Source organism: Athene noctua, chromosome 3 (assembly GCF_965140245.1).
Source record: "Athene noctua chromosome 3, bAthNoc1.hap1.1, whole genome shotgun sequence".
Taxonomy (NCBI): domain Eukaryota; kingdom Metazoa; phylum Chordata; class Aves; order Strigiformes; family Strigidae; genus Athene; species Athene noctua.
Window position 1 is genome coordinate 46,250,004 of NC_134039.1, and position 144,179 is coordinate 46,394,182.

Below are 144,179 nucleotides of genomic sequence, written 5' to 3' on the forward strand. Positions count from 1 at the left end.
TCTACAGTGTCCTTTCAGGTAGGTGCAGAGAGTGATGAGGTCTCCCCTCAGCCTTCTCCTCCTCAAACTGAACAGTCCCAGCTCCTTCAATCGCTCCTCATAGGATTTACTCTCCAGGCCCTTCACCAGCTTCGTTACCCTCCTCTGCACTGGCTTCAGCACCTCGATATCTCTCTCGTATTGAGGTGCCCAAAACTGGACACAATACTCCAGGTGTGGCCTCACCAGTGCCGAGTACAGGGGCACTATCACCTCCCTACTTCTGCTGGTCACCTGGCACACTGCTGGCTCATGTTCAGCTGCTTGTCATTAGAACCCCCAGATCCTTCTCTCCCAGACAGCTCTCCAGCCACACCTGCCCAAGCCTGTAGCCATGCAGGGGGTTCTTGTGGCCCAAGTGCAGGACCTGGCACTGGGACTTGTTGAAGCTCATCCTGTTAACATTGGCTCACCAATCCAATCCAATCCAATCTAATCCAATCCAATCCAATCCATCCAAGTCTCTCTGTAGAGCCTCCCTATCCTCATGCAGGTCGACACTCCTGCTTAACTTGGTGTCATCTGTGAACTTAGTGAAGATACACTCTATGTCTTTATCAAGATCATTAACAAAGATGTTGAACAGAAATGGTCCCAACACTCAGCCCTGAAGAACACTGCTTGTGACCGGCTGCCAGCTGGATTTAGCTTCATTGACCACCACTCTCTGGGACCGTCCATCCAGCCAGTGCTTGACCCAGCAGACCGTACGCTCATCCAGGCCGTGAGCAGCCAGTTTTTCTATGAGAATTCTACAGGGAACTGTGTCAAATGCTTTTCAAAAATCCAGGTAGACAATATCCACAGCCTTTCCCTCATCCGATAGTCGGGTCATCTTGTCATAGAAGGAGACCAGGTTTGTCAGACAGGACCTGCCTTTCATAAACCCATGCTGACTAGGCCTTCCCTGATACCAAGGTCCATGACCTTCCCTGGCACCAAGGTCAGACTGACAGGGCTATAATTTTTTGGATCCTCCTTTCTGCTTGTCTTGTAGATGGGTGTCACATTTGCCACCCTCCAGTCCAATGGGACCTCCCCAGTTAGTCATGATTTCAAATAAATCATGGACAGCAGCTTGGTGAGCAGATCTGCCAACTCTTTCAGCACCCTGGGGTGTAACCCATCTGGTCCCACAGACCTGTGTGCATCCAAGTGGTGCAGCAGGTCTCTGACCACCTCCTCTTCCACTGTGCTGACCTCAATCTGCTTCCCCTCCCCATCTCCCAGCTCGTGAGGCTGGGTGTCCAGGGAACAGCCAGTTCCACTGCTAAGGACTGAGACAAAGTAGGTGTTGAGCACCTCAGCCTAACTCTTTTATCAGCAAAACTCTTTTCTCTTTCCATATATTAAGTGCATTAGAGTATTTCTAATGTTGTTTGAGGAAAGTCTACAAAATTGTGTGACCCCTTGTACTCACATTAAAGATTGGGAAAGGCCTCTTTCTAAGAGAAATAACGCATTGTCAGTTATTCTTGTTAAAATAGCAAAACCTTCTTGTAGGTGGGATAAAAAGGTAAAATATCTAACAACACTGGCCAATCTATCATGTGTGATAATACTTTTAATTTTATTTTTTTTTTTAATTTTGAGAAGTTTAAAAGTACACTTGATCAGTCTGATGTTTTTTATTTATACTAAATTACTCTCCAGTGCAAGACCCTTTGTTGCATTTTCAGTTATCCTTCTGGAAACTGAAAAATTTAGAAGGTATCAGTGTAACTGTCATACTTCTCTTTATGATTATTATTCTGCTGTTTGTTATGAAAGAATAATAGGTTAAATCAGAGCTGGAAGATTTTATATTTCTGGACAAAGTCAGAAGATGGCTTTAGCTAACAACGATTATCAAAATGTACAGAGATAATATAGCTTTCAGACCTTGCATATTGTACCTCTGAAGGTACCTTCACCCCATAGAAAAAGGTGTGAAGAAAAGATCAAAAAAGATAATATTGGAAAAACTCAGCTCCTACAAATATTGGGAAGAGACTACCTCCAGAGAAAAGCAGACTGCTTTGCCATTTCTATTTCTATTGCTCTTGTAGTATCTAGGGTGAATCAAACTGATCTGGAAAGTAATTTTAAGTCTTTTAGTCATTTTACCCCTTTTCTGTACAATTCCTATGTTCTTAGAGGAAAAGAAAATCCTTATTTAAGAGCAATTTATTATGTACTACTGCAAGGACCTAGCAAGAAAATCTCTCTTCTGAAGTGAGATTTTTGTCTGTCACTAAAGCAGACAGGGCTTTCTGAAAAAGCATGACCAACAAAGAAATTCACAGTGTTATGAAGATCCAGACTTTGGATGGTATGAACAAAACTGTGGGTTTTCACCCTAAAGTAAGTGAAGGAAGAACCTGTGAAAAACTGAATTACATTTGACAAGGCAAGTCTGAACTGGTAACAGAAGTCATGGAAGTGATTGCTAGACTCTGCTTTGTACAAGCACAAAAACAATGTGGCAGGACAGTGAAGAATCATGCCCTTCCCCTGGAGAAAAGTGGAAGAAAGACCTTGAATCATGAAACATAAAATGCAAAATAATCAAAGGACCAAACGAGCCTAGTAGCAGCTTGCACTACACCAGTGAAGCTAATGTTACCACTCAATTGGTATTCTGGAGTTGAAAGTCCTGTAGCCCTCCTTTTGCTGCCATTGGTAAATTCATATTGTAGCAATTTCCACTTTGCCAATGCCCTATTATTAGAACTGTAGAATCGCAGGTTGGAAGGGACCTTGAAAGATCATCTGGTTCTACCTTCCATGGGAAAGGGAACATAAATGATATTATCTGTCAGCCACACAATCGCATCTTGAAACCTCCAGTGACGGGGACTCTACACTCTTCCAGTGATTGATTGTTCTCACTATAAATAAATTCTTTCTTATATCAAGATGAAACCTCTATCCCATGAAACTTGTACCAATTGATCCTTGTCTTCCCCCGTGTCAAGATCCTTGTCTTCTCTCTCTTCACTCGTTGTGAAGAAAAAGCCTCCATTCTCCTTGTAGCCCCCCCTTTAAGTATTAGAATACTATGATGAGGTCCCCCCAAGCCTTCATTTCTCCAGAGAGAAAAGACCCAACTTCTTCAAGCTTTCCCCATAGGGCAGGTTCTCCAGCCCTTTGATCATATTCTTGGCCCTTCCTTGCACCCTTTTCAGTCTGTCCTCATCTTTCTTGAATTGTGAGGACTAGAACTGGACACAACACTCCAGGTGCAGCCTGACAAACACTGATTAGAGTGGTCTGATTACATCACTATCTTGTCTAATAATGCCCCTGTGGATGCAGCCCAGGATCCAATGTGTCTTCACTGCTGCAGCAGCACACCGTTGCCTCATTGTCAGCTTGTTGTCCACCAGGAGTCCCAGGTCGCTTTCAGCAAGGCTGCTCCCCACACAGATCCAAGCCTGTACTGAGCTATTTGGTTATTTCATCACAGGTGCAGGACTTGGTACTTCTCTTTCTTTGTTAACCTTCACACTGTTCTTGCTATCCCACTCTTCCAGCCTGTCTACGTCTCTCTGTAAGATGGCTCTCCCTTCTAATGTGTCCACCTCACCACCCAGTTTGGTGTCATCATCCAATTTACTGATGCTGCTTTCAATCCCATCATCCACATAATTTATGAAGATGTTGAACACTGATCTCCATGACCTGTTAGCCAGTTTCCTACCTGTCTTTTAGACCACCCATTCAGTCTGTATCTTGCCAGTTTGCAAGAAGTTTTATACTTCTAAGAGAAGTGTTACAGTTTTATAAGTCTCAGATTTCTCACTTACTGGATATTAGGCAGCATATACTGCCAAGGCTAATGGTTACACTCATAATTAAAGTGATTTGAAGCCATCACTAAGATTTGCCCCTATACTTCTCAAAGTGAGGTGGTGCTTTGTTTTTTGTTCCCTGGAGAATTTTTTCAAATGCAGGAAAGGCACACACATATCTTAGTTTGCCATATGCTTTAATGTTCACTAAAATTAGTTTGGAACAAAAAATGTCTAGAAAACACAATTTCTAGCGTGTCTACAGTGTAATATCCCTGCTTGTAATGCACAAAATCTAATCTTTCCAATCAGTTTACACTCTGTTGCTCAGTATGACACATATGGTAAACTGATGTAGTCTTAAATAAATACCAGTAGTAATAATAAGGGGAAAAGATCCATAGGAGAAGAGGCACATTATAGCATGGTTCTGCCTTACTGTTAATTTGAAATGCTGATTCAGCATTAGGCACTAATGTAAGTACACCATGTGACTAGAGAGTCAGACAAGGCAGATTTGGGCATAATGGCAACAGAATATTACAGACATGAAGTGCAAACCAAGTTCACCTCCAGAGCCAAAGCAAATATAAACTCATAGCAAAGTCTCTTAAGCAGTAATGTTAACTAATGCCTTAGAAGTTGTGCTTGTATAGATTTCTTCAGCTCCTGGGTGGGTGAAGCATTATCAGTTTGGGGTCTTTATTTTTTCCATACAGCACTGCAGTTCCGACAAAATTAAACACGTACTTACAGGGGTAGGTACTGTTGTGTGATGTCTTTAGCATAACTTGGATTTTAGTTACATGTGTCCTTACAAAACTTGTTATTTTCTTAGATGTTCAATAAATTACATGTTAGACCATTTTAGAAATATGAGATTATATTTGATGATACACTGCTAAAAAGACATTTTCCCATAAGAAGTGAATTTATAAAGACGCTTTGATGGCACAGCTCTGTGTCAAACAGTTGCACTGTGGTTTCTATATTTGTACTTGAGAAAAAAATTGTTGGAGACTTGTTTTCAGATCATTGGTAAGCTTAAAATGTGTATTAAAATATACATGAATTGGAGTATTACCTTAGAGTGGTTTTCCCTATGCAAAAAGTTAAAAGTATAATTAATAATGATCCAGAAAACTTGGATATAGTTCAAAGCAGTTAAACATTAATTGTCTGACATATTAGACATAAAACCTTCCAAAAGAAAAGCCATTAGGAAAAATTCACAACTAGAAAATTCATTGCTCTTGTCTTCCATGAGTATCAGTAAGTGATATCATCCAAGATTTATATTTGATTTCTAAATTCCATTGCATGTCCTACATATATAGATGTCCAATGAGATTTCTAAAGGTAGATAAAAAGCACAGTGATGTTCAAATTCTTAGGAATTCTTGGACATAGGAGATATTCTCCAGACTTAAATTCTTAATTCCACCCCCCCAATACAGATATGGTAGCTGTAAAATGTAGCTTAACTTCTCACAAATATTTTGTGCTCAGATTAAGCAGTTAAAATATAAAAAATATTAAATATATATATTTTAATATATATAAAATATATTAAAATATAAAAGGAAATAGCCACAAAAGACACCAAACCAAAACGAAAAAAATGTATGGGAGCTTAAGTATATTAAGTACATCTAACACTTAATTCAAAATATTTTTTTTTTTCCTGTCAACCTAGAATTTTAAATACAAGATCCATTGGATCCAGATTAGGTTCGCAACAAGAAATAATTATATGATGATAAATTCTGAAGAACACTGATACATTTGGATAACCACAGGTACATGTGGGCTACTACTGAGCTACATTTTAACTTCAATAAACATCTTAATTTAAGCATGTTATTCAAATTTACTGACCCTGTTGCAAATTTTAATGTACTGCAAAATTGTGCCCTGGCAAAGCATAATTGCACACAGAAGTTGTCCTGAGGGAAACTTGGGAGATCTTTTCTACGTTATTCTACGTTAATGAAGCTGAAAATTTTTACCACAAGAAATGGCTATATATCTTTTTTTTTTTTTTTTTTTTTTTTTGAGCAAGCAAGGCTGTTACTTAGCAAAGTTGTTTAGCAGTAAAATAGCTAGTGTAATTTACACTGTTGTTCTGGTTTAGTGGGAATATACTATTGAGTGAAAATGCAGCTCTTCAAACTGCTGCAGAACAACTATTTCAAGATAAATATAGACCTTAAAAAGCTATTCTACAGAAGTTTCTGCTTGTCAATCAATACTGGTCATTTAGACAGGAAAAAAAAATAAAAAAATAAAAAAAAAGAAGTTTCTTTTCTGGAGTCAGTTCTAACCCAGGAAAGGAAGTGTAGTAGGTAGATCCTGACAGTTTTCTACTTTGTTTCTATTTTGACCTTTGATTAGACTTCAAATTGACAAAAGTCCATGTGTCCACAAGACATAAGAAAGTGAAGAATTTCTTCCTATATAAACACGCAAAGTATTAAACAGTGACTAAGACACGTAGAGAAGTATTTTGAAAGCTTTCATTAATAAAATTTACAGTATTTTTCCTAACCATTTCTAACTCGCATTTAATCAGTGAAAAAAAAAAAACAAAAAAACAAAAAAACCCCAACAACTTAGAGTTCTAGAAAATGATCTCATGCTCTGCTTTGTGATTTTGTCACTCTTTTCATGAAAGATCTGACAGGTATATTCTGAAATTCTCGTGAAAAGGAACTAAATTGGTAGTTGGTTTTTCAAAGGTTCCTTACAGTCAGGCTGTAAAGTCAACATTGTGAGTCCCTATTTGCATAGAGAAAGAAGAAAGAAAAAAGAAAAAAGAAGAAAGAAAAAAGAAGAAAGAAAAAAGAAGGAAAAGGAAAGGGAAAGGGAAAGGGGAAGGGAAGGGGAAGGGAAGGGGAAGGGAAGGGAAGGGAAGGGAAGGGAAGGGAAGGGAAGGGAAGGGAAGGGAAGGGAAGGGAAGGGAAGGGAAGGGAAGGGAAGGGAAGGGAAGGGAAGGGAAGGGAAGGGAAGGGAAGGGAAGGGAAGGGAAGGGAAGGGAAGGGAAGGGGAGGGAAGGGAAGGGAAGGGGAGGGAAGGGGAGGGAAGGGGAGGGAAGGGGAGGGGAGGGGAGGGGAGGGGAGGGGAGGGGAGGGGAGGGGAGGGGAGGGAGAGGAGGGGAGAGGAGAGGAGAGGAGAGGAGAGGAGAGGAGAGGAGAGGAGAGGAGAGGAGAGGAGAGGAGAGGAGAGGAGAGGAGAGGAGAGGAGAGGAGAGGAGAGGAGAGGAGAGGAGAGGAGAGGAGAGGAGAGGAGAGGAGAGGAGAGGAGAGGAGAGGAGAGGAGAGGAGAGGAGAGGAGAGGAGAGGAGAGGAGAGGAGAGGAGAGGAGAGGAGAGGGGAGGAGAGGAGGAGAGAAGAGAAGAGAAGAGAAGAGAAGAGAAGAGAAGAGAAGAGAAGAGAAGAGAAGAGAAGAGAAGAGAAGAGAAGAGAGGAGAGGAGAGGAGAGGAGAGGAGAGGAGAGGAGAGGAGAGGAGAGGAGAGGAGAGGAGAGGAGAGGAGAGGAGAGGAGAGGAGAGGAGAGGAGAGGAGAGGAGAGGAGAGGAGAGGAGAGGAGAGGAGAGGAGAGGAGAGGAGAGGAGAAAAAGAAAAAAGAAAAGAAAGAAAAGAAAAGAAAAGAAAAGAAAAGAAAAGAAAAGAAAAGAAAAGAAAAGAAAAGAAAAGAAAAGAAAAGAAAAGAAAAGAAAAGAAAAGAAAAGAAAAGAAAAGAAAGAAAAGAAAAGAAAAGAAAAGAAAAGAAAAGAAAAGAAAAGAAAAGAAAAGAAAAGAAAAGAAAAGAAAAGAGAATTATGAATAACATAGGTTTCATAATCACAGAAAAGTGGTTTGATCAAATCTAGACATTTAAAAATCAGATCATTTGAAAAAAAATTAATTTCCCTGCATATTGCCATATATGTGATAATAGCTCAACCTCTTTCTTGGTCCAACAGATGGTGTCAATGCAATCACCCCTTATTTCACTAAGATACTATTATGAGACTTCATGTCAGTGATGGAGACTATTCAAAAGGTCAGGTTTCTTGTTTCGGTTCTGCTCACTCTTAAAATTTAGGTGTAATTCAAAAGAAGAGTAATCAGTGTTAACATGTGATATGAGTGTGGTAATTCTTATCTTTACTGCCAGAAATGGAAAGTCAGTCAATTTTGGAAGTTATGTTTGACACTTGCCTATGTACTTTAATCATCGAACTGTACAGCATAGCAGTCAAAAATAGAAAGATTTGTCTAGACAAGGGGGATTACTTTAAAGTGAGAATAATTTGCATTATTCTGTTGTATGAACTGTCACATATAAACTACTCCTAAAAAAAAAGAGAGTGGAAAAATTGCCTGTTTCAGACACTTATTTTAGAATGGAGAGGATCTCCGTCTTAAGCAAAATTCCTTTGCCTTGACGATTGAGTATAAAGGGACCAGCTGTGAATAGACAGGTAATTTTTAGGTGGCTAGCATCAGATGGGATAAATTCTACCCAATAATTATTCACTTCTTACAGTGAAACTTCTTCCATATTAAGCATTAAATACTGCAACTAGTATCCCAAACTCATCTATGTTATTTCCAGGCTCTCTGCTCAATTAAATGAATGACAGTATGTTTATTGCAAACCAACTAGAAGTCATTATGGTTTGCATCTGGGGAAAAATTCTGAAAATCCCATAACTGCTCTCTTCCAGCCCGAGATCCATCTGTTTCTGGATAGCCAGAGTCTTTCTGAAACTCCTAAGCCACCATCTGAGATACCATATGTCTAGATTTTCCATGACACTTTCTCTTTTCCAGCTGGAAGTTTTACCATTCAGGATTTTGAACACTTCTATTATTTGTCCAGGAATTCTGGGCGTATAGCTGCTCAGTAACAGCTAACTAATTTCCTTCTGAAAAATCCTAGTTTTGAAATATGGCATCCCTAATTAGAGGAAAACCATCTGTCGTTGCTGTAGTGCTTAGATTGGAGCATAGCTAGATATATTTATCGGACAGCTGCAACTTTGCAATTTCTGCACTAATCAATAGCTTTTGGCTGCAATTTTTGCAGCAGCAGCAGTTACATTTAAATTTTCTTTCCCAACTGCAGCTGCACCAACAAGACAGTGAGAAGAGAGGAAGCAGAGCATCTGGAGGAGCTGATTCACAAAGGACTTTCTTTGGGATCTATTCACTTGATGGTTTAGTGTGTGAGGCTCAGGGAAAAAGGACTGATCAATGGCTACAGACTTCAAGATGACAATGGGGACAACAAACTGCACTGCTGTGCGCGGCTCCTCTGACTTATGGAGCCAGCTCACTGCTGTGAGAATTCATTGTCCATTCACTAGAATGTGACCATTGCCATACTGAGCCTCCCAACTATAGCTTGACACTGGCACTTGCTGCCCAATTTGGCAGAGGCAGATCAGCTGTCGATGTTGTTACAGTGGAAATAAATAAACCTATTAAAAATGTTCTGTTGCTGCAAACTGTAAAAGTCTAAAATTCAGAAATCTAGCGGTGCTTTGGCACATGGGAATGGCGTTATCTAATTACATTGGCAAAACTGCAGAGACCTACATTTTTAACATTTTTCAGTGCAAGGCTTGAATTTATATCTGGAAACTGTCTTGCTGGAAGAAAATCCTTACTAATGTACACTGGGAGAGTAAATGGCAGTGGTGTTTCTTTAGGAGTACTAATTTATTTTCCTTTTTGCAGAAAGACTAATTTGCCTCCACAGACAACATAGATAATGATAATGAAACTTCTTCTATTCCTATTTAGAAAAGGTTGCTAACTTGCCTTCCCTATTGTTTACGAACTCTGTTAGTGAATTACAGGATAGAACACATGCCTAAATATTTGTAAGATGACAGTAAAATATCCACTCTGATATTTTTATTTATTCCTGCTATATCTGAGAACCTGTCAAGTTATAGGACTTTCTCTTTAACCATGTCCTGGTTGTAGGACAGCTGGTCATCCATTCCACCAAAAGAAGGGAGATGGGAGACATGGGACATCTTAAGACGCTATAAGAATCCTTTCTTTCCCTCATCTTGTCTTAAATTCAGGTGGAGCAATCCCAGGCAACAGTCACTAATTCCTTGGGCCTTCAGGGAAGAAGGTGAGCTGTTGTCATCTTCTACTCGATGTCCTCCTCTACATTTATGACCATTTCATCCTTCTCTCTCATTTGAGCTGCTCCTTTTCTTTCCATTTGTCATCTGCCATAATCATTTAGATTTTCCTTGTTTTTCTGTTGCTTGTTTCCCAAGAATGGGCTTGTGAGAGACTGTAATGTCATATGACTGTCTCAAAGCTTGCTTATGTCTGTGCAAACCTCCAAGAGAAGCTGCTGCAGCCTGTGCATTGGTCTGGGGAGTGTCTCCCGGAGAAGCAGGAGTGTATTGAAGGATACACCCCCACCCACTTCTTTGCGGTTGCATTGTCTGGACTCTTTAGACAAGCCTCAAAGGGGCAGAGGTGTGCTGAGCTGGCCCCATCCTGTAGCCATTTGTGGCTCCGCTGTGTAGGCCAGACCCCATGCCTGCATTGCTAATGAACTGACAAGAGGCAAACGTTCCTGCCCTTGAAGCTGGATGCAACAAATCCTGTTGGACCAGACAAAAAAAAAAAAAAACCAAAACCAACTAAAGGCAAGCAAATATGCTGATCAGCTGGTATGATGAAATTAAAAAGGCAGCAGAAAGCTTTGCTCAGTGTGCATTCACCATCTAAGTCAGATCTGTGTGCATCCACCACCGAAGAACTGAAGACTGAGGACCAACGGGATGCTGCTGGATCCATGGTGGTGACTGTTCTTGCAGCCCTATCCTGCATCCTTGGTTTATTTCTGTCTTTTCCTTTCATTCTGTCCTATCGCTACCCCTCTTCACTTCTTTAATAATAAACACCTATTTTGGGTATAAGGCATTTGATCTCGTTTGTGTCTTAATCTCGCTCTTGGGATCATATCAAAACCTCCCCCAACATTGGATTGAGACAGGGCTGATGACTGTTTTTAGGGGGAAAATCACCTAGGACACAGCTGTAAACAGGAACATAAAGGAAGTGTTGAAAGACACTCACACGTAATTGTCTATCCACAGCCCAATATACTCCCAGTGTCCAGCTTTCTTCACTTCAGAGAACTTTCTGCGCTGAATGTGCATAAATATATTTGTCAACTCTTTCACAAGTCAATGCCTAGTCTCCTCATGAACCAGTGTGAATATCTGTTACCCCAAGAACTAATTTTGTCAAGGAATTACACAGGTTTGATACTTATATTTTCTGTGTTCTGAATCCGGATACTTCTCACTTCATTTGATGGCCACTATTTCTTGTATTGTCATAAAGGATGATACAGCGATCCCTATACACACTCTTTATTCCACACATGGTTTTGTAGATTTCTATTACATCTTCTTTAGATGTCATCATTCTCATGTGATTCCATGCATTTCAAACTGGAAAAAAAAAAAAAAAGAAAAAAAGAATAGTGATAAATTATTCATGATTTATCACCACAGGAAAAATGCATGGGGAACAGGGGAGACCCAGGAACAACATATGTATTTCATGTCTGTGCTACTTGGCCTCAGGATCAGAGAACAGTCTCTGATCTTGTTTTTCTTATTCATTTTTTTGATTCATTAATCAGTCTTTAGGTGGCTATTGAGGGATCCTGGAGAAAGGAATATTTTGACATCATTTTGTGTTTGGTTGTTAAAATCAAGAAATTCAGTCTTGTCATTTTAAGAACCAAGCAAGAAGGAGCTACAAGTGTTCAAGTAAATAGATTTCAGTCAATCACACTCTGTGGTCTGTCAATTGGCATTAGTCATCCTGGGGGCAGATACAGTGAGGGAGGAAAGAAAGAAATGGAAGAAAATAAGTTGTGCTGATTGAACTGCTTTCCATCTGGGACACATATCTTCATCACTTCTATCAGCTACTGGTGCATCTGCGTCTCCACTTGTATAGGAAAGCCTCACTCTATAGTTGCACCCTTTTTCTGGGTCCCTTTTCTTCCTCTAATCTCTGAGAAATTGTGAGGGGTTCTCTCTTCTCTCTTGTCCTATGCTCCTCTTGGTTCTCAGTGAAAATCTTTCACTTGTGGAACAGTTTTGTTCATTCCCAGAGGCTTTCTGAAGTTCTCCAAATGTTCCTGACCTGCCTCTGTCTAAGACCTATGTCTGTTGAGAAAATAAACAGGCAGTTCTTACTACTGCTTCGGTTTCTGTGGAGGAAAATCAGAACATTTTTGTAAGGTTGGGATGATATTTTCAGGGCATCTTTCTCTTGGGAGACCTGAATAATGGAGTGTCCTTTTCTTCCTTTTCTGCTATGTGATGTGGGCAACGAGGAACTTCCTTAGCACAAAGAGATTATAATAACTAGGGAGATGGTTGATTGCTCTAAAGGATACATTCAATTGCTGCTGTGTTTTCCTCCATTTAAAATCCAAAAACCAGCATGAGCCTTGAAGACCTGAGCCAAACATTCATATTAAGAATGCCTGTGACTTTACATGATGTGGGCTGAGGTGAAATGGAAGCTGCAGGCAGAGATTTTTACATCTATGCAACTATCTTAACAATGTAAACATATGGGTCCAAAGTAATTTATAGCCTGGTGAAGACAATAAATAACTTGGGCTAGATTCTCAGCTGTTGCAAAAGCTAATGGAGCTAGTCTAATTGCACCTTCTGAGTTATATGCTGCGGAGAAGTATATATATTTTTTATGTTTAGAAGCCAGAATCCATGTTACTGAAGTATTATGGATATGTACAAAAAAGGGAAACAATACAATTTTGCACTAAATAACAAAAGATATATCTTGCAGAAAACTAACTAAGAAACCAACAACAGGTTTCTCGCATAAATGGGTACACATACTGTCTAGAGGTCTAGACACTGTGATATTCAGTTATCATTTTTCCTGGTCAGAATATGTCAGATCAAGTCTCCTACTGTCCTCCAAAATCCAACAAAATATAAACCTGCACATCTACTTCTGTCCCATATAACATAAAACTGAAAGTTAATTTGCTCTTATCTTTTTTTTACATGTCAAAATACTTAATCTTTCCAGAGGTTATAGATCATATAATATATTTCTAGGGCTTCACAGTGTGTTTTTAGATAGTTAGTCAATAAAAATACCTGACAATTATCAGTCTACTTTCTCAAAGGCTCCTTTCCCTTTAAACCACTGTAGCAATGCTCTTGTAAATTACGGTTTGTTTACTATTACTCTTTTATATGTGCTGTAGTTGTCACACCATTACAATTACCTTCTATCTTTGCCATCTGGAAACAGGAAGAAGATCTTATCTTCTTTGTACTGTTTGGAAAATAATTAAGTGATATTCTGTACCATAACTGGAGGAGGATTTTTACTTCATAACTTGATTGCTGAATAATTTAATTTAAAAAAAATGTATTTAACAATGCATATTACAAGAACTTATATATGCTACTGTTATGATGTTGCTTTAAATTTCAAAAATTAGTTCTTCAATCTGGACAATCACATAATATTTCTAAATCCTTAATAAAGCTCTACCAAAAAATAAAATATTTTTATCACCCATATATGATTCACAGGGTCACAGCAACCTGAGGAAACAAAAAGTTGTTTGGCACAAGAGTTCCATCATGTCCTTTTTAAAATGATAATGAAAAAAGCTAATTAGCAACAATGGTCAAGTCCCACTAGATTTGAAACTTTATTTAGCTCAGATTAGCAGCTGAAATTTCAGATATTTATCTGAATTTAGTAAATCTATTTAAATATAATGAGTAATGATAATAAACCCCTCCAGTGTGCTGTTCAGCCAGCTTGGGCAGCCTCTGAAATATGCACAGAATCTCCCTGAGAACAGTGGGGTTCCTCAAAGGATCAAAGATCTGACCATATGCATTTTACTGCAGCAAGTGTTTCCTCATGAATTATGCAGCTGTCTCTGTTAACCAGAAAACCTTGAAAACAAGTTCTTTTGCAGCATTTTGCTCCCTGTACTTCTAATCTCAGAAGAGGAAGGAAAGCAGTATGCAAACATAAGAATGAATAATGGGAGACAGCAGACATAACCAAACCTTGCATACATCCAAGAAGAACCAAGATGTTTCAGCTTGAATTGAAAGTGTGAAGAATTTCTTGACTCATGACCAGAAAAAAATAGGTTTCAAAAGCCTATGTGAAAAAATGCCACTGAAAGGGTATTTCATATTTGCCACTATAACATGAGGGGAGGGAGATCTACATATAAAATCACAATAAATTACTGACTGGAAAATTGCAAAAATATCCTTGCCGTCCCTCAATCATAATTTATTGCCATAAAAGGACACAAGTTCCATATTTCTGCATGATAAGAACAATGACAAATATAAATACCTATGTTTGTGTAGAAATTCAAAATTAATCAAATTTTGATGCCTGCAGGGGAAAGAGAATCTATAATGTAATGCACACAATGTCAAAGAAATAGGAACAGTCATGGATCAAATTTCTGATAAAAAATATTTCCTCTGGGAAATTCGGATTTTTTTTGATGATGGTTGTACATCTTTATACAATGTAAAGACCAACTCTTCACTGCATATGTGATCTGTAGCAGCAAAATAAATATCTTCCCATTCCTGGTCATTATCTAGTATGGAGATTAAAAAAGAACAGCAAAACAAACATTGGCAAGAAGACTCTATCTTTAAAAGATTAACTCTAATATAAAATTATTTTATCTTGTCTTGCAACTATTTGGAAACTCATTAAATTTACAACAGTCACTTCATATGCAAATTACTTCTTTCCCCTGAAGAGACTGTTAACTGTAGTCACGTATTTCATGGCCCATGATTATATGAACTTGCCCTGTTTCAGCATAAAGCCTGAAATCTGTAGAACATTAATGCAATGACAAGACCTAAGTATGGAGCTCAGAGTGTCTTTCTTGCCTTTTTTTTTCACATCTGCCTACAGAGAGGCTGACAATGCACGTATTGCCTTGCTAATTGAGCATTAGATTAAGTGGACTGGTGTATTTGTTGACTGAATTTTAGCAAATAAGTGGAAGAAGTAATTGCCATCATAAGCACAGCAACAAATCCGCTTTACATTTTAATTTAATGTGTTTGTATGGGATCTTAATCCTTAGAACAGTTACACCCTACTGTAGCTAGCTATAAATGTGAGACATAAAGTATCCTTCTAATAGCCTGTCATCAGCATTTGCATTTTCAGCTTGGAAAAAATCGTTTTGAAAAGGTTGATGCATTTGAAAATATTACTGTCGATATTTTGCAAGCTGATCAAATACTGTATTTTCTAGGAAGAAAATTGCAATGCTGTTGGTCTTTATAAAAGTTGTTAGACAAGAAGGCCAGAGAATTTTAAATAACTGCTGCAATGAAAGGTAGTCATATATTTAGTAAATAAAACTATCCACTTGTAAGCAGCTATAGGAACCAGTATAATCTAATGTTTCTGTTTAGTTTTTGCCTATCAAACCTATTCAAATAAACACAAACATATCCTTGAAACTGAATGTGTTTCTTCAGAGTATTATTACTTTATATCATATAATGCTTTCACTGGTGGAAGAAGATTCTTAACATAGTGGTTAGAAAAATATGGTTGGTTTTAGAAATTTACTTATTTTTTGAGACAGTCTGTCAGTCTATGTGTCAAGACCTGGAGAACACTGGGAGAGCTGTATGTACCCATGCAGCCTGGCAGGGCAGCCCCACCTGTGGGCCAAGGACCCCAGGGCAGTCTCAGGCTGGGACCCAAGCCCTGTGCCCAGCCCATGCCCCAGTAAGACCAATGGGGTTCCCTGGATGGACCCCACCCCTGCCTTGTGGGACAACCCCACTCCTGTTGCTCCCTGACATGGCCTGCTCATGGCTTGGATGAGCGTACGGTCTGCTGGGTCAAGCACTGTCTGGATGGACGGTCCCAGAGAGTGGTGGTCAATGAAGCTAAATCCAGCTGGCAGCCGGTCACAAGCAGTGTTCTTCAGGGCTGAGTATTGGGACCATTTCTGTTCAACATCTTTGTTAATGATCTTGATAAGGACATAGAGTGTATCATCACTAAGTTCACAGATGACACCAAGTTAAGCAGGAGTGTCGACCTGCATGAGGATAGGGAGGCTCTACAGAGAGACTTGGATGGATTGGATTGGATTGGATTGGATTGGATTGGATTGGATTGGTGGGCCAACATTAAAGGGATGAGCTTCAACAAGGCCAAATGCCAGGTCCTGCACTTGGGCAACAACACCCCCCTGCATGGCTACAGGCTTGGGCAGGTGTGGCTGGAGAGCTGTCTGGGAGAGAAGTATCTGGGGGTTCTAACTGACAAGCAGCTGAACATGAGCCAGCAGTGTGCCCAGGTGGCCAAGAAAGCCGACGGCATCCTGGCTTGTATTAGAAATAGTGTGACCAGCAGAAGTAGGGAGGTGATAGTGCCCCTGTACTCGGCACTGGTGAGGTCACACCTGGAGTATTGTGTCCAGTTTTGGGCACCTCAATACGAGAGAGATATCGAGGTGCTGGAGCCAGTGCAGAGGAGGGCAACGAAGCTGGTGAAGGGCCTGGAGAACAGGTCCTATGAGGAGTGATTGAAGGAGCTGGGACTGTTCAGTTTGAGGAAGAGAAGGCTGAGGGGAGACCTCATCACTCTCTGCACCTACCTGAAGGATATTGCAGAGAGGTTGGTGCTGGTCTCTTCTCACAGGGAATTAACAATAGAACAAGAGGGAACAGCTTTAAACTGCAACAGGGGAGGTTTAGACTGGACAGTAGGAAAAAAAAATTCACAGAAAGAGTGGTCAGACAGTGGAATAGGCTGCCCAGGGAAGTGGTGGAGTCACCATCCCTGGATGTGTTTAAGGGTCGTTTAGATGAGATGTTGGGGGATATGGTGCAGGGGAGAACTTTGTAGAGTAGGGCTGATGGTTGGACTTGATGATCCCAAGGGTCTTTTCCAACCTGAATTACTCTTCGATTCTGTGATTCTGTGACATCATATTGCACTTCTTCCCAATATAACTGATGTTGGATAGAAAAATTGCTTAGATCTTCTTGTACTACAGAAAGCTAAGCTCTGAGAACCATCTGGCCTGAACTTATGTTCTTCTATAGGATAAATCTCACCTTTAAACACCAAGCTACTAAAATAATTTCCATGGAAGTTATCTCAACATATAATGGTGCCCCGATACTCTGACAACCGCTCTAAGAAGCACAGATAAAATCAGGAACAATACTGGTTTGTAATATAGAATTTCTAGATATAGAACTGAATAAATAATGAGAAGTGTAAAATCACTTTACATAATCAGTGAAAGGTTTAACAGCAGAGTGTAAAAAAGAATTGTACATAGAAGAGATGTGTGCATCACTGTCAGGCAAACACACAGGTTGCTGAAACTGAGTAGACAAAGTTTTAATATCCACTGGCTTCCTAAGCAACTTCCCAATACTGCCTTGTCCTCTTTAGGCTTGGACAACCCAGTGCCCAGAAAGTCTTACAGCACCAAGAGCTCTGTCTCCTGAGGAACTCCCACAGCTTCTGCTAATGTGGAACTGAAACAGGAATGTAACAGTCCAAAAGAAAAAATGCTAGTCTGGACTCAAACAAATCAAATATTACATAATTTATTTATATCAGGTAGAAATGCCACTGCAAACTATGACCCACAAGTATAAGGGCTATCATACTTGATCTACATGGAGACGGTGGTCAAGTCCTCCCAAAAAGTGAAACCTACAAGATGTCAAAGATAATCTCCCAATGTTAACAGTTATAAGCATCTCTTCTGTGAATACCTTCTGTAGGGAGATGCTATCAATATTTTGCTTTTTCTTTGTAGGTGATTGCCCTTCTTTGACATGATGAATGCAGTTGCCATTTTGGGTTTGGCTCAGTTTTCTAGCTCCCACGTTACTGTGTTGAAATTGTGTTTAAAAGTGTGACCCGAACTGTCCTATATAGCTTTTAGTTGCTGAGGGGAAAAATAGTGTGTTGGGTTTGTGTGTGGTCGGGTTTTGGTAGCAGGGGAGCAGGCTACAGTAGTGGCTCCTGTGAGAAGCTTCTCAAAGAACTCTCAGCTCCAAGTCAGACCCACCTCTGTCCAAGGCTGAACCAATTAGTAACAGGGCCTGTGTCTCTGTGATAGGGTATTTAAAAAGGGGAACCTGAGATGAGGAAGGGTTGTGAGTGAGATACCTATGTAAATACTGAGGGCAGTGGAAGAAAGGAAGAGGGGGTAGGGAGGTGAACCAAGATAGAGACTCCCCTGCAGCCCATGGTGAGAGGACAGGCTGGCCCCATGGAGGCCCACAGAGGAGCAGATGCTGACCTGCAGCCCATGGAGGACCCCACACTAGAGCAGGTGGCTGTACCTAAAGAAGGCCGGGACTCTGAGGGAAGTCCCTGCTGGAGCAGTCTGTTTCTGGGAGGACTGCAGCCCATGAAAGGGACCCATGTTGGAGCAGTTCATGAAGAGCTGCAACCCTATGGGAAGGACTCGTGCTGGACAAGTTCATGGAGGACTGTCCCCTGTGAGAGACATCCCATGCTGAAGAAGAGGAAGAATGTGAGGAGTCCTCCCCCTGAGGAAGAAGTGGCAGAAACAACAGGAGACCAGCTGACCGCAACCTCCATCCCCTTCCCCCCTGTGCCACTGGGGGAGAGGAGGTAGAGAAATCAGGAGAGAAGCTGAGCCCAGGATGAGGGGATGGATGGGGGGAAGGTGTTTTTAAGATGTGGTTGTATGTCTCAGTCCTACTCTGTTTGATTGATAAATTAAGTGGTGGTGGTGGTGTTTAAATAAAATTGATGTTCTTTTTCTTCCCCAATGGAGTCTGCCTTTTGCTGGTGACCATAACTGGTGAATAATCCCTCCCTGACCTTGTCTTAATTCCTGAGCCTTTTGTTGTATTTACTTGTCCCCAAACCTGAGGGAGAAGGAGTGAGCGAGCCCTGAGTGGTGCTCAGTTGCCCTCTGGGTTTAAATCACAACAGAGAGTTTTATTGTTGTTGCTGCTTTTAAGATCTACTTAAATGTAATCATGAAAGTGGCAGAATTTGCAGACTGTGATTCCCATGCTTCATCCAAAGACAGGTTAGTCACACTATATAGGTAATTTAGGTCTCTGATAGTGTTTAATACCTTCTCCCTAAAATGAAGAGTTTCTAAAGAATCATCAAGATACATGTTACTGGCAGTAAATCATTGTATGCCGTCACTGTGCCACACAGAAAATGTTGGTAAAGAATTTTATATGTGGTTTAAAAAAACATAGGATCAAGAACCTCCTCAGACAATATGTTAAGTTTTTTAATGAGATAGAATCATACAATCATAGAATGGTTTGGGTTGGAAGGGACCTTAAAGATTATCTAGTTACACCCCCCCTGCCATGGGCAGGGACACCTCCCACTAGACCAGGTTGCTCAAAGCCCCGTCCAACCTGGCCTTGAACACTGCCAGGGAGGGGGCAGCCACAGCTTCTCTGGGCAACCTGTGCCAGTGTCTCACCACCCTCACAGCAAATAATTTCTTCCTTATATTTAATCTAAATCCACTCTCTTTTGGTTTAAAGCTGTTACCCCTCATCTTATCACTACACTCCCTGATAGAGTCCCTTCCCATCTTTCCTGTAGGCCCCCTTTAAGTACTGGAAGGCCACTCTAAGGTCTCCCTGGATCTTTCTCTTTTCCAGGCTGAACGACCCCAACTCTCTCACCCTGTCCTCATAAGGAAGACGCTCCAGCCTCCTCATCATCTTTGTGGCCCTCTTATGGATGCATTCAACAGGTTGATGTCCTTCTTATGTTGGTGACCCAAGAGCTGAACACAGTACTCTAGGTGAGGTCTCACGTGAGAGGAGTAGAGGGGGAGAATCACCTTCCTTGACCTGCTGGCCACACTTCTCTTGATCCAGCCCAGGATACACTTGGCTTTCCTGGCTGTGAGCACACATTGCTGGCTCATAGTCAGTTTTCCATCCACTAATACCCCCAATTCCTTCTCCGCAGGGCTGCTCTCAATCTACTCATTGCCCAGCCTGTATTTGTTCATGAGATTGCCTCATGACCAGATGCTCCATCTGTCAAATCCACATCTTTCCAATTTAGAGACAAGGATGTCATGTGGGACAGTGTCAAATGCTTTAAACAACTTCAGGTAGATGATGTCAGTTGCTCTTCCCTTATCTACCAACACTGTAACCCCATTGTAGAAGGCCACCAAATTTGTCAGGCACAGTTTGCCCTCAGTGAAGCCATGCTGGCTGTCACCAATCACCTCCTTATTTTCCGTGTGCTCTAGCATAGTTTCCAGGAGGATCAACTCCATGATCTTGCTGGACACAGAGGGGAGACTGACTGACCTGTAGTTCCCTTGGTCCTCTTTACTTCCCTTTTTAGAAATGGAGTTTATGTTTCTCCTTTTCCAGTCAGTGGGAACTTCACCAGACTGCCATGACTTCTCAAATATGATGGAGAGTGGCTTAGCTGCTTCATCTGCCCATTCCCTCAGGACCTGCGGATACATCTCATCAGGTCCCATGGACCTGTACAGCTTCAGGTTCTTTGGATGGTCTCAAACCTGATCTTTTCCTACAGTGGGCAGTTCTCCCATCTTCCAGTCCCTATCTTTGCCTTCTGCATCTTGGGCAGTATGACTGGAGCCCTTGCCAGTGAAGACTGAGACAAAAAAATGTATGCTGCCAATGTTACACTTTTAGCTGAGGTCAGAATGGTTATTTCTCTTCCAAGTAGAATGCATGAATTTATGATGTTACATCACAGATTGACTTCCAAAATTTATGATTTATATCTTCTAAAGCTTGATTTTTAACTGGCTATGACCAGTGAGTGGATAGACATAGTCAGACAAATCTCGATTTTCTTTATAATGACCTGACAATAAAATCTACCCCTCTTTTCATATATGAAACACCCATCCTCACAATGTTTTTAATTATGATGCACATTTGCACTGTTCCGTTGGTTGGGTGGTACTGCACTAATATGTGTTCGAGATCTAGGACAATACACTTTCTTACCTATTTTAGCTGTCTTGTAAACTGAGGTAAAATTCTATTTCTTTCACCAAGAGTTGTTTCATATAGTGGAAGGATCACATAGCTTCAATGGATTGAGATATGCATATTTCAATGGTACAATGCTTCTGACTGGCAAAGGCTTGCAGAGCTAAATTGATGTTCGCATGTGGCATTGGTAATGTTGCTATCTAAGTAAGTAATAGGTAAAGATAGGATAGTAATAGGTAAGTAGTAGGAAAAGATAGAAACACTGGTCATTCAATGCAGTTAATACCTACACGTACCTAAATAAGCAGATTATTTAAGAGGCTACTATAGATGGAAACAGAATGCTGAAAAAGTATAGACTGATAGATGCAAATACAAACAGGAACATAAGAATCATGAACAGTGGAAAAAAGTACATATTTGTATAGACAGGTTGATATGTATGTACATGAATACACTTTCATACATATACACAAATACTGCTTTAGGTGGGAAAATTCAGAATACAGTAGAGACCTACTCCTTTATATATCCTGCAACTTTATACTTATGTAAGTTCTTTATTTATATACAGTAGAATCAACGGTCAGAAAAAGACTGAAGATACAAGCTTACCTTGCCAGTTCTCAACCCCTAAATACCTTGTACAAAGAAATCTCTTGTTAGATGAATACCTATAGCAGATTGAACTATTGCTCAACATGCAATAAAACCAGACTTGTAGACTTAATTATGAGTGACAACCCAAGCCAGAACTTCAGTGCTGGATTACTTCACTCCTTCATCTCTGTACCCTCAAGGATTACAATTCTAATGCCTCTGTCACTGAGGAAATTACAGCTTTCATAGGGAAATCAATTACTTCTCAAATTTTAAAGTTTATTTTTACATGCCAGAGCCATCTTCAGGACTTTATATAGAAATGACACATTTGCAACATTATTTAATTTCACTTTTTTTTTTTCATTTACTTAGAAAATGTTTTTTTTTTACTTTTCTATTCTTGCCCCTCCATAATATGCCCCAAATAGGCACCTGGGCATTTTTACATTACAGTTTAATGTCTCTGATAAGGCTGACTTTATACTTACATTATCAACCTGTCCCTATGCAGATAACAATTATTTCTGTTTCAGAAATGTCATATCCACCTGTGTACCCTACCACTCATTTTGCAATTATTCTTTCAGTCATGCTATCTTGCATGCGTGTGCACACATATATATGTGTGTGTGTGTTTAGTTATATATGGGTATGTAATAAAACTTAATTTCTTGCCTGGTCAGATTTTCTTACGCAGTTCCAATTTGCCCTGTCTAATGAGACAACTTCTAGCAGCAGTCATGTTGACAGTAAAAGTAATAGCTTTACAAAAGCAGTAACCTGTTGCTGTACATTGCTATATTGAAAAATGGATACTCTGGTTTGGAGCACATCTTTTTATTGAACGACTACACTCCATGATGGAATATACGTGTGAGAAAACAACATTCCTAATCACCAAATGTTCTGATAAAGAGGACCAATTAATCTTTGTCTATTAGAAATGAGGATGGGAATTAACTTCTATAAACTAGTGTGAAGACAAAGTTCAAATAAAACTTAACAATATTAAAGTTCTTTGCAATTCTTCTTTCATGGTCTGTGCAAATTACCTTGCACTCACATCAGCCTATGACAATACAATTTCTGAGAACCAGTATGTCGGTAATGCTGAGAAAAGCTGAAAAATATAGATTATCCTGGTGGTGACTATTACCTAAACCCAGTTGACTAGTTGCATTTAGGTTAACTCATCTTTTCTTGCTACCTTTAGGGAATTTACCTTAACACAGGCAGCTCTGTGGGAAAGCCAGCTATCAAACAGGAGCTCAGCTGCAGCTCTGCTTACCCTAGCCACTAGGGCACAAATGACTCAGGGACACCAAGAGCTTGAAGCCCGATCTGTAACAGGTCTTAAGTGCAGCCTTTTGGCTGACCACACAGGTTGTTAAGAGTGTCTTGGTTCATTGACATTATGGTCTTAGACTTTATGTACTAGACTGATGCAGAGTGCTTTTATCTGGTCTTCTTAATGCCACAAACAAAACTCTTTCACTCATTTGCTGTGAGCATATTCACAGTGTTTCACAAATCATGGGTGATGATTAAACGCTGCATATTACTGAGCTCCGAGTCAGTAAATGGGAAATTTAAAAAGTATCGCAGTGCTGAGCTTGTCATTTGCTTTTACCAATATCTTCAAAGAAAAATAATTTAAAAAAGAACAAGAAATTAACTCTATTGCAATATGTAAAATAGGCTTTTGATTTATTCTTTAGGTAACAATATTACTGAGGGATTAAGATAGACCATCAGTCTAAAACATCCATTAAGATTAGAGGCAGTACAATCCAGAGGTGAAATTCATTTCACTTGCATGAAGTCAGTAATCAAGCTGTATGCAAGAGAAGCCTGGAGGCCTCACTGCGCTTCCTTTTATCCTTCCAAACCACTGTCTAAACTGCAGGATACAGAGCACCCCCAGAGCCAAAAATCTCCTACCTGCAGACTAGGGAGAGTAGCAGTGCATTATCCAGAGCCCTGGGACAAAGGGACTTCTGTAAACCTGCCTCCTATGGCATCCCTCGCACAGTCCTTCCACCTCTGCCTCTCCTGGGGATGCACAGAGACTGCAGTGTGACCTTGGAGGATTTTGCATTCCCCTTCCTGCCAACAGATACTTTCAGCTAAGAGAATTATTCTCAGTTGTGGTGTTATTTAGGCCTTTTTTATAAGCTAACAAATTCTTTAGGGTGGATTAATAATGCAGAAATGTTGAGACGGTGGAAATTTTACATAGTCTGAAAAATTTTACTGGTACTATAGATTTACAAACAACACTAGGAACTTTTTTTAAAGCCTAGGTAGCATGAACAGGGATATTGGCATCCCTCAATGCCCATAAACTTTTCAATCTATGAAAAATATTTTTCTCCAATATTTAGTTGAAAATATTTGCCATATTTTAAAGGCTTCACCAGTCACAAAAAGAACAAACTGACCTCCTTTTTTATTTTCACTGACATCGGAGAGTATCAGTTTTGATGCAATGCTACAGGTGCAAATAAGTTTTGCCTACAAATTACAGCAAAATTCACAGGAGCTTAAAAAGAAATTCCCTGTCATGTGGTAAGACCTAGTCAATGGTATGTCATCCACTCTGGGTCTCAATTTAGTTTAAAATGGCTTAACAACTGTCAATTTGAAGAAACAGGTTTGGAATAACAATGAGCATCTCATCCTGTTTATTGATTTTAGCCATTTTATTATGTTTTATCCAGTGTGCTAAAATTCAGAGCCTCCCTAGTAGCTTTCAGATATACTTACAGAAAAACTTTAACACAAGGGGATGGATTTAGAATAGATTTTCCTTGGCTAACTAATAAGAAAAATGTTCAACAGCAGTTGGCTCTCCTTATTAGAAGCATTGTCAGCTATGAAGCTATAAAGATTACAAATCGTCAATGTTGGCTTTAGAAATAAGGTTTCTGTTCAGTACAAAACTGGAGGAAGGGGTTAGTCTTGGGGTTAACCTGAATTTCTGACATGTTTCTCAATATCTTTGAACTCCCAATCTAGAAAAATTCATTACTTTCACTTAAACATCATGATGAATTATTTTCTCATTTTTCTGTTGACTGTGTGTTCACATTACTTGTTTTATTCAATTTTTCTTTGTGCCATCAGAGATCTCAATTTTTTTCCTGCATTCCGTGTACATCTTCACCCACTCATTGATGTCATTTCCACACCACCTTATGCAATTGGAGAGTGCGATAGAAATTTCATTATTGCTTTACCACAAAGACTAAACTGTTCTGGTAGTTTGGTTTAACAGCAGATGAGAAGGTGTGAAGGGATGTCTGTTGGACTGGTAGCTTTGAAAACAAACTGACAAAGTCACAGTGACAGAATGAGGAGGCAAACATAAATGAGTCAATGAGGAGTCAAACAGCAGGAAAAGTAAACTAAGTGGACAATAATAAAGATTTCAACAGATTCCCAAATCAGGACTGAAGGTTCAAGTAAAACAACAACAAAAAAAGAGTAATATAAAAATTCACATCTGCCAAAAGGGGTTAGCCCCCTTCTTTTATAACACCCATGTGAAATCAACAGTACAATATCAGCTGAATGCAGCAGTTACATGTTTGCGGTTTAGGATTTATGTCATATTGTGTCCTATCTATCAGCTTGGGCTTGAAAGCAGCTGATATGACATAAATCACCACCAAATGTTTGCATAAAGAGTAGGAGACGTTTTCTCTTTTTCTTTTCTTTTCTTTTTTTTTTTTTTTTTTTTTGGAGGGGGGGGGAACATGTGAGGAAGAGAAAGCGGATGGGATTTAAAAAACAAAAACAAAAACAAGAAAGAACTGAGTCATTAAAAATTTATATCGTTTTCAGTCTTCAGAGGACAAGTGCTTGCAAAGTTTTATGTACCATCTAGTTTTTTGAAACCAGGAAGGAACAGCTGAGAAACCTCTGTTCCAAAACTGCAAACAGCCAGGGAAAAGCTTATGCAATTGTTAATGGATCATATTTTTGTGGATAGTGTCTATGACATAAGAGTGGATAATATTTGCTAAATACTCCAGAATAGCAACAGGGAAACCTTTTGTTCCTACCTAAATAGCTGACCATGTAACAATTTTTATATGTTCACTCAGACTCTGACTTTCTTTTTGTTGTTGATTTTATTGTCTTGGTTCTGTTTTGGTTTCTGTCTTCTTGCTGTTGCTGTCTGTTGCAGAGGAATTTGGAGCTCAGAAATGTCTGTGCCCTATACAGCTGTCCCATATATCCCACAGACTTCTTATCTGATATAAACTTGGTAAAAATGCCTGCACTTACTTTAATGCTATCATTTGTTGCTGTGCTAAGTTAGAAGTACTTTGACAAAATGTATGGCCTCAAAACAAGTAGATGCTGATCATAATTTCCATCTGGATCTAATGTGCCTTGGGTTCTGCCTGAAAGCCAAACAGTGTGAGACAGTCATTGGTCTCCCTAGGTGGTCAATGTACAGAGATAAGCACCTTCCTCCTATTTATCTTTTTCTGCTGACTCAAGAGAAGGATTTAATTTTTAGGTTGCTAAGTTACACGAGATGAAGTACGTGCTTTGTTGGTCCATTCATGAAGATCACTGTTTAGACAGCTGCCTCTACAAGGTACTGAAAGAGCCTGTAAAAAGACAGGGACAAGATGTACCAATAATGACATCTTCCATCTTTCTTGTTCTGTACCTGAAGTGTTGGTATACAACTTATATTTCTGATCATATTTATTAACAAAATAAAAATTTGATTTTAAATATTAAGGAAGAATAGAGATGTTTTCTTGAAGCTACAATATCCCATTCTGGCATCTCATGATGATGCTTTCCCCATGTGTACCTTTTCCTTTTTTCCCCTTTCTATGTTCCTATAACTCTTAATTTCTTGTTTAAGCATAGCCATGATTTTGATCCTAAAATGTTTGAGAATCTGGTCAAAGATGGAGGAATTGGAAGAAAGCACCATTCACATTTTTCTCTCTTGTCTCATTCAATCTTCTTGCTATAGTGGGTAACTGTGACAATGAATGGTTCCCAGACTGCTGAATGCTCCTCCAAGCATGGACAACTAATTTAATGACTTGAGGTCTGTACTTTTTTCTATGGTCTTGGCATGAATGGCCCTTCAGACTAGCACCACTCTGACAGTAGGACTGCATTTAATTTCAGGAAGACATTCAGTACTTCAGCCCTATTACTGAACATCTCCTAAACTGAGTTGTATGTTTCTCTTCTTGAAGAGTGCTATAATAAAAAAGAAAACTGCAATAAATGTTCACAATAATGAATGGCAGCAATGGCAGGGGGCAGAAGAACTCCTTATGTCAAGTAGAGATAAGATTGCATTCAGCAGCTGGCTTCATAAAGCATGTATAAAATATATGGTAAAAACACAGGAAGACCAACAGGATTCCACAAGTTCTACCACAGGAGTCCAGCACTGTTGAGCAAAACCAGGCTATTTAGACATTGTTTCTACTGCAGGGAGAAGAACAAAGGAAAATCCAAGATACTCTTCATTTCCTGCATTGGATCTATTAAATATTATTTGTTTTTCAGATGTAAGTGTAGTATCAGACAGCAAGAATTTTGTATAGATCTGATTTTCATCCAGTAAAATGTTTTGGTTTTGGGGTTTTTTTTCCAAAACTGTTACATAATATTCTCTATTTACTTTTTGATTAAAAGAATAAATTATAGGCCATTTGAGAGCCAGTATTAACCTTTCTTATTACTTTGTTCCACTGAAAAAACCCAATAAAATAGCTAAGAATCTTTTTGGCAATATAAATGACGCTTTTTGAGAATTTTATGTCACAGATAAACTGTGAAATCAGCCAATTTTTGCCTTAATCATTCCTCCAGTTTGACAACAGTGATTAATGCAGCACCCTAATTATCGATGTCCCAATGGTTTCATATCAGTTACAGAAGATCCATGGTTTAAAGCAAAAATATGATAATGAAATAGTCACAAGTTAGCTTTGTTAGTAGAAAGTGAGAGATTCTTTTCTTCGACATGTACGTGTGAGGGGGTGAGAAAAAGTGTTATCTGGATTTGAAAGCTAAAAGAATGCATTCTACAACAGAAATAAATAGCCAGTATAAGAGCCAATATTTTTAAATCTATGGTTTTGTTTTTTCAGAGATGCTTATCTGTCTCACCAAGGGCATGTAGCTGAAAGTTAAGGCAGACACATAATAAACACAAAGTGTCAAAAAGGATATTTATACAAAATTTAAGAGTCTAATGCCAGGAAAAAGAGCCAAGTTCTCTCAAGTGCATGAGACATGCTAAAGCTCCTTGTGTCCAAGTGTTTTACTGCTGTCCATGACCAGCTGAATCCTTTCCTTTGCTAAACCAAATACCTCAGCCTTCATCTAGGTCTATCTGAGAAGCTTTAGGGTATCTATCTGAGACATTCATATGGGGATGACAGGTATAATACAGGATTTATGTACACCATTTTAGAGGAGCAGCTGAAAGTCAGGTCAGCGTATTGCATAGCTCCTGATATCCCATCTGCTTTAGAGAAACAATGCCCAATTAATTTTCAGAATATTACTACCATAATCATATAAGTAGTGAGACCGCTTCTTTTAATGAAGGACTTATGGACTTCATTTGTCTTTGACTAGAAGGAATTTGAACCTATAGCTTCAAAACTGAAAGCTGCCTGTCAATCCAATTACTGGATAGACAATATGGAAGCATGTGTCATATGTCCTAGTGAAATTTGGCCACTGATTAATCATGAGTATGAGAGTCATGGGTTTAGAAGGATGACTGTTGAGAAAACATGAGTCTCTATCTTAAGTCAAAGACTTGCTTGGTGAGAGGTAAATTGATCTATAAAGTATTTATTTATTTCAAGTGAAGTAATCATGAGATTATTATAAAGCAAGTCAGGAATAATCATCACCACATGACTTTTGTTTAAGTATAAACTAAAAGTACCCAAGGCTGTTTAAAACTTGGAATCCTAGCTTCAAGTGGGCAAGAAAACAAAAGAAAAAGGCCAATAAACTCAGACTATTGCTATGTCTTTTAACAACAATCCTTGTGTCTGTAGATCTGTTAAGATGTTATTTCAAGAGAAGTGACACAGGGGTCACTAAAACAAGGAGTTCTAGTGAGCAGCTAGAATTAAGGAAAGGCAACATCTTTACCAAGAGAAGTTACCTGGCTTTATCTTACTATGAAATCCTTCTGGTTAATGTCATTTATTTGTCCCTGTCTGTGATGGAGTAGAGCAAAGCAGATGTTGAGGGAGGGCAAGGAAAGGCACGGGGAGTGAAGAATTCAAAGAATAACAGATTCTGCATAGATTAGAATGCATATCTTCCATACAGAGGTATTACTATAGGAGACAACTGTCTCGTACAAAACCATGTTTGCCATAGGAAAAAACAAGGATGGAAGCAGAAATTTAGAGCTCATTAATTGTATCATCTGATAATTCCCATGGACTGGGAATCCATATCTTTATAAAAATTACTGCTATTTCATGTGACTTAAAAAATTGGAGGGCATCCAAGTACTAATGCTTGGCTGATGCCCCATGGGTCAGATGTGTGCATTTGACAGAGAAAGAGAGAAAGCATTCTGAAGAGGTTGTAGGCTAGTTGCAATGCGCAGATGATATGCAGGAAAAAGCCATTGCTCGAACAAAATGAAATTATTCCCAGGGCAATTTCTGACTCAGTAGAGCCACTATGAGCAATTATGAGGTCTACTAAAGGAGTCTACCCAGATGCATATTTTGTTTGTTGGGAGACATTGTAAGCTGATACTGATTTTGGATGTTGCAGCTGAAATAAATTCCAGAAGAAGACAGCAGCAAGCATGCTTCCTGCAAGAAGTAAGAGGTAATCCAGAAGAAGAGTGTCCAAACATGATGGAAGAAGAACTGTAAAGTCCATAATCATCATATGAAAGAATCCCAGATGAGTTACATACACACACACACACAGAGGTCCGTTATGGTATGTATTTTATTTCCTCCGGACCTCAGTATTTTATAATCTTCATCTCACTCTCTGGTCCAATAATCAAGTCTGGCCATGGGAAGAAGTGTTGTATTCAGTTACGGCTGGTGCAGCCTTGACATGACTGCAGAATTCAGACAATTGGACACGGAGCGCTCTTACTATCATTTTCATATTTTCTATTACTATTATTATCTGAAAGGAGAATTGTACTCATGGATGCAAGTGATACCTCCTCCTGCAGAAAGCATGGTATTTTCATTGTACTTTACCTTCACTTTTGATCACTGATCAGGTAAACGAGAAGAAATTTAAGGCTTTTATGTGTTGCTTGAAGCTGTTATTTGTAGTATCCCAATGAAGCATTTGATTTCAATGTAATGAACTCAAAGGGCTGATCTTGGTGCATAGATTCTGTAAGGCAGATAGCAGTATAAGCTGCCTGTGAACTCAGTGCATTGCAATATGCATACAAAGTGCTTTATAAAGATCAGCTTTGTGGGTAAAGAAAAATGGGTCTGGGTAAAGAACCCTACTGAGAGAATGCTGAAAACTTTCAAGACAATAATTTCATTGAAAACAGAGAAAGACATAATACAAAAGAAGAGATATATATAATGAACCTACTACTCAGTCTTGACTGTTACAGCTTGTCCTGGTTCAGCTAGGATAGGGTTAAGATTCCCCAGCAGGGAGGGGGAAAAGATCTCCAGTCGGGTTATTCATACCATGCTGATGTCAGGTCAGGGCACGGGAGCATGGGAACTTTTTTTTCCTGTGTGGCTTTGGTCGCGGGGAGCACACAACAAGCTGTCTGTAACCATTGTGGTATTTCTCCATATATCTTTTGTCTTGTTTACTGTTATTACTGTTTACTGTTGTTATCATTGCTACTGTTGTTCAGATTGTTAATTACACTGTTGTATTAAATTTCTTCTTATCTTAACCCGGGGTTTGTGCCCTACTTGTGTCCAAGGGTGGGGGAGGGATGATGGCAATGTGGTCTCAGGTCCCGGCAGGGCTTAAACCAACACAGCCTTTTTGGCACACCAACATGGGGCACAAGAGGGTTAAAGTAGAATCAAAAAGGGACAGACCCTGACCAGAGTGTGTTAGAGCAATCTGTTGGGTGTAATTTTTCTGTTTGTATTTGTTCGATAAGAAAATGTTTGCAATGCTGGCCCACTTGCTTGAGTGGTGGGGCTGGATTATTCCTTATATCCAGTGTATGATCTCAGTGGTGGTTTTTGTTATCGGTGGAAAATGTATAAAGGGTCTTATGTTGCTGTACTGGTTCCTGACTGCTTATAATATGCTCATATTGCTTGGGGGGGGGGGGGGGGGGGGGGGGGGCCAGTACCTGTTTGCTGCCTGGGCTTTTGTTAGGGGTCTCACCCCCTCTATGGGTGAACCAGGGGAAGAGATCCTCTTGGGTTTTGGGAGTTTCAGTTATCCTTGGGGCATTCAGACCAGTGTGATTGCGGCATAATGCTTTCTGAATGTCTGCCTGATTTTGGTTTTGGCCATGCAGCACTTCTCTACCAATAGCAGTGCCCGGAAACCTGCTCCGAGGTCAGATAATAGTGAGTGGCAAGGGGTGTGGGAAAAGATGGGCAAATGCCTGGGTCAGTGGTCACCTCCAATGCTTTGGAATTTCACTCCTGAGAAAATGCAGAGCCCTGATAAGCTGATGGAGTGCTTAGATAGGGTGTGTTACCAATATGGCAAAACCCAGGAGACACAAATCGCTGCAATGTGTTGGGGACTTGCCCATGCCTACTGTGTCCTCTTTACTACCACCCACTGCCCTCAAGGGGGAGAAAGGCCTGCAGGATCTGAGAGTGAAGTTACTGGTACAGCAGCTGGGCCAGAATAACAGGCAGAGCCAGTATCAGTCACTTCCACAAGCACAGCAACTGAGCCAGAGAGCCAGCCAGTGCCGGTATCAGCCGCCCCGATACAGAAAACCAAATATGCCAAAAAGTCACCTCGCAAAGTGGGGGATGGGGATGAGGCAGGACCAGCACAGGAACAGGAGTAACGGCCAGTGGTGATCGTACCATCTCTAACCCCGACTGAGCTGCGAGACATGCGGAGAGATTTTGGCTGCCTCCCAGGCGAGCAGATTTGCACCTGGCTGCTCAGATGCTAGGACAATGGAGCCAGTGCTTTTGAAATGGAGGGGAGAGAGGCCAAGCAGCTGGGATCTTTGGCCAAGGATGCTGGCATTGATAGGGAAATAGGGAAACAGACTCAAACCCTCAGCCTTTGGAAGCGACTCCTGCTCAGTGTAAGGGAGAGGCACCCCTACAAGGATAATATCCTATGTCAGCTAGGCAAATGGACCAACATTGAGAAAGGCATTCAGAATCTCAAGGAACTGACTGTGTTTGATATGATCTACGGTGATCTGAATGATTAACAGTCACCCATGGACCCAGATCAGGTCCCTTGCACACACCTGATGTGGCAAAAGTTCCCGAGGAGGGCACCAGAAGCACACTCGAAAGCATTGGCAATAGTGTCCTGGTGGACAGACACCCGCACTCTAACAGTGGATGGAGTGGTTGGAAAGCTCCAGCAATAGGAGGGAAATCTCCCTTCATCTCAACATTCCTGGGTCTCAGCTGTGGAGGAACTGTCTCAGAGGGTCCAGAAAATGGAAGAGGACATGTCCTACATTCCACCTGCACGGGCCGATGTCTCAGCCATTAGAAGTAAACGTTTCCCAACCAAGAGAAAAGCAGTAGAAGGCACACACCATGAGGCACCCTGTGGTTTTTCCTCTGCGACCATGGAGAAAACATGAGGAGGTGGGATGGACAGCCCACTGCCGCCCTAGCTGCACGAGTAGAGCAGTTGATAGGGAAAACTGTCACAAAAGGGGAGCCCTCCAAGAAAAGCGCAGCTCTAGTGTCCAGTCAGAAATCCCCCAGACAGAATAGAATGGCCAACGCTATGTCTGACCCTCTTGAGGGGACCAGTGAATCATTCTTACAAGAAGGGAGTGACGCTGAGCAGGATTAGAGGGGCCCTGCCTCCAGCCAGGTGGAGGAAAGGGATAATTGGATTTACTGGACAGTGTGGATCCGATGGCCTGGCAAGTCAGACCCATAAGAATATAAGGCTTTGGTGGACACTGGCACAGAGTGCACCCTGATGCCATCGAGCTACAGTGGGGTTGAATCCATCTGCATCTCCGGAGTGACAGGGGGATCCCAACAGCTGACCCTATTGGAAGCTGAAGTGGGCCTGACTGGGAAGGACTGGCATAAGCACCCCATTGTGACTGGCCCAGATGCCCCGTGCATCCTGGGCATAGACTATCTCAGGAGAGGGTACTTCAGAGACCCAAAAGGGTACCGGTGGGCTTTTGGTGTAGCTGCCCTGGTAGAGGTTGAACAGTTGTCCACCTTACCCGGCCTCTCAGAGGATCCCTCAGTGGTGGGGCGGTTTAAGGTTGAGGAGCAGCGAGTGCCGATTGCTACCAGGACAGTGCACCGGCAGCAGTACTGCACAAACCGAGATTCCCTGGTCCCCATCCACCAGCTGATCCGTCAACTAGAAAGCCAGAAGGTGATCAGCAAAACTCACTCACCCTTCAACAGTCCTATATGGCCAGTGAGAAAGCCTAATGGCGAATGGAGGCTAACTGTGGACTACCGTGGCCTGAATGAAGTTACGCCAGCGATGAGTGCTGCAGTGCCAGACATGCTGGAGCTCCAGTATGAACTGGAGTCGAAGGCAGCCAAGTGGTACGCCACGATTGACATTGCTAACGCGTTCTTCTCCATTCCGATAGCACCAGAGTGCAGGCCACAGTTTGCGTTCACTTGGAGGGGCATCCAGTACGCCTGGAATCGATTGTCCCAGGGGTGGAACCACAGCTCCACCACTTGGCATGGACTGGTCCATACTGCACTGGAGAAAGGTGGGGCTCCAGAACACCTGCAGTACATTGATGACATCATTGTGTGGGGGAACACAGCCTAGGAAGTCTTTGAAAAAGGAAAGAAAATTGAAATCCTCCTGAAGGCCGGCTTTGCCATTAAGCAAAAGAAAGTTAAGGGGCCTGCAAGGGAAATTCAAAATTCCTAGGAATAAAATGGCAAGATGGGCGTCGCCACATCCCAATGGAGGTGATAAACAAGATAACAGCCATGGCCCCACCAACCTCTCAAAAAGAGACTCAGTCTTTCCTGAGCACTGTGAGGTTCTGGAGGATGCACATCCCGAACTACAGCCTGATTTTGAGCCCTCTCTACCATGCAACCCATAAGAACAATTTTGAATGGGGCCCTGAGCAACAAAAATCCTTTGAACAAATTAAGCGGGAGATCGCCCAGGCAGTAGCCCTTGGGCCAGTCCGGGAAGGGCAGGAGGTCAAGAACATGCTCTACACCGCAGCCGGGGAGAATGGCCCTACCTGGAGCCTCTGGCAGAGAGCACCTGGGGAGACCCGAGGCCGACCTCTAGGCTTTTGGAGCCGGGGATACAAAGGCTCTGAAGCTAATTATACACCAACTGAGAAGGAGATACTGGCAGCGTACGAAGGAGTTCGGGCTGCCTCAGAAGTGGTCAGCACTGAAACACAGCTCCTCCTGGCACCCCGACTGCCGGTGCTGGGGTGGATGTTCAAAGGAAAGGCCTCCTCCACACATCATGCAACCGATGCTACGTGGAGTAAATGGGTTGCAGTGATAACACAATGGGCTCGAAGATGGAACCCCAGCCGCCCAGGGATACTAGAGGTGATTACGAACTGGCCAGAGAGCAAAGATTTCGGGATGTCACCAGAACAGGAGGTGACACGTGCTAAGGAGGCCCCACCATATAATGAGCTGCCAGGTGAGGAGAAGCGATATGCCCTGTTCACTGATGGGTCTTGTCGCATTGTGGGAAAACATCGACGATGGAAGGCTGCTGTGTGGAGTCCCACATGATGGGTCACTGAAGCTGCTGAGGGACAGGGTGAATCGAGCCAGTTTGCAGAGGTGAAAGCCATCCAGCTTGCTTTGGATATTGCTGAGCGGGAAAAGTGACCGAGGCTCTACCTCTACACCAACTCGTGGGCAGTGGCGAATACCCTGTGGAAATGGTTGCAGCAATGGAAACAGAGCAACTGGCAATGTAAGGGTAAAACCGTCTGGGCTGCTGAAGTGTGGCAGGAACATTGCAGCCCGTGTGGAAAACCTCGTTGTGAAGGTGTGCCATGTGGATGCCCATGTACCCAAGAGTCGGGCCACTGATGAACATTGACACAACCAGCAGGCAGACCAAGCTGCTAAGATCAGAGTGGCTCAGGTGGACTTGGACTGGCAGCGCAAAGGTGAACTGTTCATAGCCCAGTGGGCCCATGAAACCTCGGGCCACCAAGGTAGAGATGCAACATACAGGTGGGCTCGAGATCGAGGGGTGGACCTCACCATTGACACCATTGCAGAGATCATTCATGGATGTGAGACGTGTGCTGCAATCAAACATGCCAAGCGGGTGAAGCCCCAGCGGAATGGAGAGCGATGGCTGAAATAGAGATATGGAGAGGCCTGGCAGATCGACTACATCACACTGCCACAGACCCGCTGAAACAAGCGCCACGTGCTCGCAATGGTGGAAGCAACCACTGGATGGCTGGAAACTTACCCAGCACCCCATGCCACCTCCCGGAACACCATCCTGGGCCTTGAAACCCAAGTCCTGTGGTGACACGGCACCCCAGAGAGAATTGAATCAGACAACGGGACCCACTTCCAAAACAACCTCATAAATGCTTGGGCAGAAGAGCATGGCATCGAGTGGGTCTACCATATCCCCTACGACGCTCCAGCTTCTGGGAAGATCGAGTGCTACAATGGACTGTTAAAAACCACGTTCAAAGCACTGGGAGGTGGGACCTTCAAAGACTGGGACATGCATCTAGCAAAGGCCACCTGGCTAGTCAACACAAGAGGATCTGCCAGCCAAGCTGGCCTGGCTCACTCAAAACCTCCATGTGCTGTAGATGGGGGTAAAGTCCCTGTGGTGCACATGAGGAATATATTGGGAAAAATGGTCTGGTTTAGTCCTGCGCCAGGCAAAGGTAAAGGCAAACCCATCCATGGGATTGCTTTTGCTCAAGGACCTGGGTGTACCTGGTGGGTGATGCAGGACGATGGAGAGGTCCAATGCGTACCAAAGGGGGACTTGATTCTGGGTGAGAACATGCCATGAACTATTCTGTGCCTTTGTAAATTGTTATTTTGTTATTGTTAACTGCTAAATGGCAGCTGGACATGACACAGATGGTATAGAATAAAGGGGTGGGTTATGTCCTGGTTCAGCTAGGATAGGGTTAAGTTTCCCCAGCAGAAAGAGGGAAGGGATCTCTAGCCAGGTTATTCATACCATGCTGATGGGTGCGGTCCAGGTGCGGGAGCGTGGGAACTTTTTTTTTCCTTTGTGGCTTTGGTCGCGGGGAGCACACAGCGATCTGTCTGTAACCATTGTGGTATTTCTCCATATATCTTTTGTCTTGTTCACTGTTATTACTGTTTACTGTTGTTATCATTGCTACTGTTGTTGTTCAGATTGTTAATTACCCTGTTGTATTAAATTTCTTATTATTTTAACTTGGGGTTTGTGCCCTACTTCTGTCCTAGTGTGGGGGAGGGACAATGGCAACATGGTCTTTGGTCCCAGCAGGGCTTAAACCAACACACATCTGTACTAGAAATGCCAAATTCTGTAAAGAAGCAGAAGGGCTATGCAATGATGACTTTGAGACAGTGGAAAGAGTTAAAGTGACTGATTTCAACAAGCCCATGGGGAGCTGTTTGAAAAGTGAGCACAAACGGAATATACTCTGCTGCAGTTTCTCTGTGATTGTGTCTCTAATGCATTAAATTTCAATAGCTCCTCTTACACACAGCTCAAGAATGAGACATGAACCTTTCTCTCTTCTTACTCAAATTCTTTGGAAATTCTGTTTCATTTTTTCACCTACTGCTTCAAAAATGTAACATAAAACATACAAAAATTTATTGTGCTACACTATTTTATCATTGTATTCATTTTCATAATGTAACCTCAAGATCTGTTTAAAAAACGGTCTCTAGTGGATTTGTAAAGTTGTACTATAATGTTTAGGTGAACTCTGATTTACAGCTGAAATTGGGTTTCCATTTAAATATAGGGGGAAAAAAAGAAATAATCACTAAAATAGTAAATGCTGTCAAATGAAATTATATTTGTTGTCTTTTGATCTGTCTTTTCAATAATGCTTCAAAAACAGATCTGAAAATAGCCAATGACTCAAAACCCTTCATTATATCAAACACCTTCATTATGTTGATAATAATTTTTTCCAGAAGAGACAGATTTTAGCTTTTCACAATCATCTAAAAAGTATCGTAAGTCTTCATCAATGGCAAAATGTTAAACTTTTAAGTATCCAAACCCATTCAATACAGCATGAATCAAATTCTTAAATCTTTCCATTATGATAGGTATATAATGGCTCTCCACAGTGAACAAAAATAAAATCAATAAAAATATTTATTTTTTAAAGGTTCTTCCACTTATTTCTCTCATTTCCAAATATTATTAAATTCCAAATGCAATTTTTACTGATAGCAACATTGGCATAGTAATTATTGTATATGAGGCTTTCCTAGGAACTCACTAGTTTATGTTTCTTACAAAGTTTCTCACGTCTCTGTACTGGGCTTCTATAAATGTAATCAGTATGGACTAGATAGTGATTACAAGGTTGCTGCCGTGAATAATGAACAACCTTAATGACCACCACAGAAGAAACATCTCAAAGAGGAAACTGAACCACATTTTTTATATATATTTCTTCCTTGAATTCCAACAGGAAATAAAAAACTTTCAGGGCAGCCAACATTTATCCTTCTTGTCCTCCTTTGGGGAGTAAATATGTGATGTAGGATCTGTCTCTTCATCTTCACTAACCAAAACATTTTTCAAGTTCAGAGTCTTTATACAAGATTCCCTGATTCTATATCTAAATTTACATTTGCACCTGACATACTTATTCTTCTTGGTAACTGAAAATATTCGGTTTTTTGGGAATGACCTAAGAGCCCCCTAAAAGTTTGCTCTAAATTGTGTGCTTAAATTAGATTGACTGGATTCTGCCTACTTACTTCTATGGGTTTATATCGATTAAAGGAATGAATGTTGTTTTAGCCAGTTATTAAAATTAAATTAAATTAAAATCATTTAAAAAGCCAGTTTACAAAATTGGGACTGGGACAGAACTCTAATATGTTCTCTGTAAGGTCAGAAACAACAGAAATGTTAGACCTGTCTTTCTACTTACTCCTGTGCCTTCTGTAAAATATATAACCTGAGCCCAAAAATCTCACCCACCTCTTCCTTCAGCAGCCCAGCTCCCATAACTGCAACACACAACCTAATGAATGCTCCAAACAGAAAACCACAACAAATAACTCTATTTCTTAAGCACACTGGAACTTTCTCAAACCAGGGCAAGTACCAAAGCTTACTACAAGCTGCAGCTTCTGCTCCAGTTCAAAGGATATTTCTACCTTCTTTTCTGCCATATAGGCACATAGAAGAAATCAAATACTTATTTAAACAAAAAAAGCCCCAAATGCTTTCCTACACCATACAGTTCAAATACAATTATTTCAGGTGAGTGGTAAAGGTAATTAATTGTTTGCAACCTGATATTCAGAATGATTAATTGTTCTGTGAAGCACAGAGTTCAATGTCCTTAAAGACATTTAAGCATCCAACATGTTCTAAATAATCCTCTGTAGAGCTGGATTTACGGTTGTCCCTCAGGCAGTTCATCTTAGCCAAGTTCTGTCTCACATGACACTGGGACATCTACAGTCAGATGGATTACTCAAGGGTTCAACTAGATGTATGCATTGTTCTTGTAGTTGCCTACATCTGACTATGAACTTTTGTCTCTCTCCTTGACAACTCATTGACAACAGATAGTTACCCCCAGAAAAGGATTCATCTCATGTCTCCTCTGAGACTAACCGTGCTATTAAAATTCATGTTTCTCTTCACAGATTATAAAGCCATATAGCCAAATATAGTCATCAGGTTTAGACATCTGCATCCCAACTTTGGTACCTAAAGAACTTTGGGAAATGTGTCTGGGAAACTTTCTATAAGAACAGAGATGTTTTGGCAGGACTGTGTGAGGAATTCAGTGCTGATGCTGACTGTGCCCTGCTTGCTCTGTACATAAATATCTAAGCCTACCAAACATCTTTTCAGAGCCCTATATTCACACTCCAAACAGTAACTTTCTTTCCTTCATTTTATCATTGCTCATATTGGTGTTTGTCACTCTTCTTAGCTTCCTGCCAGTGATTAAACTGTCAATTACGTCAACTATCCTGAATTATTCTTCTGATGTTTTTTATCAATATGTAGCTCAAAATTCATAGTCTCCTAGTATGCTCTTTTTGTCATGAACCTGCTGTGGTTACATCATGCTATTCCTTCACACATTAACTGTTATCACTATGTCTGCTTTCTACTGCTTTAACCAGCTTTTCTAGTGAGTCTGATAGAGATCCTTCATTAGTCATCCTTCAAGGTTAAAAAATTACCGACTAAATTTAAAAAGTCATAAGGGGCAGTATCCATAATACTATCTCGTAAATAAGCTAGGTACTGACTTTAAAAATGTAAGATTTAGCCTTTGACTGCTTGTTTGGCCTCAATCCTCTCTTGCACTGGTTTAAATTTCACTGTGGGAGATTGAGTTAATTACCTCATTGGTCTTCGCTCTTAATTTCACTTAGCAACACATGGTTATTGAGTAAGTGACTTTCTGGAAGGGGCTTCTTTATTGTAATCAATACATTCTGATGGTGTAGCCCACTGTAACTCGTGATGGCAGATTTTCCCAGCAGTACTGTGTCTTCTGTCTTTCTCCTGACTCTGATACAGCCTCTAACATTTTTTTCTCCTTACTAGGTCAAGATTGTCTCCAAGTGGACTGTTTTAGCTGTCTGGTAAAAGTGATGGAGAGAAGTAACTGCATGAAAATCAGACATATGTTGCAAATACACAGTTGTGTTTCAGTTCACACCCATGGAAGAATGATTCCAGTTTATGAGTCTTTTGCTTCTAAATTCTACAGGCCATGTACCTGTCATGACTCATACAGTATTTGCTTTCTTTGAATTTCTTTCTGCCTTCACGAATATCTCTGGCAGAAATCCCCCCACAATACTGAATTTTTTACTCTCCTAATTCAGTTCTACCATCTTCTAATCTAAATGTTTCAGCATTTCCAGTTTATTTGACTCACTTGCTCTTTGTATCCCACACAAATAATTAGTCTTATTTTTCAAGGCTGTCTTACATTTTTCACACTCTACCTGTCTCTTTTGCTAATGCAGATTTTACAGTGTATTTGCTGAATTTTCGAACTTCGTCATATTTTCTCATAGTCTGGCCAGACTTCAGAGGAACCTGATTTAAACAACCACAAAGCCCCCTCAGTATTCAATATTCCTTAAAATCCAACTTTAGAAATTTGTTTTGCTGAGAGCTGTTAGAAATAGTGACATCAATAGGCAGTAGAGCACTGACATAATTTGTCAGGTGTTTCTGTAATGATCTGTATTGCCTAGTTGACTTATATGAACATTGGACATTCTAGTTTGTCTATGCACATCCTACTTTTGTTCCCAGAGATAAATTATGGGCTTTTGTGTTCAGAGAGTGTGGCACTGGTTTGTGTCCTGTCCTGGTTCAACTAGGATAGGGTCAAGTTTCCCCAGCAGAGAGAGAGGGGGAAGGGATCTCCAGCAGGGTTATTCATACCATGCTGGCGTCAGGTCCAGGGGCGGAGCCTTTTTACTTTCGCTTTTGGTTTTGAGGTTGTGCACACACACGCGGCGGGCTTGCTCCCTGACCATTTTGCGGTATTTCTCTGTATATCTTTTGTCTTGTTCACTGTTATTGCTGTTTATTGTTGCTATCACTGCTACTGTTGTTGTTCAGATTGTTTTATCACACTGTTGTATTAAATTTCTTCTTATTTCAGCCCGGGGTCTGTGCTTAACTTCCCCCCCGACCGGCCGCGGGTGGGGGAGGGGCAACGGCAACGTGCTCTCCGGTCCCGGCAGGGCTTAAACCAGCACATGTCCATAGAGTATCTAGTATTAGTTCATTAACGGACATCACAGCCATCAGGATAATGATAGATCTTTTACAGCAGCTATGTTTGGCTATTGATGTAGGAGGTGAGACTTTCCTAAGCATAGTTCATTGTATATTAAGTCAGAGAACCGTTTATTATGTTGCTGAAAATGCAATATATGAGCGAACCTACTAGGACATTAAAAATGTAAGAAAAAAAAGTTTTAGTCATAATAGAAAATCCACCATCTAGGTATTGATGCTATGATACTACTGGTTACATCCGTTATAATACTCTAAGGTGTATTTGTCAGTATGAAATAAAGATTTCTTACAGATATTTTTGTGGGCCTTTTCCAAGTTATACACTAGACTTAAATTAAATCCATTATTTCTGCTCTTCAGCAGCTAAAAACAAGTTCTCAGTTTCTTTCTGTTACTTGTTGATCTTCAAAGTTTCAATGAACACCGTTCATATGATGTGTGCTAACATTTTACTTGTACTTATTCACAGATATGTAGTGCAAGAAGGATTCCGCTTTCTAATTCTAGTTCACTTTTCAAAAGTTCTATGTTTGAGCCTGCAGAAATACCAAGTTAGCAAAATCTGCCTCTTCACACCCATGTGATGCCATCTTTCAATTAATGTGTCCTGCATTGTCATATAAGGAGGCATAATTTAATTAGGTGATAATATGTTCATCTGCGCCAATCTGAGCTAATTAAAAAATTCATTAATACATGAATATCCTGCCCTTTACTTTCCTTCCAAAAGGAAGACCATTTGGTGCTTGTAAAGAGTGTACTGAGTTTGATAAATGTTCCCAAACAAATATTACCAGATCGCTGGATGTTTAAAAGTAGTCAAAACTGTCAAAACAGTCATTCAATAAAAAGAAAATACATTTTCCTTTTGGATCTGCATTTGCATGCACAGCTGGGACTCCTGTGCATTTTCATATGCAGTGAAGAATGTTGTGGAAGACATTTTAATTTTGACAACCCAATTGTACTTTGAAGATATCAGAAGATGAAAAAGGGTGTCTGAGAAAGCTAAACTACACAGAAGGTCACAGGCAAGAGCTAATAACTGAGAAATGCTTCTTTGAAACTCCCAATGAACATCAGCCTGTGAGAGACATAGGAGTGCAAAAAGGAAGAAACTCAGAAACTGATTTAACTTTTTACCTTTGCCACCTCGCCCATTAGACTGATAACAGCTCTGATGTCTTGGATTTACAAGTAGCAACATATGAAGAATTAGCAATTGTGATCAAGTCACTATAGACAAGATTTAGCTCACCTAGCTTTAGGTATGTAACAGTCAATTGTTGAGGCTCCTCGTGTAACCAGTGAAAGGAGAGTTACTCCTGAGGGTGATTCATTCTGTCAGTCTTAGACACCCCGAGGGAATCAACCTGTGGGTAGTTAGTTCTCTCTGTTAGACGTAGCCTATATATAATTACAGTATTTAGCCCAAAGACTTACATATTAGAGTTCTTGATGAGATGAATCCTTATATGATATCAGCAAGAGACAGAATGAAAGTAAATCAAAATGTAAATGCAAGACAAAAATGGGATTCCAAAAAACTTTTTGCCAAGAAACAAATTTGATGAGAGATTAAACTTTTCAAGAAATATTTCAATCTGCCAGATTGGAATTGAGATTGGAGGGGGGGGGGGGGGGAGGCGGCAAGAAAACATCTCTAACAAATTATTATTTACTGAAAAAGAAAGATAATAAAAGTGACACGATGAACTGATAGTTAATTTCTTCCTTGTCTCCGCCTCAATAGAAAACTTAGAGCTCTTCTCCCCACCTGTCACCCCAAACACACATGTACACATTTCTGAAAAGCCTGCAGTCCAGTCATTAGAAAGTGAAATCAAAAGGCTTGTTCCTTAACAAGTTATGAAATTTATGTTGCTTTTCAGCAACTTCAGCAAAGAACAGTGCAGAGGTAACTGCAGGTGTTTTCTTCCAAATCCTATTTCTCTGCATCATGATGCCCTGAGATGTATAAAAGCTTTGAAATTAGTCACACCAGCTAAACATTAGCATCTAGTGCCTTTTGAGGCCAGTTTAGTGCTCCTAGGTTATCTGGTATGGTCAAAACTACTACGCTAAAGGGATGCAGATTCTGTAAATTCTGTATTGAATCTTCCAGATGTAGACAGATATCCTGTATACCCAAAGGTGTCTCAGATGCCATTGACTGCATATGTGTAAACAAAGCAATCACCCCTTCCATCTCACTTAGATTTAGGTGTTTAACATAAATTCCTTTTGCATGCAGTGGACAGACCTCCAAGAGGGGGAATGCATCTTATTTTAGGAATGGTACGTAAGATTAATGGCTCTCTAGAGATGCCCCACTCTCTCACTGACTACAAAGAAAGCCTAGACCACTATTTTAAATGGACACTTCAGTGACATGCAGTTATATATGAGAGTAATATGACTGATCCAGAACTAGGTGACTGTGGAGTATATATTATAGACTTGGAATCCACAAACCTCTTAAATGTTTGAATGACATTTCTGAAACTGAAAACAAATGTGTGGTGGTTTAGGCCCTGCCAGGACCAAAGACCATGTTGCCGTTGTCCCTCCCCCACCCTCGGCCTGACAGGGTTGCAAGTGAGGCACAAACCCCAGGGTTGAAATAAGGAAAAATTTAATACCACAGTGTAATAAATCTATAATAAATAATTAATAAAAATAAATCTGAACAACAACTATAGCAATAACAACAACAATAAACAGTAATAACAGTAAACAAGACAAAAGATATACAGAGAAATACCACAATGGACACAGACAGCCCGCCACGTGTGCTTCCCCGGACAAAAGCCCAAAGGAAATTCTTCCCATGCTTGGCGCCCGGACCTGACGTCAGCATGGTATTGAATAACCCAGCTAGAGCCCTCTCCCCGCTGCTGGGGAAACAACCCTATCCTAGATGAACCAGGATGTAATGTTTGCATGTGCTTTCACTCCTGGACAAAATACTGAATTGCCTTCTTTCTTGAAAATTAGGCAGTTTTCATTAATGAACTAAAAAAAAAAAAAAAAAAGAGGATGCCTATTTTCACACCAATATATATTGCTAAAGCCTATGTTGTAACCAGTCCCTTTATAAATTCTGAAGTCAATCTTATGGAGTCATCCAAAAATTGACAAACATCCATTTCTTTATGTTGCTTATTATTTACTATTATATAACATAAATCTTTCAATTTATCTATCAGTCTCAAAAACTACCACTCTTATTATGTTAATGAAATCCCTGTTACAATGTAGAACTATAGTTAAATGGATGGAAAGGTGGGACCATTTAATTAAAGGGGTTTTATTAGTACTTCATTCAAAGTAGAGTACAAAAATTTAACCCATCGATTTTGTTTGTGTCAAGAATCCTCTTAACTAGAGGTAAAATTCCTGAAATTCCAGGAATCATAGCTCTTACAAAAGAAAACTCTTCATAATGAAATCTTGGAAGTTAGTTAGAAAGTGTAGGTGAACACAAGTGAAAAGACAACAAACAGTTTATGAGGTTGGTTCAGTGTATAAACTCAAATAGAAATGCAAAGCAAAAGTAGCAAATAGTCCAGAAGTTTGAACTATTACATAGTATCTACATTAACCTCTGAAATGTGTGACATAGGATCTCTTTTCTGACAGTGGAAAGAAATAGACCCTGAAAGGATGTGAGTCACTTATTTTAGATGTCTTCCTTTAGGATAAGGTGAATTGTTACTTAGAAGAAACTATTTCTTCCCATTATCTATAAAAGAAGGTAGGAAAAACTACTTTAGGTGTAGACCTTTAAAAATACCTTCCCAACAAGAAGGTAACTAGAGAAAATTATCCATGAAATAGCAGTCTTGGCTTAATTTCTCAAGTGTCCTTACATTGAAGGAACAAAAGTCATACAAGAATAAAAAGTTCTTAACAGAGATTGCTACCTAATACCTTTTTATTTTTTAAAATATTATTGAGAATACAGAGAGGGTAAAGTGGTTTCACTTAGATCATTAAAATCCGTGGATTTTTGAAAGATTAATTTCCTTTTAAAAAATCCTGTCATGATTTATATTGAATATTAATGAACTTGCATCAGGATTAAAGATATGATAAAGGAAAAAGTAGTATTAAAGCTGATAAGCCACCAGCGATTTGACTTGAATTGCGATTGGTGTTTTCAGGAAACAAGGATATAAAAAGCAATAAAAAATCTCATACTTGAAACACAGAAATTTTGAAGTTCACTTGTGTTATTGTTTTTAAGTTTTTACAAATTTGTAAAGTGGCTAATAGCAAATAATTAAGTGTTCATGTTATAGTCATCAATATATGAGCTTAATGTTTTAGTTAGGACCTCACGCCTTTCCTGAATGTGGAGTACAAGCAGGAACAAAGTTTTGGTTTGCAACGCATTTGGAATAAAATGTTGATGTTATTAAATATATCCAAGTTAATGACACACATATTAGAAAAATAGAAAAAAAGTCATTAAAATATATTCTGTCAGAAGGTATATTTCTATCCAGACTGAATTTATTTATTGTTCAATATTAAAAAAAAAAAAAAATTTCTTTCTTATATTCTTCATTGGTGTAGGGCTTGGAGGGGAGGGTTGTTGGGGTTTGGGGTTTTTTCCCATGGCCAAGTTTGTTGATGTAGTATGTCTACAAGTGACTGTGAAGCAGCCCGATATACAGCAGACTTGGGCTGTTTGTCCTGTCCTATCAATTTGCATGCTTGGCTACCTGCAGCTGATGTCTTTGTTCCCTCGTGTTGGTGGATAAGTGAGAAAACATTGTGTACTTTCAAACTGTTTGACTTGCATATTCTATTCACACAGAAATCAAATCATTTTGCTTGTAATAAGGCTTTTGATACTGTCACAGCATCCTTCTGGACAAATTGTCAAGCTGTGAGATGAGCAGATTCACAGTGCTCTGGGTGAAGAACTGGCTGAAGGGCAGGGCTCAAAGGGATGTAGTGAATGGAGCTACATCTGGCTGGCAACTGGTCACCAGCAGTGTTCCTCAGGGTTCAATCCTAGGGCCTGTTCTGTTCAGGGTTTTTATTCGTGATCTGGATGCAGGAGTTGAATGCACCATTAACAAGTTTGCTGATAATACCAAACTGGGAGGTGCAGTTGACATTCTCAAGGGATGAGAGTTCTTGCAGATAGATCTAGATAGATTGGAGCATTGGGCAATCATCAATGGCGTGAAATGTAACAAGTCCAAATGCCAGATTCTGCACCTGGGACAGAGTAACGCCAGGCACAAACTGGGAGAGGATTGGCTGGAGAGCAGCCTTGAAGAAATGGATCTGAGGGTGCTGGTCGCTGCAGGGTCAATATGAGTCAGCAATGTGCCCTGGCAACCAAGAGAGCAAACCACATCCTGGAGTGCCTCAGATACAGCATAACCAGCCAGTGAAAAGAGGTGATCATCCTCCTGTAATCAGCATTAGTGCAGCCTCACCTTGAGTACTGTGTGCAGTTCTAGACCCCACAATTTAAAAAGGATCCCTGAATGCACCCAGAGAAACAAAATAAACCAGCAACAAAGCTGGTGAAAGGGCTGTAAGGCATGTTCTGTGAGGAGTGGCTGAGGACTTTGGTTTGTCTGGTTTGACCTCATTGCTTCCTGAGGAGGGGAAGAGGAGATGGAGGTGCTGATCTCTTCTCTCTGGTACCCAGGGATGGTTCAAAGCTGCACCAGAGGAGGTTTAGACTGAACATTAGGAAGTATTTCTTTATCGAGAAGGTGGTTAAATGCTGGAAAAGGCTTCCTAGAGAGGCAGTTGATGCCCAAAGCCTTTCAGCATTTAAGAGGAATTTGAACAATCTTCCTTATAACATGCTTTCACTTTTGTTCATTCCTGAAGAGGTTAGGCAGTTGGACTAGAAGATAGTTGTAGGTCCCTCCCAACTGAACTATTCTATTCTATTCTATTCTATTCTATTCTATTCTATTCTATTCTATTCTATTCTATTCTATTCTATTCCATTCCATTCCATTCCATTCCATTCTATTCTAAGGTAGGAAAACTTGTCCTTTGTGAAAAATCAGAGAAACAATGGAGACATTCTATGTTTATTACAAATAAAACTCCAGATACTTAAAATGAAATTTCTGTCTTCTACACGGTATTTCTCATACATTCACTATTACTTGCTGGAGAATTAGGAAATAGATACTTGGGAAGCCTGAAATAGGAGAAGATAGGGAAATCCCCAGTAGAAGGTACAATGGAAGACAAGGCTCATGATTCCTTCAGAGATTTCTTGGGAATGGTGGTTATGTGGAAAAAAAAGAAAAGAAAAAAAAAAAAAAGAGTCCAAGTAAGCATTTTTTGCTGGAATTGCTTGGTAAGAAAGAAGGCTGGAGGAAGGAGATGTTAACAAACAAGGAGATGGTAACAAACAAGGAGAAAGTGCACATGGTAAAGAGATTCTGAAGAGAACAGTGTAAGACATCTAAATAAAGAGGAGAAAAATTTGTATAGTAAGCCAAGAAAGTTAACTATTTTACAATAGTTCTTGGAGGAACATCTTATTTACAACACCTTTGAAAGAGCCCTCATTTTGTCCAAGTGGCTAAGCAGTGCATTATTTCAGTAACATTTTTATGGTCCAAGATTAAAATAGCTTTTTTTTTTTTTTTAAACATATCACAGGTCTATAGGAGCACTTACTTGTACTGCAGTAAGGAATCAGCATATTATTTTCACTGCAAAAATAGCTTTCAGTTTGTCCATTTTTTTCCCAAAGTTGCTATTCCTTCTGTGGCCGTCATGGTTTAAGCTCAGAGGGCAACTGATCACTATGCAGCCACTCACTCCGCCCTTCCCCCCCAGCGCTGAGAAGGGGAAATAAGCAAAGATGCCGTTTACTCCCCACTTCCCCCCAGCACTGGGAAGAAAGAAAGAAAGAGGCCCAGGAAATTGAGATAAGGACAGGGAGGGATGATCTCATGCTTTAAGGCCCCGGCAAAAACCAAGCTTCTTATAGAAGAAAAAAATAACATAAAATTTAACACAGACACTAACAACATCACCACTTAACAGAGTAGGACTTTGAGAAGCATTACCACATCTTGAAGACACCTTCCTCATCCATCCCTTCTTCTGGGGCTCAGCTTTTCTCCAGATATCTCCACCTCCTCCTCCAGTGTTGCAAGGGGCAGGGAGTGGGGGATGCAGAGTCAATCCTGTCACTTTTTCCACCTCATGGAGGGGAACTTCTGGTATCCCTTCCCTGTTCCAGCACAGTCCCCCTCTCACAGGAGACAGTCCTCCACAAACCAACTCTGACTTGAGTCACTCCCACAGGTGTGTGGGTCACCCCCGAGTATCACAGTCCTCCCAGCACCAGACGGGGACTTCTTCCCATGGGGTCCCTGCCTTCTTTGGGTGCAGTCACCTGGGTCAGTGTGGGACCCCCCACAGGCTGCAAATCCGTATCTGCTCCACCTGTGACCTCCATGGGTGGCAGCAGGGGGCAGCCCTGATGTCTCACCATGGGGTACAGGGGAGTCTCGGCTCCAGCACACCACACCCCCTTCTCCTCCTTTCTTCCATTGACCTTGGTGTTTGCACAGATGTTCTCCTCACAACTCTTCTCAGGTTCCCCTTCTTAAATATGTTATCACAGAGGTGCAGCTAATAGGCCCAGCCTTGGTGCAAAGGCAGGGCCAACTTTGAGCTGAGGAAGCTTCAAGAAGCCTCTCACAGGGGGCACAACTGCAGTCCCCTCCCCTGCTACCAAAAAAAACCCTGACACTCACTCAAACTAGGGCAGTGGCTTTGGGACATCAGGGTTGTTTACTATAATTCCAGCATCTTTTACTGATAGATGTTATGGATTTTCTTTTTCAATGGAAACTCTTCAGGAAACTACTATACTAGGATGACAATATCTTGATTAACTCCTAGTAATTTAAGAAGTCTCTTCTTGTTCTATTGGAATTAATAAGCAAGTCTATGGGAAAGCCTATGAGATTTAATATTTCTAACATTAAAATAAGCCAGAATAATGTTCAGAACAGTACAGAGAATTATGTTGCATGATAATCTAGTCATCTCCATCTAGAAAAAATGAAAAAGCAGCACAGGTATTAAATAAGGTGCAGGCTAAAGATCATTATTTTTGTTAGATCAAGCTTTAATCAGGTTTATAAGTGGTTTTGGATACTAACCATATGGGTCAGCAGGGGACATAAAAATAGATTAAAGGTAATTCATCCTGCTGAACTGAGAATGTAATGTGTTGTGGGTTTGTATTAACATTAAGCAAGGGGTAGGAGTGAAATGTCATTAAGATTAATGTTGAATTATGAGATGTGAAAGCTTTGATGTAGATCTGTGAAAGGATCATAGGTATTTACCAGCCAAAAATCTAGCCCCCTTTTAAAATGAAATTTAAGTACAAGTTCTCAACCAGTTTTTAAGAAACTTGCTTTCATTCCATTTGTTTAGAGGATCCAAAGCCAAATGAGGGCAAAAGGGAACTGAATCTATTCTGTCACCGAATAGTTGCTCTTAACCTGATTAGTTTCCTCTTCCAGATGTGCTTAGGAAGAAAAAAGAGTAGCTCGATTTTAGGGTGAAAAGCAGAGGGCGCAAACATCTACCTTAGGGGACCAGACTCAAGGCACATATCCCAAATGAAGTAACTCCATACCCAGTGGCACTGAGAACCATAGAGATTTGTGTGATTTAAGATGTCCTACTGTCTTCACATTTCTCAGCTGACTAATGTAGGAAGATGTTCATTAAGCATGTTGTAGGATCTTTTTTTTTTTTTTTCAAATACATCCAATATTGAGAATTTAACTTTTTTCATACATTACATGGAGAGCCTGGGTACCATTTTCAGTCACATGGGGTGCATTTTTAAAAACCAAACTCTAAAATGATGAAGCTTTTAGTATAGATTTAATACCAATAGAAAAGCACTTTTTTTTTCTTTAGTAACAAATAAAAAAAAAAAAAACAACAACATTTAAAAGGAACACTGAGTACATGTATTTTGTCAGAGATATGAAGGAATCTGATAATACCATTCAGACACAAAGCAAGAAGAAGAAGATGATGACAATGACAATGACAATGATAATGACAATGACAGTGACAATGACAACTTCAATAAAATTGAACTGAATTGACCATTAAAGATTGCTGGATGGTTCTGTACGGCTGAATACAGAACAAACCTTACTTTTTAGGAAAGAGTATATCAGTAAATAAGATGAATAATAAAATGTGTAGTTCTGGATTTGGAAGTATTTTAGGCAGAATAAAATTTTTGTAGGATCTCTGTTTTAAAATCTAATGTGTCTGAACATGTTTAAAAACATGTAACATAAGCTAGTGCCAGTGTATCAGACTCCTGAACTACAGGGAAAAAAATCAATTAATGAAGGAAGATGAAAGCAGATGTTGCATTTAACATAGAGGTGTTTTTCAGTGATTTACATTTAGTCATACAGGTCCCGTTCCTTAAGTCATTGAAGACAATGAAGAAAACTGAAAATTGTGAAAGGCAATGGGACATTATCTATCAGATCGTTTATATATTGTCAAGTACAGAAATTCTGTCCCCTATACAGAAATTAAGAATAAGCTCTGAATAAATGCTACATAAATGGATAATCCTATCCTCAAGAAATCATCAGTTTCAGTGTAACCTTTTCCATGTAAGAGTTCTGACTCTAAAGCTTTTCAAATGTGTAAATCTCATTAAAATATCCCAGTAATTATTACTGACCTGAGTAAATGTTACAGAACTGACCTCTGATATAAGGGCTTTTTTCTAAAACCCACTGAAGACTGTTTCTTAGCATCAACAGATATACTGAGTGAGGTCTAGTGAGTACTGATCACCTAATAGTTGTCTAAAAATAGGTAGGGAATAAATACTGAGAATAAGAATATAAAGTACATATAGTAGAGTACCACCTCTTTGCTTTATACTCTAACTGTCCTGATGTTTCAAAATAGCTGTCAATGAAGAACAAGAATAGAGGTAATTAAACAATAATGGCTTTGATATAATACTGCAGAGAAAAATCTTTTGTCATGATTGGCTATTATCATACATTTCCCAGATAAAGGATTACTAACATGAGCAGAAAACCTCATCAGTTTCTAAATATTAATAGGCCACTGCAAACAAATATAATAAAGACACACTGAGGTAGAAAATGACCAAAGAAATAAAAAGTAAGTATTATGACTGCAACATTATCAGCTCCTCCTATAACCCTTGCTATTTTTGACATGTGCCTGAACTTTATTTTAATATAGCAGCCACTTATATCTGGGCATCTTTTCAGTATGAACTGTCCGATGGGAAAATAAAGTTATATTTGTCATGCATAAAGATATCAATTGAACACTTTATAATGACAAGGTGTATTCACTGTATGACAGACAAGCCTAAATGTCCTGCACCAGATATTTCTAACAGTACAATATCTTACATATGCTTACACATGTAAATATACTCCCCTAACTGAAATAAGTTTTTGTCATATTGATAAAATCCAAGGAAAGATGAATGAATACTTAGCTTTTGGTCCTTTAAACTGTGCTGTCTGCTAAGTAGGCAGGACATAACTTTGTTCTGTTTGGAAGACAAAGAATGTAAATTTGGTAGTTTTGCATATTTTGCTGCTTTCAACATTTTTGAATAAGCTTAAAGTCTAACAAATGCTCAGAATTTTTCTTGTTTTCAGGACTGCAATTTGAATAATAAGATTTTTTTAAATACACCTACCAACTTTTATATAAAAGCCTTTACCAAGGTGAGAATATCATTACTGTTATAATCATGGATATTTTATAATATGCAGAAAATTTCATAACATGAAAAAGAGATGCATTCAAAACTGTGGAGAAAAAATTACAAAAGCAATGCAAGCAAACACCATAAATGTATCTTAGCAGTCAAACTAGAGCTAGAGAAATGTGAAGAAAAATAATTCAGAACATTAAGATGTGATAAAAGGACCTAAAAGGTGTGGGAAATTATACAGTAATTTATGGAGACAGGTAATGTATGACATGCATGTAGGACTGAGGTAGTTGAGGAAAACTACTAGAACTAGATAATAGATGAATGTATTTTTATGTACCTTAGAAAGAAAACACAAGCAATGAACATGAAAGAATCATAGAGGGTATGTGCAGTATCAAGAGATATATTATTTTTCTAAAGACATTCATTATGTTTATAATTTTCTTGGAAAAATGTGTTTCAGTGACTGTCTCAGTGCAAAATGAGAACTGCAGTACAGTGCAGAGACTCTCAAGGATCTCACTAACCAGGAGAACTCTTCTTTCTTTCTGCACAAATACCTGGCTGAATGTCTGTAAAAGAAATTTCCCATCATGTAAAAATTATTCTTTCTAAAGAGGGAAGACTTTCTTTCTAATTTTCAGGACTTGCTACCTAATGCTCAACTCTTTATATCATATTATTCTCTTTTTTTTTTTTTTTTTTTTCCCCATAAGGAAATTTCAGATCACAATAAATAAAATTTAAGCAATTGTTCTAGCTAGACTTTTTGCCCTGGAAGTTTCCACTGACTGAGAGTAATAATCATAACATGATTAAACGCAGAAATTATTCTGAATAATCTCTTCTAGTCATGTCCAAGCAAGAGAAAGCAAGTCTACTCTCTACATGAGAATTTTATCCAACTGTGCAGAGTCATATGCGGACAGATTAAAAATAATGTGTGAGATCCACTCAAGTCCCAGAGAGCTAACTCTTTTCTTCTTTCACGCTAGTAAAACTTAGAGAAGACCCAATCTTCTACCACTGTAGATGAAAGCCATCCAGTTCAGCGAAACCCTGTTTGGTAAAGTGATTAATAAAGCAACAGCAGTTGGAATAGCTTCACTGATATCTCTTCAGCTTTTTGGTATCATTTGGAAACATTTAGTTGCCTCAGAAATAAGAAATGTTTGATGCTCAAATTATACTTAGAATATTCTGCTCTTTTATGAATAGAGGGACAAGATGTGTGCACGAGGTAACTTCAGAAGGAAGAGAGAAGTTGTTCACTAAAAGTTCAAGAATTCAACCAAAAGTTCAGCACTGCATTCTGGAAACTTGTCTGCCTAAGATTAAGTCAGTATGCAAAATATCAGTTATGCATAAGTGAAATAGCTCTACATTTTTCCCCTTTGTTTTTGTTGTGGGAAAGAAGGTGGGTGGAGAACAGTTGGAGCTCACAGAACATACGTTGTTTCTTGCTATGTAGTGCAGCAGGAAACATCAATTAAGAAAACCAACAAAATGATAGCAGCATCTTCTAAAGTTTTGATGTTCAGCTTTTACATGTTATATTATTGTGCTACACCAGGCAAAAAGTTTCAACATGTTCTACTCAGGCTTCTAGAAACCCCCTCCCACTTGGCAATTAAAAGGGCAATGTGATCATTTTACCACCCTTGGGCTGAGCCTTCACCAAAGCTCTGACTTGTGCAATGTGACACTAGGAGCTAAAGCAGCCAAACAGGTTAAGTCATGCCACTTTCAAAAATACTTTGTAGAGTATGTTGACCACAGGCTATGAGCTATACCACTGGCTGCAGATCAAATAGTCTGTGGCCTTCCTGTGAGACCAGCTGCAGGGCTGGTGAGGAGGGCGCTGTTGAGCTGCTGTGGTCCAGCCCACAGAGGCTGCTCCTTGCCTCCCCTTTCTACACCGAGTTTCCCTGAGCTGGTTCAGCGTGCTATCTGCTGCAAAACTATCTGCTTCCCCTTTTTTTTCTGCCGTGTTAGGTTTTTTCAGCTCAGGGCTGTAGCCTTGTCAATGATGCCTGATGATGGGCAGGAATGAGGGCAGTCCTCAGTCAGACTGCTCTGACTGACCCCAGAGGACTCTCTGGTTAAGCTTTCAGACCAGTGTCAGGAAGTTAGTGGTAGCAGGGCTTGAGGATGTAGCTTCACAAACTTTTTTTTCATCAGTACTCTTAATTGGCCACCCTCCCCTTCCTGGCCTTTCCTGCATTTTCCCCCTTCTTAATTTGTCACATCAGGTGTGCTAGTACAAGCAGTCTGTGCAGCTTTGCACACACCAGACCATGGTTAAAATTAGTCCCAAAGTTCCATTTCTTTCAGTCTGGTGTTATAGGATGAAGTTATATGAATGTCAGGTTTTGACAGTCCTTCTACTATCCCAGCCTACTACTTTTCATTTCCAAGAGACAATTTAGGTCACATATTTCGCAGTCTAGCTCCAAAGAATGTCTGTACTGCACAGTTCAGGGCAACCTGTGAGCTTCAGCAATAGGGCAAGACCTGACAAAAAGGAGCAAGGGACGACTGGAGTGGTTTACACCAGCCTTGTGTCAGAGGCAGTGTAAGGCTGAACACTGCTATTTCTTTCCTACATCAGTTTAAATTAATATACATAATGGAGAACTTAAGTAGCCAAGGTAAGGATCCACCTTCCCTTCTACCAGATTAGTTGCAGAGTAGTCCTCTCTGGTGAGGGGGGTGTGAAGTTAAACACTAAGAATACTGTATCCTACACTTATAAACAAGGTTTTCCTATGCTTGGCTCTCGGAGTTTTAAGGCATTTTAAACTTTAGGCAGAAGCTGGGACAGGGGTTTCAGCATCTAAATTTGGGGCATAAGGTCCTTATGGTTCCTCAAGGATCATTTAAGTACTTCAGTCTCTGTCTTTTTGCATCTCTGCATCTCATTTAATAGGAAATAGGCTTTTTCATGACAACACCTATATGTAGGAAGGAAATAATAATAATTAGTCCTGGTCAAATATTTCATGTGAGAACAGTATTCTTTCAAAATATGTTTGTTCATGGACGTCTAAATGTCTTGTGGAAAACTATTTATTTTAGTGAATAACTATAACAAACTGTTGAAATTTTTCTTAGATAGTATTGAAATATTTCATTCTGAGAAGATCAAGGTACTTTCGTCTGACATTCATTTTAACCATGTTTCTATCTATTATTAATATGAATATAAATAAAATCTGAAGTGTTAAAGTCAAAAGGAAGTATTACCTTGCATCAAAGAAGTACTTTATTCTTACTAAAGTGAAGCATGACCATAAAACTCTTTGAGATTTCTGAAATCACATAGAGGGAAATTTTGTTGTTCAGAAAACATTTACTTGTATTCCTATTTTTCTTTCCACTCAGTCAAAGCAAAATGTCAGCATGTTGTAGTTTCTCACTGACTGCAGATTCTGTTATTATTTTAATACAGCCAGATATGGTGCAGACAGTGGGCTCCACAGGCAAATAATACAATGATACAGTAGGTGTGGTTTCTGTTGATATATTGTAGGTGTATAGACAAGCTGCTTCTTCAAAACTTGTGACAAAGAAATTTGCCTTCTGGACATATAATAAAGATTGCTCTTCTTTTTCTTTTTTACAAGGTTCCACAATTCAAAGTATCTTCCATTACAGCCTGATGCAACCGGTTACACAAAGGTATAAAATAAGGAGAAAAGGAGCATCAGATGGAGTGACTTCTGCAGGAAAGAGGTCAACTGGATAATAACTCATCAGTTAAGAAGACCCAGTTGGTGGGAAGGATACTGCGGAAGTTTATAAAATCATGGCTGGCACAGAGAAGGTATTAGAAAATACTGGTCTCTGTTCCTCACAACACAAAAAATAGACAATTGATATAGGACATTTTTTCACACACCGCAAATTTAATTTGGGAGTTCAGTGCCATTCAGTTCTTTATGTAACACAAGTATAAATGGCTTCTTAAATTATTAGAAAATGTCTTTCATGGAGGATATGTCTGTCAAGAGCTATTAAACACACCAAGGCAAATGCAGCCTCTGTCTCAGATAGGTAAGTTGATAGCTGGAACCTGAGAGCACATGTTTTGGGAAACGTTGCTCTGCACCTGGTTTGTTCTTACTCTCTTTTCATAAGCACCTGCTACTAACTGCCTGAAGATTATATGGACTTGTGTTTGCTCTTGGTATGGTTCTTCTAATATTCAGTGGGAATAAAGTTCTTTAATACAGTAAATAATTTTTCAGTGTACCTATAATCACTAGATAGACCGTGTATATTTCATAACCCCTCTGGAAAACATGAATGGTTGATGTTACTCTGGAAAACAAAATACTTTCAAATTGTCTGTGTGTACCAATGATTAATCAGGAGTGTCAACTTTTTAAGTGAAGAAAATGTTCCCTGCTTTTTGCTTGCTTGTTCTTAGCTAAATGACTACTTTTCCTTATGCATCAAAGCAATCACAGACATATCTTGTGAAAGTATGCTGTTAAATTAATGAAGTTATTAGATATCAGGACGGAAAACTCTTCCATTTTGAAGTCACATGTACCGATGTCTACCAAAAGTAAAAGCACAAGATCTTTCAGCAAAGACTTTTGTTGTTAATTGTAGAGAAATTAGACATGACGAGTTCAGTGGGCAGTTCACTGAAACTGCAAGGAAGTCCCTTTTCCTCACGTTACAGCTGGTACAGTGTGAAGTTTGGAAAAAATCCTCTTGAACGCACCATGCTGTGCCAATTATCATAGTTCTTCTAACCCTGTTGCAAGTGATATAATTAGCAGTGCTAGCAAGGGCATTGTCTGTGAGGTCAGTTTAACCACATTTCAGCTGTTATAATTACCACCATACTTCTCTGAAAATTAAACTCCTTGTACTGTCTTCTGCCATCCTCATGATGTCTTCCTTCTTTCCAAATCTGCAAATATGAGCTCTCTAGTGAGTATATGTACGATATGCATTTCTGTAAATCTAAAATCAAAAGACCTTCTGCCTACTTTCTCTTCCCTCTTTGTACAGGACTGAATTTTAAAGTTACTAACAGGGCATTTTAGATAGTAGGAACAATGGTTACAGAGAATGAGAAAAATAGCCCCATGATTGGAGGTAAAACTTCTTAAAAAGAGTGGAAAGTATATCCTGTGTTGAGGAACCCTAAAACTACTCCTGCTCATAAAGGGGATAATATGCCTCTGAAAACCAGTGAAGCTGGTTATTCTCGTTACTTCATTGGGAAGGCTATTCTATATTTTCACTTGTTCTAAGGTACAGGAAAGCCTTCTAATTTTCAGCCTAGTTTTATTCAAGTAACAACAACTGCTTTTTGAAATAAGAAGCAACTGGACCTCCACAGAGGGTAGAATGTCAGTGCTGACAATTTCACTGAAGAGGTATATGTTTATGGCAAGGAGTTGTTATAAAATCATGTAAACACAGCTTTTCTGTTTTCTTCATGGTTTTCTATTTATTTCTTGTTTTGGTCAAAGTTTGTTGTTTTTTTTTTCTTTTTTAATATTATTTTTCTTTTACCATCTATTGCAAAGCCAGAAATAAGCTATTACATTATGACCTTTCTGTAGCATTTTCCATTGGGACATTAATGGTGGGTTATTTATCATTTTGCTGGGAAGGAATAGATTTCCTGTCTCTTCTCTTGGGGAAACCTTGCTTTCACTTGTTTCATTGACTAAATGTGCTCATTATTTAGTCTCAAGTATATGCCTGGGGTGTAGCCCCTGTAATGATTAAGTTTTCCTGGCAAATCAACACTATAGCAAATGTTTATGGTACTTAAATATATCTCCCAGTTCATTTATTTTTCTGTCCTCTCTTGATTAACCTCAAGCTTGCTTTTTTCTTTGTTTGTTTGTTTCTGTATCCACTGGTAACATCTCAGCTGCAGCTTTCACGATTAATTGTCATTGTTGTGTTTTTATTATCATAAGCAGCCAGGACAGAGAAGTCTTCTAATGAATAATTTCCTAAGGGGTAACTTTCACATTACTTGTCTTTCTATCATGAGGTTTGCAGGTTTTACAATGAAGCTAGTTATTTAAAATCTTGCACAGTGCAAAAAGAATCTTTCACATTCTTATCATATTCCTATCACATACACGTTCACACACAATATGCATAGAGTATTATTCCAGCATTCAGATCCACTGTTCCCAAGTACATAGCTATTTAACTCCTGTGAAAAACTCCTTTAAAAGGCTGGGCCTCATGTCTTCTCTTGAGCTAACCTACAGTTTTAGTCATAGAAATTATTGGTTTGATTTAATGATGCAATTATTTTTAATAATTTAATGAATAATGTAATTATTATCCATCTTGCAGTATAGTAGTATGTCTTCTATATTCCCAGTTATCTTCCTGGTTAAGGATTAATTGTGGCCAATAGTGGATTAGCTATAAAGATCTCTGCTGGAAATTACTTTATAAAGACAAATCCTGATTTAACTTCCCAGCTCTTTCTCTAGTGCTTTCCACCTCAGATTGATATTCAGTATTCATCTTTCTAAATTAGAACCAAAATGACCAGACTTTCCTGTCTGTCAGCACCAGTCAGCAAAACAGCATGTAGGCTCCCATATGTACAGTGCAAGGTTTCTGTGACATAAGTATATGGCGATGCCTGTACTGATAAATAATAGTTCCTGGAAAACAGCTTGCATATGAAACCCATAATTATCTACACTATTTAATTTTTAGCTCCCTCTCTCACTGTATTTTGGACCACTCTACCTACTTCACCGCAGGATGAATCTACTACAGATGGGAGAAGTCTGCAAGTCTCGTGAATGCCAGTTCATGCATTTCACTTGTCCTTGAGGCCAGAAATCAGCCCCTGGATCTCTCATATTCAGCATTATATACAAAGCACAGGTGACTGTACATGCACACAATAATTTTTCAAGGATTCTTAAAGAGTAATGAATAAAGAAACAGTGTTAGAAGGCCACACAATAGGACAAATGCAGAGGAAATACTTTTTCATTGTCATTTTTCAATTGAAACTCAAACTACAGATTCTTTATTGTTGCATAAAATGTTAAGAGGTTTTGAAAGACTAAGACTGTAAGAACTGTAATAAGCTACTAAATATTGTTACATGAACATAGAACAGAAATGGACTATTCTCCCTTTTCCACATGAAAAGAATCAGCAGAAATTAATCTGAAGGGGAAATTTTAAAACTAATAAGTATACAATTAAACAATGGAATTAGTTGTTGCAGCATGGCAGTCTAATCAATATTTATTGATAATTGTGATAGAAAAATAGGTAATGATGTGTAGGAAAACATTTTTCTTGCAAAAGTTTATTTTTTAAATGTTCAGTGGTTAATTCATGAAAATTTTGAATTTGGGATAACATATTCTTGGTTTTTATCTTTTCAAAACACCAAGATTGTTTAGAAAAGGAGACGCTGGGCAAGATAAAATCCAAGATTAAAATTTTTATTGCTGGACCTAAATCCTTCCCTAAAAATATAGAAAGAAAAAGTATCCAACATTTTCAAGATTTTTACTAGAAAAGGATAGGATATTTTTTTTCTAGAAGGGTAAGCTTAACTGTTTCTTTGTTTTCCTATAACAATAGCAGCTTGCTTCTAAAAAATAACAGTGGATTCTGACCAGGCTTGGATTCAGATACAGAGAAAAACTTAGTCTGGATCTGAAAAGAGATGTCAGGAAAGGAAGTTGCATAACCATGATAGGGCAGCCATGCTGGAGAACCAAGATATGTCCCTCCCCAGCACTGTAAATTATATCTGATATTGCAGGAAGGAAGAATGATCAGTCTCATCTTAGATGGTAATTTCTGTATTTTCACTTAGTTAGTAGATAACAGTATTTCAAAGATTTAGATATAAGCATGGATATCATCTGGATTTCCGTCAGTTGAAGCTAACCTGAGCTGACACTAACATCATATGAAGACATCCCACCTCTGTTTTGACCCCTTCTTTGTACTGGTCCTAATAGCTACAGTCATGTGGCAAAGTGAATCAGGGTTTGATTCTGGTAAAATTATCTGAGAGAGGAAAAATGTTTACTTTCAATCTGGATCAAATCCATGATCATTTTGTATCCCATAAGAGTCAAGGCAGAAGTACCATTTTCGCTGGGAGAGTGTCCTGGGTTAGAGTCAATTTTCTAGAGCTAAGAGGGAGCACAGCTGGAGTGCCTGACCCGGATTTTGGCTATAATAGAGTTAACTTTTCTTGAGCTTGGACGAGGCACAGCCCAAATTGGCCACTGGAGTATTCTATATCGTGTAACATTATGCTCAGTATATAAAGGAGGCATATTCTCTCTGGCTTCTGGTTTATGGTGGCAGGGTCTTCATTCTGTCAGGATTGCTGACCAGGAGCAGGCTGGGTGGCAGTCGGCAGGTGGTAAGAAATTGCATTATCTATTACCCATTTGTATTTCCATTATGGATATTGTTTTGTTTTATTACCAGCTGTGTTGGTTTAGGCCCTGCCAGGATCTGAGACCATGTTGCTGTTGTCCCTCCCCCACCCTCAGACTTGTCAGAGCAGGGAGTGAGATAAACCCCAGGATTGAGATGAGGAAAAATTTAATACAACAGTATAACAAATAATAAACCGAACAACAACAATAGCAATAACAACAACAATAAACAGTAATAACAGTAAAGAGGACAAAAGATATACAGAGATGTACTGCAAGGGACACAGCAGCACACTCTTGCGTGCTTCTCAGGGACAAAAGCCCACAGGAAACTGTTCCCGCGCTTGGCGCCCGGACCTGACGTCAGCATGGTATCGAATAATGCAGCTAGTGCCCCCCTCCCACTGCTGGGGAAACTTAACCCTATCCTAGCTGAACCAGGACATAACCCACCCCTTTATTCTATACCATCTGTGTCATGTCCAGCTGCCATTTAGCAGTTACCAATAACAAAATAACAATTTACAAAGGAACAGCATAATTCATGACATGTTCTCACCCAGAATCAGGTCCCACTGTGGTACGCATCGGACCTCTCCATCATTCTGCATCAGCTACCAGGTACACCCAGGTCCTCGAGCAAAAGCAATCCCATGGATGGGTTTGCCTTTTTACCTCTGCCTGGCGCAGGACTAAACCAGACCGTTTTTCCCAATATATTCCTCATGCGCACCACAGGGACTTTATCCCCATCTACAGCACGTGGAGGTTTTGAGTGAACCGGGCCAACTCGGCTGGCAGATCCTCTTGTGTTGACTAGCCAGGTGGCCTTTGCTAGATGCATGTCCCAGTCTTTGAAGGTCCCACCTCCCAGTGCTTTCAGTGTGGTTTTTAACAGTCCATTGTAGCGCTCGATCTTCCCAGAGGCTGGAGCGTCGTAGGGGATATGGTAGACCCACTCGATGCCATGCTCTTCTGCCCAAGCATTTATGAGGTTGTTTCAGAAGTGGGTGCTGTTGTCCGACTCAATTCTCTCTGGAGTGCCGTGTCGCCACAGGACTTGGGTTTCAAGGCCCAGGATGGTGTTCCAGGAGGTGGCATGGGGTGCTGGGTAACTTTCCAGCCATCCAGTGGTTACTTCCACAACTGCGTGCACGTGGTGCTTGTTTCAGCGGGTCTGTGGCAGTGTGATGTAGTCGATCTGCCAGGCCTCTCCATATCTCTATTTCAGCCATCGCTCTCCATTCCGCTGGGGCTTCACCCGCTTGGCATGTTTGATTGCAGCACACGTCTCACATCCATGAATGATCTCTGCAATGGTGTCAATGGTGAGGTCCACCCCTCGATCTTGAGCCCACCTGTATGTTGCATCTCTACCTTGGTGGCCCGAGGTTTCATGGGCCCACCGGGCTATGAACAGTTCACCTTTGCGCTGCCAGTCCAAGTCCACCTGAGCCACTCTGATCTGAGCAGCTTGGTCTGCCTGCTGGTTGTTTCAATGTTCATCAGTGGCCCGACTCTTGGGTACATGGGCATCCACATGGTGCACCTTCACAACGAGGTTTTCCACACGGGCTGCAATGTCCTGCCACACTTCAGCAGCCCACACGGTTTTACCCTTACATTGCCAGTTGCTCTGTTTCCATTGCTGCAACCATTTCCACAGGGTATTCGCCACTGCCCACGAGTTGGTGTAGAGGTAGAGCCTCGGTCACTTTTCCCGCTCAGCAATATCCAAAGCAAGCTGGATGGCTTTCACCTCTGCAAACTGGCTCGATTCACCCTGTCCCTCAGTAGCTTCAGTATTTCCATTCTAAGTCACACAAACCCATCATGTGGGACTCCACACAGCAGCCTTCCATCATCGATGTTTTCCCACAATGCGACAAGATCCATCAGTGAACAGGGCATATCGCTTCTCCTCATCTGGCAGCTTGTTATATGGTGGGGCCTCCTTAGCACGTGTCACCTCCTGTTCTGGTGACATCCCAGAATCTTTGCTCTCTGGCCAGTTCATAATCACCTCTAGTATCCCTGGGCGGCTGGGGTTCCATCTTCGAGCCCGTTGTGTTATCACTGCAACCCATTTACTCCACGTGGCATCTGTTGCATGATGTGTGGAGGAGGCTTTTCTTTTGAACATCCATCCCAGCACCGGCAGTTGGGGTGCCAGGAGGAGCTGTGTTTCAGTGCCGACCACTTCTGAGGCAGCCCGAACTCCTTTGTACCCTGCCAGTATCTCCTTCTCAGTTGGTGTATAATTAGCTTCAGAGCCTTTGTATCCCCGGCTCCAAAAGCCTAGAGGTCAGCCTCGGGTTTTCCCTGGTGCTCTCTGCCAGAGGCTCCAGGTAGGGCCATTCTCCCCGGCTGCGGTGTAGAGCATGTTCTTGACCTCCTGCCCTTCCTGCACTGGCCCGAGGGCTACTGCTTGGGCGATCTCCCGCTTAATTTGTTCAAAGGATTTTTGTTGCTCAGGGCCCCATTCAAAATCATTCTTCTTACGGGTTGCATGGTAGAGAGGGCTCACAATCAGGCTGTAGTTCGGGATGTGCATCCTCCAGAACCCCACAGCACCCAGGAAAGACTGAGTCTCCTTTTCAGAGGTTGGTGGGGCCATGGCTGTTATCTTGTTTATCACCTCCATTGGGATGTGGCGATGACCATCTTGCCATTTTATTCCTAGGAATTTTGAATTTCCCTTGCAGGCCCCTTAACTTTCTTTTGCTTAATGGTAAAGATGGCCTTCAGGAGGATCTCAATGATTTTCTTCCCTTTTTCAAAGACCTCTTTGGTGTGTCCCCCCATACAATGATGTCATCAATGTACTGCAGGTGTTCTGGAGCCCCACCTTTCTCCAGTGCAGTATGGACCAGTCCATGCCAAGTGGTGGAGCTGTGGTTCCACCCCTGGGACAATCAATTCCAGCTGTACTGGATGCCCCTCCAAGTGAACGCAAACTGTGGCCTGCACTCTGGCGCTATCGGAATGGAGAAGAACGCGTTAGCAATGTCAATCGTGGCGTACCACTTGGCTGCCTTCGACTCCAGTTCATACTGGAGCTCTAGCATGTCCGGCACTGCAGCACTCATCACTGGTGTAACTTCATTCAGGCCACGGTAGTCCACAGTTAGCCTCCATTCACCATTAGGCTTTCTCACTGGCCATATAGGACTGTTGAAGGGTGAGTGAGTTTTGCTGATCACCTTCTGGCTTTCTAGTTGACAGATCAGCTGATGGATGGGGACTAGGGAATCTCGGTTGGTGCGGTACTGCCGCCGGTGCACCGTCCTGGTAGCAATCGGCACTCGCTGCTCCTCAACCTTAAACCGCCCCACCACTGAGGGATCCTCTGAGAGGCCGGGTAAGGTGGACAACTGTTCAACCTCTACCAGGGCAGCTACACCAAAAGCCCACCGGTACCCTTTTGGGTCTTGGAAGTACCCTCTCCTGAGATAGTCTATGCCCAGGATGCACGGGGCATCTGGGCCAGTCACAATGGGGTGCTTATGCCAGTCCTTCCCAGTCAGGCTCACTTCAGCTTCCAATAGGGTCAGCTGTTGGGATCCCCCTGTCACTCCGGAGATGCAGATGGATTCAACCCCACTGTAGCTCGATGGCATCAGGGTGCACTGTGCGCCAGTGTCCACCAAAGCCTTGTACTCTTGTGGGTCTGACTTGCCAGGCCATCGGATCCACACTGTCCAGCAAATCCGATTATACCTTTCCTCCACCTGGCTGGAGGCAGGGCCCCTCTAATCCTTCTCATCATCACTCACTTCTTGTAAGAATGATTCACTGGTCCCCTCAAGAGGGTCAGACATAGCGTTGGCCATTCTATTCTGTCTGGGGGATTTCTGACTGGACACTAGAGCTGCGCTTTTCTTGGAGGACTCCCCTTTCGTGATGGTTTTCCGTTTCAACTGCTCTACTCATGCAGCTAGGGCAGAAGTGGGATGTTCATCCCACCTCCTCATGTTTTCTCCATGGTCGCGGAGGAAAAACCACAGGGTGCCCCATGGTGTGTACCTTCTACTGCCTTTCTCTTGGGTGAGGAAAAGTTTAGTTCTAATGGCTGAGACATCGGCCCATGCAGATGGAATGTAGGACATGTCCTCTTCCATTTTCTGGACCCTCTGAGACAGTTCCTCCACAGCTGAGACCCAGGAATGTTGAGATGAAGGGAGATTTCCCTCCTATTGCCAGAGCTTGCCAACCACTTCATCCACTGTTAGAGTGTGGGTGTCTGTCCACCAGGACACTATTGCCAATGCTTTTGAGTGTGCTTCTGGTGTGCTCTTCAGGAACTTTTGCCACATCAGGTGTGTGCAAGGGGCCCAATCTGGGTCCATGGGTGACTGCTCATGATTCAGATCACCATAAACCATATCAAACTGAAATGCTGGTGTTTCAACCCCAAGCCCCAAATTAAGGCTGACATATGGGTGATTCCCAAAGCCCTTCACAAAGGGGGGGGTTAGTTTACCTTTAAGCTTCCCGCCAGGGTGCGGCTGGCCTTGCAGGGAGAGCCATTAGGTAAATGAGCCCCAGGTGTCCCACATTGAGTAAGTAAAGGTCAGGTGTCCCACTTGGGGATAAAAAATGGGACCACTTGCAGGCAGGGGCAGTGTCTGTCTGTGAGCTGGATGTCCTGTGCAGAATTTCCTGTTGGGGAAGGACCTCCCGCCTCCCTGGGACTGGGCTCCAGTCGGGTCTGGCTTTTCTGAATGTGGGCTGTGTAGAGATTCAGTATGTGGCTTTCTTAGTCTTATGTGTTTGGCTTGTTGACTCGGTTGTCTCCTGTCCCTTCTATGGGAGACTGCATTTCACCATTTATTCCACCCATTGTTGGTCATGTGGTGTCATTGTTCGGGTCAGTGGGATTGATGTCCATTATGTATAATCTGACTTGTTTGTACCCCCAGCGCTCACCCATGTACTGACCCTTTTGTATCAAATACAATTTGGTTATTGGTTCATCTTTATGCTGGCTGTGTCCTTTATCCTAGGCCTAATAATTGACAAAACACAAACACAGCCAGTTCCCTGTGATTCTGAATGCCTTTCTCAATGTTATTCCACTTGTTTAACTGACATAGGATATCATCCTTGTAGGGGTGCCTCTCCCTTACACTGAGCAGGAGTCGCCTCCAAAGGCTGAGGGTTTGAGTCTGTTTCCCTATTTCCCTATCAATGCCAGCCTCCTTGGCCAAAGATCCCAGCTGCCTGGCCTCTCTCCCCTCCATTTCAAAAGCACTGGCTCCATTGTCCCAGCATCGGAGCAGCCAGGTGCAAATCTGCTCACTTGAGAGGCAGCCAAAATCTCTCTGCATATCTCGCAGTTCAGTCGGGCATAGAGATTGAACGATCACCTCTGGCCCTTCCTCCTGTTCCCATGCTGGGCCTGGCTCATCCCTATCCCCCACTTTGTGAGCTGACTTTTTCGTATATTTGGTTTTCTGTATTGGGGTGACTGATCCTGGCACTGGCTGGCGCTCTGGCTCAGCTGCTATCAGTTCACTTTCAGACCCTGCAGTCCTTTCTCCCCCTTGAGGGCAGCAAGTAGTGTTAAAAAGGACATGCTAGGCATGGGCAAGTCCCCAGAACATCGCAGGAAGTTGTGTCTCCCACGTTTTGTCAGATTGGTAACACACCTTTTTTTAAGCACTCCATCAGCTTATCAGGGCTCTGCATTTGTTTAGGAGTGAAATTCCAAAGCACTGGAGGTGACCACTGACCCAGGCATTTGCCCATCTTTTCCCACACCCCTTGCCACTCACTATTATCTGACCTCGGGGCAGGTTTCCGGGCACTGCTATTGGTAGAGAAGTGCCACATGGCCCAAAACAGTATCAGGAAGACATGCAGAAAGCATTATGCTGCAAACACACTGGCCTGGATGCTCCAATGATTGTTAAAACTCCCAAAAACCAAGAGGATCTCTTCCCCTGGCTCACCCATAAGAGGGGGTGAGACCCCTAACAAAAGCCCAGGCAGCAAACAGGTACCGGCTCGCTCCCACACACAACGGTACAAGCACATTGTAAGTGGTCAGTAGCCAGTACAGCAAAACAAGAGCCTTTAGACATTTTCCACCAACAACAAACACCAACACTGGGAACACACAGTGGATATAAGGATTCATCCAGCCCCACCACGCAAGCAAGTGGGCCAGCATTGCAAATATTTCTTATCAAACAATACAAATGAAAAATTGCACCTAACAGATTGCTCCAACACACTCTGGTTAGGGTCTATCTCTTTTTTGATCCTTATCTCAACCCAACACATTGTCCCATGTTGGGCACCAAAAAAGTCTGTGTTGGTTTAGGCCCTGCTGGGACCTGAGACCATGTTACTGTTGTCCCTCCCCCACCCTCAGACTTGTCAGAGTAGGGAGCGAGATACAAACCCCGGGGTTGAGATGAGGAAAAATTTAATACAACAGTGTAACAAATAATAAACTGAACAACAACAATTAACAATAACAACAGTAAAGAGGACAAAAGATATACAAAGATATACCGCAAGGGACACAGCAGCACACTCTCGCATGCTTCTCAGGGACAAAAGCCCACAGGAAACTGTTCCCGCGCTTGGCGCCCGGACCTGATGACAGCATGGTATCGAATAACCTGGATGGAGCCCCCTTCCCTCTGCTGGGGAAACTTAGACCTATTCTAGTTGAACCAGGACACCACCACTGAACAATTTTTCTTTTTTTTTAACCCACGAGTTGCCCTTGTGTTCCTTCAGTCTCCTCCCTCATTCACCAAGTGGGGGAGGGGTGAGGGCTGCATGGTGTTTGGCTGCCGGCCAAGTTCAGACCTTGACAGAGAGACGCCAAGTTAACCTGGCTGTGAAACTACAGCTTAAACAGCAAGAGTTTATGTTGGTCATCATGAAATTGGTTGATATGTGAAGTGAAAATATTTATATATAGTCCCAGTACATTTTCTTAATATTGCTATCTCATGAGGGATCTCATGCTTTTCTTTAGACAAAAAAATAAAAGATTGATGCCCATTTTAAAGAATATAGATTGTCTGGTATCTCTCAAGCAATTTGTTCTTGGGATATGAGATTCTCAGATCCTATTATATAACTGATTGCCCAGACTTCTCTGGTTTTGGGATATAGTGAGACAGACCTAACATGAAAAATAATCTTCATGGAAGCTTCTGAGCACAGGGTGTGCTCTGATCAAGTAAGCCTAGACAAACTGATGCATCTCTACAGCAAAGAAACCAAATTTATCTAATTGCAATGGCACAGCACAGATAACTTGATTAATCCAGAGACATTTTAAAAATTATTCTAGGATATAAAACTTTGGCCAAATAGGTTGCAAATATTTTTAGTGCAAAGTTGTTAATACTAGCACCAGGTTTTCTTTCTTGTAGAACTCAGCACTTGATTCAGTATTAAATACAGGTATTTACCAAAGAGCCAAACATACTGTAGTCATTAATCAGAGAAAAAAATCAGTTACCAAGGGATAAATCAGCTTCATAACGGATGTGATTTGAGCCCAGAGGGCAACTGAGCACCACACAGCCGTTCACTCACCCCTTCCCCACCGGAGTTGGAAGGAGAAAATGAAGTGAAAGGCTCGGGAATCAAGATTAGGATGGGGAGAGGTGGCTTGTAACCCATTATGGTTATGGGCAAAAGACAGGGAAGAAAAAAAAACATCACTTTAATTCAAACACTAACACTGACAACACTTAACAGACAGATTGAGACAGTGAGAATCATTACCACAATTTAAAAACACCTTCCTCCACCCCTCCCTTCTTCCTGGGCTCAGTTTTGTTCCAGAACAGGACAGAGGGCACAGAGAATTGGGGGTGGGGGGGTAGGGGGGGTGGGGGGTGTATGGTCAGTCTGCTGTTCCTTCCTCCTCTGGGGGTGAACTCCTCACATTCCCTTGCTCCAGCATGGTGTCCCTCTGATGGGAGACAGTCCTCCACAAACTTTCTCCAGGGTGAGTCCTTCCCACAGGATGCATTCCTCCTGAGATTCTCCAGCGTTTATCACCCCAGTGTGTTGCAGTTCTCCCAGCACTGAACTACAACAGTGGGGGCTGCTTCTTCCCGTAGAGTCCTGGCCTCCTTTGGGGGCAGTCCCCATGCTCCTTTGTGGGGTCCTCCACAGGCTGCAGGCTGATCTCTGCTCTACTGTGGACCTCCATGGTGGCAGGGGTGTGGCCCTGACCTCTCACCATGAGATACAGGGAGTGTCTCTGCTCCGGCACACCTGCCCCCCTTCTTCCTCCTTCCTTCCACTGACCCTGGTGTTCGCATAGGTGTCGTTCTTGTAACTCCTCCTCACAAGTCAAAATCCTCCTCCCAGGTTTTCCTTCTTAAATATATTATCACAGAGGCACAGCCACCATCACTAATTGGCTTGGCCTTGGTCAGAAGCAGGTATGACTTGGAGCCAGGGGAGCTTCAGGAAGCTTCTCACAGAGGTCACCCTTGTAGCCCCTTCCCTGCTACTGAAAACCCCACCATACAAACTCAGAAAAATAATTTACAGGTAGAACATCATAATTCATCCTCATCAATGGCTGAAATTTAATACAGGTTTTCTCCAGTATTTCTTAATAATTATATGCCATTCTAAAACACAAAATATATTTAACAAGCAGTAAGATTTTTTTTAACATTCTGCCAGTATATACATTAAAGAAATTCCTTAGTGATTTATGAAGAGCAGCATGAAGTGTGAATAAATGGATGTTCAAGCAATCACATAATTGTTGCAATAATTAGGAGCAAGGTCTGCAATATAAAATAGTTTCAGTAGAAAAGAACTTTTTCCAGAGCTGTTTTGTCTACTTTACAAATTTGTTTTGCTTAAATGTGAATGGTGATTAAAATATTTGAAACCTCTTTTGCCCACTGAAGACACTCATTCCTGAGATGTCTTTGTTTTCAAAGGTTTTGCAATACCCTATTATTTCTAGATATTGTTCTCTCACCAGCATTGTTACTTGTCTATATTCCTAAAGAGAATTTTCCACCTTCTTCATAAAACACTGCAGGAACTGACAATCTAATGAAAAGGGCTTACTGACTAACGCATATGCAATTGGTTTTCACTTTAGGTTATGAAAAGAGTACTTAGCAAAAGGTGAAGTCCAGTAAAGAACTTAGGAGCCTACACAACAATGTTTGAATATCCTTGCTCTTAAAACCTGGAGGCTGAATGTAATGTAAAACCCAGAGAGTTAGGTTTCCCTTACAATATACTTTACATTAAACAGTGACTTCACAAAAAAACAAAACTAAACATGAAGGAAGAATCTGGAATCCAGGATTTCCTCCTTTCAAGGAACTAAGTTTTTCAAGGGACTTAAGCAACAAGCTACAGAGTATGTCTTCCTTTCAACAACTTCTTTCCTAGCCCCACAAATCTTGCATTAATTACTGAGGATGAAAGACAGGAAAGAGATGAAGGCTGTGATCTATTCTATGCTTCAGTCATCATTACCTATTCTTTAATGTGGGAATCATGTATTCTTCAGGGAGATATGGAACTTACATCTTTCAGTTTAAGAAGAGCACTGAACCCTGGCATCCAAGATCCACAAATGCTCTTTCTCATATAAAACTAGGTAAAGGTGGCTAGCATTTATCTACTAGCATATTAGAAATAACCTGCCTATACAACTGTAGAAAAAAGCCCAGCCCCTGATGCATATAGGTCTAAACCCTTCAGCTGCCAGATGGAGTTTTGTTTGCTTATGTTACAGTTGTCCTTAACATACAGTTAAAGGGATGTATGTAGACCAAGGGATGAATCATGACTGTAGACCACGTCTTTGAACAGAATATTTTGCTATTATGTTTTTTTTTAAAAAAAAAAGAGATTACTGAAACATCATAAGCCTATTACTTTTTTACACAGTTTTAAAAAGATCCAGAGTATATTGGACTGAGAAAAGCAACAAAAATTCAACCTTTTTGCAACAGATTCCTTTGGTGTCATTTTGACTCGAATGAAAGTCAAATACTTTCTTTAAGAATAAGAGGTTATTTTTAAAAAAGTAAAAACCATAGACTGTGCTCATACATTAATATATATACATACATTGTAACTGTCTATTGTTCACAGAAGTGAAGAAAAAGAGAAATATTTTGATCACACTTGACAAATACATATTAGCTAGTTTACTTGACAGACATTGCAGAGCCCAATAAGGAAATTAATTTCAATGTCTTGGGCTGAACAGTAGGTAATAAAGAATGTGGGAAATGGCCTTTGTGTTCTTTTACAGAAAATGTTTATTAATAACTTCTTCTATTTGAAATTAAGTAGAATGTAGGAAAATGGTGTAGTAGATAACTTAATTATGAATTTCCTAGTCCTAGAGTGTTAAGGATAGATGGAGGTGGAGAAGGAGGGGGTGGGAGTCTGCCTTTTTTTTCACCTCTCTGCATACCTGCCCCAAGTAAATTCAAGATTGCAAGACAGAGGAGACAGCTCAGTAACCAACATTGTGAAGAAAGAAACTTTTTGCAAAAGACAGAATAGAGGACAGAGGGAACATATGCTGGAGAAGTTGAGTTTTTACTTGTTTTCTCTGTGAATGCAGCTTTCTTAGGACATCATCTGGTAAACAGACTTGCAACCTGTTGGTTAGCACAAAACCTAATCTGAAGGGAAATGTCAGTTACTTTAATCCAATTTCAGCAGACCGTGCTCTTTTTTTCTTGCCTCAGCAACTAGATTTTCTATCTATTAACATACAGGTGTGAAGTAGTCTGAGACAAATGTCTGTTAATTTATTTTACCATTGTATTTCTTTGTGTAGACTAGATTGTGAATAGGAGCATCTGCTCTGGGACAGGTATGAGTATATGTTTTGGGTAGAGTAAAATATTACAGACTTTCAAGCTTGGCACGTGAGTGATTCATACCACCAAAACCTATTGAATATGCATTATTTTCCAATACTATTAATAGGGTTCAGACTACAAAAATATAATGAAGAAAACAAACTGAAATACAACCAATGATTAGGGAACCAGTGTTTACACAGAAACAGATCCAAAAAATATAGTTACAAGTTGTTCCCAGTGATGTCCATAAAGCTAGGTTTAGATCTTTTATGTTTTGCACCACCTGAATGCAAACCATGCTGGGATATGGAGAAGTCTGAGGTAATCAATGGACATTTTGCCTCAGTCTTCACTGAAAAGGGCTCCAGCCACATTGCCCAAGTCACAGAAGGCAAAGGCAGGGACTGGGAGAATGAAGAACTACCCACTGTAGGAGATCAGGTTCGAGAACATCCAAGGAGCCCACGGAAAAAAACGCAAGATGTGAAGGCAGAAGCCAAGTGAAGAGGGAGAGCCTCAAGTTGCCTCCCGCCTGAGCAGGAAGAGTGAGCTACTGCTGACAAGGGCAGCGGGAATTCAGAGTAGGCAGAGACTGGAGTGACAAAGCCCAATGCCCCTCAAATACAAGAGCACCCCCAGAGAGTGTGAGCGACCAGGAGCATGGTGAACAGGGTGGGAAAACAGGGCGTGACACATCAGAAGGATGAGGTGTTGCAATTTACACGGCAGTTCATGCATACAGGGCACAGTCCATCTCCAGGATCCTGGGGCAGGAGTTTGCTGGGCTCATTGACAGAGCTTTAAACTAGATTTGAAGGGGGAAGGGGGCAAAACATCAGCCTGTCTGAAGTGCATGTATACCAATGCACACAGCATGGGAAACAAACAGGAGGAGCTTGAAGACATGATGAAACAGGGAAAATTACAATGTCGTGGCTATTACAGAAACATGGTGGGATGTCTCCCATGACTGGAGTGTGCCAGTTGATGGCTGCAAGCTCTTTAGGAGGGATAGACAAGGAAGGAGAGGAGGTGGGGTGGCTCTGTATGTTAGGGACTGTTATGATTGCTTTGAGCACAAGAGTAGTGAAGACAGGGTGGAGTGTCTTTGTGTTAGAATCAGGGGGAAGGCCAACAGGGCAGGTGTTGTAGTAGGAGTCTACTATAGGCCACCCAACCAGGATAGAGAGGTGGATAAAATATTCTATAGGCATTGAGGAGAAATCTCAGGATTGCTTGACTTTGTTCTTGTGGGAGACTTTAACTTCCCAGATATCTGCTGGAAATACAACACAGCAGAGCGGGACCAGTTCCAGAGATTCCTGGAATGTGTGGGAGATAATTTCCTGACACAGCTGGTGAGTGAACCGACCAGAGAAGGTGCCCTGCTGGATCTCCCCTTTGTCAACAGAGAAGCACTGGTGTAGGATGTGGCAGTTGGAGGCTGACTAGGGCACAGTGATCATGAAATAATAGAGTTCTCTCTTCTTAGAGAGGCCAGGAGAGGGCTAAGCAGAACTGACATCCTGGACTTCCAAAGGGCTGACTTTGTCTTGTTTAGGCACCTGCTTGAAAGGATCCCTTGGGAGACAATCCTGAAGGGTATAGGGGTCCAGGAAGACTGGGCACTCTTTAAGAAGGAAGCCTTAATGTCACAGGAGCAGGCTGTCCCCAGGTGCTGTAACAGAAGACCACCCTGGCTGAACAGGGATCTTTGGCTGCAACTCAGGGAGAAGAGGAGAATTTACAGCCTTTGGAAGAAGGGGCTAGCCACTCACAATGATTACAAGGATGCTGTGAGGCTATGCAGGGTGGAAATCAGGAGATCTAAAGCCCAGCTGGAAATTAATTTGGCTTCAGCAGTCAAGGACAACAAGAAATGTTTCTGTATGTCAGTAGCAAAAGAAAGACCAGTGAGAGCCTCCATCCCCTGCTAGATGCAGGAGGAAACACGGTAACAAGTGATGAGGAGAAGGCTAAGGTGTTTAATGTCTTCTTTGCCTCAGTCTTTAAGAACAAGACTAGTTGTACTGAGGGAATCCAGCCTCCTCAGCCAGGAGACAGAGACTGGGAGAACGACCCCCCAGCATTCCAGGAGGAGACAGTCAGTGACCTGCTGCATCACACAGACACACACAAGTCTATGGGACCGGATGGGATACACCCGGGGGTGCTGAAGGAGCTGGCTGGGGTGCTCGCCAAGCTGCTTTCCATCACTTACCAGCAGTCCTGGCTGACCGGGGAGGTCCCAACAGATTGGAAATTGGCCAATGTGACGCCCATCTATAAGAAAGGTCAGAAGGATGATCTGGGAAATTACAGGCCTGTCAGTTTGACTTCGGTGCCTGGGAAGCTGATGGAGCAGCTCATCCTGAGTGCCATCACACAACACATGGGGGATAACCAGATGATCAGGCCCAGTCAGCATGGGTTTATGAAAGGCAGGTCCTACCTAACAAACCTGATCTTCTTCTATGACAGGGTGACCTGCTTATTACATGAGAGAAAGGCTGAGGATGCTGTCTACCTTAATTTTAGCAAGGCCTTTGACATAATTTCCCACAGCATTCTCCTGGCAAAACTGGCTGCTCGAGGTTTGGATGGGCACGTGCTTTGCTGGGTAAAAATCTGTCTGGATGGCCGGGCCCAAAGAGTTGTGATGAACGGAGTAAATCTGGTTTGCGGCCAGTCACGAGTGGTGTCCCCCAGGGCTCGGTTTTGGGGCCACTCCTGTTTCACATCTTTATTGATGATCTAGACGAGGGGATCGAGTGCACCCTCAGTCAGTTTGCAGATGACCCCAAGTCGGGTGGGAGTGTTGATCTGCTCGAGGGTAGGGAGGCTCTGCAGAGAGACCTGGACAGGCTGGAGCCATGGGCTGAGGCCAACTGGAGGAGTTTCACTAAGGCCAAATGCCGGGGGCTGCCCTTGGGCCACAACAACCCCCAGCAGCGCTACAGGCTTGGGGAGGAGTGGCTGGAGAGCTGCCAGTCAGAGAGGGACCTGGGGGTGTGATTGACAGCAGGCTGAACAGGAGCCAGCAGTGTGCCCAGGTGGCCAAGAAGGCCAATGGCATCCTGGCTTGTGTCAGCAATAGCGTGGCCAGCAGGGACAGGGAAGGGATCTTACCCCTGTCCTCGGCACTGGTGAGGCCGCCCCTCGATTCCCGTGTTCAGTTTTGGGCCCCTCACTACAAAAAGGACATTGAATGACTCGAGTGTGTCCAGAGAAGGGCAACGAAGCTGGTGCAGGGTCTGGAGCACAGGTCATACGAGGAGTGGCTGAGGGAACTGGGGGTGTTTAGTCTGGAGGGCTAAAGAGAGACCTCATCGCCCTCTTCAGCTATCTGAAAGGAGGTTGCAGAGAGCTGGGGATGAGCCTGTTTAATGAAGTAACAAGCGATAGGACAAGAGGGAATGGCCTCAAGTTGCGCCAGGGAAGGTTTAGACTAGATATCAGGAAGTATTTCTTTCCAGAAGGGGTTGTTAGGCATTGGAATGGGCTGCCCAGGGAGGTGGTGGAGTCCCCATCCCTGGAGGTGTTTAAGAGCAGAGTCGGGTCGACATAGCGCTGAGGGATATGGTGTAGTTGGGAACTGTCAGTGTTAGGTTAACAGTTGGACTAGATGATCTACAAAGTCCTTTCCAACTTAGTTGATTCTGTGATTCTGTGAACCTGAAGGTGCACAAGTCCATGGGACCTGATGAGATGCATCCAGACATCCTGAGGGAACTGGTGGATGAAGTGACTAAGCCACTCTCTATCATATCTGAGAAGTTGTGCAGTCCAGTGAAATTCCCACTGACTTGAAAGGGGGAAAAGTAATCACCATTTCTAAAAAGGCAAAAAAGGAAGACCCAGGGAACTACAGGCCAGTCAGTCTCAACTCTGTGCCCAGCAAGATTGTTGAATAGATCCTCTTGGAAACTACACTAGGGCACATGGAAAATAAGGAGGTGGTTAGTGACAGCCAACATGGCTTCACTGAGGACAAATCATGTCTGACAAATTTGGTAGCCTTCTACAATGAGGTTACAGCACTGGTAGATAAAGGAAGAACAACTGACATCATCTACCTAGAGCTGTGTAAAGCGTTTGACACTGTCCCGCATGACATCCCTGTCTCTAAATTGGAGACACATGGATTTGACAGATGGACCACTCGATGGATAAGAAATTGGCTGGATGGTCGCACTCAAAGAGTTGGGGTCAATAGCTTGATGTCCAAGTAGAAAGCAGGGACGAGTGATGTTCCTCAGAGGTCAGTGTTATGACCAGCACTGTCTAACATCTTTGTTGGTGACATGTACAGTGGGATTAAGTGCAAGTTTTCTTGGACTTGTGTCAGCAAGTTTGCCAATGACACCAAGCTGTGTGGTGCAGTCAACACTCTAAAGAAAAGGGAGGCCATTTAGAGGGACTTTGACATGCTTCAGAGGTGGGCCTGTGAAAACCTCATGAAGTTCAATAAAGCCAAGTGCAAAGTCCTGCACATGGGTCGAGGCAATCCCAAGTACAAATACAGTCTGTGAAATAAATTGATTGAGAGAAGCCTTGTGGAGAAGGACATGGAGTTATTAGTGGATGGAAATCTGAATGTGAGCCAGCAATATGCATCTGCAGCCCAGAAAGCCAACCATATCCTGGGCTGCATCAAGAGAGTGTCTAGCAGGTCAAGGGAGGGGATTTTCCTGCTCTAGTCCACTCTTGTGAGACCCCACCTGGAGTACTGTGTTAAGCTCTGGGCCCCCAGCATAAGAAAGACATGGTCCTGTTTGAGCAACTCCAGAGGAGGGCTGCGAAGATGATCAAAGGGCTGGAGCACCTCTCCTATGAAGACAGTGTGAGAGAGTTGGGGTTGTTCAGCCCAGAGAAGAGAGGGCTCCTGGGAGACCTTAGAAAAGCTGTCTAGTACTTAAAATGGGCCTTACAGAAAAGATGGGGGAGGAACTCTTTATCAGGCAGTGTAGTGATAGGGCAAAGGGTAATGGTTTTAAATTGAAAGAGGAAGATTAGATTAGATTATAGATTATATTAAGATTATATGTAAGGAAGAAATTCTTTACTGTGAGGGTGGTGAGACACTAGAAAAAGTTGCTCATAGAAGCTGTTGATGTCCCCTCTCTGGGGGCCAGGTTGGACAGAGCTTTGAGAAACCTGATATAGTGGAAGGTGTCCCTGTCCATGGCAGGGGGATTGGAACTACGTGGTCTTTAACGTCCCTTCCAACCCAATCTATTCCATGATTCTATGATTGTATGATTAGTTTTTTTCTACTTCTTGTATTATACTGTCATCTTTTCAGTTGAAGAACTATGTAGGCAGACGAGCAGAGAATCTGCAAGCCAAACTGACCTTCACCAAAAAAGGTATTATGTCCCAATACAAAATGAGTTTTTTCTTCTCTCTATAGAGAACTGAAGAATAATATCCCATGTTATATGTCTCTTTTCAAAGGTATTTGCAGACATCAATATAATAAACTTATGTGAAACAGCTCTTTAATATTAAAAGTAACTATATGAAGGGCGATAACAGCTTTCTTGATCAAATGTGAATGATGGGATGTACAACATAATGTTTAGACGCTGAAACAAACATGACAAAAAATTGTCTAGCTCTGGAAAATGAGCAAAGAATCACTAAAATTATGTAAAGTGTAATGTTTGGTGTCAACCAAAGAGTCTAAAGAAGGATTTAGCTTCTCAGGTATGTTATTTACTGCATCTGGAAGTATCTAGTGCAGCAGGCGAAATGCTCTCCAGAAACTTGATTTTATTTATTAGTAAAATGAACAACTGGTTTTCCAAATCACCGGTGCATCAAATAACCTACCAAACATTGTATAAAGCTATCATTGAAGGTCACAATCATTTAAAATTTATCCATCCATTCATGCCAGATGAAATAAGGGTCTACTGATTCTGCTGTATGTGGGATCATTGAACAGTGACAGGGACCAAAAACTTATTTTAATTTAGTGCATGTTTTCACAGAGATATTCCCAGATGTAGGAATGCTCTATTGAATGTATAGGTATGAAGAAAATCTTACATACCTGCTCTTTCTCAGACTAGTATTAGCTGACATGCCAGAAGACAACAAACCCTTAGAGAGAAGCAAAAGACATTCATCTTAATTGCTGATTGACTACCTCTATTTTTCCAATCTGTGTTGCAAAAGGTATTTATTCCTGTGTGCCAAGTGACAGAGAATTTAGAGGACAGGTTGGACCCATTGCTTAATTGTGTTTGACATCCTCATAAAAACGCAACAAGAGTATTTTTGAGGAAATCAGTCTTTGCATTTTATACTGTTTTGAATGCAGATCAAATAATCACTGGAGTGGTTTGTATCCTTTGTCCTTTTCCAAGAAATAAGGTCTTTAAACTTTCTAGATGGTGGCTTATCTTCGGAGTTTATGATTGTATTTCCATCTGCACTCGCAACCTTACAGCCCTTTAGAAACTTTTGTCTTTTAACTCTGGTAGTTAACTTGTGTTCAAGACTATTTGCAATGCACATGTAGTTTTTAGAATAACTTAATTTTTACAAGAAATATTTCTAAGAGAGGAAGAGGATTGTCCTAGTCTTGACAATATGTCTCCAAATTTTCACCACAGGCTCTAGTCTTGCTGCAGTAGAGTTACTGTTCAAAATAATTTTCCCATCAGCGTACATATCAGAACACTTTGAAAATATAGACAGCCATGCATTGTGAAGAATGTATTTCTGGAAGCTGATTAGCAAATTATATCCAGATTACACCTTCCAACTTTCCCTTACCAATTGAGCTGTACAGTTTGCAAGCCTGACACATGATGATATTAAAACAATGTCATAGTAAGTAGATTATATAGCTGTAACATACACATCAAATACTCCTGGAAATCATAGAACCATAGAATCATTTAGGTTGGAAAATACCCTTAAAATCATCAAGTCCAACCATTAACTCTCATGGATCAACAGATTTGAATTGCAGTCCCTGTTTGCTATCCAGGACCAATGACTGTGGATTACTGCCTGGAGTTACGCAGTAGCTATCATTCAGGTGGATGTGCAGACAAGCCTGTCTGTCTGAGAGCAGCAGTCATGCAATGTATATGCAAATTGCTCTTTCCAGTGAGTTGCCCTCATTCTGAACAATAGGATCAGTCAACCTGAACCATTCCTGACACTTACGTGTTGCTTTTATTCACGTTGGCAGTGTTTAAATGCTACCTGGATGATGAACTTTTGGGAATTTGACAAGTAAGTGAAAGTTATGAATAACATTGAATAACATAAAAATTGGCAAATGTTTAGTGTTAGCCTGGATTTTTAGGAGTGTTTTATTTCAGGACCTTCTTGTTCATAAATCTTCCTAATATTTGGTTGCTCACTCTTCTTTAATTCTTGATGTTTGGTGAATTAATCTCAGCTTGGGACTCACTCTGCGCACAAATATTTCAGGAAAAATAGATGCTGAAGCTCACAGAAGACACTGCTGCTTTTCTCCCATAGAACTGGAGATCCAGAAAGGGGAAAGTTCATCTAAAGGGAAAGAAAACATTTCCTACTTTTTTCTTACTTTTCCAAAGAGCAGAATTCCACAAGACAAAGTTTCTTACAGAAAATTTTTACTCACACAAGCCAGATGGTTTATTCCCTGGAACCTGTTTTAATAGTGGCTCAACAATTAAATTAATAGAAAAACTGGTAATGTTTTGTTTTGCTCTGTTTTTCAACAAGTCATGTGCAAATGTATTATACTGATGTCATGTGCATATTCCTATTTCACTGAATAGCTAGTGAAGAGTTAATAGTCTTATTATTGAATACATAGATAATGATAATAGTTAACTATTTTCTCCCCAATTATATATCCTACTGAATATTTTCCCAAAGCTTACATAACTAATTCTATACTCTCTCATTATACAAGAAAGCATGGTCTCCTTGTATAAAACCTAATGGGTGAATTTTTTTTAGTAGGATCTACATGCCGATAATAATACTTATGTTGAGTAAGCCACCTTTTGCAGTTAGTAGAAACCTTATAACTGAGTTCAAGAGAGAAGTTCATTTGGGCCTGTAATAGGCATCTAAAACAAATCAGATGAGTCATTGCCTAAAATTGCCAATAAATGGAGTACAGGTTAACTTGCTCAGCTGTTGAGACCTATACGGTAAGCATCTAAACTTGACCCTGTAATTTTTGACTTATTCTGTCTTTTCATTTATGGAATGGATCCTGAATTTGCCTAAAATATGTTATTTATACACTGTTTTGTAGCTGTATCACTGCACCCTAGGTAAGTATCAATTATAATTATAATACTATACTACTATACTTAATTATAGATTATAATACTAGAGGTTAAACTGATAGTTTTAAGTTAATGAGGAAAGAAGAGCAAGTACCCAGAGACAAAGCCTAGTGCTGTTGGAGAACACAGTATTGAATGCTGTTAATCCTGAAAGGTAATGTAGAAAGAGATAAAGAGCAAAAAATTTTAACTTGTGTTCATCTTATGTAGCAAACAGGAAAGTATAATATACAATGATTCTACAGACACATCAGCGTAGAAATTAAGAAAATGTGTACAAAAGTATTATAACTAACTTAGGTTGGTGATTAAAAGGTTAGAAACTACCAGAGTAGAAAGTATAATAAATAACATTCCAACAAGCATGGGGGAGGGCAGAAAAAATAATTATTAATCATGACTGAGTATAGATCATGAGTGAGCATAATACATGATGCCAGTGATACAAAGCCACCAGACTCAGTGATTCAGGACTTACTGACATCTCTGTACTCCTAAGACACCTGAGCATCCTGAGCCTGAGTCCTCTCCCCTCTTCTTCCCTGAATCCATCTGCCCAGAGTTTACTTCCTAACTGGTGAGTCACTGAGCTGGGGTTTTATACAAACCAAGCTACCAGTTGTAGCACACACACAGTATTTCCACAAGCAGAATGACAAAGCTGTACAACAGGAAGCAATTTCTTTAAAAGAGAACTGTGATTTGTATTTGTTTTCATAATAGTAACAAGAGAAGAAGAAAATAAGAGCATTTAGATATTTCTTTCTTTAATGAGAAATCTTACTTAAGTGATTTTCTTGTATTTCAAGTCATGGGAAATTGATGAATACCAAATCATTAAAAAAAGCGTGATGCCTCATTGTTTGGAACTGTTATGGCAATAACTTGCATTTGCTGCCCTCCTTTTAATTTTAGGGGGGGTTAATATAAAAATTTAAAAAATAAACCTCTCATATTTATTTCCTAAGATAAAGCACTTCATTAATCACTGAATTGATTACTGAAATGAAGTTGACAGTAAGACATAATCCACTATGCTGATTAATGAAATGGTTTATCTAAGGAAATAGATATGAGAGACTTTATAATTAATGTACATTGAATCTATGAAAAAGGCAGATAAAACCAGGATAGAGAAAAACTAAGTTAAATATACCAGTGATTTTTCTATCCACTTTCAGTAGTCTCCCTTAGTCCCCCTTTTCGTTTGATTGAGCTTTTTCACTACTATTCTGCAGCAAAATTCAAGTGAAAATATTCTTGTCAAATTCTTATCTTCTGTTGTGGTTGTTGAATTAGTTAGGAAATTGTCATACGAGACTGACTTTTTTTCTATTTTTATTGATGTTTGCAAAACCAGGAGTGTGTTAGGCTTTCCAGATTGTATAGGCCTTTCAAAAGGCCTTCCCATTCTTCAGTATTTCTACTGTTCCAAGCCAGGGAATTTGAAAAAAAAAAAAAAAAGGAAAAGGAAACCATTCTCCCCTTTGTTTATGGAGAGCTTCCCTGGGTATCCTGCAGAAACAGAACATACTGAGACAACAAAAATGTGTGAATGAAGACAAGGCTTAAAAAAGGAACACCATGGAAAGCAAATTATATATTTCATTTAACAAAATTGCCTATATTGTATCCCAGTTGTGTGAGGCTTCATAGCAATGTGTGGCCATGAGAGAGTTGTTCAGTTTAGAAACATAAACAACTGTCAGGAAAATTAAATGTTTGGTGGCACAGGGCATTTTCTATAAATTACTTTGAAGCCCACGGAAGTGAAAGAAAAGCATGTGCTATGTATGTAAAAAGAATTTCTGAAATCGTTCAGGGGATTGGATAGTTCATTTTCTTTAGTCTGTACAATTTCTTTGTTCTGTGTGCTGCTTTGAGCATAATGGCTATATGTAATCCTTATCTAGGATAGCAACTAAAATACCTCTCCTCATCACATAATTGTATCTCTGGAGACGATTATGAATTCCATACTTAAATTTTTAATCTTGAATATAGACTCCTGGTTCATGTGTCTAGGTTTGCATAAACTTCAAGCTGAAATTATTTTATCCTTGGAAGTGAGTAACAGGAGTGGTACTGCCTGAATAAAATGTCTATAGCATCTAAGATGAAGTGAGCAAAGGAAAAATAGTACAAGATTACTCTTCTCTTTCTTGAGAATTTTGTGATCTAAGACACAAAAAATCTAGAGACATAAGCAATTATGATATTGTGCTTCTTTTGTGCAAAGTTGATGTATGTGAGAGAAATCATTAAAGGGATTAAATGTATCAGAGGACTTACATTTTATTGATTTCAATTTTCTGTATATAATCCACTGCAGTTTGAAATAGCAGCTTGGACTTCTAAAGTGCAGGGGTCAGAGTATTTAAGAACTGTATCTTAGCACAGAAACAACTTCTACAAGGACTTCTAATGAAGAAAATGTTCTATAGTTTATGTAATTAACTATTGACCACAGAGATCATTTGGTGTACAAGTTAGGCAGCTTTTGCTTTTTGCAAAAGATTGGAAGTAGAAAGCAGATAATCATCTGAAAGACTGCTTAATTTTACAAAGTGTGATAATAAGATAAAAAAACCCAAACCTTAGAGTTAAGACTGAAAACCAGAAATTAGTCAAAACAGGACTGTCAGAAATTGTGATGGAATCATAATAACTTCCTCTGAGACCAAACTATGCTCCTCATCTTGGCAGGTTTCCTTTTCATGTCAGTTCCTTGGCTCAGCAAGCTACGCAGTACTTTCTCACCTTGCTGCTTCTGGCTTATCCCAAACCATGGCAATAAGCAGTGCTACCAGGGTAGACATTCCCATATTGAACCTACCTGCTCTGAGGAGCTGGAACAGAGGATGCAAAGAAGATGTAGGAAAAGGGCAGAGGTTATTTCTGGCCAGAAGCGAGGTCAACATGAGGCTCAAATGTTGTTTGCTTTAATAGCAACAATTAGTGTATATTTTAACAACAATTTACACCTTACCTGTTAAACTACATTTAAAAGAGTTAACAAAATGGAAATAAAATTTTTAATTTGAAATGCCTTAGGATTAATACAATAAATGCGACGGAACCACTCTTAAATTTACCTAGAGGTATATGCACAAGAGATATTGACATACATGAACTATTCATGTAGAACCACAAAGGAATTTGAAAATCTCTTGAGTTCATGTTATAACTGTATTTATGAAATAAGTATTGTTTTTCAAATACTCTTGTGTTATGAATGGATCACTGAAGGTTTGTATGAATTTCCTTGAGATTCCTAGAAGCTCTTTTAGGTTGATATTTCCATTGCATTTCAAGGTCAAGTGTAGGGTGGCCTATATCCACAAAAAAAGTCATATATCAAATGTTATATAACATATGTCTTTTATATATATATATCTTTAAATGCTAAAGAATGTCAGCATAGTCAAAGTCACTTTATCTTTAAAAACAATTTACAGAATCACAGAATCATCTCGGTTGGAAAAGACCTTGAAGATCATCCAGTCCAACCATTAACCTCACACTGACCATTCTCAACTACACCAGATCCCTCAGCACTATGGCAGCCTGACTCTTAAAAACCTCCAGGGATGGGGACTCCACCACTGCCCTGGGCAGCCCATTCCAACACCTAACAACCCCTTCTGGAAGGAAATGCTTCCTAATATCCAGTCTAAACCTTCCCTGGTGCAACTTGAGGCCATTCCCTCTTGTCCTATCACTTACTACATAGTTAAAGAGATTCATCCCCAGTTCTCTGCAACCTTTCAGCTAGTTGTAGAGGGCGATGAGGTCTCCCCTCAGCCTCCTCTTCTCCAGACTAAACAACCCCAGTTTCCTCAGCCGCTCTTCCTACAACCTGTGCTCCAGACCCTGCACCAGCTTCGTTGCCCTTCTCTGGACACGCTCGAGTCATTCAATGTCCTTTTTGTAGTGAGGGGCCCAAAACTGAACACAGGAATCGAGGTGCGGCCTCACCAGGGCCGAGTATAGGGGTAAGATCCCTTCCCTGTCCCTGCTGGCCACGCTGTTGCTGACACAAGCCAGAATGCCATCGGCCTTCTTGGCCACCTGGGCACACTGCTGGCTCCTGTTCAGCCTGCTGTCAATCAACACCCCCAGGTCCCTCTCTGACTGGCAGCTCTCCAGCCACTCCTCCCCAAGCCTGTAGCGCTGCTGGGGGTTGTTGTGGCCCAAGGGCAGCCCCCGGCATTTGGCCTTAGTGAAACTCCTCCAGTTGGCCTCAGCCCATGGCTCCAGCCTGTCCAGGTCTCTCTGCAGAGCCTCCCTACCCTCGAGCAGATCAACACTCCCACCCACCTTGGTGTCATCTGCAAACTGACTGAGGGTGCACTCGATCCCCTCGTCTAGATCATCAATAAAGATGTGAAACAGGAGTGGCCCCAAAACCGAGCCCTGGGGGACACCACTCGTGACTGGCCGCCAACTGGATTTAACTCCGTTCATCACAACTCTTTGGGCCCGGCCATCCAGACAGATTTTTATCCAGCAAAATGTGTGCCCATCCAAGCCTTGAGCAGCCAGTTTTGCCAGGAGAATGATGTGGGAAACGATGTCAAAGGCCTTGCTAAAATCAAGGTAGACAACATCCACAGCCTTTTCCTCATCCAATAAACAGGTTGCCCTGTTGTAGAAGGAGATCAGGTTTGTCAGGCAGGACCTGCCTTTCATAAACCCATGCTGACTAGGCCTGATCCCCTGGTTGTCCATTATATGACTTTTAATAGCACCCAAGATGACCTGCTCCATGACCTTCCCGGGCAAAAAGGTCAGACTGACAGGGCTATAGTTTCCTGGATCCACCTTTTCTGCCTTTCTTGTAGATGGGTATCACATTTGATACCTTAGAGTCCAATGGGACCTCCCCAGTTAGCCATGACTTCAGGTCAGTCATGGAAAGGAGCTTGACGAGCAGATCTGCCAACTCTTTCAGCACCCTTGGGTGTAACCCATCCGGTCCCACAGACCTGTGTGCATCCAAGTGGTGCAGCAGGTCTCTGACCACCTCCTCTTCCACTGTGCTGACCTCAGTCTGCTTCCACTCCCCATCTCCCAACTCATGAGGCTGGGTGTCCAGGGAACCGCCAGTTCCACTGCTAAAGACTGAGGCAAAGTAGGCATTGAGCACCTCAGCCTTTTCTTCATCCGTACTTATCATGCTTCCCTCTGCATACAGTAAATGGGGGAGATTTTCCCTAATCCTCCTTCTGCAGTTAATGAATTTATAGAAACATTTTTTGTTATCCTTAACAGCTGTAGCCAAGTTGAGCTTTAGCTGTGCTTTGGCTCTCCTAATGTTGTCCTTGCATAACTTCTCTGCATCTTTATAGTCTTCATGAGAGACCTGCCCCCTCTTCCAAAGGCAATAGATTCTCCTTTTGTTCTTGAGATCCAGTCAAAGGTCTCTGTTTAGCCAGGCCAGTCTCCTTTCCCGCCTGCTTGTTTTTTGGCATGGAGGAACAGCCTGATCCTGTGCCTTTAAGACTTCTCTCTTGAAGTATGTCCAGCCTTCCTGGACTCCCACTTCCTTCAGGGCAGCCTACCAAGGGATTTTGTTAATCAGTCTTTTGAACGGGTCAAAGTTATTTTTTTCCAACATCCTAACAAATATTGAGGAAGGTATGTGATAACATTTGACTTTGGCTTTCCATTTAGGATTCAGACTTACTAAGAAAGCATTGATAGAAAAAAACATGGGCTTGCACTTTTCAGTTATGATTCCTAGTTTATGAACAGCTACATAATCAATGACTTGAGTTTGGCCATATATGCATTAATATAATCTTGGTCACTAATTAATGATAAAAGCTGTGTCTATCATTTGAATTATAAAGGTAAAGGAATACTAGAGGATTCATGTAGATTTTATGGAAGATTTGCATAGTTCAGAAACATGATAGAAACATTCATAAATAAAAGACAATCCATTCATATTTGTTCATTCTTTTACCTACATTTTCTAAAGTGATTGTAAAACAGAATCATAGAATCATTTAGGACGGAAAAGGCCTTTAAGATCATCAAGTCCAACTATTAACCTAACACTGCCAAGTCCACCAATAAACCACGGCCCTAAGTGCCACATGTGCATGTCTTTTAAATCCCAACTCCAGAGATGGTGACTCAACCACTTCTCTGGGCGGCCTGTTCCAATGCTTGACAACCTTTTAGGTGAAAAAATTTTTCCTAATATCCAATATAACATCCCTGGCACATCTTGGGGATGTTTTCTCTTGTCCTATCATGTGTTACTTGGAAAAGAGACAGACATCCTCAAGCAGATCAACACTCCCGCCCAATCTGATGTTGTCTGCAAACTTACTGAGGGTGCACTCAATCCACTCATCCAGGTCATTGATAAAGATATTAAACAGAACTGTCCCCAGTACTGAGCCCTAGGGAACACGACTTGTGACCAGCCTCCAACTGGCTTTAACTCCATTTACCACAACTCTTTGGGCCTGGACATCCAGGCAGTTTTTTACTCAGCAAAGAGTACACCCATCCAAGACATGAGCAGACAGTTTCTGCAGGAGAATGTTGTGGGAAATGGTGTCAAATGTTTCACTAAAGTCTAGGCAGGCAACATCCACAGCTTTTCCCTCATCCACGAGGTGGGTCACCTTGTTATAGAAGATCATACTAGTCAAGCAGGACCTGCCCTTCATAAACATCTGCTGACTGGGCCTTTTCACCAGGTTTTCCTGTGTGTGCTGCGTGATGACACTCAAGATGACCCATTCCATAACCTTCACCAACAGAGGACAGACCTGTAGTTCCCTGGATCCTCTTTCTTGTACATGCACATCACATTTGCTAACCTCCAGTCAGCTGGGACCTCCTCTTGCAAAGATGTATTAAATGACACCTTAGCAAACACAAGTTACCTGGTGTAGACCAGGAACAAAGTGAACAAGTTCTTAGGTGTGAGAGACTGAAATGTCACATGACTGTCTCAAAGCTTGCTTGTGTCTGTGCAAACCTCCAAGAGAAGCTGCGGCGGCCTGTCCATTGGTCTGGGGAGTGTCTCTCAGAGAAGCAGGAGTGTATTGAAGGATGCACCCCTGCCCACTTCTTTGTGGTTGCATTGTCTGGACTCTTTAGACAAGCCTCAAAGGGGCAGAGGTGTGCTGAGCTGGCCCCATCCTGGAGCCGTTTGTGGCTCTGCTGTGTAGGCCAGACCCCATGCCTGCATTGCTAATGAACTGACAAGAGGCAAACGTTCCTGCCCTTGAAGCCGGATGAAACAAATCCTGTTGGACAAGAGAAAAAGAAACTAAAGATGGGCAGATATGCTGATCAGCGGGTATGATGGACTTAAGAAGGCAGCAGAAAATCTTGATCTATGTGCAACTACCTGTGGAATGGCTGGAAAACAACGGACGTATTATGAGCGATCCAGACCGAGTGGCCTCACTGTAACAACAGGCTGTAGCTGGTGTGAACACCTGCAAGGCCAAGGGCCTGAGAAACTGCGTGCATAGCAAAAAGATAAGGAAGATGGACTGCTGAAAACAAGACGTTTGCCTAACAGAGAACGGCTCATGGACACCACACCGGGACCAATCATAGAGGGCAAAAGGGCACATGGACAAGTAGCTTTAGCCTATTAGCAATCAAGTAGCTGCACATGTACTTCATGGTAGTCTATAAATTGCTGTGTATCCTTTAATAAAGTGGCATTAACTTGATCACATTTGTCGTATAAATTATGTCTGGGACTTCCGTGTCAGCAACTACCATCTAAGCCAGATCTGTGTGCATCCACTACCAAAGAACTGAAGGCTGAGGACCAACAGGATGCTGCTGGATCCATGATGGTGAATATTCTTGCAGCCCTATCTCACATCCTTTCTTCATTTCTGCCTTTTCCTTCCATTCTGTCCTATCACTACCACTCTTCAGTTTTTAATAATAAAAACCTGTTTTGGGTATACAGCATTTGACCTCATTTGTGTTTTAATCTCTCTCTTGGGATCATATCGAAACCTCCCCAGACATTGGATCGGACATTAGGGCATATTAAAAAATATAGGAAGCAAAACTGTTATAATAATTTATAAATTACTGCATTTATGTACTTCAGGTCATGCCTTGAAGCCTCATCATTTATTACTCACTTTTGGCCTTTTTTTGTTTTTTTTTTTTTTTATTTGTCAAAATGTCTATTTTTTCAGACAAGATAATGCACATAGAAGGGTGAGATGAGGATTGGGTACTTGCAGGGAGATTTCTACTGAGAAGAGGCTCTGCTGGAGTAGTGATGGTCCTTGGTGAGGGGTCCTTGGGGCAGGCAGCACTGTCCTCGGCTGCCCTGCTGTTTGCCCTGGCACTTCTCTGCTGTGGATCATCCTTTTCACAGCCTGGCTGTTACCTCCTAGGGCAGGAGAGGGATTTTCTTACCAATGTTGGTACCTATTTTTAATCTTCACTGTTTACAACAATGATTTTAACAGTGTATAGTAGACTCTTAAAGAGATTATTTTACCCATTTACTGATGAAAGCTGAAACTAGTACATTTTTTCAAAGAAATAAAAAAAATTGAAATCTGTTGGGACTTCTGACAATACTGGAAACATCTCTGTCAAAGGGAATCTCAAGGTGCTGTGATATCTCCAAGTACCAGCAACAGACCACAGACAAAAAGAGGGAGTGACATAGTATAAGTCTTCAACGTATTAAATGTTTGAAGCGGCACAATAGAGCTTTCCAAGTTTTTCCACCAAGAAGAGCATTTTACCTAACTATATAGTCATGAAGGAGCTAGATTTTTTTTTCCTGAATGGTAGCATGGTCCATTTTCTTGTTTTCTTTTGTGGATACAGAAACATGATGTGTATAAGGAGTAAATATTAGTTGTTAAGGAAGGTTATTATATTTCCCTTATTTAAAGAGTAAATCAAAATTGTTTCAATAGTCAGTTTCAAGAGATTACTGTTTGAACCTCCTCATGTTGGCATATGATAGCATCCGGCAGGGAGTTAGCTTCTATAGCTAACAACAATTAGCAGTTTTAATTTATAGATCCATGTTAATTAGAAGGTGTGATTAGAAAAGTTTCTGATTAACACCTAGATCAGTTGATTATGGCAGCATATACACCTCAGTGAAATAGCTAACATTAGTAACTGTTGGTGACTAATATCAGATTACAGGTGACACTGAATGGATGTGAATGAGTAACTTTGGCATTCCTCGGGGAATGAAGTGCAGTATCTGAGTATGTGCAGGGAGATGAGAATAAGATATTGCTAGAGAACAAATCATCTCCCAAATTAGCATGTATCCCAGAGCAATACGATATTTTCCCTCTCCTTCACTGGCCTTGATTTAAGCTTCTTATAAAATTACAGAATTTGTAAATCTATTTTAATAAAAACTCTATTCAACCTTAAATGAATGTTAGCAAAGGACTTTTGTGGTGATTCAAATACTTCTAAAATTAGATACAGATATTCAACTGAGTACTGTACATTACGAGTCTATATTCTGTATAATTTATAGCTTGTAAGATTTTTTTACTCTAATATTTAATGGAGGATGTATTCAAAGTTTGACAAAAACTTTTAATCTCTCAAGGATATTATGCACTTATCTTTGCACCTTTTCCTCTTTAAATTAACTAAAATGTCCAAGATTGAGTTGTTTTGACACCATCAGTTCTGAGAGTAAAACCGTTTCCTTTTGTTACAGAAAAGGAGAAAAAGATAATCAACGTGATAAAAGGAACTGTCACATCTTATTTCTTTAAAAATGCAAGGGTAATAGCTCCTAGCTGTCATATTTGCCAAGGTTCTGACAACCCATGAAATAGGAGGAAATCAGAATTTGGCCCAAACTCTGAACCAAACTCCTGGACTATGGAGGTAGTGTAGTCTGTGATGCGTTCTGGCACCTCGTTAAGGACCTTGTCTGGCATGCCAGACTCACTTTCCTGTACTCTCAGATTTCCTTCCTAGGGAAGATATCCGACAACTTTCAGATTTCGTTATAGCCAGGTGGGTTCTTTTATTTTTATTTTTATGAAAGAGTTTGTTTCCAGTCCAAATCTGTGATCAGATTTTGCCTTAAGTGGAGTATGAACATCACGCACAGCTGTGAACTTACCTAAGGTTTGAGAATTTGGACTAGACTAACAATGAGGTTTTATTTTAAACATAAATAGAGTTAACCATGCATCTTTTAGTTAAATAAAAATAGTTAGGATCTCCATATCTAAGAACAATTTAGAAGAAAGTAAAATAGTCACGATATGTCTTTTAGAAAATATCTTATTGGTTACCGGGGAAAAAAAAAAAACAACACATAGATAATCTTTTAGAAGGTTTTGTACAAAAAGCTGTGGAATATTTATTTTAAACTTCTGCATTCAATTACATTGTAAAGAACAATATGAATTTATGTATCTGCACATTAGAGTGCATATGTTTATATGTTTTTACATATGTTTATTTAACTGTTTGAATTATAGTGCTTGCTATTGTGTAAGAACTCTTAATTAAGTCTTTTTCTTTCTCATATATATTTATATACATATTTCTCAACCTTTAATTCATTAAGAATCTTTGTGAGTTCACTGCATGAAAACTGCAAATGAACAGACAGGACACAATAAATATGAACCATAGTAGAGAAAATAAGATTTGCTCTGGGATCAATAGAAAAGTATAATAAACTTTTAAGAAGCATTAAGGAACTTTTTGCTGAACACTTTATTGATTTTGTCATACTTAAAACAAAACAAGAATTCAACTAAATTAATGAAAAAAATCAGCTGGGGAAAAAAAGAAAACAAGAAGAAGAAAGGTAAACGTTTGCTGCATGATTCTCAACATACAGCTGGTTATATGTTTCTTTTCCAATGTCTAATGTTCAAGAAACTGATATGTTCAAGAAATAAGGTATGGTGGCTCCCTGTTTTTCCTAAAATGACTACTCAGCCCTGCTCTGGAAGGTAACTATCAACATACTATGTATTATTTTCAGATAATAATTACCTCTAGTTTTGAGGCTATTCCTATTTATTTAAAATAGTATATTCATTTCAGTTAGGTTTCCCAAATGGTTGTCCTAGGAGACCAGTGAGTTTGAGCTTCCCTTTTTGCTCTCTCTTTCTAGTGAGGGAAAAATGGAGTGGGATTGCAAGGATCAATATCTTCTTGATCTGAATGGATTTCATCTGTTTATTCTTTTCATTAACTGTCAAAAAACAAAAAACAAACAAACAAACAAACAAAAACAACAAACCAAATGAAAAAAAAACAACCAAGCACAGTTCACCACTCACCTCTGCTTTCAACAGTAATATAAATTTGTGTAAATGTTTAATAAACAGTAGTTTCATTTCACTTTAACTTGTATGTTCAATATGTCCAATTAATGGGCAGGTGCTGTTAGGAATTCTAGATTAAGACAAACAACCTGCAGCTTTCCAGTCCAAATAGGTAATATTGCTTCTTTGACAACTGTTTTAATATTCTGATACTTTGCTGACTCCTGGTTACATTAGATTTGCCCTTAAAAAGGAACTGAAAATTCTCTATTTCACAGTTTCTAACTCTGAATCTAGCATATAAATTCAACATGACAACTCCTCATGGGCCAATTAATTTTTCCAAGCTATTTACTCAGATGAATATTTACTAAGTTGGCAGAAGAAATGTTTAATATGGATGTTTTTGTCCAGAGAATCTCAGCTTTTCTAGATTATTTTACTTAAAGTACTATTAAATTCAAATCTCCTCTTCTTACACTTATACATAAGCTAACTTGAAATCCAGTTAGCAGCTGTTAACCAAAACCTGTTCAGTTTTTTATAAATCAGGGCATTGTCTTTAGGTACCTAGATTTATTTTTAAGAATCAAGTCCAGAAATGGGCTAAAGCTGAGCTTTGGCAGCCTCGAGCTTCTTCAAAAGTAGTTAAGATGCCAATGCAAAAAAACAACCTTGATCAAAAAAACTCTCACTTGACTGCTGCCAGACTCAGATGGGAATGGGAAGATGCCTGGCACACCTAGGGGCTGATCCCAAACTTACCTCTTTAGGGTGAATGTTCCACTGGCAAGTCTGTCCCTTTGAAGCAATTTTACCATTCATAAAAACACCAGGAGAACATGAGGAAGCTGAAGAGTGTGAGGCTGCACTGAGGAGGACAAACAGTCTCTGAACCCCTGGTTTTGCTCTGAGCTGACGGCAGTGTAATGCGTTAGATGCTTTGCCCTGCTCTGAGTGTAGAACTCAGATGCTACTTATTTCAGAAAGTAGGACACTTGGTTGGGAGCTGGAAGACGTGTGTGGCCAGAAGTATTTCTAAATGATGGTCTAAACATAGTAAATCAGTGTGAAATTCATAAATGGTTCTCCTGGAGGCTGAACCCAGAACTTCACCTTTCCATTAACACACATTAAACAGCAGATGTGCAGGCATCTTCCTCTTGATTGCACAATCAGGATAGCACAATTACAGGTCCCAGGCTGCAGGGAGTGCCTGAGCCTGTCAATCCTGTTGGAGGGCAGAAGTGACAACACCTGTGTGTGCTGTGATCAGCTGGGTGACCTGCTCAGCCTCCTTGCAGAACTCAAAGAAGAGGTTGAAAGATTAAGAAGTATTAGGGAGTGCAAAAAGGAAATTGATTGGTGGAGTAGCACCTAGCACCCCTGAAGCAAAGGGAGCAAATTGAGGCTCAGAAAGAGGCAGGCAATCCCTCATCCTCTTGCTACCAGGCAGGAGGGGACATAAGAGAGGGGAGGCTGGAAACAGGTCCCTGCTCAGAGAGGCAGGAAAATCCTCTCCCGACCTCCCTCATCTTCCATGGTGCCCCTTGACAACAGATATGGGGCCCTGGAACTTCTGAATGAAGCAGAGAAGGATGAAGAAAATGAGTCAAACAAGGAGGAAGACCAATGTCCACCAAGGCTGGGTCGCTCTAGACTAGGTATTAAAACCAGTTCTAAAAAGAACCCCAGAAGAGTCATTGTAGTGGGTGACTCCACTCTAAGGGGTGTCGAAGGCCCCATATGCAGACCAGACCCGCTTCATAGGGAACTCTGCTGCCTCCCTGGGGCCCAGGTGAAGGACCTCACGGCAAAACTCCCCGCTCTAGTGAGACCCAAGGACACAGCCCTCTCTTGTTTTTTCAGGTAAGTAACTACAATATTACCAGGAGAAGTCCTAAATCAATTAAGAGAGATTTCAGGGCCTTGAGGAAACTGGTTAAGAGGTTGGGGCACAAATAGTGTTCTCCTCCATCCCTCCAGTTGTGGGGATGGATGAAAAAGAATACAAGAGAACTCAACAAACCGAGACTGGTGTTACCAACAGGGCTTCGGATTTTTCAATCATGGGCTGGTATATAGAATGTCAGAGCATTTGGCATTTGATGGAATGCACCTGTCCCAAAGGAGGAAAAGGATCTTGAGGCAAGAGTTTGCTGGGCTTATTGACAGAGCTTTAAACTAGATGTGAAGGGGGAAGGGGGCAAAACATCAGCCCGTCTGAAGTGCATGTATACCAATGCACACAGCATGGGAAACAAACAGGAGGAGCTTGAAGACGTGATGAAAAATTATGATGTCGTGGCTATTACAGAAACATGGTGGGATGTCTCCCATGACTGGAGTGTGCCAGTTGATGGCTACAAGCTCTTTAGGAGGGATAGACAAGGAAGGAGAGGAGGTGGGGTGGCTCTGTATGTTAGGGACTGTTATGATTGCTTTGAGCACAAGAGTAGTGAAGACAGGGTGGAGTGTCTTTGTGTTAGAATCAGGGGGAAGGCCAACAGGGCAGGTGTTGTAGTAGGAGTCTACTATAGGCCACCCACCCAGGACAGAGAGGTGAATGAAATATTCTATAGACATTTAGGTGAAATCACAGGATCACTTGCCCTTGTTCTTGTGGGAGACTTTAACTTCCCAGACATCTGCTGGAAATACAACACAGCAGAGCGGGACCAGTTCCAGAGATTCCTGGAATGTGTGGGAGATAACTTCCTGACACAGCTGGTGAGTGAACCGACCAGAGAAGGTGCCCTGCTGGATCTCCTCTTTGTCAACAGAGAAGGACTGGTGTAGGATGTGGCAGCTGGAGGCTGACTAGGGCACAGTGATCATGAAATAATAGAGTTCTCTCTTCTTAGAGAGGCCAGGAGAGGGCTAAGCAGAACTGACATCCTGGACTTCCAAAGGGCTGACTTTGTCTTGTTTAGGCACCTGCTTGAAAGGATCCCTTGGGAGACAATCCTGAAGGGTATAGGGGTCCAGGAAGACTGGGCACTCTTTAAGAAGGAAGCCTTAATGCCACAGGAGCAGGCTGTCCCCAGGTGCTGTAACAGAAGACCACCCTGGCTGAACAGGGATCTTTGGCTGCAACTCAGGGAGAAGAGGAGAATTTACAGCCTTTGGAAGAAGGGGCTAGCCACTCACTTTGGTTACAGAGAGGCTGTGAGGCTATGCAGGGTGGAAATCAGGAGATCTAAAGCCCAGCTGGAAATTAATTGGGCTTCAGCAGTCAAAGACAACAAGAAATGTTTCTGTAAGTATGTCAGTAGCAAAAGAAAGACCAGTGAGAGCCTCCATCCCCTGCTAGACACAGGAGGAAACATGGTAACAAGTGATGAGGAAAAGGCTGAGGTGCTTAATGCCTTCTTTGCCTCAGTCTTTAATAACAAGACTAGTTGTACTGAGGGAATCCAGCCTCCTCAGCCAGAAGACAGAGACTGGGAGAACGACCCCCTTGCAATCCAGGAGGAGACAGTCAGTGACCTGCTGCATCACACAGACACACACAAGTCTATGGGACTGGATGGGATACACCCGGGGGTGCTGAAGGAGCTGGCTGGGGTGCTCGCCAAGCTGCTTTCCATCATTTACCAGCAGTCCTGGTGGACTGAGAAGGTTCTGACAGATTGGAAACTGGCCAATGTGACGCCCATCTATAAGAAGGGTTGGAAGGATGATCTGGGAAATTACAGGCCTGTCAGCTTGACTTTGATGCCCAGGAAGCTGATGGAGCAGCTCATCCTGAGTGCCATCACACAACACATGTGGGACAACCAGATGCTCAGACCCAGTCAGCATGGGTTTATGAAAGGCAGGTCCTGCCTGGCAAACCTGATCTCCTTCTACGACAGGGTGACCTGCTTATTGGATAAGGGAAAGGCTGTGGATGTTGTCTACCTTGACTTTAGCAAGGCCTTTGACATAATTTCCCACAGCATTCTCCTGGCAAAACTGGCTGCTCAAGGCTTGGATGGGCACAGGCTTTGATGGGTAAAAAACTGGCTGGATGGCCGGGCCCAAAGAGTTGTGGTGAATGGAGTTAAATCTCATTGGTGGCCGGTCACGAGTGGTGTCCCCCAGGGCTCAGTTTTGGGGCCACTCCTGTTTAACATCTTTATTGATGATCTAGACAAGGGGATCGAGTGCACCCTCAGTCAGTTTGCAGATGACACCAAGGTGGGTGGGAGTGTTGATCTGCTCAAGGGTAGGGAGGCTCTGCAGAGAGACCTGGACAGGCTGGAGCCATGGGCTGAGGCCAACTGGAGGAGTTTCACTAAGGCCAAATGCCGGGGGCTGCCCTTGGGCCACAACAACCCCCAGCAGCGCTACAGGCTTGGGGAGGAGTGGCTGGAGAGCTGCCAGTCAGAGAGGGACCTGGGGGTGTGATTGACAGCCGGCTGAACAGGAGCCAGCAGTGTGCCCAGATGGCCAAGAAGGCCAATGGCATCCTGGCTTGTGTCAGCAATAGCGTGGCCAGCAGGGACAGGGAAGGGATCTTACCCCTGTACTCGGCACTGGTGAGGCCGCCCCTCGATTCCTGTGTTCAGTTTTGGGCCCCTCACTACAAAAAGGACATTGAATGACTCGAGCGTGTCCAGAGAAGGGCAACGAAGCTGGTGCAGGGTCTGGAGCACAGGTCGTACGGGAGCGGCTGAGGGAACTGGGGGTGTTTAGTCTGGAGAAGAGGAGGCTGAGGGGAGACCTCATCGCCCTCTACAGCTGCCTGAAAGGAGGTTGCAGACACCTGGGGATGAGCCTCTTTAATGAAGTAACAAGCGATAGGACAAGAGGTAATGGCCTCAAGTTGCACCAGGGAAGTTTTAGACTGGATATTGGGAAGCATTTCTTTCCAGAAGGGGTTGTTAGGTGCTGGAATGGGCTGCCCAGGGAGGTGGTGGAGTCCCAATCCCTGGAGGTGTTTAAGAGTCTCATTGACATAGTGCTGAGGGATATGGTGTAGTTGGGAACTGTTAGTGTGAGGTTAATTGTTGGACTAGGTGATTTTCAAGGTCTTTTCCAACCTAGATGATTCTGTGGTTCTGTGATTCTTTTCTTTCTCTGTCTATAAAACAGCTGGGACAGTTTTCTGCATTGCAACACAGCCTCTGCACTGGACGGTGCAGTAACACCCATCCCTGCCCTGCACTGCATTGCTTAGGGCACTTGCTGATGAATGGGAAAACACAAAAGCTTTACTTTGTTCACAGACTTACACTGGTCCTGGCTCTCCAGTTGCTCAAATGTTTTTTCCCGGCCATGATTAAAAGAAGACAGTCATTCCTTGCTCAGCTAGGGAGTATCAGTATCTACAAGTATTCAAAATAAATTGCAGTGCCTCCCTGCAGCCCTGAAAGCAGGGGCAACTTCGACTACCTCCACCGGGCTGTGTACATGCTGATAAGGTGCTGCTTAGTGTGTTGGTTAGTTCTGAATTTCATTCCCAGGCATATGTTTTTACCTACATGTGTTGTCTGTCAGGGATGGTGTGTTCATGATTCCGTCAAGATTTGGATTCTACTCTCTAGCAGGAGTGGGAAGAGACACCCAAAATATCTAAGAAACTTTGAATCTAATTTTAGATTCTAACATGGGTATCTAAGTTTTACCCTCTCCTTTCCCATAACTCATTTGCTTTGATTAATATTCATTAACTTTTTCTCTCCATACAAATTCTAATGGCTGCATCCCTTCAGCCTCTTTGGTAGTACCAAACTCTTGGATGAAGTGCAAGGATTATGGACCTGCTCTTGTGTCAAAGAAATAAAACATTTGATGGGGCAAGAGTTGTACTATTTGCTTTTCCTTTTCGATTTCACTCTCACAAAAGGCTGTGGAGAGTTCATTTTATCTAATGTTAGAAAAACTGAGAATGTCTTGCCTTGGTACATAACTTAACTGTGTTTCACAGAGGCTTTCTGAGAGTAGAAATGGAAAAGATATGACTGGATAGAAAATGAAGCAGAGATGCCAGGTAGATTGTTTCAAGTTTCATTTACGTTAAGATCACTGTCTGAAATCTGGCATGAACTTTTTACTTTTCTATGAGTTAATTAGGTGTATTTCTTGAAGAAATATACTTTATCCAGCAAGCTGTTACTGTACTCTCTTGAAAAGTGGTAACAAATGAAAAGAAAGTTATTACTTAAGTGATGTAGTAAGAAATTATGCGATTCTTTGAATAAGTTAATATTCATAAGAAGTGGTGAATTATTCAGTGAACAGCTTTTTACAACTCTGGAATTGCTTGCAGATCATAAAGAACTAAATAATTAGATAACAAATAATGACAATACTGACATAGAATACAACAAACATTCTAAATGTGACTAATATAGAAATGGTAAAATTAACTGAATAGCATATTTAATCAGATTTTTTAAATTGTCTATATTATTCAGTTTTGCCATAATGTCTATATTTTCTTATATAAGATTTTATAAGTTAATTTTACTGTGGATCTACATCCCATACTTGTGCTTCCATTATAGATGTGATGTAAAGTTGATATAAGTTTTCACCATGCAGATGAGCAATGGCAGTTATACTCACTTCAAGCACATATGTGATGGCATTTCTATAGCCCTCATTTCAGGAAAGGTTTCTGTGGCCCTAACCAGAGAATATATTGAAAGGATAATAAAGACTTCAGTACAAAGGAATTGTTCATAAGTGCACAACCTTCCCAGACCTTTCCAACCTTCTCAGACCAACTTGTTATTTCTTATGATATGCTTCTAACTTTTCAATAGATGTAGATATTAATGTTGTGGGCAACCTCATTTTAATTACTCTAGATTAATGTCCACAACTTTACAGCAACATTGAAATAAATAGTCATTACTAGGGTATATGTGCCCAGACAGGTGAGTCAGCTGGATATGGGCTAGCTGAAACTTCGGCAAAGTCACAGAAATATTAGCAAATCCTTTTGGCTTAAAAGCTGATTTTTCTACATGTTTAAAAATTCCATACTTGCTGGTTTGTCCTGAAATGTGGTGACCTTGATAGGACAGACCACCTGAAAGATTTCCATTCCAAATCTGAGGTCATATAAATAAGGGTTCCCTAAGATAAGACTCCCCATATAAATGTCATAAAATGATAGATGGTGCAACTTTTGCATGAGGATGTGCAGAACTGGATCAAATCAGTGTTCATACCTCACAGGCATTTGTAAGGGTTGTACTTCTGCTGGTATCTGAGTTTCACTCTCCATCTTCTGAGAGATATCACCTCCAAAAATCCTTTCTGGGGTAGATTAGCACACATGGTATATATTTTCAGGCACTGGCACACCAGCCAGAAGACAAGAACATCTGGCATGATGAAAGAAGCACAACTGTTGTTTCAAGGCTGGTATATATTATCTGGGCTAAAAAAGCAGAATGAAGAGCTGGCTGAAAACACATGTGTCCTGGGGATAGGGTAGTATGTCATACCAGGACTGGGACTGAGCAGGCAGTCACAGAGCTGAAGATGACTGGCTGAAGCAGGGCAGCAAGTGCTGTTTGTCACGAAAGGAGATAATCAGTGGAGGGTGGCTCAGCTTATATAGCCAAAACAATGCCCAACTATCAGCCCAGTCAGTGTCTTCTGTACATACATGTATTCACATTTGAAGCCATAGAGACAGAAAACAAGAGAATTGGTTTAAAGAGCAAATAACTTATAAAACTTTAACAAGTGACTGAAAAAGTATAAAGTTAACGGTAGCAGAAGGGGGACATAAAATTATTTTTTGGTTTTAAGAAGAGAGCAGATGTAATAATGTTACATGAATCATATATTTCAAGTGACTATATTCTCTACACAGTAAATTGAGTTTGTTGACACTAGGTCTGTGAATTCATTTGGTAGCCTGATAACATCAGAAAACACCTTTTATTTGGCCCCAACACTACCCCCAATGAAATATATCAAAACTAGAATTTAGAAAGTATCGGTAACTAATGAGAGTAGAGATGTCTCTTTATTACTTCTTCCTTTTCTTTTTAGAAAATAAAGAGTAAAGTTCAAAAGTGGAAACCTAGAAAAAAAATGGCAAAAACTTTGTTTACATGAATGTGGGACTGCAGAGCGCAGCAGAGTTCAGACCTCTGAAAGCTGTGAAATGTATGCTTTCTTTGATCTATGCTGTAAAACACCAATAACACTCTTTTTGTCTTTGAAAACAGTTTTTAACAGGAGCACATACACCTTTATCAATCAGTGTAAAAGCCTACTCTAGCAGATGCACACTGAATTAGGTAAATCTCACAACTCCTTCCCTTCTTTTTACAAACACAGAACCACATTTAGTACTGTGTTTTCAAAGATCATGACCACAATCATCTCGCCCCAAATTGCTGAGAGTCTTCCTGGCAGTCCCTCTGCCAGCACAGTCTACAGGACAGAGCACTGAAACATGGACATCAAAACTCTCAAATCATGTGTAGCTCTTTCCTTTGGTTACCCAGCTGGAGGTCTGACAGAAAACATCAGCCCCTTTTTAGGCAGGAAGAGTCTATCACTTTGGCTTTAATTTGAATGCATGTCCTTGCCAAGCAGCTCTGTAGCACCCTTCAGTCAGCCTTACCAATGAACACAGTGAATAGGATGCTGACAAAGCTGGTGCAGGGTCTGGAGCACAGGTTGTACGGGGAGAGGCTGAGGGAACTGGGGGTGTTTAGTCTGGATCAGAGGAGGCTGAGGGGAGACCTCATCGCCCTCTACAGCTCCCTGAAAGGAGGTGCAGAGAGCTGGGGATGAGTCTCTTTAACCAAGTAACAAGCGATACAAGAGGGAATGGCCTCAAGTTGCACCAGAGAAGGTTTAGACTAGATGTCAGGAAGCATTTATTTCCAGAAGGGGTTGTTAGGCGTTGGAATGGGCTGCCCAGGGAGGTGGTGGGGTCCCCATCCCTGGAGGTGTTTAAGAGTAGAGTCGACATAGTGCTGAGGGATATGGTGTAGTTGGGAACTGTCAGTGCTAGGTGAATGGTTGGACTAGATGATCTTCAAGGTCTTTTCCAACTTAGTTGATTCTATGATTCTGTGATTCTGTGGATGTATTTTAATCCTTATGGAGAAATTTTGAGTTTTAATTTTTTTATAGCACAGATATTTTGGTTTTTCTGAAGAAGTGTTTCATTACAGAACAAGATCCTTAGTAGAATGACTAATTTTACAAAAAATGTCTGTGACGATTTTTTTAAATAATAAGTTGATTTGCTTAGCTATTTTCCTTCTATATTGCACTGAGTCTCCACAAAGACTTCACTTCATTTGCAGAAAAGTACATGGAATACAACTTTCAGAGTAGCACTTGTAAGAATTCATTGCGGTTTTGCACTTAGAAGCCTCTGTGTTACTTTGTGCTTATATAAAAGCCCCACCTTGGCTGTTGAATGAGCACATCTGGAGCTAAAGGTACGAACTGCAGCAACCTGTGCTGCAGCCATCTGTCCAAATTACCATGCAGCCTTGCTTCCTGCACACTGGGCACAAGAGAGGAAATGCAGCTTTATGGAAAAATGAGCTGGCTTATTAAGTAAAGGAACAGGAACAACTTTGTGTGGCTACTTTTGATCAAGCAGCACTGCCTGAATTTCTGAAACCATCAATCTGCAGAATATTATGTTTGACATGTTATTTGTGGAATAAACATGAGGAAAAAGAGAATCTAGTCTATTGACTAGATTATTTGTTGTGATTCATTTACTCACATCTATTACCCAGTGCCCAAAAGCAGCTGTCTTGGTATTGATGAATGTTCTTAAGGGTTTGGCATAGGTACCCTTAAGACCTGACCAGCTGAGGTCTTTCCTAATTTAAAGTAAACCAGAGAAATAAACAAAATTAAAGTAAACATCAATAAAGAAGAGGTCCATAAATAATCTAATATGTCAAATAAAATATAGGAAATGAAGAAGATGACAGAAAATTAATAGATGTGCTAAAAGCAACCTCATAGCCTATTATCTAGTGTTGCAAAATTTACTGTCATACAGATGCTATAAATTTGTGAAAAGTACAGGAAAGGAAAGGAAACAAATGGGAGGCAAACCAGCAAAGTCAGAGCTGAAATGCATACAATATTGGAAAACATTTCTACTAACCAGACTGATGTGATAGGTGCAAAAAATTCTAGTGAATTCCATAGAAGCATATAAGTCTGATTTAAAGTCTAGCAGGAAAAAATACGTTGACAGGTATAGCTATATAAATAGATATAATAGCTTTCAAATTTTTAACCTTAAGAATTTAACTGCAAGGTGTATGATTTTATTTGATCTGAGGCAAAAATAATAATAAAACTCTCCCAGTGGTTTAAGTGATTGTTTAGGAAAGATATAAAGAAAATCTGGTCCTATGAAAATACATGAAGGACTCCATAAGGCTTAAATCATTAATATGTGTTTAATAGATACAGGCACCAATTTATGGTAAATAAATCTTCACATCCTTTTTCTAGGACTTCCATTTTGTGGAGTTAACTTTTTTTAAAAAAAATGTTCCTTTAGAACTCAAGGAAATCAGGATGCCTTTTGTATATTAATTCATGTTTTTTCTGTCTGTGTGTACACCAACACTTTTGTGCACTCCTTACCTCTGGCAATGCATAAGTGTTGGCATATGGCAATTTTCATGGATAAAATGCAGGCTGTTGTGTCCCCTGTTACGCTAACATTGGGAGAACTGGCTTTCCTAATGTTGTATTTTGACCTGTCAATCATCTTCTTTGCTTAGTGCTAAAGACAACAGACTGTCTGTTGACTGTGTTCAGGGATAGGTTCCACCACTCTAAATACATAGAAGGTGACAGGTCTGCTCATCGCAGGTATTAAATTTGTCAGAAAGTGGTCTGACAGCCTCAGAAGAAGCTAGGGGTAGAATTCAACCTACCTTAACCTCATATCTCCAAAGTAGATGTCTGAATCCAGGTGACTCATTTTATGCTTGTGTAATCAGGGAAAAGAAAAAGCAATGATTCATCTCACATATTTTAGACATCAACTTCATGCTAAAACCAACCACACCATGCAGGTGCTTATGCCTCTTCATTAATTATAAAGGGACTTTAGGTGACCGGCTCAGATCTAGACATGTACAATGAATCTTACCTTAAGTTTCTCGATTCCAGTTTGAAGATTTCTCCTTGTAGGGCACTCGGCAATTGTGGTGTCTGGTAGAGGGAATATATCAAAAAAAAAAAAAAAAAAAAAGTTTTTTTAGGCCACAGTGTCTTTTTTTTTTTTTGCCTAATCACTGGGTACTCCATATGGTCCTTTGGGTTACCATATTGTGGGACTACATCCTTGTGCATTCATCAGATTCGTATTATGTTCTGGTCCAGCAGTCTCTGACACAGATGGTTTAGGCAGATTCCAGTTCCAGCTTAGATCATTACTCCAGCCCTAAAATGTCTATCGATGAGCTGGAATGTCTGAGTAAAAAATCATTTCAGATTATCACAGTGACACCTGCTAGTTCAAAATCTGGGAATCTATGTGGAAATGAAAGGCATAAGCTCATTGTAGAGTAAAAATGGTTCTGCTTTGTAACACTGGCTTTTCCCATAACCTCCCCTGTGCATCCTTCTATGTGGCTGTTGATACAGGATTTGGAGGATAGTTGTTATGCATATAGATATACACATATAGGAGAGGATGTCAATATAGCTTGAACTAGCAGCTGTAGGAGTGAAAATCCAGAGTATTTCCTGGTTTTCTCATAGAATTATCAGGCATGCCAGAGAAGAGGTATACTCTCAACTTGCTAGCCAGCATCGAAATATTCTCTGCTCCTGAAAAATAATATGGAGATTCCCTGTGTCTGCATTTCTCTGTAGAATGGTTAAAATTTGTTAAATGGTTAAAAATTTGTTTAAATGGTTAAAACTGCCTCAAAGCAGTTTTCTCAGTGTTGTTTTACGTGTATAAAGTGCTTGAAGATATTTAGAAAGTAGAAAAGTATAAAAAAGACAGAGGTATTGTTATTGTAGGAATATTAATGTTTTTTCCTCAGTTTTCTCCTCCTTGCTAATTATAAGGATCTGCACATGAAGTTACTACATATGTAAGATTTAAAAAAAAAAAACAAAAGGAAATAATAAATTTCCTGCTGTATATCAAATGCTTTGAAATCAGAAAGAATGTATAATAACAGCTATAAAATTAACTATCTGGTAGAGCAGTAAAGCTGTACAGTCTGCTTAGTCTGAATTCCACATCTGTATGAACATGCTTCAACCATTTTAATACCAATCAATTGCTGTCTGAGTGTGTATATGTCCTCATAAATTTGCCAGTCTCCCTCTCACATGAGGAATGTGTGACACTTATGCTTTAAGGTACTCCTTGTAAAAGCTGTACAAGAAGGGGATCAAAATATGAAACCTCCACCGATTTAAATGTCACATTCTTGGCACAGGTTAAACATCCATAAAAATTTACAGTTAAGATTAAGTGATGAAACTTCAGATAGTACCCAAGAAAATGACCTGTTGGTACTTAAGTATGTGAACTAGCATATAAATGGGATAATACCAGCTCTAAGAGGACTGGATTTTCTGACCTGATAAATGAGGCTTTTTGTTCTGCATGATTCTTTTAGTTTTCTGTGCTTCTCATTTTTATCTCCATTTGACACTATTCAGCAGATTGAACTAAACAAAAGAAGAAACACTTTTTTGAAAATGTTTTGGAATATAACATAAATAACAGGAATGCAGATGGAACAGGTGTATTTCAGTTATATTGTGAGTCATACCACTAAAATTCAGGCAAGTCCAAGGGATTTTTATTGGACATCGAGAATATGCAGACTCTCAGGCAATTAAAACCCTAGAACTAGAATTTACAGGGCACTTTCTCATCAACACTATGCAGCAAGTCATGGTATCCAGAGATGAAAGAGGTAAGTAAAATATGTTTTTATTTTGCTAAGTCTGTATAGTTAAGAAAGTGCATTCATTACAAAGAAGTGAAAAGCTGACTGCCTTACCTTTGAATCTCTCTGACAAAAATCTGGATAGGTAGTTGACACACTCCTGCATTTTTAAGCACTGAATATACAGAAATATTTTTAACATTAGAAAACCTATTGAGTTAAATGCCCAGAGGTGAGCTCATCTCTGTTTGGAACACAGAAAAACTTATTAAAGATATTTTCCTCTTTACCCTCCATATTCTCGTTTTCTAAGCAGAAGTTACATCTTTTCTTCAGGAAGTTGAGGATCAACAGAAACACTAATTATCATAAAGTAATAAAAATTATAAGTGTAGGAAACCAGGATGATAAAATTTGCTTGGATCAGGTTCTAGATACTTACTTGACTCATTTATATTGGTATATCATCTTTCACAGATGTTTGGAATTAGAACAGAAGAAAAAAAGGTATTTATATATTTGTCTGATAAGAAAACTGGCATAGTGGTTATTATCTACAAACATGTTCCAGTTTTTAAATAGACGTTTTCAATTTTGTCATTTTATTATTTTCATGGCATCTCTTTATTAAATTAATTTAAATAAATATTAACAGCAGCTATCCTAATTATAATCAAGTGAAAACATCACTCCACATGCTAGTTCTTAACTGGAGTAGCTCCTGTTTTTAGTATTCTGAGGGGAAAAGGAGATCTGAGAGGAGTTCACAGCTGACTCTGACAGTAGTTCCCCATCACTGCAGGGAGCATGGGTGCAGACTGAGTGTACAGATGGTCCTAGGGAACCTTGTGAGCTAACAGTGACTTCCGAAGCTACTTTTTTGGATCTCTTCCTCCTCCAGCCAGGGCTGTAGCATATGCAGTAGTCTGAGCGTCAGTAAAGCATGCTGCAGCTGCATGATATGCCTCCAGCATATAAGCCATATTTCATCTGCTTAAGTGCCATATGCAACTCCATAGCCACAACTTGGCTATTTTTGCCTTAGACACAGAAGTCAACTGTAACTAAATACACTTTTTCCAAAGGTAAAATTTAGCTCAGTGCAACTATCACAAAAAGTGTTTAATGTATTTGATCCAATATCAGATTACATTTTGATGTTGTGATGCTGTGAAGTACGCCTTCAAAGACCTTCATCCATAATATAATAAAATCAACCTCCATTCTTCTATTTAGTAATCTTTACACCAGTGCAGTGCCTGAAGAACTACCCTTGCATATATACATATATATAGCCGGGTAGCGTGTTCTTATTAACTGTGGCAACCCAAACCATCATTCCAGTCATATCTCCTTTTGTATGCAGTATAATCAATTTGTTTCTCTCTCTGAATAAACATTATCATGATAATATTTGATCTGGACAATAGGACAGAAATTACGTCTTTTCCAACAATAGCTTTCTTGTAGCTCATTGAAGAGGCTGACAATAGATATTTGATACTGAATTTTCACCTCCAAAATTACTGACTATGCCCAATATCTTGAATATGAATTTTAATAAAAGTAATGAGCATAATGCTTCAGTGTCCCTCTGTAAATATTTCTTATTTTGAGAGGCAAGGTGTTATGCATTACAATTACCAGTTATTCACTGAATATTTACTGATGACCATAAGATGTAGGGGAGGAGGTAAAACGAAGTTTTTAGAATATTAGACCTGTTTTTTCATCTTTATCCTGAATTATTAATACCTTATTTTACCAGTATTGATGAATTATTTTGGTGAGTTTGTGTCTCAGGTCACCATTTTTACAATGCAGTGGCAGAGTGAAGGAATTTTAAAGTGCGTGTAAACCAAGAAAGCTGTAAGAACTTTGAATAAGCAGGCATGATGAGTGTGATTCATTTCACTTTATAGTCAGTGAGGAAATATAGGAATATTTCACAAACAATCAATTTTATTCTAAGCTAAACACCTAAAATAGTCCAGATGAACTGTGTCCTAAAGGTACCCACTGCTCTCCATTGCCTCCAATTGAAAATTTGATGACAAATTCAGGTTTAGTATCTACTGTGTAGGTGTTCAAAGCTACATAAGGCTAATTCTTTTTATTTGACTGCCTGTACCGCAGCATGTTACTAACTGGCATGGATTTGCCAGGCTCAGTTTTCAATTATAACAGGTTACTCACTCTCACTTCAGAAACAGTTTTAACTTTACAAGGGGAAGAATTTTAACATATGTAAAAGTCTAATGGGGTTATTTAAACTACATTTTATGTGCCTTTTCTTTACTGTTTATCCTACTTTTCATCCATGTGACTCCATGACACAGTACAATCACAGAAACACAGAATCATCTAGGTTGGAAAAGACCTTGAAGATCATCCAGTCCAACCACTGACCTAGTACCGACAGTTCCCAACTACAGCATATCCTTAAGCGCCGAGTCTTTAAACTGTGTTTTTGTTTTGACTGACAAGTTTTCTTTTGTAAGAAAATCTACTTGCTAATTCGAAGGGTAGCAATTTAAAGAGGTATTTAATGCTTAAAACCCTTCATAACTTAGCCCTTTCTATCTTATTGTTCTGTCAGCTGAGACAATATAGGCAATGGAATAATTGCTAGTACTTAGTCTCTCAGAGGCTAAAGGGTTTGCAGAGTTAGACGTGGCTTTCAGGGACTAATCAAACCTATATTTTGTCTTGAACCCAATCTAAAAATCTGGTTCTCCTAACCTATTTCATGTATCTTCAAGAAGAAAAATGCTCATTCCCAACACAAGGTTGCATAGAGGTGCCAAATTAATGCAATTCATTCTGTTCATAAAATGAACAGTGCTGAAAAGTTGAGTCTCTTTTTCCTGGTGTAGGTCAGTAGACTGTACTCAGGGAAATGACAATGCTGTAACATGGATGCAAGTGAGGATGTTTTGGGGCACAGAATACCCAGGAGAAAAAGACAGCCATTCAATAGGCCCCACTGACACATACAACAGAAAAAGATCAAAGGGAAGAGCAGATATTTTTATCAGACATCACTTGTTTCGTTTTCTCTTGAGACAGGATATTCAGTACCAGGCTGCAGCTCAATGCATTGCTGCTGGCAGTCTCTCCCACCCAAGAAAATCTCAGCGTCAAGGCAGGATGGTGCTGCAGGGAGCTAGTTGCATCTCACTGGTTCTGGAATAAATTAAGCAGCTAGGAACTAGCTCTCATTTATGTCAGAAGTTAGACAAATTCCCCTCCACCTAGAGAATTCACTGCTAGCCAAGCTTAGCATTGAGGAGTAGAAACTCTACTACCATAGTCTTAACAATGGGTCAAAAATTAAAAAGAATTCTACAAGGAAATGCTCTAATGTATTTCTGAATGTAGAAGCTTTCCTTGTCTATACTTAGGTTTGTTTCCTCACTAAATGCCGGACTGGATTTCTAATTTGCAATCCTCTTTTCCTGCTGTGTAGAGGTACTTTTCTCATGATTAGTTACAACTCCACTAAAAACAGGTTACTGTGTCAGGTGGGAGGTCCAAATAGATCACCAGGGAGAAAGCATTATACCAAAAGTGACACTTGGAAGCCATACTCTGCCTGTCATGATTAAGACACAGGGTCTATGAAATATAATGAGAATAAAATCAGAATATCTCAGAGCAGAATTGGATCCAGGTTGTTTGAACTTCATGCATACTATTTTAATGGAGACACACTGGGACATAATGCACAGAATGTTTGATGCATCACTAATACTCATGGGAGCTGTAAGGCTACATTCTTCACTTACCCCCTCATCAACAACATTCACATTGAATGGTACTGTGAAAGTCAAAAGCTGGGTCAGCAAACACAGTCTTTTGAAGATTTAATGAGCAATTTCCATTTATTTTGAGGGGTATAACAGCACATCTGAAGAAGAAAAACCCAGGTAAGTAAAACCTGACACCTGGTCAACTTCTGACTGACAGAAACTATTTTAACAGATTCCAGTGACTATTTATACAGTTAAAATTCTTGCTCTGTCAGCCTTTCACAAAACAATTTATCATGCTTTGAAAAACTGTGTTCTTCCTAGCAGGGCTTAGTATGTGCAACACCCTGGGCTCAGTTCCTATGGTAATGCACGAAATTCTGTAGATCAAGGAACAAGTTTAGGGTCCAGGATTATAATGTATATTTAAAATGAAGATTCTTGAAACAGCAGCATATGCAATAGGAGAGTAGATACAACATTTTCAGCCAGTCCAAGTCAATTGTACTCACTCCTTCCCTTTTTCCCTTCAGGTACAGTAAATGATAAATATAGAATACATTGCAATTTATCAAACTTCTAAAAAAAGTTCCATCCACCTATCAACAAAGAACATTTTAATGTCTTCATTAATTAACTTGTCACCAAAACAAGAGTATGCTCTTGAAATTTACAGATGCCTTAAGTCAAGAGGCATTGTCAGGACAAAGCAGATTTCCGCTGTTATACAAAAAGAATTGAATGGTGTTAGAGGCTGGACTAACAGTACTGGCACAAAATCCAGCAGTGCAAGGCCATGTCTTTACGGACCAAAGAAAGATATCTGCTTCAGACTCGAGTTCTTCAATTGCAAAATGACCAAAACCACTAAAAATATAGGGATCCAACTGGACCCAGGAAAATTATGAGCTACGTTAGAATGTAGGCTTAAAGAAAAAAAAAAAAAAAAAACCAACACAAAAAAAAAACCAAAACCACCAAACCAGAAAACCAACAAAACCACAAAAGGAAATAAATAGGATATGGAAAGGACTGAACAACTTATTTTCAGTAAATCCACTTGCACGGAAATAGTCAAAGCTGTGATTGCTTATTAGGCTATGATAAATTCTACCTGAAGTTCTTAGAGATTTTTTTCTTTTTATTTGTTTTCTATAACTTATATTGGACCTTTCTCTTCAGACACACATTAAAAAGGTATCCTACCCAAAAGATTCAGCAGTCCAAAATAAGAATCAATAAATTCACTTTTAGTTCAGCAATAGTTTTATTCCAGGGTAGAAAAAAAATTATCTTCTTACCTAAGGCATGCCTATGAAATATCACTACTTAGTACTTTTGACAGAAAAAAAGATATCTATTATAGGAAAATTACATTTAACATTTATTTAAGACAAATATTTATTTTTCTCATAAACTAAGTGTGTAAAAAAGTACTGATTTTAGAGAAATAATAAGCAACTGATTATGGAAAACTCTGTGTTAGTTTGCCTAAAAAGTCAATATTGGTCCGATGGTCAATGCAGTTATCTTTTATAAATGTGACTAATATTTGCCATACCAGTATGACAATATGATGTGCAGACTTAGTATTAAACATGTTTGAGGGCTGCTAGGGTCAAATACACCAATCCTGACTCAGGAAGTCCCACAGCTTTGGATGGTAGAAGGGCATACTGTGCAACTACTGCTATGTGTTTGCCCTGTCTTGTTACTCTTCCCTAGGCATTTGTTACTGGCTATTCTCAGACAACAGACTTGGAGGTTAGGTGAGCCTTTGATCTGACCCAGAAGAAATCCCCTCTTTCACAGGGAGGTCTTCATACTCCAGGCTCAGTCAGGCCCACAGGAGAGAGCTACACTGTGAACTTTCCTCCTGTCTGCTGCTTTGCAGTACCTAAGACCACAACTGAACATGTATGTTAGTGGCAGTGCTTAAACAGTTATAGTAAAAGGGTTGTAAGAAAAGGACTGCAATTGTAAAAAACAATCTAGGCATCACCAAGAGAGAGAGGAGTTCAATTTCAGCTGCCTATCATGAAGTTCCAGTCTGAAATGCTGAGAAATAGATAAATAGTGTTTTCCTGTTGAAAATACACTTTCCCTAAGTAATTTCCTTACTTAAGTATCTTCACTAGGAAAGAAAAGTAAATGAAAATACTTTTTTCCCCAAGAAGATTAATTTATATATTTACTTATCAAATTGGATAGTCAAGAGACTTTTTTAATGATACAGTCACAAAAACTCATCATGTTCAGTAGTGTGCAATTAATCAGTCACCAAACATTATTAATTGTGAAAGTGTCTATTCAATCTGTGTTGATGTTCACACATATTTGTTATGGAACGGTATTTCAGCAAACAGCCCACCAACATAATTGAGGTATTCCAAGAAAGAAAATAGTTCAATATAGGATTCCTGTGAGAGTTTCTGTGATATAGAGATGAATCCCATTCATTATGTGCCATTAGCTACGTTTAATAACAGATTTCTTTGAACACACTTTTCTGATAGCTGATAGCTTTACAGGATCTCTTTTTCTTCTTTGATTTGATGGGGTTTGTAGTTTACAGTAAAGTTCCACTAACTTATTTTCTTCTGTTTGTTTTTATTGTCTATGTCAAACAGTATTTGACTTTGTGTATACTTGATATTTATTCTTTTATTTTACAATCATATGGCTTGAAACACATGTACTGGTATGTGACAGATTATTTTATTGTAATCTCACATAAGTATCATGCTTAACACTTTAACTGTGAAATTAGCTATGGAAAAAAAAAAAAAAAGTACATTGCCTTTTATCCACTCTTCTATAAATATAATTAATAACAAGTGACAACTGTCACTTAATATTTAGCTGAAAATAGTAATTACCTTAGGAGTAAGAATAGATAGTATTGAAGTCTTCAACGTTATGACAGAAAAAACTATTAGATCAAACTACAGAACAGGGAGAAAAGTAAACACCCTATACAAAATGGATGCCAGTTATGATATGTCCTGAACCACTTTGTACACAGCTATAAATGTAAGACTAAGTCTTGATGACCCGAAGAGGGCTTCTTGTGTTTGTTTTCTAATTTCTCAATTCAAAATTATTTCCCATCCATTTGTCTATAAGTAACCTCAGACATTCCTAAACTTCACTAACACCTTAATTTTTGAACCCACAATGTACCTTAGCTGCCAAGAACTGCATCTATGTTGTGCATGTACAACTGTACCTCAGTCATGATAAATATGACCAGCTCAGTTTCTTCCTCACACATATACCTGACCCAGGAAACCAAGGTGTGACTCAGTTTGCTAAACGTAGTTGATAAGTGACTAGGGCAATTAAGTGCCTCATTTAGCTTCTAGCTGCTGTTTTGAAAGGCTTTGGGTCTCCCGAAAGTCCTGTGACATACCTGTCAACACCCTCTTGGGTGTCTAATGACATTAGACATTTGCATTTAGACAACTGATGCATGAGCAATGAATAACTTAGTTCCCGACGAAGATACATACATCTGGAGATCAACATATGAATTACATGTCTAAGTTCCCATGTTTCCATTATTCAGAATGAGCAATTATACTGCATTATGTTCAAGATCAAAGGTTCACATCTCCCAGGAGTATGCTGACTGGGTTTCAAACCCAAGTTGTTTTAACACAGATAACATATCAGATGTTATAAAGTAGCTAATATGCAATGGATTCTCTTCACATGTCAAAAAGTGGACTGGTGAATGAATTCCCAAACTACAATTAAGGACTGGAACTTGAATCAAACCTGTGCTTTTTCTTCCTGCTTTTTAGCACTGAAGACTTTTCTGAAACTCTGCCTTCTCTCTTTGTCATGCCACCACACATCAACACCCTAGACACCCATACTTGTCAGCTGCAAATGGTGAGCGTTAACTAGATCCCATTCTTTTCTGAAATCTCTCTCTGTTTTCCAGTTTAAGGGCAGAAGTAAGATGTCCACACATTGTTTGTCATACTGAGAGCACTGACTCCTACCGTCAGTCTTCCAGAAGCACTCTCTTCTGTCACACAAATAATTTTAGATAGTTGTACTGAATTAATTATCTGTAGTTCATCCACTCTTAACATGCTTTTGCTTCCTCTCACATGGCAGTACTATTTTGTTAGACTTTTGATTATTATTTTTAAATGAATGTGTGTGTCTGAAAAACAGGAAGCATTATTTTTCACGATAGCCACGATTAAAAAACCAAGAGAGCAAAAACCACAACACCTTATTTTCACATTAAAAATTATTTTAAGTCTTGAAGATGGTGTAACAGAGTAATGATTACAAGCAAAATGATGAATGATACTAATTTTACTCATCTTCACTCTATAGATTTTAATTGTGAGGCTTCCTCTGTTCTGCAGTGAAGAAAGAAGACTACACTTCTACATGATTATTTATTAGTACCTGGTCCAAATTGATTTCACGTAGTTATAGCAGACTAGGAATGAAAATACATCTGTTACAAATGAGCCATACACACATATACACATGCATACAAAACATTAACAACAGCATATAATTAATATTTCTAACTGCTAACATAAAAGTTCAGGTACCCTGAAATTTTTCTTTAACTGTGATCTGACTGTCATGACATGATACAACACAATGTATTATAATCAAATTATTTTCCATTATGTTAAATCATGACAAAGCTGTGAGAAGATTGAAATGTCAAATGACTGTCTTAAAGCTTGCTTGTGTGTGTGCTTTGAGTCACCAGTAATGCCCTGACCATTCATCAAGGACCAGCTGTGGCCTTCTTAATTAATCTAAGGAGTGTCACCCAAGGAAGCAGGAGTGCATCGAAGGATGCGCCCTCCCACTCCCTTGCAGTTGTATTGACAAACTCCTTAGATAAACCCCGAAGAGGTGGACTGAGTGAAACCAGGTGTTTCTCATCAAGTACAAGGACTGCTCATCACCGCCCATTGTATAAGCCTGATGCTTTGTGGCTCTATTGTGTACGCCAGACACCAGATATGTATTGCTAATGACTTTGCACCTTCCCCATTGAACTGGTAAGAGGTGAGCATTTCTGCCCTAGAAGCTGGATGATTGCTCAAGAAGCATGAAGTCAGCAAAAACCTGTGGGAATAGAGGAAAAACTACAGGTCGGCAGATATGCTAATCAGCTGATAAGATGAACTTAAAAGGTGACAGACAACTTTGCTCTGTGTGCACCCACCACTGAAGAACTGAAGACTGAGAGCCAACAGGATGCCACTGGATCCATGGTAGTGACTATTCTTGCAACTCTATTCTGGACGCTTGCTTTATTTCTGTCTTTTCTTTCCATTCTGTCCTATCACTACCCCTTTTCACTTTTAATAATAAAGACTGCTTTGGGTGCATGGCATTTGACCTCGTCTGTGTCTTAATCTCACTCTCCCTGGCATTGGATCGAGACAAAAGCACAGAATGCATTGCAACAAGACAGAGCTTGTCAGTTTAAGGGTTGCTTCCTGGCATGATCCAGCTGTGCATTACACAAATGCAAACCTGCTAGGAGCAAGACTTCCAAATCTAGCAGTATCTGTCAATTATAGTAGCAGTTGATTTTAGCTGGCTGTATTTTCTGAATATCAAATATTAACAGGGAGAAGGGTAGGACTCCTGTGCATGCTGTACAGGAATCACTGTCATCACAGTAAGTAATTTTCCTACTGTTCCATATTAAACTGGTTTGCATGTATTTATTTGTATGTGTTGCGGTATGGCCCTTGCCAAAGTCATTATTAAGAAATTATTATTATTGTATTTTTAGAAATAGGTATTTTCTTTAAGTCATTACATTTTCTTGCTTTTCTTATTCCTCATTGTGCACTAAAACCACATAGGCCATCAGAGCTTGCTGTGATACGAGGAAAGAGAGGAATACAGCTCTTGGTTTCCAGACAGATGTTTGGGGCAAACAATTATCTTGGTTGTAAATTTAATCAGGGTCATTTTTGAATTATCTTTTCCAACAGTGTGAGAGTGGCCAATAACAGCCCTTTTAGACCTTGTGACTCCTCAGTTTTTGCCTTCTAGCTGTATGTCAATGGCTAAGTAACTGAAGCAGAATAAACTATCCAATATATAATTCCACTTGGAAATGTAAGATGAAGTGAAAGTCTGACGGAAGACTTTTCTTTTTTGATTTAATAAGCAGAATATCTAGCAATGCTACTTCAGAAGAGCTAGTTTATTTCCAAAAGATGTGTGGGGAGGAGGAAGGATTACATGAAAGGGCTGACAAGTGTGTACATTTGAACATACAGGCAGCTGCAAACACAAAGTTCCAGTTAATACAATGCATAACAGACACTCTTCCCTACAGCTGTATTTGCAAGTCAACCAGAATTTCAAAGCTCTGAAAAAAACTCAGTTTTAAACAATGTTTCTGAGGGGCTTTTAACTTGCCTCTTTAAAAAAAATCACTCTGGCATGAAACTTGGTATATATAAAGTTTACAACCTGGGAGCAATTTTTTAAACAAAGTAATACACCTTCATTTTTTAAAATTAAATTGTACAGGCTGTTAACCTATAATCCTAAGTATAGTTATGACATTTTCTCTACATGTATCAAAGGAGTGTTTAATTACACATGGAAAATGTCGAGCTAGTTAAGATAATGCACATATCTGAATTTCAAAAGACTAGAAAAGAGATTTTAGCCACTCAAGTATTAGAGAAAATTAGTTATTTAACTGATAGCCAAGTTAAATATTAAGCCCCAGAGCCAAAAAAAAAGAGATTTATTTTTTATTCTAAGCCCTGTCCTAAATTTACACTCTGATGAGCTGTATCTTCTTTCCTACACAGAACATAGTAGACATGATCAGAAGTATTATAAAAAGTACCAGCTAGCTAAAGCAAATGATGGATGAGGTCCTCCAGATTCTTTATAGTAGTCTTGGATGTGCATTCCAAAAGTAATGGATCTGGTGAAATAACCATATATAATGTTAAGTTCTAGTTTATAGTACCTCTAGGACTCGGACTACTTTTCCTCCTTTTCTCCTGTTTAGAACTCTGAGGCTCCAAATGTTCTAACCTGTTTCACTAATAATGCTACAAAATCCCAGTAGCATTAAAGTTTTAATTTTACTGCAAAGCTAGACAAACTCTATTTGGTCGCAGCAACACTGGAATACAACATACCTTTGGTCTTCTTCACAGGACAGGAACTGTGAGATGACTTGAACAAAAAATCTCTTATCAAAATCAAAAACTTTTTTGTTTTTGAACAAAAAAATCCAACTTAAGTGCATGCTTTTGAAAATCAGTTTATGCTTCATCTCATGTCATTTAGTGGAAATTATCTGGAAGAAGAACAGGAACTCAGAATACCTCAGAGAAAGGCCAAGCATGTATTATGCAGGAGGAACCTTGACAGTGCCACAATTTAAAAAGACAATTTAAAGAAGATATTAATTTCTAATAATGTGGCCAAGCTGCAGAATGCTATTCTGCTTCACCAGTGATAGACACAGTGGAAATCTCTAAAGAGATTTAAAATTACTTTTCTGAATTAAGAAGCCATCAACTTGAATTTTTAGAAGCATGCAAGCCATTATTGAATGATTAATCAAAGTACAAAGGATTAAAAAGTAGCAGACTTTTAGCCACCCCCTAGCAATGGCTATCAGAAAGAAATAACTGGTATGTTCCTGCCCAGTTCCAGGCAGAGCCCTCACTGGACTTGTGAGAAATAAAGGACATCTAGGAATGACCCTCACTTCCCTGTTATATGTGCTCATTTCCTTGTTAATTCATGGCCAGATTTTAAGTCTGGACTTCTAGCTATGAGCTGCCACATATAAACTCATCAATATCAGAGGAACGAGCTAACAAAGAAGAAAGCAGGTCTGTCTCTGACACTGCTGGACTGCTGAGACTATTTAGATTGCCACCCTATGCACGGATGCCCTGAGGAAAACATTGCATTTCAGCACAAGCATCTTGAAAGGACAATTACCCTTACCCTGAGGAGTCTGGAGAGTAATAGAACCTCATAACAATAGTGTCAGCCTCTCAAAAATGTGGTTTACTCCTGACTGCACCATTTCCATCACATCAAGCCATTCTGCAGGGAGAAAATGTTGTGCCAAGTCCCATTTGATTAGAGCAGTGATGTCCCTAAGAGTCTGCAGGTTTGGCTTCACTGCTAGATCTTCAGAGTTCTTCTGTCTGTAGCAACATAAGGCTGGATAATCTGCTGGCACACATTGTCTTGCAAGCTTGTACTTACATAGTAAAACAGAATATCTATCCTTAGGCTGAATTCCACATTTAGGGATTATTTCTTTGCTTTTACTCAATAGATCTTTATTTCAAGTTTGGCTTTACCGAAATCCAAACAGCTGTTTACACTAGAGAGCCTCAGGTCTGCCAAGACACCAGTATGTACTCAGCACTGTACGATATGGATAGTCCTCACATTTTAAGTATGGATATTTATATTGTCGTAGAATCAAAGCAGACCTACTCAGGGTATGTAACAGTAGCAGACTTTGGCCATAATAAGCATAGTTTCAAGACTGTTCTAAACAGACCGATGTCTTTATTCCTTTTCATAAATCTGTGTTATCAGTTTGAGCTGCCTCTTATGCCTCCATTTTTAGTTCTTATTTCAGATGTCGCTAAACCTCCTTTTGTAGAATGGGAGTCATAGTACTTCTGTGACTTTTTTTCTCTTTTTTTTTCTAAGGAATTTTATGAAGTTTACTCCAGACACTTCTTAGTAGTTAAGAGTTACAAAGCAATTTTAGTACCTTCATCAGTTCAGCAGAATTTTTGGTCTATGCTGCGCTAAACAGTTGACTGTAAATACCAACTGTTACCACAACAAATGTAAGGGAAACAGATTAGAGCATGTGGTTTCCTCCAGATAACCACAGCCACCAAACTACTGGTTGTCCTGTTTTCATCTGATTTATTGCCCTGGGAGAAACTTATCAACTAGTTTTGTTTGTCTGTGTTTGTTTTTAAAATGGGTTTGGGGATTATGAGCTTCTTTTAAATTAATTTACTTAAAGAATTAGAAAATATCTATGAATTGTCTGGTGTCACCTTGTTCTATCACAATATTTATACAAAGAACATGAGAGAAGACAGGTGCAAATCAATTCTCATTTTCTATATAGAATGAATCAAAGAACCATAGAATGGTTCAGGTTGGAAGGGACCTTAAAGAACATCAAGTTCCACTCCCCCCTGCCATGGGCAGGGACACCTTCCACTAGACCAGGTTGCTCAAAGCCCCGTCCAACCTGGCCTTGAACACTGCCAGGGAGGGGGCATCCACAGCTTCTCCAGGCAACCTGTTCCAGTGCCTCACCACCCTCACAGCAAAGAATTTCTTCCTTATTTCTAATCTAAATTTACCCTCTTTCAGTTTAAAGCCATTACCCTTGTCCTATCACTACATGCCCTTGTAAGAAGGCCCTCTTCATCTTACCTGTAGGCCCCCTGTAAGTACTGGAACACTGCTATAAGATCTCTGAAGAGCCTCCTGTCCTCTTCTCTAGGCTGAACAACCCCAACTTTCTCAGTCTGACCTCATAAGGAAGGTGCTTCATCCCCCTGATCATCTTCATGGCCCTCTTTTGGACTCATTTCATGTCATTCTTGTATTGAGGACAACAAAGCTGAATGTAGTAATCTGGTTGCTTGGGATCTCATGATCTGTGACTTCCTCAGGTTGACTCACTCCATTCTTATCAAAATCTGCAAGGTTTTTTTCCTGGCATTGTTGTGACAGTAGAGTTTCTATCTTTGAAAATAATAAGCGTATTTTTGTATGTTTTGCAGTATGTTAGACTTCAAGCTTTCTGCTCTCTTGGAAAAGATTAGAGTCCTTTCTGCAACTTGTGTACAAACAATCTCATGAACTCAAAACCAACAAAAAGGTGACATTTGTTTTAGATTCCATATTTCTCCTCAGACGTCCTCTTGACATCATTGGTTGGGTTTGGGGTTTGGTTTTTTGTGTTTGGTTGTTTTGGGTTTTTTTTTAATGCTGGCTGGTCAAACTTCAAATGTTTCATCCAATAAGATTTAGGCAGATCTAAAACAGATGATATAGGATGATGCTTGGATTTCTGGTGAGTCTACAAAGAGCCTGGGAGCTGGTATACCAGGGGAGTCCAGTCCCAGGGCAGGCTGAACTGTCCCACAGCTGAGAACCTGAAAGTCCCAGGCAACTGCTCAGGGAAATGGCAGGCGGATGCACCAGAGGCAAATCTGTTTCACCAGGCTCCTGCAGAGACTAGGTGATTTTACCTTGGCTGGATAGTTCCAGTAAATTCAGGAACTGAATTTAGAATACATTTTTTTTTCTGGAAATCATGGGGTTTAGGCTAACTTTATCACTGAAAAAGTTTCCTAAGTCGTAGCACCACCTGGAAAGAAGCCAATGTTTACTGGAGCTGGAGGAGCTGGAGATGAAATCACATTGACAGACAGTTTTTCTCTCCTTTAGAGTAATAAGAAATAGTGACATTTGCTCTAATAAAAAGGCAGGAATGTTATCACGGATGTCCTGGGTCTGCTGCTGAAAATCACTGAATCTGTAGCTTGAGATAAGGATGAACACAACTCTTGGAAATTAAAAAATCAAGAAGACAATTCCCACAAATACTATATAAAATACCAACTGCAGCAATCCTCTCATATCCCCACCTCCATCCCGGCTGTGATAGATTATCTCTATCAATGCTAGGATATGCTAACCATGTAATATAAATGTCATTTTCATCCATCTTTTTCCTTTTGGCTTTATCTCGTTCTGAAACAGGCTTGCCATGAACTTTAAATGCACATTGTTCATGATGGAAAGTGTCCTTTTTCCTTTCTTTATGACATAGTCCTTCTTTTGGACATGAGAATAATGGACATGAAAATAATAATCTGAATTATGTTATGTACTGAAATGCTGCATTTCTTGCTACTAAGTAGCTTTCTTGCTACAAAGATATTTCAGGATCCTTCAAATATTTTTCTCTTCAGTGATGTGCTGATAGCATCACCACAAACATAATTCTATAGGCTACTAATGAAAATAGTCTGGAAGAAGGGTAGGGAGAAAAAAAGCTTGAAAAAGTACTAACAGAATGAATGAGCCGCACTTACTTTCTTAAGGAAGAAACCGATAATGCAGTAGAGCCTCACACAGCCTTCAACTGATCTTTTTGGAGCTAAATCAATTAAAAAGACGTGAAAGGAATATTATAACAATTTAGAGGAACATTTGAGGAGAGGAAATTAGATTTACTTGGCATAGAGTTCCCTTGTCAATGTACTATAGAGAGAACAAAGGACCTCAAGGGGATTGAAAGACTGCAGAAATGTTCCACCTCTGGCTTTTAAAAATGAGATTTTCAAACAGGAGTAGGAACACATTTTAAATAAATGAACCCTGGATTTTATGATACTCATTAATGATGAAACAAAGAAACTAGTAATATAGGGCACATTTCAATTTTCAGAGAAAAGAACTTAGATCAGAAATTGTTGTCAGTTCAATTGAACACAAATTTTGGAAAGATTTAAAGAAGAATCAGAAGCATAAGATTTCAAAGATCATAAAGATGAACATTGGACAACAGAACATGGATTCCCAGAGTCAGAAATTACAATATCTATTTAGGAGAAGACTGGTCAAAATCATTTTCATATAATGAGAGGAATATACATACAAGTATATGTCATTGGGCATCCTTAAGAACAGATCAGACAGGAATGTGATAATATAGTTGATCCTTTCTGTAAGTAGCTAAATGGATTATGTTCTGAATGCTAGATGATTTGCAGCTGCTGTTCACCTTTCATAAGAACAAAAAAAAAAAAAAAAAAAGAGATGCTGAAAGGAATAATTTATAAACCAAAATTATAATTTGGATGAGAATATAATCACTAGAATTACATTGTAGCTTGATTGCAAGAATTGAATCAACACCTTCAGATTGTGTACAGGTATCATTCATATATCATTTTGAACTGATAGTGAACAATTAATTTGACATCACTGAAATGGTTTAGATCAATTCAGTAATCTGTCTAATTCTCATTAAAGGATTTTTGTGATGAAGAGATCTTTTGTCATGTTGGGAGATTACATTTTAGTTAGGTAACTTCAAAAGGGATATCCTATTGTCATTAGGGTTGTCAGTGAGGTAAGATGACTTCTGTTCAGTGAAGAGAGTGACCAAACAACAAACAAAACAAAAATCAACAAAGAAGAAATCTGCAGAAAGCTTACTGTATAATACAAGGGAGCAACAAGGTACCTAAGAATTCAGCTCACCTGATGCTAGGTATTTGTTGTTGAACCTGATTTAGCCACTCCCTCAGAGGACAAACAGAGATATCTATAGATAGCAAGCGCCTCTCTGTCTTCTTTCCTTTCTGATAGTGGTAGCTCAGGAAAATAACTTATTTTTGATAAATTTAAATGAAATCTGAAAGTTTATCTCAGTAGTCAATAAATCAGAAATTCTTCTTTGAAGTTCTATTTATATCATAGCAAAATATATGTCTAAATATGACTTTTAAAAACAATGTTAACATTGCATTTTAATTTTTGGAACTCCTGCTCTTTGATCGATGAATGAGTAATTACAATTTCATACTTTCAGTATTTCTTCTCAAGAACTGAAATCAACGAAGTTCCCTTGAGGCTGTTGCTCATATTTTGCAGCTTGTAATTTATTGTTTAAGGGTTTCTTTTGCAATGCACTTCTTTCATTTGTTGTATTACTGCTTTAGAATTACTTTCATTTTACACAGGTTTGAAAGCATTTTATGTTAAAAGAACATATTTCCACGTTAATAAAGACTATTTCAAGTGGGTTTTTTATCTTATGTATTTCTTTTGCCTTCAGTGTAATCCTGACACCCACTGAATTTAGGACACCTGGAATGATGTCTGAATGCTTGGAAGTGCATCTTGAGTACCTTAGAAGTTACTTGTATTCAGCTTTCACTTCATTGTATTAACACTCACAGTATCTCTGTACAGAAGCAGCAAAATAAACATTTTTGCGACATGGAAGCACTGATATTTAACAAGCAAATGCATCAACGAATTTCATAAGCAGTCAGGTGTGGGCATTGTCTATTTCTATGGAAATGGGTGAGTTGCTATAATGATTCTTCTCAACAAATATAGCAGGTGGAAAGGCAGATTCACATCAGTATCAATTACGAAAAAAAACAGGAAGGAGGAAGGACTGAATGCAAGTAGTATACCAGGTCCAGACTGACTGACTGAGGTGGAATATTCACTATCAAAATTAACAACTATTCTTAATTATTCTCATGTTGCATAAATTTTACTCTAGAATACTTGAAAATCCCATTGTAATATCTATTCCACTATAGTATACAAAATAAAATATTTAAAAATAATTTTTAAAAACCCACACCAAAAGCCCAACCCTGGAATGGTATAAATTTCAATTATCACATAGGCTTCTTTTTTTATCTGAACTATTTACAATGTGGTCTAAAAATGTGTGTACATTTCTACAAAAGTCAGCAGTTAAGGTTTTGATACTTTGCATGCTAAATTAAATAACTGTCCTGTTAGGACAGTGGTGCATCATAGTTATGGGCACACATAAGCTTTTTTTTTAATAAGTAGAACAATATGAACACATTATAAGGGTACAATTCAGAGTTGTTTAGAAAGCTAATTATAAGAGGTCTTACAAGCATCCTTGGCATTCTGAGGTGTTGCTCCATAGCTAATTATGTAATAGTTTCCTTTATGGAATTCTACTCTTGCTCTTTTTTTCCAGGCTTCCATTACAAAAAGAAAGTGACCTCTTCTGAGACTGGTTTGTATTTAGGGAAAATGTGCATGAGATTGGTTTGAAATAGTCATGTTACCAGGTCACAATGAGAAATCATAAAAAAGAAAATTTTTATTAAATTTGATTTCTTACTTTAGTTGAAAATGAAGTTCCTTAATACAGGGTATGACTACATTTATCATTTGACAAACAGTAATCCTGAATCAGGAAATATTCTTAAAGATTTCCAGTGCTATTTTTGGCCTACCAAGTACTGCACAGATTATAAAGCTAGGCATTAATGTTTTCTTTAAGTATTATAGTGAATATGTTTTGATTTTGATGATAGAATAGCACAGAGAAAGTTGAATAGAAAAGTAAGGAAGTTTACCACCTCAGTTTTCTTAGAAGTACCATTACAATGATCAACAGATAATCATGGTGTAATCTATGTTGGCACTTTTCAAAAATGGAGGTCTCCTTTCCCAAAATGGGGATAATTCTCTCCTATAACATCTTCTTTGAAACCTAATGAAGTACAGAGTAAAGAAGTAGACAGTGAGGTGGGACAGAAAATTGACTGAACTGTCAGGCTCAGAAAACTGTGATCAGTGGTATGAAGTCCAGTTGGAAACCAGTTGCCAATAGTGTATGTTAGTATCAGTACTGCAGTCAGTAGTTCAAAACTTATACTTTCATTAATGAATAGGACTCTGCAAACTAGCAGACTATACAAAATTGGGAAGAGTGGCTGATGCACCAGACAGTTGTGCTGCCATACGTTGACAGGCTGAAGGAATGGCTCAACAGGAACTTCATGAAGTTCATCAATGGGAAATGCAGAGCCCTGTACCTGAGGAGGAATAACCCCAGGCACCAGCACAAGCTGGAAAGCAGCTTTGCAGAAAAGGATCTGGGCATCCTGGAGGGCAACAAGTTGACCATGAACCAGCAACATGCCCTTGTGGCAAGGAAGGACAGCATCTTCCTCGGCTGCATTGGGAAGGGATTTCCCAGCAGGTTGAGGAAGGTGATCCTTCCCCTTTATTCAGCACTGGTGAGGCCACACCTGAAGTTCTGTGTCCAGTTCTGGGCTCCTCGCTGCAAGAGAGACATGGAGAGAGTCCAACAAAGGGCCACTAAGGTGTTTAAGGGACTGCAACATCTCTCCTATGAAGAAAGGCTGAGAGGTCTGGGGTTGTTGAGCGTGAAGAGGAGGAGGCTCAGGGGGATCTTGCTGATGTGTGTAAATACATGGCTGGGGCAGGGAATAAACAGGGCAGAGCAGGACAGAGCTCAGTGGTGTCCAGTGACAAGAGGCAATGGCCACAAACTGAAACAGGTTATTCCATTTAAACATAAGAAGAATCTTTTTCATTCTGAGAACAGGTTACCCTGAGAGGCTGTAGCATCTCCATCACTGGAGATACTCAAAACCTAACTGGACACAGCCCTGAGCAACCTGCTGTAGTTGATCCTTCTTTGAGCAGGAGATTGTACTAAATGATGTCCTGAAGTCCTTTCACTCAAGTGAAATGCTGGTCCTGACACACTGCAGAGTTCCAGGATGAACTATTGAAGTTATTTGAAAGGATTTCAGAAATGGGTTCACAACTTCAACTTCCATACCTGTGGTGCATCTTCTCAGACATCCACAGATATTGTGCTCAGTTGGAATTCCCTACGTTTCCCATAAATTGTCACAAATGGTCTGGAGGTCATCTCAGAAGAAAATGCAAAACAAGTGGTAGGAACTACACCACTGAGTATTATGAACTAGGGAACTGCAAGTTTCACCATCCCTATAACTTCACAGCTAACATTTGTCAAAGACACAGCTTGTGGCACCGCTTTCAGTAAACCACCAATTGCTTAAACTGTACACCTTTCCCCATGCAATTCAGAGGGATCACGGTCTTCCAGCTTTTCCAGATGTAAACTTGAAGTGCTGAGGCTTGGACAATAGGCCCAAGCCAGAGCTGACCTATAGATGAATCCTGTATATTTCATAACTGGTAACCATTATGCCAACAGGTATTATACTAAGTTATAATAAAACACCTATCCTGATGTAAAAGGTGGAAGTGTTGAAGCCTGACCAACAGGCCCTGAACTGAAACTGTTAACCCGGAATGTAATCCTTAATGAAATATGCATGGAGGATGTAGCTACCTTGAATGTATCTTTCCCCTCCTTCATATATGAATAGAATAACAGAGTCATGGAGGCTAGTGTCTGCCTACATGACCCGATGTGATGTAGCTACTTTGAATATATCTTTCCCTTCCTTTCTATGTGAATAGAATAACAGAATCATGGAGGCAGGTGTCTGTCCCCAAGACCTGATGTGAGACCTTGCGCGTAATCCCATCAGATAAGCAGATAAACTCCTTTGGCTTCTTCCTTGAGCCCTGGCCAGGCTCTGGGGGGAACCTAATGTGAGACTGAAACCAGGTATTTCCACTTAAGACAAAGATGCCAGCTCTTCTGGCTTGCTGATTTTGGGGTATATAGGGCTGGGCCCGCTCACAGCGACTTTGGCAGCCTCACCTACGGGTGGACGCACCGCGTAGGATTTCCCACTTGCCGGGACAGGCTCCCCAAACCCTCGCTGTGACCGGGGCTGCCCAGCCACTGCGGGTCTGGGTGATGGTAAAGTATGTAAGTGGTGATGAATCTTTCTTAATCACTATTCTCTCTCTCTCAGGTATTAATGATTGGATACATTATCCTGTATTTTCTTATTTGAGTGCACTATTTTGACTTTCCTTACTGTATGTTTTCTGTATTATTCTGTAATATTATTTAGTTATTTCTAGTAAAATACACCTGCTCTTCTCACTCTGGTGTCTGAGTTTAATTGGTATCCCTAATCAGCAAAACAAAACTCCAATACCTTTAAAAAATTATTACAATAATTCTATGCCATATGGATCCTGTTAGTCTTAATCTCTGCTTTAGAAAACTCTGATAATTTTTGAACTTAAAATAACTGCTATGAATTATTTGACTGCTAATACCTCCTTCTGTTCTCTGGAGCTACTTAAGGAAGTCATAGACTTTAACCAGAAAACCCTGAATATTAAACAAAGAAGCTCCTAACCAGTCTTAAGAGCTGTGCTGATAATGTTTATGTCTGCAGAACATAACAGCTATAAGACCTGCCATGGAATTTGTGGTGGTTAAGAGTTGCTGACACAGTTTGTAAAAAGCCTTGAAGCCTGCATCATATGACATCTGAAGACAGATCAAATGATTAATTGACCAGGAATTCTGATGAGGTAAATCAGCATCACACCACTGAATTCAACAGATCTTTGTCAATTTTCAGCACCCAGGGATCTGACTGAATTCCTACTGTTCCTGTTTTGTAGAAATGGACTGCAAGAAGGAAAAAAAAGCTTGGCAACCTAAATTTGTAATTCACTAGATTTTCACATTATCAAAAATACATAGCTTCTAAAAAGATACATATTAAAAAGAGGTAATATTCCTGAACCATCAATGTCTTTTTCTCCTATAGTGCACAAATGTATTAAATTTCTAGATCAGACACTTTCAGACATAGCGGAGTCTATGCTTTCCACTTTTTCTTGTGACAAACTGTCAGTAGGAAAGCTTACACGACAGAAGCTCAAAAAATGCCAGTCAGAACAGGATATAAGTGACAGATCCAAAATTACACTGGCACTACCTCTTGCTCAAAGCTCAATGAGTACGTTTCACTCATATTGTCCAAATACGGATTGCAAACCCACTTTTTCTCTTGTATCAGTTAGTAAGAAATTACTTCCTTTCAACTTCCTTCCTCCTGGAAAATACTCACTGCTGTGTTTTGCTCACCATCCTGATACAGCTGTGACCTACAGTGAAAAATTAAATGAAGAAGTCTCCTAAACCTCGATATTTTGATTGGTATTTATTTAGCGTTTAAAAAAAAAAAATAAATCCAAACAAAAACGTAGTATGAAAGCAGGTCCTTATCCCAGACAGGTTACTTAGATTAGAAAGGGATTGTACAGTTAGCAGAGTACTTCCCTGCGAGTGAATGCAGCATGCCAGTCTAAAACACAAAAATCCTTACTGAAGTTACATGCTTTGACAAATACTATGCTATTCAAAATACCCCAGTTAGACAAGACAACTGAAACTGTTTCTTTTGCCATTTTAATAGGCATGGGAGCAAGGCAGAGGTGATAAAAAGGCACAAATGCAGACCTGTGAACAGCCACTGGATGTTTGAAAAGCTAATCACTGAGAAGGTGAGACCTGAGGTGAAATTTCTGGATGATTTTTGTCTATCAAGCATAAGACGTAACTGTTGTCCTTTTTCTTCTTTCTATTTAGAGGGTATCCTTTCAATGCAAGCCTCTTGCAATGTGTTTTCCTGCAACTCCAGGGACACTGGGACAAGATAAAATCTTGTCAATATAGTATTATTAATGATTTTGTGAGCTGTCTCTCCATTGACAAGTCTTGTGCTAGAATACCCTATGCTGACATTTGTAGCCTGCTGGAATAAAAACACCTCAGTGCTAGGATTTCCAAATTTATCTTTTCTGCAAGTATTCTAAACTGCTGTTTACAATGCAGCTTTATTTGGATTCTTCCAGCCAGAGCAAACAAAATGCTGGACTGGATGCATTTAAATTCTTAAATACTATAAAAGCCTAACAGCATTCTTGTTAAAAAGTGATGAGTAGTATTTTACTTAATTAAATGGTCACAGTCTTTGCAAATGTGGAAACAATTCTAGGAGAACACACACGGAATAAACATTATATCAGTCTTTCATGCTGCTGTGTCTTAGGATTTTTCTAGGCATCTCTTGATTGAAAAATGTGAGCAACAAACTTAAGAGTACTCTCCATTGGGAGTTTTATATTTTAGATTACAGGGCCTGTAATTGGGGTTGTATTTCCCATAGCAGAACTGTATCAGGTTACCACCGACTGCCAATGAATATGAAGAGTAACACCTGGGGGACTTGTACCTTTCTTTTCTTCCTGATAATTAATCTATTGAAATCTACTTCAGTCAAGCTGATCTGTGCAGCTGACAAAGAATCAGAGAAGGAAAACTTCATGGGATGTCTCACTTGGAATATTTGATTTGGGACATTTTTTTCTTTGGATAATAAATAAAAGTGAAAATTATTTTTTAATTTCCTCTTGACTATTGTTATTGAAGAACTGATCTCCCTTTCATATTACTGCCTTTCCCCTGTTCCTGTAATACTCAATGTCAAAGAGAAGTATATTGAATAATATTATGGAAGGAACTGGCACATGCAATAATATGGGTGACTGGTTGAATTAGATCTGTATTGAAGTTACACACAGAAGAATCCTATTGCCAGATCTGTTGGTGATCTTCCTCCACACCGACCCCCTTTTTGTGGTAATGGTGTCTGTATGTAAAGAAATAAAGTAGATTATCTCATCAGTTCTTACAGATCATTATCCACCTCTCAGCTATTCAAACCTTGGATCCTCCTGTTAAATTATCATAGAAAGTTCTCTAGGTGAATCAAATCTTCCTCTGTTCTGTCCTGATATTTAGCTCATTTGACTTTTGTTCTAAAAATCACCTCCATATGCCATGTTCTACCTGTTTACTATGACCTTGGAATACAGCACTTCCTAGGCAAATTTAAATTCTACTTTTGGGATATAAAACTTGCATTCTTTGCACACTCAAAGCAGATATATAATGTGGATTCTGGGTGTGCAGAGAATACAAAATCCAGTCCTTAGATGGTAGTTCCAATACCTCTTTCTCTTTTCGGTACAAAAAATTCTTGGCCAAATCCTGGAGGCCTGAGTCTACTCCCAGGTACACCCTTGTGACTTGCAGTGGGCGTAAACGACATAGAACTTGGCACTATTTACACTCCTTCACCTTGCAATAGGATTTCATACCTTCATGCACCACTACATCCACACACACCTATTCTATGACTAGCCCAAACTTGGTTAGTTTGAGTATCTAGTTTACAAGGTATATACTGCAGGCTAAAATACTGTTAAAAATTGAAGCTTTTGAATATGGTTTAAATATCCAGTTTATATATCTGTTTTAAATATTTATCATAAAGTTTTGCATGTAAGTGTACACTCTGTGATATTAATAGAACTTTTAAAATCTACACTCAAGAATAAATATTTTCATTTATACTGTATTTTATACATATTTTTATACTCCATAAAACATATAGTAAATTTTAAGTACATAACATGTCTATCTGTATGAAATAACAAAATACTTTTTCAGCATGGAATAAATTTTTGCATCTGTTTTGTAAACCCCTGGAAAATAGAGACTATCACAGAAGTGTTGACACAAAATGTAACAAGATTAGTAAGGTACATAAACCAGTTAAATATTCCAGAAATTTAATCTTTTTGGAGACAAGACAGCTTGTGCTACACCATACACCAGACATAAAGGGGCACTGTATAGAAGCAAGTATTTTTGCTTATGTTTTATCTTATATTTATTCTATCAGCTAATACAAGTATTTAGGAAGGATTTTATGGTTACATATTGAAAATATTTTTACCTATTTTTTTGTTATCCATTCCATTTATTTTCATGTATCCATTTAGCAGTAACGGGAAAAATAATAATAAAATAATGACATTTTAGATAATAAAAGTTAAAAATAAATGTTCATTTATAATACTTCCAAGAAAGTTAATGGGATATTTTCCATAAATATTTCAGGATGGCTCTGTATACGATTTAGGTTTATTATTTCAGAGTAGGAAGCATTATTTAGTCTCATCTGAGCATAGTTACAGGTACAGCTGCAAAATTATCCTATGATCTTTAGGAGCAAAGAAAGCATTGAAGTTTACACCATCTTTTTGAATGTACAATGTGAAGTTTTCTATTAAGATTAGCATTTTTGGACTTGCTTTTCCATTAGGATTGGACATCACCCATCTGGTGTACTCCTAAGAAATTGTAAGACAGCACTACATTGCAGGAGGATTTGGACATCCATTTTCTGGTGTTGCTTCTGTAATGTACCACAAGCAGAATGAGGAACATTTGGTCTTTCCTAGAACCTGTCTCTTGAAGCTGAATGCAAATGAAACACTTTCCCAGCTGTGTCATGGAGCAGGAGAGTCATTTTGCATATATTCCTCCTCCACCCTCTTTTGTCTATCCTGTGTATTTAGACTTAAAACACCTTAGGGCAGAGAATGGCACTATCTGCCCCTAGAATTAAAGTGGGACCCCCAGCTGTGGTTGATTATAAATCAGAGTATAGTCAAACATGGCTAATGACTAACCCAGAGCAAAAATGAACACTCATAAACTGTGAGTATTGCACAGCTATGGCATGTCAAAGCTGAGGTCTGATTGATTACTATTTTAGAGCACACACAGAGCTTCTGAACAGCTTTAACCTTCATGATTTTCTTGTTCATTCTATTTGAATTGTAATGTCACCAAACAAAGTCAAAATCAAAAGCCAAGAATTCAAAGGGGGATGATGTTCAGCACTGGCATTTCAATGCACAGTCATGTTTTTTTACTGAAAAATCACACAACTAATAGCTGTAAATCTACATTGTACTAAAAGTATGTGTCTACCTTAAAATAATCCATCTCAGGGAAAACTGAATCTCTTACTGGATCAACTAGAAGGATGACTCAGTTGCCCACAGATAAGTACCTAGTGCTGTGTTAGACTGTTTAGGATATTTCACCCAGAATCACCTGCCATTCTAAAAGGACACAGGTTTCCTGAAGGATATGTGTTTCCCTTGCCGGGCCCTTTGGACATCTCAGATACTTTAGCTGGTCCCATACGGTACCAGAGGCTGATGTGGAGGTAAACAATTCCTGTACTGAAGCCTTAGCTCTTTATTAACTATAATGGAGCTTGTACTCTAAGCTAATGCATAGACACCTAAAATTAGGGCAAATCAAATCCTACTCTATCAGTCAGCTCATAAAATCACTTATCAAAAGAATCAAACCACAGAATTTGCTGCAGTTTTTTGCAGGAAAATTAGTATTAGTCCATTCAAAAGTGTGTGTGGACCTGTGGATGGAATCTGGGCTCCACTCAGATATCCACAAACAAACCCTAGTGCACCTTAAGTTTCCCTAGGCTATATCACCTGACCTTCATCTGCAAGTCCACAAGAGCACTGGTGTACTATAGTACTTATGTCATCTCTGTCGGCCCCGTACAGACATCTCGCATACCTCAGGGCTTCACAAATGGCATTAGATGCCTATATGTCACCACCTAAAGACACAAGTCTTCAATGGCTATAAGAAAAGCCTAGGCACCTAGTCTACATCTAGACATTTAAATTTAAATACCTCTGTCTGGAATTTCATCCGACCCCTGGTTTTATTCCTTGCTCATAGAACCATCTCCATGTCATTTCTGGGCTGAAAACAAAAAGCCAAAATAACAGAGGAATACTGAGAGTTCAGGTTCTATAAGAGATGTTTTATCGTGGCTCTCAGAAAGACTGAAACCAGGGAGATAGCTGGAGAAACTGTCTGTATCAATAGAAGATTCTTAGGATAATAGATTTTTTAAAGGAAATTAACACCTCCAGGTTTTGCTGAAATGATCTTCACCATGAAGCTGTTACAAAACTCCATCTTCCACAAGCTGTCTTAGTCCATTCTGAATAAAATGCCCAGCTAGAGAAATCAGAACAAATAATTGTCATACAACATTATTACACTTGATTTCTGTTTGCCTACAGGGCTAGATTACCTATAATTGTTCTCCTTTGTTATGGATATAGTTTGCTTTGTAATTAAATTGCAGTGACAGTTGGCATAAGTATTTTAGCTATGGGTAGGATTGTGAGGATTTTTGCTTCTAAGAGATTTGTTCTTATTGCCAGGTAGACTGCAGCTGCTTTTCAATCCACCATGATATTTTTTAAGTTATCTGCGCAAAAGCCGATCTACGGAATTACGAAGGAGCATATAGTGGCCTCTGCAGGTTCTCCTGGATTTGATGTCAATTACCTGGTTTGTCTTTGCCTTGGAAGCCCCTTCCAATCTTCTGCTTTGAAGAATTAAACTGTAACTAGAAATGCTTTATTACATCTGGGTAGATTTGGCTTTACAGGCCCAATGTGATATCTCATAGAAGAGTTTTAAATATGTTCTCCACCCTGGCAGCTTCACTTTGCCTGTTAGGAGCACAGACAACAACCATTGCTACACTTCATAAACTCTCTCCATAAAGGGGATTCTTTCTGATCTTGTATAACTACTGACCTACCTCTTCTTTTCCACCGTTGAATTTAAGGGGTGATTCACAAGGAGGAAGGTAAAGATAATGACATGTAATTGAAGTCAGACAAAAGAAACAATAATTTCAGTTCCTTTGGACTGTCATACTCGCACATTTCTGAATTCTTTTATTTCCAGGGAGGTTTATTGTGCTGTCTACCTTAACAGGAATTGTGGTCAAAAGTGCTTTTCCGTAAAGTGTAAATTCTTCAACAGATTTTTAAGAAATTTAAGTTTTTACATAGGCAAAATTCCTATTAGAAGGTTTAGAAATTTTGTGCCTTGGGTTGAGCAAGTTCCTTAAAATGATATGGCACATAAGCAAAATGACTTATTCCCCATCCAGATGTTGAGTGGTAGGTGTTTCACATACTACATACACAATCATTCCATACTGTGTTTATTTTCTTATAGAAGTATTAGTGATGACAGGTTTTCATCTATCAGGCTGAGCAACAACTTGTACCTTGTTGCACCATGATATGAAAATATTTAGTTCCATCCTTTTTGAAAGAATATCAGCTTTCCTTCTCAATTTTTGTTAAGCTAAAGAAAAGAAAAATAAATACTAAGAGATTAAATGAATAATTTTACACACCATTACAGCTTGAAAGGATGAAAATCTAGTTTCATCATTGATGTGGCCCTTAACAGAATTTACTGAGTTCTATTAATTAAAGACATCATTTTCTGCAATCAGTGGTAAGGGTGAATTCTCACACATTTGCATAAGGAAATTTGGAGCTGCTTTGTCTCACAGCAAAAATTTATATGCAGAGGAAACTCTCAATACTTACAAAGGAATGAGTTTATCTGTACTTTGCTATATCGAAGGGTTTTACAAAGTGTCTTCACATTAAAATAAGTCTCAAAATCAAAATGTTTATAAGACGGTATAAGGAATTTTAAGGCATTTAAACTAAGCAGTAAAAGAAATTTCTAAACATCAAAGCAAGGGGATTTTATAATGTGCTGGATTTTTACTTTCTTTGTTGTCTTTGTGTGAATTTTTTAATCTAATAGTTAAGATACATGTTCAAAGTTTCAGATAGTCCAGACATCATGTATGTTTATTTTATAACTGGATTTTATGAAAAATATTATTATAGCCACATCTACTATCTGAACTGCTATTTCACTGCAACTGTATCAGAACACAGTTTATTCCCTTGCAAATGAGTTTTCACTAGATTTGCTGGTAGCTGTGCACTTCTCTTGGCTTTTTAAAACTCTTAGAGATGGGTGATCTGGACACAGCTATAACAGAGATATAGAACAGGAGACATTTTGAAAGAGAAATGAGTGTTTATTCTCATTGAGAATATTGTATGCAAGAATGATGAATAAAGTAGTCTATGAAAGCAGAGGTACATATTCACTTTAGTGAGAATTACATCATCAATAATTAATATTTCTAATGGATAATCTTACAGGTCCAGAACATGACAGTATTTTTTGACAACATTTTGACAACATTTTGTTGTGCTGCATACACCTGTACTCCTTGAGGCAAATGTCTTAGTGACTGTCCAACGTACAAGATAGTTTAAAAACAAATCAAGGCAGAAAGAAAATAAAATCAATACTCAGCTGCCAGTAATCTGCTTATTAGCATAGCCCTATACTGCTAGGAGAATAGCTCTCTATTTCCAGTGTTAGGTAATGGTCCTGTGTTGACTTTTCTAATAGAAAAGTTTCTGTTTAGCCATTACTTTTGTGGACATCATGGCAAAGGTGAATATTCCAAGATTCAACAATCCAGATGTCACTCAAATGTCAGGACATCTGACATTTCTGGGGCTGTTCCATCAGCACTGGAAGACGACAGGACAACAATTAGCATATCCCAATATTAGGCACCAATATTACTCAGGAGAATGAACCTCCTTCTAATGGTTGTTGTAGACCAGCAATAGCATACTGATCTCTCTCTTTGTTTTCCCAGCAATATTGTAAAGAATGTAGAAAGACCCAGCCATTGCACTTAGCACATTGAGATGACTAATATTCTGCTGAACTGGAATCATACTATCCCTACCTGATGTTTTTCTGGGCTCTGTACCTTTTGCAAGACCCCCAAGAATCATACCTCTGGTCAAAGGACCCTTCATCCAAGTGTAGGATTTTGAACGTACATTATGCAATGGTTTCTCATCCCCACAAAAGCCATTGTCACTTCTTCGAAATTTAAATATTCCCAGCCCCCAATTTGGGTCCTGGCAGACCCATAAGTAAAATAACAGCATGGCTTGCAGTAGTGAAAAGGGACAGCCATTTCAGGGAATGCATGGCAGTAAACCACTTTAAGCACTATTAGGAGTACCACAAAGTTTGATTTGAATCACAAATTGTGCGGGTTCCTGCCTGTTTGTGAGGTCCACAGTACATGCATTTTGTAAGTAGGAAGTAGAATCTAGTTGAAAATTATTTTCTTGTTTCTTTGGCATTTTTTTTCCCTGCTCTGTCTTTTAATGAAATTGAGGTATTTTTTATTCTTATTAAAAAACAAAAGGCAGAGACTCAGACTGTAGTCAATCTTTCTGCTGTATTGTAGAGATTTCCTAAATGTTAAGCTATAAACAGTATCTCATTGTATCTTTCCAATTTAAATATAGTTATCTGTGCATAACCAAGTATTTATTTTATAAGATAATTAAAGGAACCCAGCGTAAAAGAATATAGACATTTATCTGGGAAGTGAGAAACCTGCTGTATAGTTGACATTGAGTTGAACAAATAGAATGGAAATCTCCTATTCACTTGAGTCCTCTTGATCAGATAACCCATCCTGATTTGAAAAACAATCTAAGTGAGAGCTTTGTCAAATCAGCTGCTTTCCCAAAAATAGTTTCATGATTTGATAGCTAGTTCTGGTGATAAAACATAGTCAAGATGCTTATAGCACAAAGTAAGAGGCCCCAAGTCACTTGGTTCCTATAAGAGGTTATAGCTAAATAAATCTCTTGTCTTACTTTCTTTTACAAAGACCTTGACTGTTTATTTGCATAGTATAGAAAAGAACATGACATAAAATACACCTGATTCTTAAGTGCTGTGTACTGAATGGAAAAGCTAATACAAACCTCTATACAAGAACTTTCAATAAATAAAAAACAGAGTAACTGGAAAATATTCATGCGATGATTACCTTTTTTAAAAAAAAAAAAAAGTTAAATACATCATTTAACATATTTTTAGTCAGAGTTTGTCTAGCTTCAGGCTTCAAACAATGCTTTTCGTCACTTTACAGAAGGTTAATGTCAGAATATTGTTGTCAAAATAAATATCTGTTGACAGTGATCAAGTCACGTATTCATTTTCTCTGGAATAAATAGCAGAGAGATTATTGAAGTATTCATTGTATGATACATTTCTCAGACCTTCTTGGAAGGTCATCTTTACCTCATCATATATTTTAAAAATCAGGCGCATATTATCATAAAAGAACCTGACTCTCTCTGTTGGATATTCACCTACTTTTAAAGCTAAACATGTTTCATATGCTTTTTTTTCATCTGTGGCTCTCAAAGTGTTCTACAAAAGAAATAAAGAGCTCATCCTCTCTTTTAGACATGGCATAACATTAGAAGTCAATATTAAATTAGTTATTTCATACTATCCTTAGGTCTTCTCACTATTGCTGAAATTTTTAAACTTCTTATTGCTTCCAAACTGGAAATCTATTTCAATCCTGAAATTCAGGAATAAATTGAAAGTAAAAAATATATGCATAATTTTACTGTTTAAAAATTTATTTTTAATATTTATCAGAAGAAGAACGGGTAAAATTGACACTTTTGTTCTATTTTTTATTCTGATTCTCTTATATATGGGATTCTCTTTTATATATATATATATATATATGACCCTTTAAATTTGCACTTTTCCTGCAGGAAACCAGTGACTTTCCTTTCACACTATTTTTCTAGATTTCAGACTTCATTGCAAGAAATCCCACAAAAGACAGAAACTTAAACAAATATAGAGCAGTATCATCTCTCTGTCAGTAGATACAAATTCATGTCCATTTACTTTGCAGGTTTAGCTGGTGTGTAAGGAGTGTCCCCTTTTCATGCACGCTGTGCTGGGCACTCCGGCTACCCCCTTTCCCAAGGCCCAGGGATCACAGGGCAGCCATGCATTTCCTTCTAAAATTGTGTAGTAAGTACAGGCTTGGTTAGTGCTCCACTTCCAGAAGGAGATATTCCTTCCATTCTTTCACTCCAGCATAGCATCCCAGTGGTACAATGCTAAAGAAATATTGTCTCATGGGATGTGAGCTAGATGAGTGCAAACAACCTTCTGCCACTCCATCAATTACGTTATTGAACTAACAGCATATGTATGTATGAAGTTTCAAGAATAAATGCCTTAAGAGAAAATCATAACAATTTCTCCTAAAATTACCAAATAAAAAAGAGCATAGAATATATGGAATGCTTATAATTTTATTTCACTGTTTACAGAAAAAACAGTTGAAAAACAGTGTAGCTGAAATTTTTTTGAGGCAAGAAAGGTAGTATAGCGAAATAAGGTAACTGTACACAATACCAAGGCCCTTTGCAGTATGATAGTCTATGTGAACAGTTGCGTTTTGAGTGCTACACAGGGCTTCCACTGCTTTCTAGTTAGTAACCAGCCTTTTCTGGTATTGTTGTTACATAGTTAAAATTTGAAGGCTTGTAGGAATACTGGAAAGGGATTACAAAATGGACCATTTTATCTGAAGGTATAAACAAGTTATCATAAAATACCTTTTCATTCTACATCTGCCCTTCTTACTCTTGTACTGGCAGTGCTTAAAGACAGTTTTTGAATAACAGAAAAGGATATGGTACTATATAGCAGTTTATAAAGTAACAGCACGGTTATACAGCAACTATATAAACAAATTTGACAGCAATTGTGCATTCATGTTCTGTCTTGAATATGAAAGATCAACACATTCAATATGTCTCCCAAAATAAATGCCTATGATTTTTGTTCATGAAAGTAAACCAATTTCTCTTCAGCTGAGATACAAATACCACCTTATGCTCAGACTTGTAAGTCCATATATATTGAAAGTTCTGTGACTTGCTCTGACAAATCAGATGGCCAGAAAATTATGAATGCAAATTCAGAAGACATTCTTCAGCCTTTGAAAGGGAAAACCACTGGTCAGAGAATAGGCATTTCTTCTCATATGTATACGAATGCCAAGAAAATGTTTCCTTCCTCTGGAAAGATTTTTAAGGTAAAGAGTTCCCATCCCTTCTTTAAAACATATCCTTCCAGGTTAAAATTTCATTTAAAAATTTATATCTAAGCATCTAAGGATGCCTCGGAAAAATGTGAGGGTAAGGTTGATCAAAATCAATAATATTGTAATAACAATTATGAGAAAAATGTGACAAATACATGCCTCTTACAGGTTCATTCACATTGCAGAAATCATGCAATTATGACTTGGTTGTTGAACACTTTCAAATAGAGTGTCGCTCTGTTAGACACTGATTTGGACAAGTTTGTCACTATCTGACTTTAAGTGTAACTGGGTGCTGAAACGTGTTTAATACTTTGGATATGTCCCTGCTGAAGGAAGACTTTTGTCCCTATTATTCATTGATGTACAGTACATATAGTATTTGCTGTGATGAAAGTTTCCCTTACAAAAAGTGAACACTCACAAACATCATGTTAGAAATTACTATTGGGTGGGATTATGTGACTTGGAGATGTCTGCATATGAGTCAGTTCCTCTGTAATTGGAGGAGGTCGGCTAGTCAGTATAGCCAGTGTAGTCTAGAGCACAGTTCACCTCTTTCTACACACACCGTGATGATTCAGGATTGGGAACGACCTGAAGGTCATTTGAGGGAACAGAACTTGTTTAGTCTGATGGAGAAGACCCTGTGAATGTAACACCTTCAGAGGAACTACAGAGCCAATAGAAACAAACACACCTCAGAAATGGCAGAGAGTATAGCAAGGAGCAATTCGCGGCCACACTTTGAGGAAGCAGCAGTTCATACAGTGTTTAGCTGGAGAAAGAAGATGGTGGAACAGGCAACTAAACAGAAGACAAGACAAATGTATTTTCTGAGGATGAACAAGGCTGCTAAATGATGCAACAACACATATTATTAACTCTTCCTGGGAGAAGAGTGTACTTGTCCCTTTCTAGCAAAGAATCTCACCCTGAGAGTCTCAACCTTGAAAGAGAATTTCTGTTTTTCTCCTTCCAAGTATAATAGACAGAAGACAATGTGACATCTTGACACTAATTTCTGACTTCTTGTTCTCTGAAGCATTTACAAGTTTTTTAGAGCTATCAGCCCTTTGTACATACTGCAAACATAAGGTTTGGTGCTTTCTGTTAGCTTACTCATTGGGTGCATGGGGTGCATGATATTATGAGCATCACAAAGAGATCTGAGTAAATTTCCAATAAGTCTTCCTAACGACTTTGTTATAGTGCAAATGCTTTAATCAGAGATATTTCCCGACTGCATTCATAAAAGATTTGCAGAGATCATGTTATATCTGTGGGTGAATCAGGTACATAATGCCTTATGAGAAAATATGTCTAACACCAATAAGATAGAATACATATTCACAGTGAGCAGTTAATGAAATATATTTCTATTATACTTGTTACTGTCCATAGGCAAGCTTAGGCTTACTTTGAAAAATGGAATATTCACAAGAAAAAGTCATTATATGCACAGAGATAACATTTAGTCTATAAATTATAGCTGAAAATCTTGCTGAAATGTTTCATAGTCAAAAAATCAAGCTGCGTCTCTAAATTTCATTGAACACAACTCAGATTGTGATGCTTAACAAGGATACAGATAGCCCCTGAATATGGAGAAAACACAAACTGCTTGAAGTAATTTTTCACTTCTTCTGTGCTTATTCTAGCACAGCTGAGCTGCAATTCAGGGTCTGGTTCCTAATTTAGATTTTCACACATAGCAGTAATTACACTGATAAGGAAGTACCAATTGTTGTCTACCACTATCATTTATAGTTCATCTGAACATATTAGGTCCTGCTGTACACTGAGGATGAAGTTGAGTCACACTACATCAGCCACTGAAGATTGTCTGTGGTTTCACAGGGATCAGAGAGAGCCTAATTACTTCTGCTCCTCCTTCGGGTGTGCAGTGAGTCCAAAAGGTCTCTCCAGCTGCAACTGCTTTTTGCAACAATGGGGTAATAACATGATAGAGTGGAACACACAGTACAGCAAGAAGAAAAGTGCTTCTGTACTTCCTGCCTCTGGAGAAAGTCATCCCTACTCAAATATAAATCGCTATGTAAATATTAGCTGCCACCAACAGCATTGCGACGTACACTGAAAATATCAGGAACGGACACTACTGTGCCTGTAGAAATTGTATTTTAAATTATTCTAATCTGTGCATTTTATTGTCATGTTTTCAAATAAGTTAAGAAATAATACAAATCGGAGGATTTCATGTAAAATTCAGTCAGAAAATGAAGACTGCATAAGAATTTGATATCAAAATTGAAATCAGAGTTGTTACCCTCACCACATAGAACTTGAAAAACTGCAGATTGTGAGGAACAGACAATTTAACAGTGAACTTTTGTTGTGTGTTGTCCCAAACACACATTTGCTGTCTCCCAAGATGTCTTAATAGCTTTTGCCTAAATGTTTCTGCATGCAGAAGGCTAAGAAAAGAAAATATTAACCAGAAAGGTTTTTTTAGAACGTAATGAACATAGGAAACAGGTGCTAGAAGGAAGGTCCTTCTCCAGCTTGTAAAACCACTTCAGTTTCAGTTTGTATTGGCTGCTGCAAAGCAATAGTAATCATATCATTTGTGATGTTAATTCTAATGCTTATAGTAGCAGGTGTAATAAGATCACAGTACTTGGTGCCTCCTTATGAGGTACTTTGGTGAAAAGCTTAGACCTCAGGCAACACCTGTTAAAATGTGAAGCATACCGTCCAAGTACCAGGTAATTACGGTGCTCCGTCTTTATGAGAGCACCAGGGCATATTTTATCTAATACTAATTTTAAAAATCCATTCTCACATACACGCTTTCTCAAGGGCTTCATCCTAAACCCATGAAGAGAAACCAGTAGAAAGAAACAGAAACATCAGTATCACCCTCTGGATAAGAATTCAGATCCCACTCACCCAGGGTCTAAAGGGGCCCTGCAAGAGGATGTTGCAAAGAAAAGTTCAAAGACTTCTAAGTAGGCAAATTTAAGGTTAATTTGCTGCTGCACAAGTCTCCTGATCAAAAATAATTAAAGGTGGGCTTCAAGCTTCAAGCATGAGGTTTAATAACACTTCCACATAATTTTAGTTAGCATTAACAAGGATAATGGGATATTCTTCATATCGACAAACCTGTCAAATTGCATTGAAATCCTATTAATTCCTGGCCTCAGTTGCTTCCCATGGCCATAATTTACACTGCATAAATAAATGCTGTATATGTAAAAGACTGACTGATTTCAAAAAGATAGAACCTTCCCTGAATTTTCTCATTTTCAAGATCTAACATATACTCTCATCACCTAAATCTGTATTTCCGTTCCTTATTAATCCCTCTAAGCGCTCCCTTCATCTCCCCTGCTTGTTTGATTTGTAATTAATTAATCACTAATATTCTTTATTCCCCTTCTTATGGAGACATTTTGATGAATTGGTAATTTGACATTGCATGGAGATTATTTTTAGCTGTCAGAACTACTTCATAAACTATTTAGAGTCTCAGTCACCTATTTTGACAGCACAGCATTGAAAGCTGTTTCTTGTCTCATTTTCTCTTACAGCAAAACTGTAACTTCCAAAGAAGACAAGATATTGGATGTGGTATTCATTATCACCTGATAATTACAGGCTAATTACATTCTTTGAATGATTTGTTTTCTTATAATGACAGATAGGAAAGTATTGATTGCCGTTTTCCTCAGCATGCAGGAACAACAGTATGAAAAAGTTGTGGTTTCATCACCTAGTCATGGCACACAACAAAAATAAAAGCTCAATATTGATACCAATTCTCTAAATACGTCTGACTAATCTTTTCTAATCCTTTTTCAGTTTAATTTTCTAGCTAAGTAGCTCTGAGATATTAAGCTGGGACATGAAAATCGTAGGAATATCTCTGAGAAAAAAAAAAAATCATGCATTTTATGCTGACACTGCATTTTATACAATATCACAAAATAACAAAAAAATAAGAGAACATTTTCTCTGAAGAGTACACATCTGAAAGGCATATAAAACTGTAGTAAGTTTTTTTGTTTAAAGCTGCAGACTCCCAGAGCCATAGTTCTCTTCTGTTTCACAGTGGGGAATGTTGAGGACCCTGGTTTTTACTGCAACTTCTCTTCAGATTGACTAATCCTGAAATGTTTGTAACTTTTCCCACTTCAGTGCATATGGGGCATGATGTTTGAAGACCCTTTACCAGGCAGTGCCAATGGGAAGCCTACCATTTTTTAAGCTCAAATCCCTTTTACACATGAACTCTGGAGGAACTGGAAACATATTATGAAGTTACACTCCTGTTTAAGGTGTTGATTCCCATTGTGCATGCTGTGTGTTACAAAGCTCTCATATACAGATGTTCTGTATTAGCTTCTGGATTTAGATCAAGACTGTTCACTGGATTGGAACAGTCAATGCCACTTCCCACCCTTGGGCTCACATCATGGACAGGTATAAAGCACACAGAACAGACCATTTTTGACCAAAACTAAGCCAGAATTATGTTCTTCTGTGTCACATGGAATATCAGGTCCTCAGCCAATAACTGTTTTACCATGCACATTCTGTAGAACGACTGTGCCTTACCTGCTGATGCAGACATCCTCTGGCCCTCTCCTTAAACACCAAGACTCTAGCTGTGTAGTTAGTACTTTACAAAAAACAAAAAACCACAAAAAAATCAGACAACCAAACAAAAAAGAAATTAAAAGGGCTTTTTAGAGTTCTGAATATTTACTTTCAATTGTTCACAAAATGACAAGGGACAAAAGAAAAGCAACCATATTATTTGTTCTGTATTTTTTACAGTGTTAAGGTCTATCCCAAAGTGACAATTTAACTCTTATACTGCAGTATTCCCAGCAGAGATATTAATATAAGGTTTCCACCTTAAAAGACAAATAAGACACAGGTTGCATTTTGACCAGATTCAAATGGGAAAATATACATCTAATTACTACCTTCAACAGAGATCCCAGAAGCAGCTTTAAGTTCAAAAAGAATGTGACTGCAAATTTTCTTGACAATTAATGAATATGTTTTTCCTTACTAGGGCAAAGAAATTATTGAAGTTAATCCTGCATATATTTCTCTTTATTCTTCTCTCTTTTTGTGCCTGTACTTTTACATTGCAAGCAGGTTATTTTAAAGAAAGATTTAGTGAATTCAGGGTGTGGAAAGATAAGGAAACTGATGAAAGTGCAGTCTAAAAAGTCCCTTAATATTCTCTAGATGCCTAATATACACACTGAATAAAAACAGTGAAAACATGACCTTGTGTTAGGAAGACTTTTAGGTCACTGGAATCCACTCAGAGGAAAAGGAAAAAGTAAAGAGTGGTTTGCATTTATTCACAGGAGCACAACTGGGGTAATAATAACATTATGTGATTAGTAATATAGTTTGCTATAGACATAAATCAGTATGCACTGCTGGATAGCAGCCCAATGGTTGGAGGATTTCATTAGCAAGGACACCATTGTTGTCCCACTGTTATAGCCATGCTTCAAACCACAGAAGATTTGAAAGAAGCTTTCTTAGGACCCTGTAAGGGTCATTGTAAATTCTTTGATCAAAAAATAGTCTAAGTATTATGATAAATGGAGTTTTCAAGGCTAAATTCCTCACTGATCTCTCCTCCTTTTGTATATGGTGTCTTTGATCCCTGTCAATGCAGAACCTGACCATTTGAGACAGAGAAAGAAAATAATATATTCAACAATATCCCTAAAGGGGTAAAGAAGGTATCTCTTTCATCCTTTTTAATTTCCTTTTTATTCTAAACTATCCTCTTGAAATGATTCATTTATAACATGACGACCCAGACCAGACTGCTGGTTTAATATAGAGCAGATTTAGAGTGGAGTGTTTTCTGACCTTAGCTATAAAATCTGTACATTCAGATAGCCATAAGTAAAGATAGTGAGGTTGACCTGGTTCATTAGTTTTTCTTTTCCTTTTGTAACAGAATTAAATTTCGAAATAAAATCTCTGCTTTATTTTTAGCTAATATTTGCTTGTCAGAGGAAATGTCACTTTTTATATTTTATCCTCTGCTCTTCACTTCTAATTATCTGGGCTCTAACTCTTGTGCATCAAATTATGATAATGAAAATATATTCAACTACAAAACCCTTAACAAATCACGGACATGGCTAGCATTAGTATCAACACTGATTAAAAGCTAAAATCTGTTTCCAAGAATTGACACTTCTACATAACTTGTCATTTGGGCCTGGTATAACTTTGCAATATTTTAACTGTGTTAAATAAAGGATAAATGAAGACCCTCAAAGGAAAGTACATAACTAACGGGAACAGTGCCAGAACACTTCTTGAAGGTGTTAACAGTCCTCTCTAAAAGTATGTATCTCCATTATTTTTGCCAAACTATGTCTATTGGATGAATAAACTGATAGAAGTTGCTTCTGGTGCCAGCTGCTGTTGTTCATAAATTAATTCCCTAAAAAATTTTTTGGTTGCCCATACATACAAAATGATTTGAAATGAGGCAAAGAAAACCCCTAATTTAATCTTGAAAAAAAAAAAAAAAAAAAAAAAGGTTTAGAAAATTGCTGTTTTCTAAGCACAGATCTAAGAAGTAGCATTCACTGTGCAAAATGAAATCAAACCAGCTACCCAAGGAATCAGGAGGAGAAAAGCCCTCTCCTCACTGTCACCCCTTTAGTTCTTTAGCTTTTTTTGTTACTGAACATACAAGTATGTGACAATGACAGTCCTGTATTTTCATGAAATAAGAACTGTTGAAATTGAGTATCAAACGAGGAGGTGCTGGAACAAATTGTAAAATTAAATGCTGACTAGTCACTAGGACTGGAAAATCTTAAATTAAGAGTTCTGAAGAAATTTAAGAATGAAATAGATGAGCTGCTGGCAAGAATACATAATGCCTCAGAGTCTACTGCTCTATACAATGTCTGGAATTCAGCAAATATTTTGCCTAGCTTTAATATAGCTACAACAGTTATGTTTGGCATTTGCTATTCCCATAACCTAGCTTCAGTTCCAGAGTGAAAACTGTGTGAAATGACAGTAAAAGATACACTTAAGAAATGCATCTGTGATGGTCTGACCTTGGCTAAATGCCAGGTACCCACCAAGTCGCTCTATCACTTCCCCCCCTTCCCCAGTTTTCTCAACAGGGCAAAAAGGGGAAAGAAAATAAGACAGGGGAAAAAAAACCCAACCCTTGTGGGTAAAACAAGAAGTAGTTTTAACATAAGCAAAGCGAAGCAAAGGTTCGCGTGTGCAAGCAAAAAAAAGGAAAACAGATTTATTCTCTCCTTCCCATGGACAGGCGCTGTCGGGCCTTCTCAGGAGCAGGGCTCCCATACGCGTAGTGGTTGCCTCAGAGGACCAAGGGTGACCCCACCCCCTTCCTCCTTTCTCCCAGGTTTGTACTGAGCAGACGTCACATGGTCTGGAATATCCCTTTGGTCAGTTCGGGTCGGCTGTCCTGGCTGTGTCCCCTCCCAAGATCTTGCCCACCCCGTCCCACTGGGGGAAATGTTGGAAAGAGCCTTGGTGCTGTGTAAGCACTGCTCAGCAGCAGCCACAACACCAGGGTGCTATCAACACCCTCCAGCTCCCAACATAAAACACAGCACCGTGAGGGCTGTTATAGGGGAAAACCAATTCCAGCTCAGCCAGACCCGGTACAGCATCAAAGAGTAAAAATTAAACATACAACTACAGCAGCTTCCATGAAGAAGGTGGCTTGTACTTCACTGTTCTTTTAGAATTTGAGTGTGACAACAGCATAGAGGATGAAGGAGAAACAATATCTCTTATTGTTTCTTTTGAAAAGCTTTTGGCAAATTTTCTCCAAAGATACTATTGAGGAAATCAGCTGTAAATCACTGTCAAGGTTTAAAACTGGCCAAGACAAAAATAAACATTTACATAAAAATGATGGGCTTGCAAGATGAAAATTTATACTGGTGGGCTTCTGAGACAGCTGAACTAGCTTGCACTGTAGATCTGTAAAATGTCTGTATAGTAAAATGACTAAGTTTTCACATGTTCTGCACTATTTAAATTACCTTTAAATGGAATTAATCTATTTTTCAACTGGTACACAGAATTTACTTGAATTACCAGAATAATTCCTCATCTTCCTTATTTGCACCCTTGCCTCATCTCCTCACATACCTTAGTCAAAGATGTGAGATGGTATATGCCAGACTCCTGCCATTATTTCACTTTATTGTTTGGTATAATGTAATCCAGTGTGAGATTAAACCAAACATAATACCATACAGGAAACCTAGGGTCCAATGCAAAACTCCTAGAAGACTAGGAAATGGAGAAACTTGATAAGTCAGTCCCTGCCAGATGTCTAGGTAAGTGCTCAGATGATATAAGGAATCTCATGTATACTGTAACTCATTTCTATGAGTATTGATCCATACTTGCATTTATCAGACCTAAAAAATTTAACTAAAATTTGGTAGCTGTTGTCTGTATGACTGTATGTTCCCTTCTCTGACACCTTTCTCTTCTTTCTATGCTTACTACTTGTTCACTTGTTAAGCATGGTCTTGATATTAACTTCATCCTGCAGATCCATCTTCAAGAGAACTCCATTAATTTTCATGTGGCTATGCCTAGGCAGAGGACTAGTGTCAATGATAAAGTTTGGTTTGTAAGCCCTCTGTAGCACTCTCTCTTATCACAGATTTATACAGGAACAAGAACAGTAGAAATTATTTTAGTATAAATATGTGAATCAAGGAAAATATGCTTCAATTGTAAACTAAAAAAAAAAGTTTTCTACTAGTCACTTTCTATATTTATTCACATTTCAGTATATATTTTCCCCCTTGACTATTTTGTTGTGAAGCTGAAAGTACAAT